This window comes from Rhinatrema bivittatum, chromosome 8 (assembly GCF_901001135.1).
Source record: "Rhinatrema bivittatum chromosome 8, aRhiBiv1.1, whole genome shotgun sequence".
Taxonomy (NCBI): Eukaryota; Metazoa; Chordata; class Amphibia; order Gymnophiona; family Rhinatrematidae; genus Rhinatrema; species Rhinatrema bivittatum.
The window spans coordinates 127999291-128143469 of NC_042622.1; positions in this window are offsets into that span (position 1 = coordinate 127999291).

A 144179-nucleotide genomic window follows, 5' to 3' on the forward strand; every position below is an offset into this window, starting at 1 on the left:
ACTTCCTTAAGGATTTCATTTCCATGTGTCTTCCTCAGCCTGTCAAAGGCATAGACCTGCATCTGCACTCAGATGTTTCAAGGGGAATTGGATATGGAGTGTACTTTAGCAGGGCATGGTGTGTGGTTCATTGGCCAAACGAGCGGGTAAATAAAGGTTTGACTAGGAACATCACATTTCCCGAGCTCTTCCCCATCATAGTTGTGACCCACATATTGCGTAGGGGTCTTGTAATGTAGACAAGTGATTTTATGATAAGACAACACAGCTGTTGTGCAGTTGATCAATAAACAGACATCCAAGTGCCTCCTGGTATCTGAGTTGCTAAGGGAGTTTCTGCTCTGTTGCTTATGTTTGAATATTGTACTGCGAGCAAAGCAATGAGATTGCTGACTCTGTCTCATTGCAGGTGGTTGGCTCCCACTGCAGATGTGTCGGACAGGAGGTAACTGCACAGCTATGATCCTTCACAACCAGATAGCATGTGAAAAGCTGCAACCATCACTTGCCCCATCCACTTAGAACACCTATGTCCAGAATTACAACAGGTTGATGGCGTTCCTTTACAAGCCAGAATAGTTGGGACAGAATGCTCTGGAGAACATGCTGATTAGCTATATAGTCCATGCCTAGCAGCAATGGATATATACAGGGATAAGGTTCATTCAGAGCTTGCAGCACTGGCATTCTTCACAAAGCTGAAAGGTGATGGTGAAGGCGTACTGTCATTTGCTGTTAAGAAAATCATGCAAGAATGAGCAAGAGAGTCCTTACCTCGCTACTACACCCAAAGGCCACGTACAGCTACAGCTGTGGCATCTCCTGCCTCAAAATTACCACAGATGGGGTTTGAGTCCACATTATTCTGGGCAGCCTTCTCATTTTCATTCTTTGGCTTGCTACACATGAGTGAATTCACAGCCCCCTCACAAAGAGCTGTAGAATTGAGAAGCTTGCTTATCTCGGACATTATGTCACAGGTGACAAACTAGTTCTATCCTTGGACCAAGCAGCCAGGAGACAGATCATCCAGATAGCATGACCTTTCAAGGCTGTGACGAGTTACATGACATAGGGCCAGGAGCTGCACCTAGATACCTCACCCTTAACTTGGTATCATGCAAAACTGAACCGCCAAGTTGCCACAGCCATGCAGCAGAATGGCGGCCACCACCTACGATATGATTGGATGAATGTATACTGTTCTGACCTGTTTGCATGAGATGGAATTCACCATTTGGATATAGGTAATGACTTGTTCCTGCAAGACTGCAGAAGTTGGTCTATTCTATGGATGTGTGAGATGCAGCCTGTCTGGGGGGTGTTCATCATGTCTCATCCATTTCATGCACGCCCTGGCATGGACATGCCAAACTCCCTGTGGCAGGATGACCGAGCCATAGGGACAAAGGATGGAGATATGGGACCGGGAATGTACCATTAAGGAAAACTGGTAACTATGGTCACTCCATTTAGCAGAAGACCTACTCTTGAGAGGGAGAGATATCAAGCCCGGAGATGAGACCTTGACAGGTTAGCTGGCCAGATTGTGGATGAGGAGAAGCCTCAGTAGGCTTGCTGTGTGGTAGCTTCCCTGGGACTCTTCCAGGAGTGATCCCACCTAGCAAGGGTGGCTCAAGGCAATCTGCTGCCTGAGGCGAAGGATGAAATGGTGCCCCCATCCCCGCCATGGCCCTGTGCAGGTGAAATCACTGAGGGCCAGGGCAGGGAAAAGACAATGGAGGGTGAAGTGACTTGCCCAGAAAACACATAAGGATTCAGCACCCAATTAGATTTCCTTGTTAAGGCATCTAATAAGCAGCTGCAACCATTACCTCCATTCTGTGTGTTATGTTCTTCTTTCATAAGGTGTTATGGTTATGTGCTTTGTTACTGGGTGTGGGGAGCAGGAGGGAGTCACAAGGGTGTCTTGACTGTCCCAATTAATACTAGGTATGTGCATTCATTTTTAAATGAAATTAAAAATGTAACAAAATAAGCTGCTTTGTTTTGTTTATTAACAAAATTTTAAAAAGTTTATTTTCTTTGTTTTTTTAATTTTGTTTTCATTTTCATTTTAAATACATGAAAAGAAACAGTTAAGTGAACAAAAAAACAAAACAAAAAAAATGTCTGTGCATGCTTCTAGCATTATTTGCAAATAGCATTTACTATTTCCAAAACAAAATGAAGCAAATTAAGACAAAATACCTCCTCCCAGAAACTCCCCCGAAACAGCCTCAAATTAAAAGAAAATTTGGTGGCTGCACACATCAAGTAAATATTAGTACACATTACTTAGTATTTAGCCCACAAGGCATCCAGCACATCACAAGTCATGTTGGACCTTATTAAAAATTGTAAGGTAAAATCTCCATCTATGATAAGAACATAAGAACATGAGAAATTGATATACTGGGTCAGACCAAGGGTCCATCAAGCCCAGCATCCTGTTTCCAATAGTGGCCAATGTAGGCTACAAGTACTTGGCAAGTACCCAAACACTAAGTAGATCCCATGTTACATACTCAGTAATAGCAGTAGCTATTCCCTAAGACAACTTGATTAATAGCAGGTAATGGACTTCTCCTCCAAGAACTTATCCAAGCCTTTTTTAAACCCAGATACACTAACTGCACTAACCACATCCTTGTGAGTTGAGTGAAAAATAATTTTCTCCGATTACTTTTAAATGTGCTACTTGCTAAATTCATGGAGTACCCCCTAGTGCTTCTATTATACGAAAGAGTAAATAACCAATTCACACTTACCAGTTCTAGACCTCTCATGATTTTAAAGACCTCTATCATATCCCCCCTCAGCCGTCTCTTCTCCAAGCTGAACAGCCCTAACCTTTTTAGTCATTCCTCATATGGGAGCTGTTCTATCCCCTTTATCATTTTAGTCACCTTTCTCTGTACCTTCTCCACTGCAACTATATTTTTTTTGAGATGTGGCAGCCAGAATTGTACACAGTATTCAAGATGTGGTCTCTCCATGGAGTGATACAGAGGCATTATGACATTTTCCGTTTTATTAACCATTCCCTTCCTAATAATTCCTAACATTCTGTTTGCTTTTTTGATTGCTGCAGCACACTGAGCCGATGATTTCAATGTATTATCCAATATGACACCCAGATCTTTTTCCCAGGTGGTAGCTCCTAATATGGAACCTAACATCATCTAACTACAGCATGAGTTATTTCCTTATATGCATCACCTTGCACTTGTCCACATTACATTTCATTTTCCATTTGGATGCCCAATATTCCAATCTCGCAAGGTCCTCCTGCAATTTATCACAATCTGCTTGTGATTTAACTACTCTGAATAATTTTGTATCATCTGCAATTTTGATCACTTCACTTGTCATATTCCTTTCTGGATCATTTATAAATATATTGAAAAACACTAGTCCAAGACTCCAAGTACAGATCCCCAAGGCACTCCCCTGTTTACCCTTTTCCACTGAGAAAATTGACCATTTAATCCTACTCTCTGTTTCCTATCTTTTAACCAGTTTGTAATCCATGAAAGGACATTGCCTCCTATCCCATGACTTTTTAGTTTTCTTAGAAGCCTCTCATGAGGGACTTTGTCAAATGTCTTCTGAAAATCCAAATACACATCTACCGGTTCACCTTTATTAACCCCTTCAAAAATATGAAGCAGATTTGTGAGTCAAGACTTCCCTTGGGTAAATCCATGCTGACTGCGTTCCATTAAACCATGCCTTTAAATAATTTTAGATGTTGTAAGTGATGAAATGGAGTTGATTTGTACACTGCAGTCTTTGCTAGCTGCATTAAATGAATCAACTCCTTGTAATCTCTTATAAGATTGATTTATTTATTTAATACTTTTTTGTACCGACATTCATGAACTAATCATATCATATCGGTTTACATAGAACCAGGGTATGATAACAATAAACAGTAAACAACCATGGCTAAAGTAAACATGCAGCGATGAAGATCTAAAATTCTTTAATGATGTCAATTTTACAATGAATACCTCTGAATGTGTCTGTAACAACAACCCCCTACCCCAACCCACCTACCAAAACCTCACCCTGAATCAAAGTGCCCCCTTACAATGGTCCATATATAGTATATCAGACTGACCTTTATAAAGAGTCTCTCTCTTTCTCTCTCTCACTCTCTATCCCTCTCTCCCCCCCCCCCCCCCCCAAGGAGCTGTGACATACAAACACTGGCTGAGGAAAATCAGGGACTACATGTGTTAGTGCTGGCACTGCCTCTTTTCCACTTACTTTTTCTGGGTGCACATATATGAATTTATGCATGCCCTTCCCAGCTAATTAAAATTCACATAGCTCTCACGTGACCCACATGCACGTGAGTTGCTGTTTTTGTGAATGCAAGGCTTTTAAAATCTATCTCTACATTTTCAGGACATCTCAGAGGGGGCTGAGGATTCTTGAAGGTTTTTTTTTTTTTTGATCCACATATTCCACAGATATGCACACACAATTGTCATCCTCTAACAAGCATTTGAGTTTTGCATGCATTTTGCATCTGAGCCACACCAAAGTTTAGCAACATATCAGGGGTGCATAGGGACAATCACAGAGATATATTTGGCAGGGTGGGGGAGGGGGGTTACATATTTTCCACATATATACATATGCAATTATGCTACCTAATACATTTTTGCCAATTATAGCACCTAAAAACATTTTTGTTTTCCATCTCACTGACACCAAATTTTAAGAATATGTCAAGTGGGTCATAATGATTTTGAAAGGGGTAATTTTTTTTTTATTTACGTATTCTATGAATACATGCATGCAATTGTTGCCCCTAATATTTTTTTGGTTTTGCATCTGATCCACACCAAATTTTCAGGACACATCAGGGGTTCCATGAGGATCATGACAGGGGTATATTTTACACTTATTCCACTTATTCCACGAATACAAACATGTATTAACAGCTCCTAATGACAGCTCTTGGTTTTGAATTCAATCCACACTACATTTACAGGAATGTGAAGGATCTAAGCAATTTCTTTGGGGATCCACATATTCCATGAATAAGTGCATGCAATTACACCACCTAATATCATTTTGATTTAGTGTTCTTTCCACACCAATTTTTCAGGCGATGTCAGGGGTCTATGAGGATCATGAGAGGGGTAGATTTTGGGAGTATCCAAATATTCCACAAATATATGCTCACAACTGTGTCACTTACTCACTTTGGAGTTTTGCATGCAGTCCATACCAAATTGTCAGGTGATATCAGGGGAGTCAAGAGTGGGCCGTGCACACATGCAAGGGATTTTATAATCAGCGGGGGTGTGTGTGTGGGGGGGGGTGAATTTTTGCACATTTTGAGTGGCGACGCAATGGGGACTTCCCCAGGTCCCTCCCAGTCCTCTCCAATTAACGAGCGGACTGGGAGGGAAATTCCCTAACCCCCTGCCTAACCTTCCTTCCCCTTCCCCTCTTCTCCCCACCTCCTAAACCTAACCTAACTAACCCCAAATTCTTTATTTCAGTACTTACTGCACCTCTGGAGCAGAAGTAAGTTACGTGCACCAGCCGGCTGCCACCGCATGCTTCCCCAGGACAGCGGCTAATGGCCACTGTCCTGGCTGTCCTCCGTCCCGCCCCACCCCACCCCACCCAGACCATGCCCTCCCGGTCTGCCCCTATTTTAGGGCTTGACCCTTGTGTGCGTAAGTGGCAATTTTTACGCATGCTGGGCTTTTAAAATCCGGCCTTAAATGCTTTGTATATCACAATAGAATATGGTTTGTGAAAGCACCTTATGGGGGAAATATTCAAAAGGGTACTTAGCAACAATTTAGCTAGACATATTGGCTAAGTTTAAACATATTTTCAGCTGTAATCCAGGGAGCTAAATTGAGGTTGAAAATGAGTGTAAATTTAGCCAGCTAAAATACATAGCATCATTGTAATGATGGCAGAGAAAGACGAAATAGTCTATCCAGTCTGCCCAGCAAGTTTCTTATGGTAGTAACTACTTCTCCATGAGGAATAACCCCCATATTTCTGTTAAAGATACTAACTGCTGCTCTAGGAAGTTACTCCCAAGCCTTATGTTTAGGGCAGTGGTGTAGCCACGGGTGGGTCTGGGTGGGCAGTTGCCCACCCAATTTGGATGCAGGCCCACCCGACTGGAACAGGAAGAGGAGCACCGAAACTGTAAGGCCATCACGTGATCCCATCCCTGCAACGGCAAAGAGGAGGACCCAGGCCTGACGCAACCGGGCGTGCCATCCAATGCATTGGCATGGCCACTGAGAGGCACACATGGGGAAGCAGCAGGCCGGGGGGGAAGGAGCGGAAGCACTGTGCACAGCTTCAGCTCCCCACCCCCAAGCAGGAAGATCGGTGGGCTTTATGGCTGAAGATAGCAGGAGGCCAGCGGCAGAAAGAGAGGCCAACCGATCGTCCTGCTTTATGGTGGCGTGGAAGCTGTGTGCGGGCTTCAATGTGTATGTGTGGGTGAGAATGGAAGCCTAGATTTGTGTGTGGGTGAGAATGAGAGCCTGAATATGTATATGCGTGGGTGAGAATGGGAGCCTGGGTTTGTGTGTGGGTAAGAATGGGAGCTTGAATGTGTGTATGTGTGGGTGAGAATGGAAGCCTGGGTTTGTGTGTGTGTGTGAGAATGGGAGCCTGAATATGTGTATGCGTGGGTGAGAATGGGAGCCTGGGTTTGTGTGTGGGTGAGAGTGGGAGTCTGGGTTTGTGGGTGAGAATGGGAGCTTGTATGTGTAGGTGGGAAAGGGAGTCTGAGTTTGTGTGTGTGGGTGAGAATGGGAGTTTGAATGTATGTGTGTATGGGTGAGAATGGGTGCCTGGATGTGCGTCTGTGTGTGCATAAGAATGGGAGCCTGGGAAGGGTGAGAAATGAGAGCTTGTGTGTGTATCTGCAGAGAATCTGAGCTAGGGTGTGTGGGGGGAGAACATATGAGAAGGAGAGCTTGAGTGTGTGAGGGAGTCTGTGAGAGAAAGCGTGTGTGTGTTTGTGTGGAAGGGAAGAAGACAATAGTAGAAGAGAAACACTGAAAAGGAATTAGGAAATGAGTGACAAGGGAAAAAATAGGAAAAAGAGACCAGGACCAACTGATTAGAAAAATACAAAGATCAGACAACAAAGGTAAAAAAAATATATATTTTGAGATGTTAGCAATTTAAATATCCTATCTTTGGGAATGTGCATTTCTTATATTTTTGTATTTTGCTCTTTCTTCAGTATTCTACTGTTCAGAGACTTTAGTTTCTCAGGCTTTCTATTATGGTTTTATCTGCATGTTTCTGCTTCCAATTTGTTGTCTCTTATTTCTATAATAGGTAAGGATTGGTCTCTGTGTGACTGAAATGCAGTATTTCTGCTCACATGTAGTTTTTCTGTAGTAGTCCAGCTTGTTCTGTTATTCCAGTAGGTGATGTATTAATGTTCTTGGGCCTGGTGTAGTAGTTGCACTGCTGCTTTTTCATAAGGTTGCTGTTATTTGAGTCCTGAGAGTCAGTGCTGTGACTGTATGGTATGGCAAGATTCTAGATGCCTCTTTTTTTGCAGGAGTTTGTGTTGCTGTACAAAATAGCAGTGGAGGGATATTTTTTGCTGAGGTGACACCAGAATTTGAATTTTTTTTCATGTTGGTTGTAATGTGAATTGTCCTAACTCTGCTCTGCACCTGTTCTGATGATTAATTATATTTTATTGTATTTATGAAGATTTCTGGCTTTCTGCAAAGATGATTCATGAAAGAATACATTAATTTTTGTTTTATAACATGATTGGATCTGATTGTTTTCTTTGCTTTTTACATGATAAACTTGTGCATCTATAAACTGCAATAAACATAAAATAAATTCAGATTAATAAGGAACTTTTAATGTTGGAAAGTGCTTGAAATAATTGAAGTAAAATGTTTTAAAGTTTCATACATGATGCATAATGGCTGTTGCAAACTACTTAGAAAGCCATTGTAGGGTGCAGTATATGGCATTATTTATCAATAAGAATACAACTGGTAAGTCTCAGACCTGCATGTCTACAGCCCACCCATGTTAACCTTGTGCCCACCCAAAAAATCAATTCTGGCTGCGCCACTAGTTAAGGGTGATAATATATACAATCAAAACCAAGCAACTGTCAAACACATAACAAAATGACTGCTAGCAACATTTTTACAGGGTTAGCAGGCTTCTTGATAATTCATAGGGATGTGAATCGTTTTAGGACGATTAAAATTATCGTCCGATAATTTTAATATCGTCTTAAACCGTTATGGAACACAATACAATAGAGATTCTAACGATTTATCGTTATAAATCGTTAGAATCGTGAGCCGGCACATTAAAACCCCCTAAAACCCACCCCCAACCCTTTAAATTAAATCCCCCACCCTCCCGAACCCCCCCCAAATGACTTAAATGACCTGCGGGTCCAGCGGCGGTCCGGAACGGCAGCGGTCTGGAACGGGCTCCTGCTCCTGAATCTTGTTGTCTTCAGCCGGCGCCATTTTCCAAAATGGCGCCGAAAAATGGCGGCGGCCATAGACGAACACGATTGGACGGCAGGAGGTCCTTCCGGACCCCCGCTGGACTTTTGGCAAGTCTCGTGGGGGTCAGGAGGCCCCCCACAAGCTGGCCAAAAGTTCCTGGAGGTCCAGCGGGGGTCAGGGAGCGATTTCCCGCCGCGAATCGTTTTCGTACGGAAAATGGCGCCGGCAGGAGATCGACTGCAGGAGGTCGTTCAGCGAGGGTTCCGGTGCCTCGCTGAACAACCTCCTGCAGTCGATCTCCTGCCGGCGCCATTTTCCGTACGGAAACGATTTGCGGCGGGAAATCGCTCCCTGACCCCCGCTGGACCTCCAGGAACTTTTGGCCAGCTTGTGGGGGGCCTCCTGACCCCCACGAGACTTGCCAAAAGTCCAGCGGGGGTCCGGAAGGACCTCCTGCTGTCCAATCGTGTTCGTCTATGGCCGCCGCCATTTTTCGGCGCCATTTTGGAAAATGGCGCCGGCTGAAGACAACAAGATTCAGGAGCAGGAGCCCGTTCCGGACCGCTGCCGTTCCGGACCGCCGCTGGACCCGCAGGTTATTTAAGTCATTTGGGGGGGGTTCGGGAGGGTGGGAGATTTAATTTAAAGGGTCGGGGGTGGGTTTTAGGGGGTTTTAATGTGCCGGTTTTGCGATTTTTCGATTTTTCACGATTTTTCACGATTTTTCACGATATTTTACCCCCCCAAACGGCAACAATACGATTCCCTCCCCCTCCCAGCCGAAATCGATCGTTAAGACGATCGAGGACACGATTCACATCCCTAATAATTCATACAATGCTGTTGCTTGAACGTGCTTTGCTTTTACACTTGGTTGTAGAAACAGTCCTGCGTGTTATTCCTAATGTCTGGACCATAAAAGTCAGAATCCAGTGTTGGGCTGGACCCTGACTTTTAAGCACAGGGATAGATGCTTAGCCTTCTAAGCCCCTCTTTTCATGCCTTCTAAGCCCATCCAACCCAACCATGTCTCCAGAAAAGCACATTTTTTCAGTGGCTACATATAGCAACAATAGTAGATTTTCAAAATTTGCAATCTAGTTACATGTCTATGTAGTTAAGTGGCAAATGGCTGTGAATATTTACTCCATAAATTCTTCAATGTAATATTTCTTCCAGAAGGCATGTCTCGAGCTATAGCTTTTGCCCATACGTAAAAAAATACCATGCTGAATTAGGCAAAAGGCATGGTTTACAGTTATCATTATAATGATAACTGTAAACCATTGAAGGTAAGATTTGCTGTTTTGTTTTGGAGTTTCTAGCAGGTTTTTATGGGACCAACACACATATCCCAAGTCAATACTGCATTTGAGCTTTTGAGTCCACATTAATCCCTGCTTCATAATTTTGATTTGAGAATATGTTTTGTACCATACTATAAGGCCAATGTACTAGAGTTTGCTGAACTTTGCGCTTACTTTAGTAAACAGCATGCAATATTTTTCTACCAGGACTTCTATGAAATAACACTTGGAAAATATTGCAAAAACTGTAAGAACACCTCATTATGGTGAAGTTAGTTGTTTTACAAAATCAGGTTTGCAAATCAATTTTCATACATAGTTTAGCTATACGGTCATAGCTGCTTTACATTGCTGTCACTCATTATACATGAATTTAAATAACATTTTGCAAACATAAAACTACACATGAAAAATAGCTGTTTGTAAAGCAAATAGTTAAATTTTATGTGCCAAAAGGGCAAATAGTGCATGCTATATCATTTAACACACAAAATTTGCCCTGTCATCACTAGATGGTTGTATGCACATTAGTATATTAGCCTCTATGAACAGAGATATTTAATTATTTTCATACCAGAAACCTGTCATCACTAGATGGTTGTATGCACATTAGTATATTAGCCTCTATGAACAGAGATATTTAATTATTTTCATACCAGAAACAACATATGCAAAATCTGAAAAGTTCACGCCCAAGGAAATTGTTATTTATGAATGCATTTCCTTCTCTTTGATAACCCGTCTTTCTAACATAAGCTTCAAGGCAGAAACAATATATACACAAATCAAATTCAACAATAATACACATTATGTAGATCAAATACCCCTTTCTGACTGTATTTTTTGCCTTGCGCACATATGTGAATTTCCTAAATAGTCAACTACTTTTCTTGAGATCCTGCAATAATCTCCACAATGCTCTTTTTCCTGCTTTCTTTCAGACCTTATGCTATTTGATTGATATCTTTTTAACAAAAGATTCTGCCACATTTTAACTGCTTGTGCTAGGGAATATGTTTGTATGAAAGGAAGAGTGGCAATTTCTTGCAAAGTAATCTGCAATGGCGTGAGATTAACTTTTTGCTCTGCATTCATGATGAGCTTTTGGAATTTCTCCTTGAAGACGATCGACCTGACATTGCAGAGCAAACTCTGACATCAGCTTTTGATGCAATGGTTGGGGCTCATATTGTATTTGGAAAATCAAAACCAGCTGAGTTGAAAGGTTAAGCACAATATTTCCCTTTTATGTGTGAAATGTAACTGTCATCATTCATAAATAAAAAAGAAAAATCTAAATAAGACAGTGGAGCTCTTTCTGGAAAACTGTTAATGCTGAAATCACAGCCATGTGCCCTTTGTTGCTAAAATTCAAAGTTTGTTTATAAGATAAGTTGCACATCATAACACTCAAAATCATCCAGCATCCTGACCATCTGTGCAGACATTCAAACCATGTGTCCTAGCAGTAGATAAGAAGCTGCCAGTATTTTAACTTTCTGTGCTAAAAAAAATACAATACCTGCTCTAGACCTTCTATCCATGTGTCCAAGCCACAGACCTACAATTTCCAATATTCAAACTGTGTGTTGCTGCAACAGTATACAGGGTGCGAAATTCTCAAAGCACTTTCCTTCTATTGGTAAAATAGTGTTTTATGAAACTGCCCATCTGACACATGTGGGTGAACTTTAACGTATATGTCATAGATATCAGTACATAAGCTTACTTGGACTGAATGGAAGTGTTCCTGAGGATGAGCTGGGGAAAGGTTTTGTTGTTAAAAAGTATGTCCATAAATTTTCATGAAAAATTTGTGTGACCATTTTAATAGATGCATCTTGCGCAGGTTGATTTGGTAGGAAAATGTTCAAAGAGACCGTATATGTGCCTAAGTCCGCTTTGAAAATTGGTATATCTCATGCGCATATTTGCCAAAATTTTTATGTGCGATGTTACAAAGTTATCCCCTTAGGGGAAAGAAGCATGATGATTTCATTTTAAATAGACTTGGAGTTTCTTCAATCAGGGGTTTTCTACAAGATCACTGTCAAACCCCCTCCTTCCTCCTCAGTCCATATAAGGCAGATCAATTGTTGCGCTCAGGGGTGGACCCTTATCCTGTGGCAGTGGAGATCCACCACCTGGTAGGGACCAGGAGGCAACTGCCCCCAGGGGGCAGAGCATGGAAGGAGACAGAGGCTAGGAAGAGCTTCATCACTGGAAGCTCGAGGTGCCCCCAGGAGGAACCCGTAGGGACCAGGGCCACTTGGACTTAGGTGGGCCTCGCAGGGTCTCCTGGAAGAGTGGAGGTCCGGCGTGTCCACAGACAGGGAGCACAGTCAGGTTCGAGACTGGAGGTCAGGTGGAACAAGGAGGACCAGAATAGTGTAGGTGATAACAAGGCTAAGAACAGAGCCAGAATCTAGAGATGAGGTCAAGCAGGCAGAGATCAAAGTCTAGGAGTCAGTCCAAAGAATGGTTAACAAAGCAGTGGTCAGGTACCAGAGGTCAGACGAAGTCACAGGCAGGCCGAGGTCAAGAGGCAGGCGAGTCAAGTAGCAGATGGACGTCAGAAGGCAGGCAGCAGGCAGGCAAATTGAGGAACAGACTGGGGTCAGGAGGCAGGCAGGCAGGCAGACGGGTCAAGTAGCAAGCCGAGGTCACTACCAGAGAGTCAGTCTGGAGGTACTACCTGGGAGATGAACAGACGATTAGGAACAGGAGGACGCTGGAACTAGGAAGCAGGAACAAGGCAGAAACAGAACTGGAACAGAAGGATCCTGGAATGAGACTTGGAACAAGACAGGAGCAAGTACAAGCAAGGAGGCAATCTAGCATAAGCCAACCCGATTGCCAAGGCAAGGAAGTGCAGGCAGGGACTTCCTTATAATAGAGAGTCAATCAGGGCGCACTGCGGAGCTAAGACCCGCCCTTGGCCCAACAAGAGGCCAGGCGGTCCGTGCACGCACGTGTAGGGGCATGGCCAACAGCACCGAAGACGCCAAGCTCGGCATAAGGCCTGGTGCACAGTGGAAGGCCCGGCGACTACCACCGTGGGACGCCGGGGCCTGGAAGTGCTAGCAGCTGCCACTAGGGAGGCCAACCTGGGACCTGCCAGGGAACCATGAAGGTGAGCAGTCCCATGTGCGGGAAGGGCGCGGACAGGGCACGTAACATCAAGAGATCATCAGAAAGTCAGTCAAAAAATCGAAAGCTTGGATTAAAGCAAATGAAGCTGAACTGCCTCTCAATTTCAAAACCACAAAATTCTTTTAGATACCTTGTTCTATGCCCAGCAATAACACCTTGGGTGAGTCCAAACCAATCAGATCTTGCATGTTAAGCAGGGTTGGGCCAATCTAACTGGTGCAAGAAGGGCAAAAAGAACTGGCTTGGAGAATTGAAAAGATGATCATGTGCAGTAAAAGCAAGACCAGAAGGAAACGTGTGATGCCATTTCTGTGGGCGATTTTGTATCTGTGATCCCCATTGCCCATATTTTCAAGGGAAAATTCCATGGGGAGTCTTCCTTTTAAAACTGAGCTTGGCAGTCAAGCTTGCAGACCTGCAAAATCCCTGGCCCCTTTCAGAATTGAGTCCCATATATTTTGTAAGCAGATGATGAGACCTGGGAAAGTGCATTTTCCATTGTGGGACTCATTCCCGAAGAGTTGTGTATAACAACATGCTCTCCGACTTTTAGAAAGCAGCTAAAAACACTGAGGTCAATATTGAAAACCGAGCCATTCAGTTAAGTTAGTTGGATAGACATATCCAGCTAACTTAGATGGAATATCTAGCAGCACTGCTATGCTGCTGAATTCCCTGGACAAAATCACTATTTGGACGGATAAGTCTTATTCGTCTAAGTTTAGGCCTGCTATTGGGCAGGTCTAATTTAGCTAAATAAGGGGGTCACTTACTAAGCATTTTTCCCCATAAACACAAAATGGGAGAAAACCTTTAGTAAATGATTCCGGCGCCTCGCTGAACAACCTCCTGCAGTCGATCTCCTGCCGGCGCCATTTTCCGTACGAAAACGATTTGCGGCGGGAAATCGCTCCCTGACCCCCGCTGGACCTCCAGGAACTTTTGGCCAGCTTTTGGGGGGCCTCCTGACCCCCACGAGACTTGCCAAAAGTCCAGCGGGGGTCCGGAAGGACCTCCTGCCGTCCAATCGTGTTCGTCTATGGCCGCCGCCATTTTTCGGCGCCATTTTGGAAAATGGCGCCGGCTGAAGACAACAAGATTCAGGAGCAGGAGCCCGTTCCGGACCGCTGCCGTTCCGGACCGCCGCTGGACCCGCAGGTTATTTAACTCATTTGAGGGGGGTTCGGGAGGGTGGGGGATTTAATTTAAAGGGTCGGGGGTGGGTTTTAGGGGGTTTTAGTGTGCCGGCTCACGATTCTAACGATTTATAACGATAAATCGTTAGAATCTCTATTGTATTGTGTTCCATAACGGTTTAAGACGATATTAAAATTATCGGACGATAATTTTAATCGTCCTAAAACGATTCACATCCCTACTAAGTACCACCACACTGATCCACCCATTGCCTGCCCATAACTTGTCCGGCTAACTAGATAGCCGGATAAATGACTTCTCTGGCTTTCTAGCAACTGCTGAATATTTGGCTATCTAGCGTTAGAATATCGACCTCATTCTTTTTTAAGCAGGCATTCCCATTTAATGCAGATATACTGGTACTTTAGTGCATTCAGCCACTCAATTAGTGAGATTTATGTACTAGAACCAGTTTATATTATGTATTTGTGTAGTTTTAATTGTTGCTTCTGTTGTACCCTTCCTTGAACTTTTGTGAGTATTGCAGGTTAGAAATTCTTTTACATAAATAAATAAATATTGTATTATTTACTAGCATGGACTTGGGCACTGAGCTTTCCTTCTTGCATAAACTTTAATACAGTTTTGGTTGTAATCCACCCTGAGGTTTCTAGTAGTTAGAGGCGGAAAATCAAAATAAAACAAATAAGCAAACTTTAATAAGGAATATGCCCTCAGCTGCAAATGAAGACACTGTTTCAGTTAAATATATGAGAGGTCACATTCTTTCTCTGCAAGTAAGGATATAAATCTGAGAGACAGAGTCAAAGCTACAGCATGGAAAGCTTAAAGCGCCAAAGCTGTTTTGCATTACTGGTTTCACTCCTTTTCCCTACCCCCACAGCACATATTCTATGGAAGACTGGCAACCACTAATGATATTTAGAATAACTGAACAGGCTGAAAACAAATCAAATATGTGGCTTTTTCCTCTAATAGCAACAATTTCACAAAAGTCATTCAGATAGATATAGAATGCAAAAGAAATAACTGAAATATATATAAAACTAAAAAAAACCCTTTAAAAGCACCAAGAAATTTCCTGAGCCGCAACAATACATGATAATATTACAAGAGTCGCAAAAGAGTTCAACTTGAGGATATACTGATTTTGGAATGTAATTAGGAGACTCACAAAGCCAGTGGGTCACAGCACACCTATCTGATTGAGTTTTCAGGGAAACTGCAATGAATATTCATGAGATATATTTGCCTTCACTGGAGGCCTAGTAGATGTAAATCTATCTTATGCATATTCATTATGGGTACCCTAAATAGCTGAATGGTTAGGTATATCCCCAGGGTAAGGTTGAGAACCAGTGCATGAATAAACTACCTTAATAATCATACCTGGGAACTGAGATTTTTGCAGATTATTAGGGCAGATGCCACATGCAGACAAACTTTCTCTCATTCACACACATACTCAAATGTTCACTCTCACACTCTTTCACACACACATACATGCTCATTCTCATAGACCCTCACTCTTACTCTTCTCCTTCTCCCACATACATTGTGAGTTATTGCATTAAACAATGCTGTTTTATAGATACAATGGATTCTGTATTTTATTTTGTGATAAGGATGTGCAGGGGAAAAATAATTAATTTTTGATTTTGTTCATTTTTGTGAGGTTTCTTCCCAGGAATTTCGGTTTGTGGATTGTTTCATTTGTTTGAAAAAAAACGAATCAAACAATTAAAAAAAAAAACATCCAAAAACCAAAAACGAGGCCTCCCTCCCACCCCCCGGCCCCCCCCTTAACCGGTCTGGTGGGGACCTACTGGCTAGTGCTAGGCCAAAGCCTTGGACTTGCATAGACCAAGACCATGGTAGGTTGCTGTGGCCTTGGTCTACTCAGAGCCTGAGCCCAGGCCCAACACCATGACCTGACTAGAGCCCGAGTTCTGACACTGGGGTCTCAGCCTTGACCAAGGCCCAATGCCGCAACCTGAGTGGGAGAATGAATCCCAACACCATTTTGATGTATGACATCAGCATCGCTGTACATCAAAACAGATCTGTCCACTGGGGTGAATGCGCTGGAGTTAATTAACTCTGGTGTGACCCCCAGTAGATGGCTTTTATTTGGCTTTCAAGCACTGAAGAAAGAAGAGGACCCAAGGCCAGGCGTTGGGACCCAGCCTTCTGGCTGAGGCACCGACATTGGGCCTGGTTTCAGGCCTAGGTCCAGTGTTGGGATTCAGCCTCCAGGTCGGGTTGCGGCATCGGGACACTGCGACCTTCAGGTCTGGTTGCAGTGTCGAGACTGAGTCTGGTCCAAGGCCTGGCATCAGGACTTGGCCTCTGGGTTGAGTTGCCACATTGGGCCTGGGTGCGGGCCATAGCCTAGGCCAAGGCTCTGGCATTGGGACCTGACCTTTGGGTCGAGTTGTGGCGTCAGACCTGAGTCTGGACCAAGGCCCCAGCTTAGGGAATTGGCCTCTGGGTCGAGTTTCATCATTGGGCCTGGGCTCAGGTTCTGGTATAGGCTGATACCCCAGCATTGGGACACAGCTTTGATTCAGGTCGCTGCATTAGCCTGGATCCAGGCTGAGGCCCTGGTATTGGGATCCAGCCTCTGGGTTGGGTTGCAGTGTTCGGCCTAGGTTCAGGCCCTGGCCTAGGCCGAGGCCCTGGAACAGAGTCCTAGCCTTAGGTTCAGATCATGGTGTTGGGCCTGGCTCTGGGCCCTGATATAGGCTGAGGACCCGGCGTCAGGACCTGGCCTTCCTCAGATACATGACTTATCAGGTAAGTTTTTGGTTTTTTTTTAATATTCTCAGGTCCTGGTCGAGGCTCTGGCATCAACCTATGCCTCCATGAGACCCCAGCATCATGATCGGGCCTAGGCCAAGGCCTCTGCTTTTAGCCTCGGCCAATACCCTAAGTAAGGCCCTGGCTTTGGGCTTAGACCTATGCGCGATGCATTAGTTTAAGACAAAACAAATAAATAAGTTTCGTTTCACTCAGGGGCCCCTGATTCTGTTTGGGGTCCCCTGAATGAAATTAATTAACTTTATTCGTTGTGTTTTGCACTTTTGTTTTAAACGAATGTACATCCCTAATGTCTGATTTTTTTGTACTGTTTTATGTATTGTTTAATGTATACCTTTGGAATCAGCCTTGGATAGTTTATTTGTGAAAGCAAAATAGAAATGTATTTAAATATTTAATTAAATAATTACAAACTCTCACACATCTGCTCACTCTCTCACACACACACGTACTCACACATCCTCAAACATACTCTGACATACATACACTCATTTCTCTCCTTCATACACCCATGCTCACTCACTCTCACTTATTTCTCTCTCCCACACACATACCACTTATTCACTCTCTCTCATTCATTCTCCTCACCTCATATCCACCAGTAACAACAGCCTTCTCCTCCAGACCTGCAGGGCGAATGGATCGTGTTCTCCTTCTGTGTACAGGGCCAATAGATCTCCTTCTTCCACCACACAAGACCCACAGATCTCCTTCTTTTCTTCTTTTTTTCCACCATGCAGGGCCCATGCTCCTTCTGGCACAGGCCTAACTCTTCTTCTTCCTGCCAGTTGGCTCAGGCAACTTTTTTCTTCTGGAGCCTGCTTCTGCAGCAGCATCTAGAGTTTACCAGTGTTTGCCCTGAGACCTGGCAATTCCTTTAGAATTCTGGAGTCTCTGAGCCAAATATCATTCTAGTGGGCTGGAGAGCACCAGAGACTAGATTATCCTTACATTGGTCCAATAAAAAGTATCTCTAGCTGCAAAAAAGTCTTGATCAAGGGGCATAATCCCTTCAAAGATGAAACATTAATTGCAATGGAAGTCTGGGAGGGAAAGAAGCTGAAATTAGCCCTTGAGATTTTAATGTGATTGTCATGTTCATCTACTTGAATGCATAGAAATTAAGGTTCAACAAGGTGATGCCTTTTTTATTGAACTAATTCAATATATTTCTTGACTAGCTTTCAAGGAGTACCATTCCTTCTTCAGGTCAAAACAGAACATAAGAAATGCCATGCTTGGTCAGAACAAGGTCCATCAAGCTTAGCATCCAATCTCCAACAGTGGCAACTACAAGCAAATTCCAAAAAGTAGATCTACAGTATATCTATTATTCACTCCCAGGGATAGCAATGGCTTTCCTTAGTCTGCTTGGATAATAATATTTTATGGCTTTTCCTCCAGGACTTTAACCAAACCTCTTTTAAACCCCAATATGCTAGCCTTCTTGACCATGTCCTCTGAGCAGGTAAAGACAAAGGATGAAGTTGCCTGAGATTAATCCAAGGTCAGTATTCAGGCCACTTAACTTGATAAGTAGGGACTTATCCAGGTAAGTGGTGATTTTTGAATATTTAGCCCTGTTCAATAGTCATCACTTGGCCAGATAACTACTTATCTGGTTAAATAGTTAGATGTCTAAGTGGTGGGTGGGATGGGAGCCCTAACATCCGCGATAACACCATAATGTATGTGATAACGCATCGTGAGATGCATATGCAAGTTGTAAAAATGTAGTCAAAAGGGAGGAGTTTGGGGCAGAGTTTATGAAAATTAGGGGAGTTTAATGTTGCATGCAATAGTATAATGCAAGCCTTTGCCAGAAATAACTATACCTTTTTTCCTGGCATTATGCCCAAAACAAGATTTGTGATATTTATCGCAAATCCTGTTTCAGAGGGGGTGGGAGGGAGAGAGAGATAGAGAAGCACACATATTAGTCAACTTTTTATACCACTGTAACTCGGGTCAGGTTTTGATGGTGGCCTAGATTTTGGGGGCAGTTTTACATGCACAGTCAGAGGTACGAACAGCACAGTAGACATCAGTGAAGATTTTATATGATTTGGAGTGTTGAAAGATATTAAAAGATGAGATTTGTACAATGTACTCTCGACCTAGCTTGATGCACGCTCTACCTAGTTGCTATCAGGCTAGGTCAAGAGTACAATGTAAAAATCTCATCTTTGTGTACCTGTTATCACGCCAAATCACATCAAATCTTCACTGACGTCTACTGTGCTGTTCGTACCTCTGACTGTGCATGTAAAACTGCCCCCCAAAACCTAGGCCACCACCTAAACCTCATCCTGAGTTACTAGTTGCCCCTCTTACAGTGGTATAATTAGTTTACTTATATGAAACCCTTATAAAGAGTCAGTCTCTCTCTCTCTCTCTCTCTCTCTCTCATATTTTTCCCCTAATAAATCAGGCCCTAAATTAGCTGGTAGAGTTTGAAAAAGTAAAAATGTTGTTTCATTTTTGGGAGGTTTCCCTATGAATTTCATTTCATTTATTGTTTATTTCATTTATTTAGTTTAAAAAAAACAAAAAAAACATTAAAAAACAGAAAAAAAAAGAAATGGAGCCTCCTGAGACTTCCCATCAGCACCACCCAGCCCTTCAATCTAAAAAAAATGCCAAGACCAGGATCCTTCCCGGCTCCCACTGGTCTGGGGGGATCCAATGACAAAGAATAGACCCAGGCCAAAGCCTAGACTTATGTAGGTCTAGGCCGCAGTAGGTCACCATGACCTCCATCTAGGCCCTACACAAAGCCCAGGCTTTGATGCCAAGTCCCAATGCCTTGGCCTAGTCCCAAGACCGAGGCCTAGACTGGACATGGGGCCTTGGCCTAGGCCAAGTCCCAGGTGGAGGCCTAATGCCGGGGCCAGATCCAGAGGCCGGACTCCGACACTGGGGCTATGCCCATGTTACCCTTTGGCGGCGGCAGGTCCGGGGAGCCCTTCAGCGGCGCGGCACGGCAGCGTCTGATGGCGGCAGCACGACCCGACGTTTAAGCACGTCTGAGCTCCGCCCCTCTCAGAATGCGTCATCGGCTACCCGGAAGTTCCTGCGTTTGTGCAGGAAACCCTGACTATTTAAACTCCTGAGCCCAGCACAGCATTGCTTCAGCTACAGGCTTGCTTGAGCTGGTGCTCCCCTGACTTCTGTGATGAAAATCCTTTAAAAATTGTTCCAAATTATTGAGAAGGGGATCCTCTCATTTCCAAAGGGGAGAAGCCCAAACTAGGGTGGGTCCTTCAAGCAGGGATAAGATGAAGGGTGATTTTAGCTTTATCTGTAGGAAATATTGAAGACTGAAGCGAGAAATGCATTCGACACTGATTGAGAAATCCTCTACACTGGTGAGGGTCCCCGTTAAATTGTGGTGGCAGAGGTAGACGAGGAACAGGAGCTGGTGTTAAAGGAGCTGGGGTAGCCAATGAAAATGTATCCATTCGGGCAGCCAGTCTTTCCAAACCTCCTGTAACTTGATCTAGCACACCTTGCTGCTGAATACGAGTTGCCAGTCCAGGAATGGCCTGTAACGAGATGACAGTCTTATCTTGAACCGTGGTAAGGGATCAGCACTATGTAGGAAGACTCCACTCCTGTCTGGGTAAATAGCAGTCAGCAGACAAGAAATCCAGAGCACAGTCCAATCAGGCGGCAATCAGAGAGGAGTCCAACAGCAATCTGGGGTCAGGGCAGGCAACAAGCAGAGAAGGGTCCAAAGGCAATCCGGGGTCAGAGCAGGCTGCAGGCAGGCAAATCCGTGGTAGTCCAAATCAGGGCAGGCAGCAAGCAGAGAAAGGTCAAAAGGTAATCTGGGGTCAGGGCAGGCAGCAGGCAGGCAGGGTCCAGAGGCAGTGCAAAATCACAACAGGCGCACCAGAAGTCACAGACGGCAGGGGAGCACCAGAACAAACAAGCCTGTAGCTGAGGCAATGCTGTGCTGGGCTCAGGAGTTTAAATAGTCAGGGTTTCCCGCGCAAACGAGGGAACTTCCGGGTAGCCGATGACGCGTTCTGAGAGGGGCGGAGCCCAGACGTGCTTAAACGTCGGGTCGTGCTGCCGCCGTCAGACGCTGCCGTGCCGCACCACTGAAGGGCTCCCCAGACCTGCCGCCGCCTAAGGGTAACAGCCCAGAGGTTAGGTCTCAATGCCTGGTCCTCAGCCTAGTCCAAGAGCTGGGCACAGGCCTTTAAACTGCCATACACCAAAATGAAGATGGAGGCACTGCAAGTAATTAACCCTGGCACTTCCCCAGCAGATGCCGATTTTTTAAAGGTAAAAAAAAAGAAGAAGATGATGCTACGAGACCTGGGATCTGGCCTCCAGGACTGGGCCAAGGCTGAGCTCCTAGCATTGGGCCTGGGTCTTGGCCCAGGTCCAAGTGTCAGGACCTGGCTCTGGACTGGACCCTGGCATTGGGCCTTGGCTAAGGCCTCGGCATCAGGATCTGATCTCTGGACTATGTCCTCGCATCAAGCATGGGCCTGGGCCCTGGCCTAAGCTAATGCCAGGTATCGGGACCCAGCCACCAGGATGGGCCCTGGTGTCAAGCCTGGGATTGAGCCAAGGCTCTGGCATCGAGTTCTGACCTCCAGACTAGGCCCTGGTGTTGGGCCTGGGACTGGGTTTTCACCTAGGCTGAGGGCCAGGCATCAAGACCCAGCCTCGAGGCTGGGCCCCAGTGTCAGACCTGGGCTCAGATTGAGGACTAGGTGTCAGGACCCAACCTCAATTCCTGGTATTGAGCCTGGGTTCAGGCTGAGGCCTATGGCATCGGGCATAGCATCAGTTCTGGATCCCAGCTGAAGCCATGGCCTCTGGATCTGGCCTCTTGATCGGTCTTCAGCATCAGACCTGGGCTCGGGTCTTGGTCTAGACCTAGGCCAAGGGCCAGGCATTGTAATCTGGTCTCTGGGCTGGGCCTCAGCATTGGCCAGGACTCAGTAACAAAGCACAGTCTCCCCTACATCACACCTAGGCCTAGGCCAAGGCCCTGACATTGGGAATCAGCCTCCAAGCTGGGTCCTGGTGCCAGGCCTGGACCTGGATTGAGGTGTTGGATCACAAATGGATCAGGTAAGTAGGGACCAGGTTTCCCAGACCCGGCAACATTGTTGGGGTCTCTACCAAGGCTGAGGCGTCAGGCTTGGGCTTAGACTGAGAGCCCAGCATTGCAGTCAGGCCTAGACCGTGGCCCCTGCTTCGGGCTCGGCCTAGGCCCAGAGCCCAAGCCCTAGCATTGTGCTCAGGCAAAGGTCAAACCCCTGCTTTGGACCTCAGCCTATTTCCTAGGTGAGACCCCATCCTTGGACCTAGGCCTTAACCCAACAGATGACTTTTGTTTTGATTTTTTTTGTTTTCAAAATGAAACATGAAATCCAACAAAATGTTGTCAAATTTTCAATCGTTTCATTTAAAATGAGACAAAATAGGAACTTTTTTTAATATTTCTTATTTTGTTTCTCCCGAATACTTAGCTGGATAAGTTAGACCTGCTATTGAGCTGGACTACATTTAGCCAGACAAACTTATCTTGCTAACTTTAAAATTATATGGATATATTCAGCGATGTGGCCTCACTGCTGAATAGCATAACTAAGCTAACTGGATAAGACTATCTGGCTAATTTAGCTAGTCGGCTGGGTTCTAAATATTGACCCCCTTCATTCATAGCACCATTGTACTGTAGTCTGTAAATCCCATGTGTCTACAGGTAACATCATCCTTTGTCTTTATCTGCTCATTTTATTTTGACCTGATGAAGGGAATGTAGTCCCAAAAAGCCTGTCAAAAACGTATTAAGTTACTCCAATAGAAAGTCATCACTTTGTATTTTTTTTAATTCACCTTTATTTTCATGCTCCAGAGAAATGAAATCAATGTACAATACAAGAACATCACAAAGGTGGCTCTCACAATATCTTATTGATATGATAATAACTAGTTCAAACAAGGAATCAGAAGCCCTAAGTGAATATATTTTAACATCTAATACTAACACAAGGGGTCAATTTTCACACGACTGCACGTACTTTTGTAGCTAATTATATAAAAGTGCCCATGGAGTTTGCACCTAAAAGGGTAAATGAAAACTGACCCTACTATCCTGACTAGATCCCTTTGGAAATAGTCTTCTGAATGACATATTGTGTATACGAATGTACTTTGGGAAATTTAGAGAAAAAAAATGCAAAATATTAAAGGAGAATGCAAATACTAGCAGCAGAAATGCTCACTGCAGTTTCTGAATATTTGGGAAATGTTATTGGTTACAGCTCAAATTTGATACAAGTAAACATTCTAGATAGGATTAGTGCTAGTATTAATACTGCATTAGACTAACTCATGACTTTATCTTTCTGCTACCAGTGAAAGGTAGGTTACTGAAGCTTATGTCTACCATGGCTAGAGACACTGAGTCTGCATCCTAGAACATTTTGGGATGGGAGTGAACAGCACCTTATTGAAAAAAATAAAATAAAATAACATGAGAAACACCTCACCCAGTTTACAATTTGAAATAAGCGTGTGGGGGGGGGGGGGGGGGGGGAGGGAGGTGAGAGATTTAGGATGTACAAATTAATTCAGTGTGAAAGGAAATCTGAAGGATTTCAGCCTGATCTGCAGATTTTCTCCATGGTCTGCAAGAATGGGAAATCCACCAATTTCTTGAATTAAAAGTAGCTCAGGGGTGCGGCAAACACCACCGCAGTGGATTTTGCTCCAATAATGCCTTTTTTTTTTTTTGTCCCAGTAGCTCTTCCTTACTCCTTTTATTTCCTGCTCAATCAGAATATGGGCTGGAATCCCAGCACTGTGAATTTACATTTAAAACTACCTGGGGATTTTTTTTTCTCCCTGTTTTAAACCCCCTCCCCAAGCTGTGAACATGAACATTGCCCTCGTAGCATCTACACCCCACTCAGGGTGTGGAAGACAAGGTCAAACCAAGAACCCTTTGCATGTATCGTAGCATGCAATGTTGCTACTGAGTTTCCAGGCCAGTGCATGCCACTTTTCAAAAATAAAATGTGTTGGTTTTGAGGATATGGATCAATCAATGCCTGTAGGAATCTGATTTTGTACAATTCACCTCTCCAACCCTATACCCAGCCCCTCCCCCCACCCCCAAAAATAAGCATAGCTAGAAATTAATTCTGTTTTAGAAAAACTTTAGCACTTGACAAATGGATATTTGATGGGTCTCTCGTCCACTTCTCAGCAAGATGTAATAATGCCATGTATTCTTTGGGCCTGATGAGCTAACGGGTTCTTCCCATTTCTTGTCTATGGAAAACATGCTTAGTACATCTGGCCTCTTTATTGTCTGCTCCAAACTTGTGAACCACCAAAGTCAGCAGGAGCTAATGCATCTCTGAGAGCCAGGCTGCCAGGTCTGAATTTAGCTGAAGGAAATCTGTTTTGGCACCATGCCAGCGCTACTGCCAGTCATGTTACTTACTTAAGTATGTCGTGTCTCATTAAAAAAATAAACAAAAATGCCAGACACTCTGGTCAGGCACATAGTTTGAGGCTGCATCTTTGTGCCAGCCAGGGAGATTCAGAACTCAAGAGTGGTAGGAAAATAGCTCGCTTGTGGAAGGAGCCAAAATTTCCTATTCTAATTTTATGGATCTAAAATTCCCTCCAAAGCTGAGCATCAGGAGAAAATTAGGCACAGTGTATTTTGCTTTTGTTCTAGTTTCTATACTATTTTTAAATGAGTGTTTTTAAGAGCTGATACAGAGTAAGTTGGGATAGAATCCTTTTCAACATAAGATGCTAAGGATATGATTTACTGAGGGTTTCTACTTATTTTGTTTCCTGTTGAAAAAGCCTTAGATAGCCTTCAATATTCTATTGAAACAATTTGCAGCATTTTAGGAGACAAATCCTCAGCAGATTCCATTCACTGTACAAGCTTTTCAGCATCTGCTGGAGAGATACTGATCAGCAAAAAGTCAACTCAGGCCTAGAACAGTGACTGAGTCTATGAAGAGTGAGTTAGCACTCAGAAAAGTAAGGAAATCAGGAAAGTGAGTCAGGACTATAATTACACTACTGAGACCCAGAGGGAACATCTCATCAAGTGAATCGGAGTAACCAATCGCTAAAATAGATTGTGTTGGAATAACTGGAATTTCTTAGGAGTAAAAAAAAGACCAAATTAACAATCATATTCAAATTCTGTTAATGCAGAGGAAGATCATGAAGAGTGAAATTTTAGAAGATGGTAAAGTAATTAAGTAAGAGTATTAAAGCTCTGGCAGCAAGACTTTTACTGGGGCAGCAGTCTCAAAGTAAGAGTCCCATCTGTTTTGTATTAGGTATGAATCAACACACAACAGGGTATGTATTAAACTGTACCTAATGCTGTCAGCAGCTTAGAAGTCTCCACATTTATCTTATGCTTTCAACTAGAGGTGTGTTATTATGATTGTAGAATGTTTAAAAAAGAAATGTGATTTTCTTTACACACAAGGAGTAATTTTTTTTCATGAAGTAAGAACTGTATCAGCTTAAATCAGTTCCTGTTTGTGTGCTGCAGAGCTGTATTTTCATCATTAAACACTGGCTAAGGTGTATTGTAATGATTTGCAATTAGCCATGTTAAGTGCTTCCTGTTCACTCACCTCCTTTCTATTTTATCAGCAGCATCAAACATACCTCTATGTGTATAACTACAGTGTGAATTCAGGATTAACATCTGTAAAGGATCCTAATTAAAAACCACCATATGCATTAGGGATGTACATTTGTTATTTATTTATTTATTATTTTTATATACCGACATTCGATTTCAATTGAGATATCACACCGGTTTACATTATTTCATTCTCATAGCAAAACATGGTTCATTTTAAAAACCAAAAAACACCCCCCCCCCAAAAAAAAAAAAAAAAAAAAAGTCACTCATTGGGCCTAGCCCCAAGCCCAAGACCAGGGACTCACCTAGGGAATAGGCTGAGACCCAAACCATGGTCTGCATCCTGTGCCTGTACACAACACTGGGGTTTCAGCCTAGGCCTGGGCCTGATACCAGGGCATTGGCTAAGACCTTAGCAAAGGACCTGGCAAAATGTTGCCAGGACCAGGAAACTTCCCAGCCCTCTCTTACCTTCTCCATCTGGGATCCAATGCTGCAGTCCAGGCACTGGCCTAACACTGGGGCCTGGTCCAGAGGCCGAGTCCTGATGCCTAGGCCTAGGCCTAGGTTAAGTCTTGGGCCCCAGCTCATCGCTGGGGCCCAGTCCAGATGCTGTTCCAACACCTGGCCTCAGCCCAGGCCTACGCCTTATGCGCTGCCTTCCTCTTCTTCCAATGTCCTCTTCTTTCTTCTCTAAAATGATGGTGTCGACTGGGGACCTGCTGGAATTAATTAACTCTGATGCCTTACACCTAGGTGGAGGGTACCATTTTGATGTACAGCAAATTGACTGATGTAAACCAAAATGGTACCCTCCTGAGGATGAAGGTGCCAAAGTAAATTTACTTTGACATATGTCCAGCGGACGCCCTCATTTTAAAGAAAAAAGAAGAAAGAAAAGTCATTGGAAAAGGAGGATTGCTGCTTACAGGGCCAGAGCTCCTGCCTTCGTGCCTGAGCCTGACCCTAGGATGAGGCCCCAGCATTGGAACCCAGCCTCCTGGCTCAGTCCTGGTATTGGGCTTGTTCTCTTAACGGCTAATTTTAGAAGCCCTATGTGTGGCAAAACCAGGAGATATGCGCGTGATTCAGCCGTGCATGGGTCGCAGGGATTTTAAAAGGCCTGCGGCCATGAGTGTATCTCTTGGTACGCTGATAAAAAAAGATTTGACTAAAAAGGGGTGGGATGTGGATGTGGTCTGGGAGGGGCATGGGAGGGGCATGGACGGGGCATGGATGGGCCATGGGAGAGCTGAGACTGCACCCATGAAGTCATTTGAGTGATCTAGTGTGCGCTGGGATCCCTCAACCACATAATTTGCTTCTGCTATGGACAGCGTATAAGTAGTGAAATAAAAAAAAAAGGTAGTCTGCAGGAATTTATGGGTCTGGGCTAGTAGGATCAAAAGGAAGAAGTTAGGTAGGTGTAGAGACATTGTGGGGTACGGATGGGAAGTTGTTTGCAATGAAATAGGAAATAAAGACAATATTTCCTATTTTGTTGAATTTTGGGAACAGTAAAACATTATGAGAAAACCACTAAATTTCATGTTGTTTTTTCTATATTTTTTGGGGTGATGGAGACAAAAAAAGCTATTTAAAAAAACAAAAAAACAAAACCCACACTAACCCGTTCCATTGTTTTAAATATAAAGCCCCCAAGAGCAGAGTCCCCTGCCTACCCTCCCGACCTACCCAAGACTTACCCAAAATCCATGGTGGTCTAGTGGGGGGCCCGGGAAGGACCTCCCGCTCCCGGGACGGTGGCTACTATTAATCACAAAGAAAACTGTCCAACCACTCAGATTCCAACAAACAAAAAGTAAGACAATATCAACAGTGTGTTTGCTGGTTATTAAATATCAAATCTTTATAAACAAAAATAGATGAAAATGTCATTTAAACTTTGTAGGACTGACGTGTATAGAGCCCTAACAATTCAGAATAAGGGCTACCCAAAGTGTAGATCCAATTTAATCTATTTTTTAAGATTTTTCATTGCAAATAAAAGAGTCATATATCATTTGTATTCAAACAATTCAGTTCAGTAGTGCTTCCAATGAGTTCAAAATTACTTCCAATATTTGAAGGCTGTACTTACCTTATAACTTTATCGTAGATATCACCCCAACAAGGATCCTTGTTTTGAGCGATGTCTGCATCAAGGGATCTATGGTATTTCTTAACACTGCTCACTGATAGTTGGTCCTGTCGGCATTTGAATCAATGCTGTAAAGCATGGAGGCAATGAGAGAGGTTTTAAAGCCCAACAGGAAATGACATAATGCAGGAAGAACCAATGAGACATAGATAACATTTAAATTTAAAGAATACCAATTGATAATTTCATTGAGACCACGAGGGGCCACAGTATGTAAATAAAATTCCAAAATTATTCCGTTTATTGAGGAGTGTAATGGAAGTTGTTCCAATACAATCCATCTTACTGTGTGAAAACTGTATCAATGGGAAACCAACAGGGCAGTGATTTTTGCTGAATTTATTCAGCTCCTATGTCCGATGACCCTTACCCTCACAGTTCCTTTTGTACAGCCGATGTAGATCAAATTGCACAGGCAAAGTATCAAGTAGATCATACGTTGGGAAGGACAATTTGTACTTGAGCGTAGGGCTAATTTACAGCATAAAATAGGATGTTGCCACTCAGAGCCTTATAAAGATAAAAGACACATATCACAGTTTCCACATAGAAAATGCCCAGGTAATGCATGAACCATGTCCTCTTGATTGCATTAAAGTGATAGAGGCAAAATAACTACCAAAAGCTAGCCTGAATGTATTTAGTCCAAAAAAGAAACAGGTATCATCTTGTAACGTCACTGCAGTGTAACCGATAAACTGAAAAAAAAAATGAGATAGATGTCAAAAGCAATTAAACACAGTCAATGCAATATTTGTTCTTGTTTTTATTTATTTCAGGCACTTCAAAACAGATTACATTCAGGTACTGTAGTTTTATTTTTACAGTTTAAACAAGGAACATAATGGTGCACACAGATGTTTTTGGGACCATCTAAAAAGTCTGTTCTGCTAACAAATTGGGCAAGCGGGAATATATGCCATAGCTCGGTGCCACACAATATTGGCCTTCAAGGGCCACAAAGCAAATATGATAACCAAGCTATATAAATTAACCTGCCTCTCAGTCTAACTTTGAGGAAATATTCTGAAAAACAGACCTGTCTGTGGCCCTTGAGGATCAGAGCTGTGCATTCCCTACATTTTGGGCTGCCTCTTGGTGAAGAGCAACATATATATTCTGGTTTTCCTGAACAGAAGGTGTCAGAAAAGGGTCTATCTGAGACATATTCAAGGCTGACAAAAAAAGGTATTCATCATGGCTTCAGTAAAGAGATTTAGGATGAGCAGGAGATGGATCTACCATAGGCATACTGACCTCCATTCCACCCCTGAACTAGCCAACAAGAGATTATTCACCTGCTGGAGGCTTCCATCCCTGAATATATTTACTGTTGCCAAGGGCAGGAGATCAAGTCTGTCAGGGCCTTCCTTTTTCCATGGCTGCCATTCTATGAAGAATGGTAATGTTTCAGTTTTTCCATTGTTGCACTGTATACAGGATCTAGCTTCTTGTAGTTTCCAGTTCAGGTTTTGTCTGCACATTTCAATTATAATTTATGGTGTCTTTATTCTGTATTTGGTGAGGGTCTGACTGTGTTCTGTAAGTGTGACCATGGTGAGGTATTCTGTTAGCATGTAGTTTCTGTATAAGGTCTACAGCAGCTTGGTTTGTTTTATTTTCCTAATAGGAGGTATTTTAGGGCCTGGTGTAAAATTCATTGTGTTGCATTTTCATATTATTTATCATATGATGATATCATTAACACCTTCACTGAGCAGAAAGCACGACACAAGCAACTTTAGACATTGTCTACCAGTAGGATAAATAAATTGTTTATATAATGTGTAGCAGTAAGTTGTAGATTTTCTTAAAGTTATTTATATTTATTACTTTATTTCTGTTTTGAGCTAGTCAGTGTTAATTCATTGGTAATGTCCTACCTGGGCAGGGCGGGAGTGGGGCAATGCCACCAACAGTGCCTAGGGTTGACAAAAACCTAAATCCGTCCCAGCTGGCAAGACCAAATCCTTCCAAGATGAAGTAACAACTTCACCATCTGCTGAAATGCACTGATCATGTAAACAAGATGAAGCAGCTACTCATGATTTTGTAATGCAAATAAATAAATAGATAAAGTCACCCAACCTCAACGATTCTAAACAATTTACCATATTCCATTTACTCAAGAGATCACAGCTGGCTTTCCTGTCGCCAAGGCTCCCCCTCCCCCTCCCTCCTCCATTTTTTAGTTTAGAAGGATTATCTAGTAATAAATTGTATCAGTTGTTTTCCACCATTATAGTAACATGGCTTATTCCTTGTGAAGGAGTTAATAAGTAATGTTTCCCTCCTGCTCACAGCAAAACCTACTTCTATTCTTATTGTGCTATAACTTAAGCATGAGGTCCATATTCAAAGCCATTTAGCCAGCTAGCTCACAAGTTATCCTGCTAAATGGTGACTTTTTGAATATTGAGCCATTTATCCAGCTAAGTTATAGCTGGATAAGTCATAAACTGGCTATAATTTCATTGGATAAAAAAGAAATGTTCCAGGGGGAGCATTCCATGATGGACCTAAGTTATCTGAAAACTCAGCCGATATTCAGTCGTAACTGGCTAAGTTAGTCGGATAACTTTAGACCTTCTTTAGAGCACATGCATTCTCCCTTTCACACTCACACTCTATCTCGCTCCCTACTCCCTCCATCTCCCTCCCCTCTCACACAAACACAAACATACACATTCTGACTCATTCTCTTTTACTCTTTTACTCACACCAGGGTCTCTCTCTCTCCTGCCTTCCTTTCTTCCTCCAGCAACTCCAGCCAAGCCTCTTTCTCACCTTTGTTGGGACCTTCTTCTCGCCTTTGCTTCTTTGGTCACCAGGCTTCTACCTCTCTTCCTCCTCTATTGTCCCCCCAAATGTGCAACCCCGCAGCTCTGTGCAATTGTACCATTTGCACACCAGGTTGCGCCAGGCCTCATCCCACCTTTTCTTCCCCTTCCTTGCCTCATTCACCTACACTCCCTTCCTCTTCTTACCTTTCACTCACCCACACCCCTTTCCTTTTTCCTTCTTCCCCTCTCACTTATCCCTGTTTCCTTCCCTTCCCTTTCACCTCATCCACAACCCCTTTCCCCTCACTCAGAATCCCCCCCCCCCCTTTTCCTTCACTCTTCTTCTTCCTTCTGGCAAATTACTAGTCTTTCTGCTGCCGGGGAAACCCCACCAGTGGATTGGTCTTCTTGACAAAGGGGTGGGAATCCCAACTGCACATCATCACATTATGCTGCCATGCCTGTGAGCGACTCTCTGCCTGCCAGTGAGGGTGGAGGTAGGAATCCCACCAGCATATCATAAAACTGTCCACCCTCACTTCCTGTCAGTGGGGGTGAGAACCTCATGGCATGTCATTTATCTTGGTCACTGCACAGGACTCTTACTTGCTGATTGGATTGGAAATAAGGTGGTCACTGCTGCCCCAAAATTTTGCCACCTGAAATGACCACCTCATCTTGCCTAATGAGAGAACCACCACTGGAATGAACCAATCAGAGGCAGGAGGTAGAGAATTAGCAGCAGGGCTTCCTCCTGCCTTGGACACTATCTTAGTACCAGTTAACGACAGTGCAGATGGAAGAAAGAGGCAGCTAAGCTGACAGGAAGAGATGATTTCAGGGACCCAGAGATCCTGGGAGCTCTCTTGGAGACCAGGACAAATGACCCTAAACTCCAGAGAGTTTCCAGATATGAGCATGTCATCCAGAATCACACCTTCAAAATTTAATACCACTTTAAAGGGAAAGTTGGATGGAGGCCTGAAAACTCTCCATATTCCTCACCTTTTTGCGATCCTCTTTCGGATGTCAAGAAGTGCAGAGCTAAACTCAGACAAAGGAACTCAGAAGGTCAACAGTTTGATGATGTCATTGCATGGCAGCAGTCTCTCCTCCACAGGAGCCCGAAAAGAAAAAATAAAAGAGAGTTATCGGGTTATTATTGCTCTGAAGCCTTTCAGTGCCACATAAATCACACCAAGAGGGAAGAAAGGAACATACAACATACGTCAAAGCCTTGCTTGCCTTCTGTTAAAGCCATCTAAAGCAGAATTAATCACAGAAACTCAGGCAGATTATTTTTGTTTAGTTTTCCCAGCTTGTTCTAAATATCTATTATTGTTCATGCAAATCCAGGCTTTGGGCTTTCTTATTTTGTTTTATCATTACAGCTTTATTTGCTCTGAACTCCTGATTATTAAACATTTGATTTTGATTTACACACATTGAACAATTGCTACAGTTTTACAAACAGAACCTAGACGTAAGACTATCTGGGTTCAAATCTGATTGCTACCACTTCCACTGTTCCCCTGGCATATCGCAAAGCATTCAGCACCTTTAAGTTGCCACTTGTATCTCCCCAATTCAATTATTAAATTGTAATTTTATTTATACAGGTAGTTGCATGTGAAACACATTACAGATATTATTAAACCAATTCTACATCTAACTATTTGGCATGATATAGGTCGACAAAATCAGCTGGTAAATAATCAAAAGCATAATAAAAAGGAATAATCTCAATAGCTATTAAATCAATATTTAATAATATTTTTTTTTATATTCTGTTTAATGATTTGTTATATCCAACAGACTTCTATTTGTTTAAACTTATATTGTGTCATTTTGCTTTAATTTTATGTATGTATATTTGTAAACCACCTAGACGGTCATGCTAATGTCTTATTGTTGCGGTATACAAAATTTTTTAAATAAATAAATAAAAATATTCTGCCTTTTGTGACACTTCAAAGCATAATGTAGGTATTTCCCTATCCCCAGAGGGCTTATAAAATAGGAAGTCGATATTCAGCACCATTTAGCAGAATAAGTAAGGACTTATCCAGCTAAGTGGCAGTGACTGAATATCTGGCCATGTTTATTGGCCCTCATTTATCCAGATAAACACTTAAACAGATAAATACTTATCCAGCTAAGTAGTGGGTGGGAAATGGGTTTTTCAGGGAGGAGTTAGCCAGATAAGTGCCGATATTTGGGCTTATCCAATTAAGCTACATGGATAAATTAGACCTGCCCCAATATCAGGTCTAAAGTTAGCAGGATAAGACTTATTTGGCTAATTGGCAAATTTTTCAGGGATATTCAGCATCACGGGCACACAGGCCAATTTATGTTGCCCCCGGGACAGGAGCAGCACAGGGCAGTGATGTTATTACGGGTGTTTTAGTGGATCCTTGGGTGCTGTGGAGATGACCACACCCATGGGGAGGAGTCCCATGAGGAGACACAGCACTAGGCTAGACTCTATACACAAAACATCGGAATTGAACTCTTTTATTATACAGCTTGAAGTAGCCACCAAGTGGCAGTGGTGAGTTGTAGTCTCAGGGACCTCGGCAGAGGGAGCCCTTTTCTCCTAGGTGATGTCAGGAGGCTCTGCAGCAAGGAGTACTGTGGATGAGACAGATGAGAGATATTAGAGTACTCACTCGGTGTTAGCTGTTATGGATGCGATTCCACCAGATAGTTGTCGTTGGTACAGGCACTGAGGCAGGGAGAGCAGGCCCTCGAGGAGTGAGTATCTGTTCCCTGAATGGCACCTGAAAATAGAACTGAGGGCCCCTGAGGAGCGGGTACCCAAGTTAGTAGTAAACCCCAAAGGGCAGAAGGAAAGCTTCCCGCAGGCAGCAGAGAAGCAGCAGAGTAGCTCAGACAGGAACAGTTTGTGTCCATTCGAGTCTTTGCCAACTCAATGAGCTAGCAATCTTGAGAAGTAGATATACCCGGAGTGGCGTGACGTCAGATGAGGGAACACCCTCGAGGTTTGCGCCACTGGGCATACTTAGATGTGGGTTGCGCACGCGCGCACACCCTAGCAAGTACCTGGGAGGAGCAATGGCGTACGGCTGCACCATAGCCACTCCAGGGACGCTAGAGAAGTCGATTTGACGATGCTGCAGTAGCCATCTTGCCCAGGTAAGCAGGAGGAGCCGAGATAGGGGTGCAACAAGTGGGGCAAAGCCATCGAAGATCGACGGATGCAACAGTACCCCCTTCAAAGGACATCCACGTAATGACCTACCAGGTCTAGGTTTTTGCAGATGTAGATGATGGAAATCCTGTAGCATCTTCTTATCCAAAATATTGGACATAGGAGTCCAAGAGTTGTCTTCTGGGCCATAACCATCCCATGAGAGGAGGTATTCCAATACTCTGCCTCATTTTCTTACCTTGAGAACTGCATCAAATTTGTATTTGATGTCTTCCTCTGCATCTACTGGAGTAGAGTTGGGTATCTTGTTGGAAAATTCACTGAGTATCACTGCTTTCAATAGTGAGATGTGGAATGCCTTGTGGATCTTTAAAGTAGCTGGTAGCTTCAGACTGTAGGTAAGGTTGCCCAGTCATCGGAGAATGGGAAATGGTCCAACAAAGCGAGGAGCAAATCGAGCTGAAGGAAGTTTGAGTCTTAAATGTTTTGTTGAAAGCCAGACTTTGTCACCAGGTTTGAAGTCTGGAGCCTTGGAATGATGAGCATCGTATCCTTTCTTGGCTCGTATTCCTGCTTTCATAAGCATCTCTTTAGACTGAGTCCAGAGTTGATGGATATCTGTAGCAGTAGTCTGAGCTGCTGGGGATGACACTGATAACGGAAGTGGCAGTGGTGATAGTGGTAGTCGTCCGTGGACCACTTTGAATGGTGTTGATCCAGTGGATGTTGCTGGATGAGAATTTATGGCAAATTCTGCCCATGGCAACAGTTTGCTCCATTCATTCTGTCGGGTGTTCATGTAGGCACGAATGAACTGTTTGAGTGTCCTGTTCATCCTTTCTGTTTGGCCGTTGGACTGAGGATGATATGCTGATGTGAAATCGAGGGCTATATCGAATTTCTTGCATAATGCCTTCCAGAAGTTAGCTGTGAACTGAACTCTGTGATCGGAGACTATGTACTTAGGCAAGCCATGCAGGTAGAAGATGTGCGTGATGAATAATTGGGCGAGCTCCATGGCGGTGGGTAAGCCTGGGAGAGCCACGAAATGTACCAACTTTGAGAAGCTGACAACGGTTACCCAAATGGTGTTGTTCCCTCCTGATGTTCTTGTTTTTAATCTATTCTTTCCATACTGCCTCTGGTTAATCCCCCGCCCAGTTTTTCTTCCCTGTTGAAATGTATTTTCCAAGCCTTCAGTTAATATGTGAACCGGTATGATGTCCCCACTAATACCGGTATATAAAAGTTTCTAAATAAATGATGGTAAATCTACCACAAAGTCAGTGGCAATATGTGTCCATGGTTCTTCAGGGACCGGCAAGGGTTGGAGGAGATCCCCATGGATGTCCTGGCAGCATATTCTGTTTAGCACAGTTAACACAGAAAGCGATGTAGGCAAACGTGTCCTCTTTCTTGGTGGTCCACCAATAAAAGGTTTGCAGTTTAGACAACCTCCTTCGTTGCCCAGGGTATCCTGAGAGTTTGGAGTCATGGGCCCAAGCCAATAGCTTTTTCCTGAGGTTCTTGGGTACAATAGTTTTTCCTGCAGGCACCGGATGGGTAGCTGCCAATATGACCTTCTCAGGGTCAATGATGTGTTGCGACTTTCGGGTACATCCTCGGAGAGGAAGGAGTGTGAAAGAGCATCAGCTCTGATATTCTTGTCTCCTGGAAAATACTTGAGCACGAAGTTGAATCTGTTGAAAATCTGAGACCATCTCGCTTGTCTATGGTTCAGGCGCTGTGCGTGGCAGAGATTCTCCAAGTTCTTATGGTCTGTGAAGACCGTTACTTGAAGTTGCGCTCCTTCGAGCCAAGGGCGCCATTCTTCGAATGCCATCTTTATAGCCAGAAGTTCCTTGTCTCCAACTCCATAATTTCTCTCGGCAGGAGAAAAGTGATGGGAGAAAAATGAGCATGGATGTGGGACCTTAGAATTGCCAGCCTGGCTTAGTACTGCTCCTACACCAAGGTCTGAGGCGTCGACCTCTATGATGAAAGGTTTTGAGGATGTAGTACTCTCTTGACATCCTCTTGGTGAATGGTGATGTTTTGTGAGAAGATTAAGATGTCATCTAAGTAGATAACAACACATTTATAGAGGAGGTCTCGGAAGATTTATTTATTTATTTATTTATTTTTAGTTTTTATATACCGGAGGTTCCTGTATACAATACATATCACTCCAGTTCACAGGTAACAGAGATAACTATCGCCAGGATGGCGATTTACAAGGAACATATCAAGGAAAATATCAAACGATTAATCTATTATAGAGTAAAAACTACAAACTACAAACAATATCAACTTAGAACACATAAATAACACAATGAGCTTTACATTATTGTTGTAATTGTTGTAATTGTTGTAATTGTTGTAAAAGATGTCATTCATTAAATTTTGAAAGACAGCCGGAGCATTGCACAGGCCGAACGGCATCACTAAATACTCGAAGTGGCCGTCTCGAGTGTTGAAGGCCGTCTTCCATTCATCACCAGCTTTAATGCGAAGTAAGTTGTATGCTCCCTTCAGATCCAGTTTTGAAAAGATCTGGGCTCCTTGAAGTCTATCAAAAAGTTCTGAAATCAGAGGCAGGGGATAACAGTCCTTAATAGTTATTTTGTTAAGGCCCCTGTAATCTATGCAAGGATGCAATGTGCCATCTTTTTTGCCCACAAAGAAGAAGCCTGCGCCCGCAGGAGACTTGGACGGTCCAATGAAGCCCTTGTTGAGATTCTCTTGAATGTATTCAGACATGGCTTTGTTCTTGGTCACAGACAAGGGGTACACTCTGCCCTTGGGTGGCTCCGTATTCGGTTTCAGACGAATGGCGCAGTCTGAAGCCGAATACGGCTTCAGACTTCACATTTCAAAAAGTATATCTGCAGCTTCTTTTGAAAAGTATCTTGAAAAGATGCGTATTGAGGCGGCAAGCCCAGCATTACTGGGGTTGTAGGCATATAAGGTAGTCGCTTAACCTCAGTTAGGCATCGTCTATGGCAGTCTGGACCCCAACTTGACAGTTCCAGAGTGACCCAATCGAATTGAGGCATATGCTGTTGTAGCCACGGTAATCCCAGTACTATGGGGTACATAGATTTCTCTAAAACAAAGAAGGAGATGGTCTCCATATGGAAAGCACCGGTACGTAGACACACTAGTTCGGTATGTAGTGTCACTTCTCCCGGCAAGGGTTCTCCATGGATGGATGAAACAAGTAGAGGAGGCAACAAGGTGGAAGTGGGGATCCAAAGATGTTCCACTAGTTGTTGAAGAATGAAGTTGCCTCCTGCCCCTGAGTCCCCTAGGGCAAGAGTCTGGTACTGGAGAGGACTGCAGATGAAAGATACAGGAAGAGAGAGCGGAGGAGAAGGAGTGGTGAGACCTAAGAAGAGTTCTCCCGCAGGACTTAGGTCTGTCTGTTTCCCGGACAAATAGGGCAATTTTGGACAGCATGGCCAGCTTGTCCACAGTACATTCACAGCCCTAACTTCTTCCGCATTATTCTCTCTTTTGACATCAGGTGGCTGTAGCTTAATTGCATCGGTTCCTCTTCGCTGGCTGCTGGGACCGTAGGAACAGCCCTGGATGCAGTCTTGACTCGGACTTCATTCAGAAAGGGTCTCCTGGAAGTCTTGGTTTCTTGAACTTTATCTCGAAGCCGACGATCAATTCTAGTTGCCAGTTTCACCAGTTCAGCCAAGGTTTCAGGCATCTCTCTAGCTGAGAGTTCATCCTTGAAGCGAATGTTCAGTCCTTCAAAGAACAGTGTTTTCAGGCATCTTGGGTCCCAGGATAATTCAGACACCAGTGTCTTGAATTTGATAGCGAAGTCAGCTAGGGTCTTGTTCCCTTGCTTTAGGTGAACCAAAGAAGATCCAGCAACAGAATATCAGGCAGGGTTATCAAAAACTGATTTAAACAGTTCAAGGAATCCTTCAATGTTGTGAAGGATCGGGTCCTCGCGTTCCCACAGCGAAGATACCCAGGACAGGGCTCATCCATCTAGATATGACAGGATATACGTCAGGAGGTTCCGCAGCAAGGAGTACTGTGAATGAGACGGATGAGAGATATTACTCACTCGGTGTTAGCTGTTATGGATGCGATTCCACCAGATAGTTGTTGTTGGTACAGGCACTGAGGCAGGGAGAGCAGGCCCTCGAGGAGCGAGTACCTGTTCCTTGAATGGCACCTGAAAATAGAACAGAGGGCCCCCGAGGAGCGGGTACCCAAGTTAGTAGTAAACCCCAAAGGGCAGAAGGAAAGCTTCCCGCAGGCAGCAGAGAAGTGGCAGAGTAGTGCAGATAGGAACAGTTCGTGTCCATTCGAGTCTTTGCCAACTCAATGAGCTAGCAATCTTGAGAAGTAGATATACCCGGAATGGCGTGACATCAGATGAGGGAATGCCCTCGAGATTCACACCACTGGGTGTAATTAGATGTGGGTTGTGCACGCAGGCGCACCCTAGCAAGTACCTGGGAGGAGCAATGGCATGCTGCTGCACCATAGCCGTTCCAGGGACCCCAGAGAAGTCGGCAGGAAGATCACAACACTCCCAGTATCAGGGATACGGCACTGCATGCAGGAAGATCACAACACTCCCGGTATCAGGGATAGGGCACAAGTTCTAGTCACATTGACTGATCACATTACTTTTTTTGTCAAGCTACCAACTGTTTCCATTTCCCATCCCCCATATATTGTCAGTGGGAACCTTGGTAACATGAATAAATAAGAGAGCAGCCAATAGGAATACATATTTATTCCTAAACTGACCTTAACTGACCTGAAAAGTGTCAAATTGTATCATTTTCTGTTAGTGCGCACTAACAATGGTTAGTGCGCGCTAACTTCCTGTTAGCGCGCACTAACTCCCGTTACTGTGCACTAATCGGAAAAAACGATATTTTAACTAAAAAATCGTGCCAAACACGATTTTCTTCTCCTGCCAGACGATTTCGATCGTTAAGACGATCAGGCACACGATTCACATCCCTAATATGCACATAATTAATGGCTTTTAAAATATGTGTCACTCACGGACAGCCCACATACTTGTATATATGGGCCTTTTAGTGTGAACAACACTTTTAAAATTTGGCCCTAACCCCTAGATTTATCATTTTGTATAAAATTTAAAAAGTAGTTAGGGTAATTTTCCAAGTATCACATCACATAAGTATTTTAGCACAATACGTGTTACATTTATCACATTTTGGAGAAAGAGAGAGACTATTTTTAAGGCTCTCATCTAAGTAAACTATTTATACTACTGTAAAAGGGGCAACTAGTAACTCGGGGTGAGATTTTTATGGTGGCCTATGTTTTGGGGGCAGTTTTACATGCACTGTCAGAGGTAAGAGCACAGTAGGCATCAGTGAAGATTTTATGTGATTTGATGAAAGGTACATAAAGATGAGATTTGTACAATGTACTCTCAACCTAGCTTGATGCACTCTCTACCTAGGTGCTATCAAGCTAAGTCAAGAGTACAATGTACAAATCTCATCTCTGTGTACCTTTCATCATTCCAACTCTGTTAGAGTTGAGCTTCGTAAGGATCCTGAAATGGATGGGATGGTGATAGAAGGGGGAGTCATGCAGAAGACACTGATCTTCAGGAGACAGTACTCGGAAAGTACAAGAGATGCCTCCTAATAACCCTATATACATTAGCTATTAAATTATCATCAATAAATTTAAAGCTGAGGAAATGCATTCATTAAAAAAATCCAAACACTACAAGTTCAATTCACCCATATTTGGCACTCAGAAAGTTAACATTCTAAAGATATACATCACCCTGAATGAATAAAAGTAATCCCATCATTTGGTTAAAAACAGGTGACTCAATCTAAAATATTTCTTTTGAAATAAAGATATTTCTTTTTTGTGTCACACTCTGAGAGTTTTGGACTGACCTACTGGATCAAGTGGCAAGTGCTGTGCACTGCTGTGTAGAAGATTCCTAGTTTGATCCCTGAGTCAAGTCTTTCACTCCATAGGTTGGCTGGGGCTGGAGGTTCTGCAGAGGCAATATTCACAGCCTTAGGGGGAGGGAGTCATGATCACTGCTTAAGAGTGACAACTGTTGGCCAGATTCATGGCCCATATTTGCAAGATACTCAATGGAGCCCTGGTGCATGGCTCCTGGCCCAGGACTATCACTGCAATGGACCAAACTAGGCATGTTTGGTGGGGAGGTAGATGGATACAAATAGGAGGAAAAACCCCATATTGCCCCATGGTACCATGGTGCCCAAGCCTAGCTCTGGTTCCAGTTCAGTTAGAAGAGCAGGAGGAAGCTGACGGGTCAAAAAAAACCCAACAAACTGAAAGTCTTTTTGGCTGTTCATGGGACAACATAACTACATCAGAAGAAATTTCTAGAAATGCACCAGGGAGGTTTTCTTTCTGGGCACAAAGTTCCCTCTGAAGTTTCCCTGTAAATGTCTAATAAGATATCAGAGGACTCATATTGACCTGGATTATTTGAGGAGGATTTTTGCAGGATATTTTGCAGCCTTAAACTATATCCCATATAGGATGAGCAATTTTCAACAAAGCCATTTATTTTTTTCTACATAGATAACTTTGAATATGACTCTCAAAGTCAAAAAATTGTCATGTAAAAAGTTTTCTAATGTTTGGAAGTAAAAAATGTATCATTTGTGCCTGATTTATTAACCTTTTATCCCAAAGACATAGAGGGGTGATTTTAAAATGGATTTACATAAGTAAAATTAGGTTTTAGTGCGTAAATGGGCTTTTGCAAATTGCCTGAGGCATTGTGCATGTAAATGTATTCAGAGAAGTGATTCTGCGCATGCTTTTATGCACAAGAGAGACATTGGTGGGGAGGGGGGGGGGGACTGAATTGGGGCTGAGAAGCTATTTCCATGCATGCTTTTGATTTTTAAAAGTAAATGCATACATATTCTTGCATACATTTACACCTGCTAATGAGCAGGTATAAATGTATGTGTATGTGGCACACTGGGTTCTACGCACACCCACTCATTTTCAAAGTGGACCTATGCGCATATGTCTTCTTTGAAAATTCGGGCTAAAATCTGCAGGTACTTTAAACAGATAAAACTTAACCCTATGAGGGCTGCTGAAAATTTCTTTCAGAGTGGGGAAATCAGCTCCTTAATTGTATAGAATTTTAAAAATTGGGCAAATAAATCACTTCTATTTTCTCATACCTGGTGTTTTATAGTAGCACTCTGTCCCTTTTAACATATTTTACCAGAAAGGTAGATAAGGCAAGCTACCTGCCACTAACTGGGCAACATTCTTACTTTTTCTACTATATTCTTCAGTTTCTTCATTTGTCAGCATAGCAGCATAGCCTGGTTCTAAGTACTTCCTTCTGATATAGTGATCACTTCATATCCTTTCTCTTGTGTATAGCATAAACATACAGCTTACACAGACACAGTAAGGCGGCATTAGAGAGACTGAAAGCCTCCGCCTTCACTTGAAGTTATTTACACATGCCGCTCTCTCCTGGACCTCAGTACGCCTCATTCCTTCCACGTTGCATCAGACAGTAGGTAGGAATTTCAGACTGCCAGATCACAGTCATTTGTTACTGTCACCATTACTTCTAAGATACATAAGGTGGATGCCATAAACTGAACTTGTGTTTCTTCCTCTTGTTTGAGGCTGCTGATCAAAGTTAGACTGTTCCAAAACACTGGCCTAACTCTTGACTCCTTGAAATGTAGCAGATGTGACAGATGCTGCTGTTGGACTCACTGAAGGCAAATGGTGAAAGCACTCCTTCCACAGACTGCTCCATTTATTTCTTTTCCTCCCTGCTACTTTTTGTCACCGCTGGTTGATGTGCGTTTTTTGAAAGGCAATGGCGCAATATGGTGCGTTTTGGTGGAGCAAATGTTTGAGAGGCAAGGTAAAGGAAATGACAGAAATCTTGTTAATGAAAGAAAATTCTTCTCTAATGCTACTGCCAGTACCAAGATGAACTATAAATTACTGGTGAAAGTCGTTGTTACTACAGAACTAGCCCACCCTGGGCTACCCCTCCCCCCCCTCCGCAAAAAAAAAATATAAGGTGCCACTTTTTTTTATTGGACTAACTAAAAATGTTTGCTGACTAGCTTTGGGAGCTACATCAGATCAAAACAAGGATGGTAACTTCCAAACCGGTGCGGGGGCGCACATTTCCATGTGTGCATTGGCCTACGCCCAGGGACGCAGTCATTTTATAACTTGCACGTGTCTCAAGTTGCTACATTACCTTTTTCTTTATAATGTTTCCATAGTTTTCCCCACTACTGAAGTTAGGCTAAGGGGCAGATTTTTAAACGAGCACGTGCGGGATACATTTGTACGCACTACCCGGCGCGCACAAATGTAGACCCGATTTTATAACATGTGCGTTCTGCCGCGCACATGTTATAAAATCCGAGGTCGGCACGTGCAAGGGGGTGCACATTTGTGCATCTTGCGTGCGCCAAGCCCTAGGGGAGCCCCAATGGCTTTCCCCGTTCCCTCCAAGGCCGCTTCGAAATTGGAGCAGCCTCAGAGGGAACTTTTCTTCCGCTCCTCCCCACCTTCCCCTCCCTTCCCCTATCTAACCCACCCCCTGCCCTACCTAAATCCCCCCTACCTTATTTCAAGGAGTTACGTGCACCGGCCGGCTGCTGGCGCACCAGCCCCCGGCACACCCGCTGTGCCAGAGGCCTCGGTCCCGCCCCCAGACCAGCACCCTGCCCATGACCCCGCCCCCCTTCCCACCCCTTTTTCAAAGCCTTGGGACATATGTGCGTCCCGAGGCTTGCGCGCACTGCCAAGCCTATGCAAAATAGCTCGGCACGCGCAGAGGGGTTTTTAAAGGGTTACGCGCGTATATTACGTATGTAACCTTTTGAAAATCTACCCCTATGGGTTCAATAGTTAATTATCCACTTCCTCCTTGTCCCTACTTTTGTATGGTGGAACTACATTTACTCTCCTTGGAACTTCCCTCATCTTCGAGGTCAATATTCAACAGGCCAATGAGCAGGAATGTTAGATACATAAAGTTATGTGGCTAACAATATCCAAATATTCAGTGGGACCTATGAGCATAAGTCTGCTGCTGAATATGTCTGTCATAATGAGTAGGCACTTGGCAGAAATATCATTAACTCTTTCCTGCTGTCTCCTCAAGGGGTGCATTGGTGTCCAAGTTCCCTGTAAGTTCCTCTAAGCCTTCTAGTCCAATTAAGGATATGGAATGTTCTTCTGGTCCCATGAGTTGTATGAGGCAGGTTTTTCCTCTGGTGAATCCTTATTCCTGAAAATTTGAACCTAAACTTGTGCCTTTCATCCCTGACAGAGTTTCATGATTGTCTTAATGTCAGTAATGTTTTGGCTTGGTTACACTGGAGATTCTTTTGGACTGCTTGCCATCTAAAATATTTTAGTTGTGGACTGGTCTCTCCATCAGCAAATAGTTTTCCTCTTCAGTAAAGTATTTTCAGTGCTTTATTGACTGTAGAGCAGGAAGAGTGGGGTTGATGAGGCCCACAGCCTAGAGTGGCATTTGGACCCTTTGGATCAGCTCCTTGCCTTGCTGCATGATCCTCCTACTGATTTTTCCTCTCCCCATGTCCTTTGCTGATGTGCTGTCTCCTAGCCTTCATGATTTCCAACTCTGTTGCTCTTCTCTGTCGTTTTTTTCCTTGGACTTCGGCATGCCCATCTACCTCTGCACCTCCTCCCTTGTCTGTTCCTCTACTCACCCTCACAGACCTCTGGTCCTTATTCTTCCAGTACTAACAATAAATCTTTTCACCCTCCCCAACCTCTGTCCCTTCAGACTCCTGCATCCACTCCTCTTGCCCATCGGCCCTCTATATAACCTAACCTTTCTGGCCACATTCATGTCACATACGCCCAGCCACTCACACTCTGCATTCCTGCCACACTCATCCACCATCTTGCCTGCCATTCCAATTCTAGGACAGGTAGAGGGTAATTTTCAAAGACATTTCCACAAGTAAAATAACATTTTAATCACAGAAATGGACTCTGAAAATTGCCCATCCTCAATGTTGGTAAGATTATGTGTGTTCTCTTACAACATGTATAATTTTACCCACACATTTTGGAGACATTTTCATGGATTAAGTTAGGTCAAAGAAGGCAGCAATATGCATAGTTTTGGCCAGAAAAGACAAGTATACATTTCGGCAGGTACTTTTTTCAAGGGTAATAAAGAAAGAACATAAGAACATAAGAAAATGCCATACTGGGTCAGACCAAGGGTCCATCAAGCCCAGCATCCTGTTACCAACAGTGGCCAATCCAGGCCATAAGAACCTGGCAAGTACCCAAAAACTAAGTCTATTCCATGTAACCATTGCTAATGGCAGTGGCTATTCTCTAAGTGAACTTAATAGCAGGTAATGGACTTCTCCTCCAAGAACTTATCCAATCCTTTTTTAAACACAGCTATACTAACTGCATGAACCACATTCTCTGGCAACAAATTCCAGAGTTTAATTGTGCGTTGAGTAAAAAGAACTTCTCCGATTAGTTTTAAATGTGCCCCATGCTAACTTCATGGAGTGTCCCCTAGTCCTTCTACTATCCGAAAGAGTAAATAACCGATTCACATCTACCCGTTCTAGACCTCTCATGATTTTAAACACCTCTATCATATCTCCCCTCAGTCGTCTCTTCTCCAAGCTGAAAAGTCCTAACCTCTTTAGTCTTTCCTCATAGGGGAGTTATTCCATTCCCCTTATCATTTTGGTAGCCCTTCTCTGTACCTTCTCCATCGCAATTATATCTTTTTTGAGATGTGGCGACCAGAATTGTACACAGTATTCAAGGTGCGGTCTCACCATGGAGCGATACAGAGGCATTATGACATTTTCCGTTTTATTCATCATTCCTTTTCTAATAATTCCCAACATTCTGTTTGCTTTTTTGACTGCCGCAGCACACTGAACCGACGATTTCAATGTGTTATCCACTATGACACCTAGATCTCTTTCTTGGGTTGTAGCACCTAATATAGAACCCAACATTGTGTAATTATAGCATGGGTTATTTTTCCCTATATGCATCACCTTGCACTTATCCACATTAAATTTCATCTGCCATTTGGATGCCCAATTTTCCAGTCTCACAAGGTCTTCCTGCAATTTATCACAATCTACTTGTGATTTAACTACTCTGCACAATTTTGTGTCATCTGCAAATTTGATTATCTCACTCGTCGTATTTCTTTCCAGATCATTTATAAATATATTGAACAGTAAGGGTCCCAATACAGATCCCTGAGGCACTCCACTGTCCACTCCCTTCCACTGAGAAAATTGCCCATTTAATCCTACTCTCTGTTTCCTGTCTTTTAGCCAGTTTGCAATCCACGAAAGGACATCGCCACCTATCCCATGACTTTTTACTTTTCCTAGAAGCCTCTCATGAGGAACTTTGTCAAACGCCTTCTGAAAATCCAAGTATACTATATCTACCGGTTCACCTTTATCCACATGTTTATTAACTCCTTCAAAAAAGTGAAGCAGATTTGTGAGGCAAGACTTGCCCTGGGTAAAGCCATGCTGACTTTGTTCCATTAAACCATGTCTTTCTATATGTTCTGTGATTTTGATGTTTAGAACACTTTCCACTATTTTTCCTGGCACTGAAGTCAGGCTAACCGGTCTGTAGTTTCCCGGATCGCCCCTGGAGCCCTTTTTAAATATTGGGGTTACATTTGCTATCCTCCAGTCTTCAGGTACAATGGATGATTTTAATGATAAGTTACAAATTTTTACTAATAGGTCTGAAATTTCATTTTTTAGTTCCTTCAGAACTCTGGGGTGTATACCATCCGGTCCAGGTGATTTACTACTCTTCAGTTTGTCAATCAGGCCTACCACATCTTCTAGGTTCACCGTGATTTGATTCAGTCCATCTGAATCATTACCCATGAAAACCTTCTCCATTACGGGTACCTCCCCAACATCCTCTTCAGTAAACACCGAAGCAAAGAAATCATTTCATCTTTCCGCGATGGCCTTATCTTCTCTAAGTGCCCCTTTAACCCCTCGATCTTCTAACGGTCCAACTGACTCCCTCACAGGCTTTCTGCTTCGGATATATTTAAAAAAGTTTTTACTGTGAGTTTTTGCCTCTACAGCCAACTTCTTTTCAAATTCTCTCTTAGCCTGTCTTATCAATGTCTTACATTTAACTTGCCAATGTTTATGCTTTATCCTATTTTCTTCTGTTGGATCCTTCTTCCAATTTTTGAATGAAGATCTTTTGGCTAAAATAGCTTCTTTCACCTCCCCTTTTAACCATGCCTGTAATCGTTTTGCCTTCTTTCCACCTTTCTTAATGTGTGGAATACATCTGGACTGTGCTTCTAGAATGGTTTTTTTTAACAATGACCACGCCTCTTGGACATTTTTTACTTTTGTAGCTGCTCCTTTCAGTTTTTTTCTAACAATTTTTCTCATTTTATCAAAGTTTCCCTTTTGAAAGTTTAGCACGAGAGCCTTGGATTTGCACACTGTTCCTTTTCCAGTCATTAAATCAAATTTGATCATATTATGATCACTATTGCCAAGTGGCCCCACCACCGTTACCTCTCTCACCAAGTCCTGTGCTCCACTGAGAATTAGATCTAAAATTGCTCCCTCTCTCGTCGGTTCCTGAACCAATTGCTCCATAAAGCTATCATTTATTCCATCCAGGAACGTTATCTCTCTAGCGTGACCCGATGATACATTTACCCAGTCTATATTGGGGTAATTGAAGTCTCCCATTATTACTGCACTACCAATTTGGTTAGCTTCCCTAATTTCTCTTAGCATTTCACTGTCCATCTCACCATCTTGACCAGGTGGACGGTAGTATACCCCTATCACTGTAGTCTTCCCTGATACACAAGGGATTTCTACCCATAAAGATTCAATTTTGTATTTAGTCTCATGCAGGATGTTTATCCTGTTGGACTCTATGCCATCCCGGACATAAAGCGCCACACCTCCTCCCAACTGCTCCTCTCTGTCATTGCGATATAATTTGTACCCCGGTATAGCACTGTCCCATTGGTTATCCTCTTTCCACCATGTCTCTGAGATGCCAATTAAGTCTATGTCATCATTTACTGCTATACATTCTAATTCTCCCATCTTACTTCTTAGACTTCTGGCATTAGCATACAAACATTTCAAAGTTTGTTTTTTGATTGTATTTTTATTCTGCTTTTTAATTGATAGGGATAAGTTTAATTGATAGGGATAAGTTAGAATTTTTTAGCTCAGGTGAGTTTTTAGTTACAGGCACTTGGACTACTTTTCTAATTATTGGAACCTCACTGTCGGGATGCCCTAATTCTAATGCATCATTAGTATCCTTTAAAGATACATCTCTCCGAACCATGCGCTGCTGAGCGACTGTCGGCTTTCCCCTTTGTTCTAGTTTAAAAGCTGCTCTATCTCCTTTTTAAAGGTTAGCGCCAGCAGTCTGGTTCCACCCTGGTTAAGGTGGAGCCCATCCCTTCGGAAGAGACTCCCCCTTCCCCAAAAGGTTCCCCAGTTCCTAACAAAACTGAATCCCTCTTCCTTGCACCATCGTCTCATCCACGCATTGAGACTCCGGAGCTCTGCCTGCCTCTGGTGACCTGCGCGTGGAACAGGGAGCATTTCAGAGAATGCTATCCTGGAGGTACATATGTAGTTTTACTCTGATTATTGCTGCAAACCCCAGAGGAAAATGTACCCTCAGTTTGCATCAATGAAGGAGGTTTTATTATTAACCCCTTAGTGTCTAAACAGAGACAAACACAGATTCTAATAGCTACACACTCAAAAGATGCAACAGAAGATACCAGGCAGGATACAGAAAAGACATCACACTCCAAGAAAACTAAAGACAGTAGTTTCTACAAATGTTTTTAAGCAAACCCTTCACTCCTTAGTCTAGATGTCCTCTTAACCCATCCTCAAGGGGATCTCTAAGAAAGTGATGAAAATTATAATACTAAATTAATTGATCGGCTAGGCAAACTGGATGTGCCATAAGATCTTTTTCTGCCATCATGTTTCTGTGTTTCTATAAGCTGCATTTTATATCTTCCTGCCAAGGATGAGAGCCAGAAATAAAGATGAATTGTGTGCATGCATGTAAAGCTGCAGTCATGGGTCACATTGGTGCATCAACAAGGTTCTAAGAACATATAAAGTTTGTCACACAGCTTTTTTTACTCTTTTGCATGTGCTTTTCGTGAATCTTGCATAAACACACATTTTTACACTCACACAAGTATTCTGAATAAAAAAAGTTACACAGCTTTAGTTAATCAAATTCAGTGAGAGCAAGAGAGAGCTGGTTGGCTTGTGAAGTGGCCCAGATAAACTCATCCAGTTAACTTTGTCAGAAAATGCAGAAGCTAGGCAGTGCTGCTAAATATACACAACTATCGTAAAGATAGCCAATAGCATTATCCAGCTAACTTTGGGACTGCTCAATAGCATAACCAAAGTTAGCTGGAGTGTTATCTGGCTAACTCTGAGTATCAAAATTAACCAGATAACTTATCCAGCTAACTTAACACCGTCTCAGAAGACCTTCAGAATGCCCCTAAAATTTAGCTAAATAATAGGGATGTGCATTTGTTTAAAATGAATGGGTGCAATAGAATGAATGAGACCATTTTGTTTCATTTGTGGACCCCCAAAACAAATGGATGGTGGCCATTTACAAAGTAAATGAAAAATTTTGTTTCATTTTGTTTCCCATTCAGGTCTAAGGCCCTTTGAAAGGTGCTGGGGTAAGACTGGTAAATATAGCAACAAAGAAATTCCTGAGTGAATTAGCCACTAGCCAGGAATGAGCCAAAGTGGGAGAAGAGAACAAGTAAACAGGACAGAAGACCAATCAAGTTGATGCTATCCTTCTCCTGGCAATACACCTTGGGCATATTGCTGCCACTCTGCATTTCCACCCATGATATACTAGGGATGTGCGAAACCCGAACTTGTCGGTTCGGGCTTCGTTTTCGGCCTGCTGCAGGAAATTTCATATTTCCCACGGTTCGGGCCTTTAAAATTTGGGTAGAAAAATTTGTTTTCGGGTTTAGTGCGCACTAACGGGATTAGTGCATACTAACATTTTTTCATTAGCGTGCACTAACGAGAATTAGTGCGCACTAACGGAGAGCTAGCACGCACTAACCCCGTTAGTGCGCACTAAACCCGAAAACAAATTTTTTTCGAAATTTCAGGAAAAATTCCTTCGGGTTTCAGGCTCCCCGAACCAGGACAAATACACATCCCTATGATATACCACCTTGAAGGTCTTGCTGTCACACCCCAGATTCTATACCTTAGGGGTTCTGATGCCATGATGCCTTGCTGCTATATCCTTTATGCTACACCACTTGATGCCACTCTGCCTAGATGCCATGCCGCTGGTGCTATACTTGAGGATCTTGCTGTCACTTTTCCTTGCTGCAAATCCTTTTATGCTGCTCTTTGGGGGTCTTGCTGCCACTCTTCTTGCCGTTATATCCCTTATGCTACACCTTAGAGTTCTTGCTGCAATACTGCCTTGCTGCCATACCCCTGACTCTATCACCTTTGAGGTCTTGATGCCATTTTGCCTTGCTGCATCCATGCCCATGATGCTACACCTTGGAAGTCTTGCTGCTACATTTCCTTGCTGATATACCCCTTATGCTATACCTAGGCATATTGCTGCCACTTAGCCTTGTTGCTATATGCCAGACTCTATACCTCAGGGATCTTGCTGCTATGCTGCCCTTTTGCTATACCCCTTATGCTACACCTTGGGGGTCTTTCTGACACTCAGCCTTGGTGCTATACCCCAGATTTTAGACCTTGAGGAGTTTTTGGCACTCTGGGTAGCTGCTTTGCCCCTTTCATGGTACTTTGGGATGTTCATGCTATTCTTTTACTACTTTGTCCTTCTGTCAGTACCTGGGGTTTTTAAATGCCACACTTTCTGTTTTATTTTCCCCTTTAAGGTGACTTAGAATGTTCATGCCACTCTTGATGCCACTGTGCCCCTGTTGTGCTGCCTTTTGGGGATCATGCCACTGTTATTGGTGCCATCTTTTGATGCCTTTGGGTGTTCTTGTCACTCTTGCTGCTGGTTTGTAGAGATGTGAATCGTGTCCTCGATCGTCTTAACGATCGATTTCGGCTGGGAGGGGGAGGGAATCGTATTGTTGCTGTTTGGGTGTGTAAACTATCGTGAAAAATCGTTAAAATCGTGAGCCGGCACACTAAACCCCCCTAAAACCCACCCCGACCCTTTAAATTAAATCCCCCCCCCCCCCGAACCCCCCCCCCCCCCAAATGCTTTAAATTACCTGGGGATCCGGCGGTGGTCCAGAACGGCGGCGGTCCGGAACGGCCCCCTCAATAGAATCGTGTTGTCTTCAGCCAACGCCATTTTTCAAAATGGCCGCCGCAAAATGGCGGCGGCCATAGACAAAAATGATTCGACAGAGGAGGTCGTTCCGGACCCCCGCTGGACTTTTGGCAAGTCTTGTGGGGGTCAGGAGGCCCCCCCAAGCTGGCCAAAAGTTTCCTGGGAGTCCAGCGGGGTTCCGGGAGCGATTTCTTGCCGCGAATCGTTTTCGTACGGAAAATGGCGCCGGCAGGAGATCGACTGCAGGAGGTCGTTCAGCGGGGGTTCAGCGGGGGTTTTCCTGCCCTCCCCCTTCCCCCAATTTACGATTTTTTAACGATAAATCGGGGGAATTGGTATTGTATCGTGGCCCTAACGATTTTTTGACGATTTAAAATATATCGGACGATATTTTAAATCGTCAAAAAACGATTCACATCCCTACTGGTTTGCTCCTCTGACCGTGTTTTGAGAACTGTTGTCAGTGCTGGTGCTCTTTTGCTCCTTAACAGTGCTTAGGCTATTCATGCCACTTTTGGTGTCATTTTGCCATCAGGGCTAGCTCTAGGCTAATCTGTGTGAAAACTGAAATTTGTGCCTCCCCCCTCCCCAATCAACAAAAACCCAAATGTACACAGAGACAGCTCTAGTACAAATGGCACCTAGGTGAAAATCAGAGATGGTGACACCCCCATCAACTGATCACTGCTCCTCAGGGGCAAAGGTAAGGAAGTCAGACTAGGGGAGGAATGGCAAACACTCCTCCCCTCAGATTGACATGATCTCAGCATTCTCATCTCTCCCCCCTCCCCACCATCACTCTAGTTCTGGTCTTAGAAATATAGAAATACATATTCTCTATATAGAGAAATACTGTCTCTATAAAATAAAAAAGACATATTTTTTCTTTTTCTATCAACCATGTATCCCTGGATCATACATCACCAGCAGAATTAGGACAAAAACTCTACAACATAAATTTAAACTTTTTGTCAAAATAACCCCTAAACTATGCATAGCTTGGCCTAATATGAACTTTATATCACAACCTGGTTATAAGATATTACAAAAAAAAAAAAATACTAATGGCCCTATATGCAATAAAGAAAGCCCTGGTCAGTTTTAGCCTCCTAGCAAAAATATTTTTAAAATCATCTGACAGCACTGCACTAACAATTTTCAAACATAGATGCAAAATCTTATTCAGATGATATAGATAACACAAAATTTATCCATAGTGTCTGTTAACTGTCGGAGACCATTACAGAATAAAAAGACCATAAAGTATAAATAGAAATGTGCCGGCAAACACTGAACTGAAATAACAGCAAGCCAGATGTTATATATATACAGTGCAACATTACTATTTCTCATAAAACATCAAAGTCAAGAAATTTCATGAACAATAATAGTAAAACCATACTAATAAAAGAACTATTTCAAAACATCTGACTAGAACATCCATTAATTTAAAAATCTATAAATTTCCCAAAACACCAATAACATATTTCAAAACAGCAAAAACATCAAATGACATCCAATAATTAAAACTAATAAGGATTAAAAATTATCTTGCTCTCCTTATCTAGAATCTTTTGATTTCCAGTAACCATGAGATTGTCATGGATTGGAGGAGGGGGCTGCACAAACTCTCACAATCTTACTTATACATGCCCATTCTCTCACACACTTCCTCGGACCTCTCCCATACAAATGCCCATACTTGCACACAGATTTCCTCTCGCTCACATATACGGATTCTCTCTCCCTCACACTTACATACACATTTTTTCTTTTTTCAAATTATTTTTCTGGAAATAAAACACCGCAGTATAATCAACAAAGAAGCAGGGTGGGAGAACTAGGCTGGGATTGCAGAGGTAGGAACAAAATAAAGAACCTGAAAGGAAGTGGGACAGGAGAAGAAACTTGTATTTATTTTCTTTTATTCAAATGTTTTGTCTGGCAATAAATACCCCAGTATAACCAACAAAGAAGCAGGCCGAGATCCAAACAGCAAACAAAATTCCCATGCTGGTACATTAGAGGCATAGCAGGTTAGCAGAGCAGTAGCAAGACCCCTAATGTGTTATATCTGAAACATGGCTGGTAGACAGAGTGGTAGCAACACCCCTAAGATATTATATAGGGATGTGAATCGTGTCCTCGATCATCTTAACGATCGATTTCGGCTGGGAGGGGGAGGGAATCGTATTGTTGCCGTTAAGGGGGGTAAAATATCGTGAAAAATCGTTAAAAATCGTGAAAAATCGAAAAATCGAAAAACCGGCACATTAAAACCCCCTAAAACCCACCCCCGACCCTTTAAATTAAATCCCCCACCCTCCCGAACCCCCCCCCAAATAACTTAAATAACCTGCGGGTCCAGCGGCGGTCCGGAACGGCAGCGGTCCGGAACGGGCTCCTGCTCTGAATCTTGTCGTCTTCAGCCGGCGCCATTTTCCAAAATGGCGCCGAAAAATGGCGGCGGCCATAGACGAAAAAGATTGGACGGCAGGAGGTCCTTCCGGACCCCCGCTGGACTTTTGGCAAGTCTCTTGGGGGTCAGGAGGCCCCCCACAAGCTGGCCAAAAGTTCCTGGAGGTCCAGCGGGGGTCAGGGAGCGATTTCCCGCCGCGAATCGTTTTCGTACGGAAAATGGCGCCGGCCATACGCGTATGGCCGGCGCCATTTTCCGTACGGAAAATGGCGCCGGCAGGAGATCGACTGCAGGAGGTCGTTCAGCGAGGGTTCCGGCGCCTCGCTGAACGACCTCCTGCAGTCGATCTCCTGCAGTCGATCTCCTGCAGTCGACCTCCTGCAGTCGATCTCCTGCCGGCGCCATTTTCCGTACGAAAACGATTCGCGGCGGGAAATCGCTCCCTGACCCCCGCTGGACCTCCAGGAACTTTTGGCCAGCTTGTGGGGGGCCTCCTGACCCCCACGAGACTTGCCAAAAGTCCAGCGGGGGTCCGGAAGGACCTCCTGCCGTCCAATCTTTTTCGTCTATGGCCGCCGCCATTTTTCGGCGCCATTTTGGAAAATGGCGCCGGCTGAAGACGACAAGATTCAGAGCAGGAGCCCGTTCCGGACCCCTGCCGTTCCGGACCGCCGCTGGACCCGCAGGTTATTTAAGTTATTTGGGGGGGGTTCGGGAGGGTGGGGGATTTAATTTAAAGGGTCGGGGGTGGGTTTTAGGGGGTTTTAGTGTGCCGGCTCACGATTCTAACGATTTATAACGATAAATCGTTAGAATCTGTATTGTATTGTGTTCCATAACGGTTTAAGACGATATTAAAATTATCGGACGATAATTTTAATCGTCCTAAAACGATTCACATCCCTAATATTATATCAGGGGCATAACAGAAAGACATATGGCAGAAAGATCCCTAAGGGGGGTATATCAGGAACATAACAAGTAGGCAGAGAAGCAGCAAGATACCTAAGGTGGTATATCAGCGGCATGGCAGGTAGGCAGAGTGACAGCAAGACGTTCTAGGTGCTTTCAATTGTCTTGCCATTCGCATAGAAATTCTGGAAAGCCCGGCAAAGGCAGATTGATTAAAAAGAAGACCATGTTTTCCATCACAGCTGGCACCAGCCTTCAGTGATGAAGGCTCACAATGTCCCCTGCCATTGAGAAGACACGTTCACTGGGCACTCTGTTTTTGTTGGACAGAAAAGATAGTGCTGAGCTTCCTTGTGTTGCGTCAGTGGACCCTTGAGCCAAGGCAAGGTTGACACTACTTGCAGGTCCTCTCTTTCGGTGGGTGGAGCTGGCTGGTGCGGAGGCCTAACTGGAGCTTCAGCAACACCAGCCCACATTCTGCACAGATTGAGCCCTTGGGTTCCGGGGCTGCCTGGACTTAGGCGCAGGCCTCTGGATGTCATGGTGTCCGAAGAGGAGACAGGCGAGAAGAGTGGTCAGTGTGGGCAGAGGTCAGAGTGGGCAGCAGGTGGCAGAGATGTGGTCAAACTATGGTCAAGGCGGGCAGCAGATAAAGTGAATTCAAAGGAGGTCTGAAGTCAGCCAGGGGACAGTCCAGAAGGAAGGCACAATCGATGAGCAAGCCGGAGTCGAGACTGAAGAGACAAGCCAGTAGGAGAGAGCAGCGGAGAAGATGGGGTGGGAGTGAGGAACCAGGAAATAGGCATTGGGGAACAGGAGTCAGGAACCAGGAACCCAAAAACACTCATAGGAAGCAAGGCTGGAGGCAAAGACGTGGAGCAACTAGCTACTTAAAGAGTTGACCTGTTGCCGAAGCATTGGTGCACAGTCCAGGCTGCCTTTAAATGGAGAGACACAGGTGAAGTCATCAGGAGGCGCTACGGTGGATTTCCTGCAGCGGGCCCTTTAAATCCTTTTGAAGCACTCAAGCGTGCACCTAGGAAAAGTTCCTCATCGGGGAGGCATACCTCACACAGTGTGGTTCAGCCCATGAGGTGGCCTGCCGCATTTTTGTTTCCAGGGCCATTGCAATGTCGAGGAAAGCTCCTCTGTTCCCAGTGGCCAGCCAAACGCAACACCTTGGCTAGGTCTGGTCAGACTAGAGATTTATTTGCCCAATATGCCAGTATATCTGAGTCCTTGTCCTTATTTATTTATTTGTTTGAGTGTTTTATATACCATTGTTCCATGTGAAAAACATTTGTTCACAATGGTGTACAAGGTTGGCACTCACAAACATAAGACGAGTTACAAAAGTAGGCATGTACACAGATGAGCAAGGTAAACATACTAAACTAAGGGTGTACTACTTAGGCAAACACATAAGACACATAATATGTCATTGTGGCCAGATAAAAGGGGGGGGGGGAGGGTTGAGAGAAAAGGGGGTATATTTTATGACAAAGTTCAGATATATGAGTCAAGGTGAATACATTTCGGATATCTGAGTCAAGGAGAATTGGCTGAATAAGCCAAACCATATGCAATAGTGAAAAGCCATGTTTTCAGTTCTTTCTTAAATTTCTTATAGTTTAGTATTGTTTGCAGATTCTCTGGCATTGAGTTCCAAAGCTCCTTGATGTGATCTGTGAGATAGCATTTCCCAGAAATGCTACCTAGGGTCTCCTTTGCCAGAGTGGGCCAAGCATCTCTCTTGCCAGCTGCTTTAGTTATGGCCTGTGTCAGAAGAAATGGTGCGGGCAATGTGGTTTTAGCATATTGAGGTGGTGGGGGAAATGGTAGCTAACAGGGTGCTGCTCATACTTGCACTATTTTCTGAGGTGGTCACTCTTTTCTGTGCTATATCCCCACTATATACTCTGCCTCTGATGCTCCTGTTCACACATCATAGCTTCCAGCATCTTCCTTATAAATGTGAGATGCTGGAACTGGAGGGTAAGACTCCCTGTCACCCATAGATCACAAAGTGTTGCAAGCATGTACTTATTGGTTTTTTTTCAGAGGTTTTAGTGTTGCTTTCACCTGCTGCTTCAAGGAGTCCAGAAATGACAACACCTCTGCTTTCATTCTCTCTTGTTCACTGAGATCCTCAAATTTTTTCTTCAAAATATTTACTATAGGAATGACACTGCCAAGGGTGGCACTTCTGGAACTCAGATCTTCAGTGGCATCCTTGAAGGGTTTATGATTTCTATCAGCTGCCTCATTACTACCCAATCATGAGGGCCCTATTGCAATTCATACCTATTTCTGTTTCCAGAGATAGATCACGAAGGGTATCTGCAGCTCCACTAACTTCTGCATCAAAATATAGGTGGAGTTCCATTGGGTGCCAACATCTTGAATCAGATGCTTATAAGATATCTCAAGTTCTTCCTATTTTTCAAGGAGAAACTGCCTACATTCACAGTTTGATGGAAATGCCCCACTCTCTTCCTGCACCTTTCTATCAGGTCCTTCACGATTAAATTTCCATGGTCCTTGGGCCCCAGGCCCAGGGTATCCTTCCCTGCCAGGTGCTGCAAGTGTGCAAAATATTGGATACCTCTTAAGCCCCCATCTTTCATTGCCCTTGTCATATTTTCACCACCATCTGTCACAAAGAAACCTGCCTGAAGACTCTTGCCTCTCTGGCTGCTAACCTTCCAGCATCTTTTTTATGGCTGATAGGATATTTTACAAGTTATGGTAGATATCCATCACCTGGATGTGCAGCACAGTCCGCTTGCACCCTTATGATCTGTCCCCACTAGAGATGCTACATGCCCCTACCTTGGCCAGGTCCCAACATTGTAACATCAGGGAGAGGTAAGCTTGCATAGCATTCGTACTGCTGCAGATATCAGTGGTGAAATACACACTACTCCCTTCTATCTTAGCCAGCTATGCCTGGATATGACTATGACATTGGTTGTAGAGGGTGGGAATAACTTGTTTACTAAATGTAACCCCTGGAGGGGATTTTGTAATTGTGGCTAATACATATAGTAGATGCTTAAAACTCATGTTCTCCACTACCTGCAAGGAATGGTCTTCCAGGGCAATCATTTATCTGATTCTCCTCATTACTATTTTGGATGATGTCTGCCTCTTGCCCTGAAAAATAATATAAATACACCACCCCATTTGCTCTATGGTGGTTTGCCACTGTAGATACATGGCAGGGAGCTGCTGGCCAGAAGGTGTTGTGGGATCAGGTTTGGGAAACATTTTCTCCATTTCAACCCCTTGCTTGCAGGTGCTGTTTCTGTAGGTGATGCTGCATACCAGCATTTGTCAGTTGCCCTAGTTACTTCCCTATATTTATGAGCTTTCTACAGTGAATGCACTGAATAAAACATGGCCTCCTTCACTTTAAAGTGTCTACATTTCAGGGATGTCTTCTGCGATCTCTTCTCTAACTTGGGTCTGATTCTGGCACTGGATTTGAGGTTGAGGGTAGACCATGAGAAAAATTACCAAAGTCATCATTCACATTCCCTGCTCTTCCTAGGAGTTGCTCTTATCACTATCAGTATCATCATCTATCTCCCCCATTACCGAGGAGGCTAAGACATTACAGACTAATCCTTCCACGTTTTTTTCAGCTACTAGCTCTTTAATTTCTAATTCAGGAAATCCCAGACATGGTTCTTCCTCATAATCAGTTGTTGAAAATACTGCCTTCATTGCCTCAGAAGCAAAAATCAGTGTAGACGAATGTACTGCTGGTTTGGCTGTTGCATTTCTGAAGCCCCTACCCTGCTACTGTCAGCATTGGATGGCTCTCTCACCCTTTCTCTCTGCTCCAAAATAAAAGAGAGAAGAACAGGTCATGGGACATATGATCTCCAAATTTCAATTGCTTTTGCCTTGAGCGGTCTTCCACTCCTGCCATTCTGTTGCTAAAGAAGTTTCTTTTCAATTTAGGGGCTGGACTTACTTTTTTCTTGCTGCTACTGCTTGGCTGCACTGGATCTACATCAAATCCTCTGCCCCTAGTTGAGGCTGCCAAGCTTGCCATTTCCTGCTCTCCCTTTTCCTCTCAATGACATGATGGAATTTGGGGTTTGAATATTAAATAGAAATGTATTTATTAATACTGCAACTCTATCCCTATTGACAGTACCACTCTACTGTTGGTGTGTGGAGAACTGTCGGTCACTTACACACACGCACACACACACACATATATACACATACACACACACATATACAGTGTATGTGTATGCTGTGTGCACTCAGTGTTGACTGATTCCTTTTCCAATCCACAAAGAAAAATATTATTAAACAGAACCAAAAAGGCTGGCAGCCTGGTAAGATTCTTCTTCTCTTCAATCTGTCAGTATGCTATCCTTACTGCTGACCTACCTCAGACAAGACAAAGACAAAAAAAAAACAAAACACTAGTACTGCTGTAATCTCCACACTTCTACCCTGACTCTTCCCCAGTGAAGAGAAAAAAGTAGCAGTGACACTGCCTGACTTTTCGGCACAGTGAATGAGACAATTGCATTAGAGAAGATCAGAAACAGCACTTTACCAGTGTCAAATCTAACTTTTTCTAGCGTTCTTTTAAACTCTGACAAAGCTTCTCAGCATAGGTCTTTTCCTAACAACTGCTAAAGGTAATTCAGAGCTTCTTGCACATGCTCAGTACTTTCAGTGGGAGTAGATCAGCATCACTTGTTCCAGATAGCAGGTATAGGCTAATTTAAAAAGATATTGCATCATGATTTTTCCTCTCTCTGGTCTCCTTGCCAGCTTGCCATGTCTCGGTTCTAAAATGGATGTGATGTCACATAGGCAGGAGCTTGCTGCTGTACTTGTCAGCTGCATTTTTGATCAGCAGTACTCAGCCATATACTTGAATGTGCTATAGCCTTGAATTGAAAAGTTAAACAAATGAAGTGAAAATTGTCCTCTCATTTGTGGGACCTCCTCCATTCATTATGGGGATTAGGGGTGTGCATTCGTTTCCAACGTATTGGTAATCCGCAACGTATAGGACCATATTTGTTGTATTCATGGGGAAGCGAAACTTATCGCAATTCCCCATGAATAGAACGAATCTTCACCGAATTATTCGGCCATCTAAAGGAGTGAATTTAAACAAACTCCCCACCCTTCTGACCCCCCAAGACTTACCAAGACTACCTGGTGGTCCAGCGGGGGGTCCGGGAGCGATCTCCTGCACTCACGCCATCAGCTACCGGTATTCAAAATGGCACCAATAGCCAATAGCAATGGATGTCCAGCACCATCTTGTGCTCCTACCATGTGACAGGGGCTGACCAATGGCACCGGTAGCCCCTGTGACATAGTAAGGGCACAGGCTATCGGCACCATTTTGATTACTGGCAGCTGATGGCCCGAGTGCAGGAAATCGCTCCCGGACCCCCGCTGGACCACCAGGGACTTTTGGCAAGTCTTGTGGGGGTCAGGAGGGTCCCCCAAGACTTGCCAAAAGTCCCTGGTGGTCCAGCGGGGGTCCGGGAGCGACCTCCTGCACTCGGGCCGTTGGCTGCCGGTATTCAAAATGGCGCCGATAGCCTTTGCCCTCACTATGTCACAGGGGCCGACCAATGGCACCGGTAGCCCCTGTGACATAGTAAGGTCAAAGGCTATCGGCACCATTTTGAATACCGACAGCCGACGGCGTGAGTACAGGAGATCGCTTCCGAACCCCCTGCTGGACCACCAGGGAGTTTTGGTAAGTCTTGGGGTGGTCAGGAGGGTGGGGGGGGGGGGTTGTAGTTAATTCAATTTTAGCCGGGAAACGAATAAGAATGAATACATGAACGTATCGGGGGCCCCCCTTGCCAAATGCAACGTATCTGCCCCCCGACGAATACGAATACCGAATGCAACGTATGTCGACCCTCTGCACATCCCTAATGGGGATCCACATATGAAAAAATAGAAAAGTTAATTTGTCTTTTACCCAATGAATGCACATCCTTAGTGCAGAAGGCTGTGAAAATCTGTCCCTCTGTCCCAACTATCGTGTTACTCTCTGGACATCCAAAGAGTAAGATGATCATTCAGAAAACAGAGCAGTTTTTCACAGCATTTTGCGCCCTTAAGGCAGACTATGAAATACAGCACCATATCTTTTCATATTTAAGACTCTTTTATTTTTAGGAACAGATTCATTTTTTCATTGATAGGATAGGAAAATTATGAGAACAAAAGAAGTGCCATGCTATCTCATACCAGTGGTCCACTGCGCCCATCATACTGATCCAACTGCGGTCAATCTGGGTGTCTTGTAAGTACCCAGAAGATCACTTCCCTGTTGTTCTTTTCCAGATATACGTGGTGGGATGAATGCTTTTCAATTACCCAGAGTTATTAATAGAGGACAGAAATATTAATAGTAACTGTAAATAAGGTGAATATATTTAGGGTGCAACAGATAGACTACATATTTAAAGATGTGGACATCTAAGACTTATCCTCACTGGACTGACTAACCCTGTGACTGTTTCTTTTCAAACTTTCCTAAAATTGTGAGATCTAAACGTACAGTGTAGCATCTTTTTCTGCTGCAGACACTTTAAAGCCTGCTTTCTCAAAGATGGATCATTCATCTTCCAAAATTGTACCATTTCACCAGGAAAATTGGCAGCAGTCTATCCAAAAATTAGCATCTTCGATTGTAGCCAAACTACATGGCTATGCTATGTCTGTGAAAGTGCTCATAAACACAGCTATCATTCCAGAAGTGTGTGATCTTTTTTATACCATAATAGACAAAAAACTGGAAAAATGTGACACAACTGGTCTCAAAAATCACAATAAAGTCACAAATATACTATGGTACTTTTCAATTAGGTATACCCTCATTTGTGGGCTGATGCACACTTCCGCCTACCGGCGTTTTTTGCTTTTAGGTACAACTGCCAATTTGGCTGCCCGTTTAAAGTACGATCATAGGGTTACCCATTTTTTTAAAGAAAAGTCCATATATTTACGCCGCACAGATTAAGCGCTGCATGGAAAAAAATTTTTTTCTTTTTTTACCGCCCTTTTGGTCTTTTTTTCTTTTTTCCTTTTTTCAAATTTTCAAACAAGTCACTTTTTTCAACTTTTTGTTAAAAAGAGTAAATCCACTTATCTTTTCAGTGGACTAGCAGTAGTCCCGAAAGCTCAACTGCACGCCGCTTTGCTAGCTTGCCCCGCTTTGCTAGCTTGCCCGACACCACTGGTGTTTCGAAGTAAATTCTTCGTCAGGGGCTTCAATATGCATTTAGAGGATCGGTCAGAATATGCGGCTTTTTTACACCAGCATTCTTGCTTTGTGATGAAAGCAGTGCCTACCAGAGCCATGCTGGATGTTAAAAGGAATGATAACTTTTTTTCAGTTGTGCCTTTTAGCTCTGGCTAAGATTCTAGTAGGTCTTCCTGTCCTCAGAAAAATGCCACCACTTTCTGATTCCAGATGAGGACTCCAACACTGTCAACTTATTAAAGCCAATTCTGTTACCATGGAAGTTCTGAGACCCCTGGTGCAAACTTTCTCAAAGCAGTGCCATGGCAATGCTATCTCTAATCCTTGGTTTCAATAGCTCTTTTTCTGATAATAGAAGTGTGATATATTAGCTGGAATCACTTTTTATAAATGTACTCCTCTAATGTTTTAAAAAAATCTCCCATTTCAACACATTATTATATCCCCATATTATTGCAAAAGGCTTGTTAGGATCCAGCTGTTTAGGAGACATAGAAAATGTCCCTTGTATGGAAGTAATCCCTAGAGAGAAGATGATCTTTCTTTTCCTCTTTGTATTTTTCCTATGACTTTTCCCCTCATCATTCTCTCTGCCCCTGTGTGTCTATATTACATTGTCTACACAATGTATTTTCCTTTCCCTTTTCTCCCTTGTAATGTTTTCTCCTCCAGAATAATTCAGAGTTTGAGTTTTATTGTTCCCTGTTCCTTGGGTATCTTTTTTTGTTGTTGTCTTGGAAAAGCAAGTTCTAGACAGGTGAAGATGGGCAGTTTGATTTGTATTACAGAAGGAGAAGATTGTGCTTCTCCTCTTTCAGAGTGTGTTTATAAAGATATACAGAGATAGAATGCTATTAAAAACTCATTTGATTGTTTCTGTATGGCATTCAGAACCTACTGGTATCCAGAAACCAAGATGGTAGTTTCTGTCCTTCTCAACCTTCCAACAGGACAAACTCAGTCAAGAAATGTGCGGATCTCCCACATGGCACTGCAAAAAAATAAAATACCATGAATCTATTAGGCTGGCCCATCAATAAAATAACTTAAGGTAATCTAGGGCATAGAATATTTAAACATTTTGGCTATGTTCTTTTATTCATAACACTAACATTTAAAATTTACTGAGAAAATGTCACACCAAAGCAGCCATACTTAGTTACCAGAAGTATTTCTAAACCTACATGTATCCTTCACTTCGAAAAACTCTCTCCTTTATGTAAGCCCTTGTATGTTCGGAGCTGGGGAAGGTAGTGGACACCACCTTCAGGGTGGCACAGGATGGCAGGATGGCCTAGAGTTAGATTTGGGCAGTCTGGTGAGGCTGGAACAAGAGATGATATGCAGACAGGACTGAAGCTCAGGATTGGAGTGTGGGGTGGGCTGGGCTGGAGCTCAGGAACAAACTGTAGCTGTGTGGAGGTAAGAGTGAACTGGGACACAGGAACAGACTGGAGCTGCATGGAAAGAGGGAACTGGAACAAAGAACTAACTGAGCTGCATGAAGGTAAGAGTGAACTAGAACACAGGAACAGACTGGAGCTGAGTGAAGATAAGAGTGAACTGGAACACGGGAACAAACTGGAGCCAAGTGGAGGTAAGAGTGAACTGGAACACAGGAACAAACTGGAGCCAAGTGGAGGTAAGAGTGAACTGGAACACGGGAACAAACTGGAGCCAAGTGGAGGTAAGAGTGAACTGGGAACACGGGAACAAACTGGAGCCAAGTGGAGGTAAGAGTGAACTGGGATACGGGAACAGACTGGAGCCAAGTGGAGGTAAGAGTGAACTGGGACACGGGAACAAACTGGAGCCAAGTGGAGGTAAGAGTGAACTGGGACACGGGAACAAAACTGGAGCCAAGTGGAGGTAAGAGTGAACTGGGGGACACGGGAACAAACTGGAGCCAAGTGGAGGTAAGAGTGAACTGGAACACGGGAACAAACTGGAGCCAAGTGGAGGTAAGAGTGAACTGGAACACGGGAACAAACTGGAGCCAAGTGGAGGTAAGAGTGAACTTGAACACAGGAACAGACTGGAGCCAAGTGGATGTAAGAGTGAACTGGAACACAGGAACAGAATGCAGGTAAGTGAGGAACTCAGGAGCAACGGAAAAGAGACTAGGGTATAGACAAAGACAGGATAGAACCGGATAGGACAAGGAAAACACAGAACATGGAACAGGGAAGCCTCAAGGGCAGGCAGAAAGAGGCCTAGGGTCTGGAAGAGGCTAAGGAAAGCCTCAGGTCTATGCCAGAATTCAGGAAGACACCTAGGGAGGCCTCAGGGCTAGGCCAGAGTTCATAAGCCAGAGAGAGGCCTAGTGTCAGGAAGGCACCTAGGGAAGCTTCAGGGTTAGGCCAGAGTTCAGGAACCAGAGAGCAAGGATGGCCCAAGCAAGGAAAGACCCAAATGCCCAGAGGCCTCAAGAAAAGGAACAAGGAATGCTGAGGACAGAAGACCCAAAGGCCACACGACAAGACTAGGCCAAAATAGTATTCAGAAGGCCTGGAGGCCACACAGAGAAGTGAGGAAAGGCCTTAGAAGGCCACAAGGCAGAAGTGGCTAGAGCAAGGAGCTGAGTAGACTTTGATGCCAAAGAATTTAGACAGATGCTAGACACAATTAAATAGAACTGGGGTCTGGACATGGTGCAAGGAAGGCAAGAGAAGCTTGGCCAGTCACGGGAGTGAGCTCGTGGAGGTCCCGTGGTGGCATGGAGGCTATACGACTGGCTGTAGCAAGAAACCAGGGATATTCTGGAGAGTGCAATTCAAGCTGGGCTCACCAGAGACCTCTAGTGTAGGGGAGTCCACATAGCAGCCTGAAGCTTAACAACCCTGGTACAAATGTCTGGCAACATGCAAATTTTGCAAAGCTGAATTTTCTTGGAAAAATGAAGACGCTATGGGCCGGATTTTAAACCTACGCGCGCTACCCGGCTTGTACAAATGTAGGCCCGGTTTTATAACATGCGCATACAGCCGTTGCGCATGTTATAAAATCCGGGGGTCGGTGCGCACATGGGGTGCACACTAGTGCACCTTGCTCACGCCGAGCCCTAGGGGAGCCCCGATGGCTTTCCACGTTCCCTCCGAGGCCACTCTGAAATCGGAGCCACCTCAGAGGGAACTTTCCTTCGGCCCCTCCCTTCCCCTATCTAACCCGCCCCCCACCCCCTACCTAAAAACCCCATACCTTTATTTTGTAAATTACGCCTGCCTCTGGCAGTTGACCGGTGCGCAATCCCCCAGCATGGCCGCTGTGCTGGTGGCCTCGGTCCCGCCCCTGCCTCACCCCCTCTCCGCCCCTTTCACAAAGCCCCGGACATACGCGCGTCCCTGGGCTTTGCACGCATCGCCGGGCCTATGCAAAATAGACTCGGCGCACATAACCCTTTTAAAATCCACCCCTATATATGTTTCATTTCACAAGCACAGAAAGCTTCAAAAGCTGAGTTTAAAAAGGATGCAAGCAAAGTAGAGAAGTGGTCTAGTTAGTAAAGCAATGGGCTATGAATGAGGGAAGAGAAGGAACAAATCCTAATCAGGTAGTTTGGGCAAATTATTTTACCCTTTAGAACAAATAGAAGAGAATAACTAAAATTGAAAAAAAGCAGGGGATTTCCTGTAAAATTATGTTCAAAATGACCATGCACAAATGCTTTTGTTAATCCTTGGTATTATACAATTAAAAGAAATGATGCATAAATGTTTTACAGCCCAATGATAAATGAATGTTACAGAAAGAAGAATGGGCACCATTTGTGTCTAGTCATGCTGAGCAGGAAAACTACTAGGGATGTGCAGCAGGGACGGATTCATCCCATTTGTTCGTATTCGTTGGGACCCAAATCCATTGCATCCTTTCTCGGAGGACCCCAATCCGTTCATTAGTTACATATGTATTCATTTCCCAAAAAAACCCCATCCCAACCCTTTAAATTTAATTAACTACAACCCCCTCCCTCCTGCCCCCCCCCCCCCCCACAAGACTTGCCAAAAGTCCCTGGTGGTCCAGCGGGGGTCCTGGAGCGATCTCCTGCACTCGGGCCAGCGCCATCTTGTGCTCCTACCATGTGACAGGGGCCGACCAATGGCACTGGTAGCCCCTGTGACATAGTAAGGGCAAAGGCTATAGGCGCTATTTTGAATACCGGCAGCCGACGGTCCAAGTGCAGGAGATCGCTCCAGGACCCCCGCTGGACCACCAGGGACTTTTGGCAAGTCTTGTGGGGGGGGGGGGGGGGGTTCAGGAGGGAGGGGGTTTATTCGTTAGTGATATGTTGTATTTGTGGGGGTTCACCATACATTTCACGACCCCCCACGAATACAATGAATATGGCATATACGTTGCGGATTACCAATACGTTGCAAATGAATGCACACCCCTAAAAACTACTGTGTTGCAGGTTATCAAGGAGCATAGTGGCACTCTGTAGTTTCCAGGAGCATCCATTTTGAGCCCGGCAGTGGGTGCACTATTACCAGCCCTCTTCATCAGCTCATTTGCATAGAGAATGAACCATCCCAGACTACCCCCACTACTGAGTATGCAGTAGCTTCATCCTGGATAGGAGTACACAGTGGATACACAATGGATGTTACATCAGCAAAATATGTTCACTTTGATACTAGCGTCCACTACAAGCATATTCATCTAAGAGGACAGAGGCTAAGACCATTTATTTTTAAGGTGCAGGACCTCTCCTTTACCTCTCAGCTCATACAGATCTCCAAAGCAGTTATAATCTCTGAGCTGAAAGGAGTCTAAGTAGTTAGAGTTATGCAATCACAGAATAAGGCTTAGCAAGTTCATGTATCTGCTTCAAGTTCACTCCTTTTCCCCGGCCCATATTCCATATTTCACTTCACATGTGAACTGTACTTTCCAATGTCAGTTTATAACATCCATACAGCGTGTCTGTTGGGTCTGTTTGTTTCCTTGCTATGAGCATCTATTCAGCGCTGCATTCAACCTTTCATATCCGTATGTTCCATTTCTAACTCACAGAGAGAATGCTAGCAAAACGCTATAGCAGGTGTATATTCAGGCCAAGAGTCGCACATTCAGAAGTTCAGACTGAACCAACCCATTAACTTTTCCCACTGAAAGAGGTGGGGAAAGCAAGCCCTTGATGGCTTTAAACTTGAAGAGCTCTGGGGACACGTTGTTCTGAACATGGGTGCCTGGGGAATGATCTCATGCCTCCCGTCTTCTGCTCATTCCATCAGTGTGAGATGGAAAAAACATTCTGCCAAATTGTGCAATCACTCCTTAAAATCCTAGCCCCTCACTGCCTTTCTTCTTTATCTCCCTCTCTTTCAGCTTCATTTTTCTTCCAGTGCTGCAGGAGGCTTTCATTTCACCCCCTTTTCCCTTTAATAATGCCAGTCTTTCTGTCAGTCCCTCACTCCCACCCTCCATGCCCCCTTTCTCCATTTCATTCTCTCTCTCTCTCTCCCTCGGGTCTTTTTGGTAGATCGCAGGCTGCAGAGGATCTTCCTGGAGACTCTCGCCAACCAGCTGCAATACCAATTCAAAAGAAATGCAATGTTTTTCTTGAGGATTACCTCTGACATTTAAACTCGTATGGTTTTTCCTTCTTTAATGGTCAGTTTTTATTAAGAGATGAAACAGACACAAAGATAGATTAACAAATCAATACCAAACATTGTACAGAGTATAAATGTAATACCTTATACAACAAAACAGTTTATTCTTGTTGTTTTCTGTTCCCCAATTTTCATTTTGTTCATTAAATCCCCCCTTTAAGCCTGTGCTCTTACTTGCTTTACATACAATCACATTTTGTAATTATTATGAGGTCAATATTCAGCACCACTTAGCCAGATAAGTTCTGATTTATCCAGCTCAACGGTGGTATCTGAATTTCTGACTGCCGCCAGCAGCCGCCACGTAACTGCATAACTACTTATTTGGCTCAGTAGTTAGCTGGCTAAGTGGTGGGTGGTGAGGGGCATAACTGAGAGGAGCTACTTATCTGGCTAACTTAGTACCTGACTCGCTAAGGGTTTTTCCCATTGATACAAAATGAGAGAAAAGCCATAATGAATCTGGCTGTTAGCTGGATAACCAGCAATATTTAGACTTATCTGGCTATTGAGCAGGTCTAAAGTTAGCCAGATAAGCAAATAAATAGATAAATAGGTTTATTTTAAATATTGGTGCCCAGTTTCGAACTATAGAGGGGGCAGGTAACAAATATTGCAAATAAATAACTGAAAAGTTATCCATGCATATTCAGCAGCAGCATAGTTGTTCTGCTCTGCATCCTGGCTAAGTTAGCCAGATAAGATTAAGTTGTAAAAGTAGCCTTTGCCAGCTTCTTCGGGTATATCACAATGCTAAGATTCAGATTTCAGATTCAGTTAAATTTATTGGCATGACAATTTTTACATGTTGCCACGCCCACATCACCACACTCTCCAATTAGCACTCCAGCTCTCAACGCCTACTTCAACTTCCATGCTGCTCGCTCCTCACCATCTCTCCAGGTACCTCTCTCGCACCTACAACAACATTCACACAACCCACCTCCTACCTACAAACATGCGGACACACTCGATCCCAACTATCAAACACTATTTTACCAAACCATCCATACCACACATTCCACACCACAATACTCTTTACTCCTACTTACTTCCAATCATGCCCACCCCACTCACACAATTCATCAATCTCACAGCCATCACCCTCTTCCTATTCAATGCTCAATCCATTGTCAAGAAATCACCTATTCTCGACGATCTTCTACTTGACATTCAACCGAAACAACCGAAACATGGCTTAAGGAAACTGACACAATTATTTTGAACCAACTCCCCCTAAATACCTATGACATATTCTCTATTCTGAGGCCCCCCCAAAAAAAGTTGTGGTCTACTACTCACTGCAAAGAAAGACCTCAAAATGATACCCTATTCTTTTACGCCCACCCCCAAATATTAACTTGGGCTTTTCAAGTCCCAACACTTGCAAATATGCCTAGTATATACTCCCCCTGTTCTCCTAGAATCTAATTCCTCCCCCCTCATCGAGTGCATAGCCAAAACATTTCGATGAATTCACTCATCCTTGGAGACTTCAATCTACATGTTGACTCCACACCCCTCTCCTTCCATGTGATGCCTTTCTGACTTCACTCCAGGCAGTGGGTTTCAAGCAACTAATAGATGGTCCCACACATAGAGCAGGGCATACTCTTGATCTCATCTTCACAAACAATCTCATACTCCCAGACTCCCACTCCTGCACCCTGATACCCTGGTCTGACCACTCTCTCATCAAAGCGAGCTTCAACATAAACAAAATGGCAAGCCCTACCACAAAAAACAATCACAACACAATCACATTTCGAAAGTCCTGCTCTACAGATGACCTCATCACGGCTCTCACCAATGACAGTGACAAACTAGACTTGACTGATACAGACTCTGCACTCTCGTCCTGGAACCAAGTCACTAACAATATTGCCATTAACCTCTGCCCATTGCAACATAAAAAATGTAATCCCACTACTAAAAAACCATGGTATAACCCAGAGTTAAAAACCCTAAAGCACAACCTCAGAAAACAAGAAAGGACTTAGCGCAAAGACTCCTCTCCCTCCCAACTCGCTAAATACAACTATCTCTTACACTCATACCGAGCGGACACCCTCAAAACCAAATGAGATTTCCATGCTCAACACATACATAACTTTCACTTCAACCCCAAAGCCCTATTCAACTACGTCTTGGACCTTACAAAAATTTCCCTTCCACCCATGCTAGACAAACAAGCAGCAATGAAGTGCCAGGACTTAGCCCAATTCTTCCATGACAAAATTAAAAGTATCATGACTCACTTTCCCAACACCACATCTCACTCCAAGACACTCAAGATACCCCCTCAAGCCTCTTTAAACTCATTCGAAAATACAGCTCCCTCCGAAATAGAATCCATCCTAAAAAAAATGAAACCCTCGGCTCACCCATCTGACACCATCCCCACAAAACTCCTCCTCTCTGTTCCCACCGCCAAAGCCCAACCATTAACACACATCATAAACCAATCCATCACCTTGGGACATGTCCCCTCCTCACTAAAAAAGGCAATAGTTAAACCTATCTTAAAGAAAACCCACTGAACTGACCAACTACAGTCCCATCTCCAACCTGCCCTTTTTTTCAAAAGTCCTGGAAAAAGTTGTCAACATACAACTTAATGACTACTTAGAAAACAATAACATCCTCCAACAATCACAATTTGGTTTCCGCAAATATTTCAACACAGAAACCCTCCTCCTCTTCCTCACTGACCACTTACTCAAAGGACTAGACAAAGGCCAATCTTACATCCTTACACTACTAGACATATCCGTGGCATTTGACACCATAAGTCATTAAATCCTACTGGACCGCCTCTCTGAAATTGGCATATCAGGTACCCCACTTCAATGGTTCACCTCCTACCTAAAAGTCCGCCAATACAAAGTCAGAATAGGGAACCACGACTCCAATGCAATTAACCTCACCCAAGGAGTCCCCCAAGGCTCTTCACTTTGCTCAACTCTCTTTAATATATACCTCCTGCCCCTCTGCCATCTCCTTTCCGAACTCAACCTTACTCACTTCATCTACGCAGATGACGTACAAATCGTCATCCCCATAACAGACTCCTGGGAAACTGCACTCAACACCATAAACAACATCCTCACCATAAACAACATCCTCACCAGCCTCAACTCCTCAAAAACAGAATTCATAATAATCTCACCCCAACACAATCCCAACTCCTCCACCCAAATCCACTCCCCCCCCCCCCACCCCATCAATCCCAATATCCCATCATGGAAGAAACCTTGGCGTCTTCATTGATGACCAACTCAGCCTGAAAAAATTCATTACCACTACCATGAAAGACTGTTACTTTAAGCTACAAACCCTGAAAAAACTAAAGCTCCTCCTCCACTTCAATGATTTCAGAACAGTGCTCCAAGCAACCATATTTTCAAAAATCAACTACTGCAACTATCTCCTACTAGGCCTCCCCAAAATTCACATTGCCCCACTCCAATTGCTCCAGAACTCAGTCGCTCGTATTCTCACCAACACCAGAAGGAATGAGCACATCACTCCGATCCTCAAACATCTACATTGGCTACCCATACAACAACACATCCAATACAAAACCCTCAATATCATACACAAAACCCTAAATAATAGGGATGTGAATCGTTTTTTGACGATTTAAAATATCATCCGATATATTTTAAATCGTCAAAAATCATTAGAGGCGATATACAATAGGAATTCCCCCGATTTATCGTCAAAAATCATAAATCGGGGGAAGGGGGAGGGGAAGGGGGAGGGCGGGAAAACCGGCACACTAAAACAACCCTAAAACCCACCCCGACCCTTTAAAATAAGTCCCCCACCCTCCCGAACCCCCCCCAAAATGTCTTAAATTACCTGGGGTCCACTGGGGGGGTCCCGGTGTGATCTTCCACTCTCAGGCCACGGGTGCGTTAATAGAAATGGCGCCGGCGCTACCTTTGCCCTGTCATACGGCCGGCGCCATTTTGCAATACAAAATGGCGCCGGCCGTATGGCCATATTGCCGTATTGCAAAATGGCAATAAGATTCGAGTGCAGGAGGTCGCTCCCGGACCCCCGCTGGACTTTTGGCAAGTTTTGTGGGGGTCAGGAGGCCCCCCAAGCTGGCCAAAAGTCCCTGGGGGTCCAGCGGGGGTCCGGGAGCGATCTCCTGTGCTCGTGACGTCGGGGGACAGGCACACCCGTGGCCCGAGAGTGGAAGATCACACCGGGCCCCCCCCCCCCCCACTGGACCCCAGGTAATTTAAGACATTTTGAGGGGGGTTCGGGAGGGTGGGGGATTTATTTTAAAGGGTCGGGGTGGGTTTTAGGGTTATTTTAGTGTGCCGGTTTACGATTTACACGATTTAAAAAAAAAACAAAACCGCGACGATCCGATTCCCTCCCCTCCCCCAGCCAAAATTGATCGTTAAGACGATCGATCACATGATTCACATCTCTACTAAATAACCAAAATATGAAATGGCTTAATAATTCCTTAGTCTTCCGCAACACCAATAAACCAACCCGACCCCAATACTCAGCAACCTTAAACACACGCTCACACAAACTTCCCCACTATAACTCCACCTAAGAACGATCCCTCTCCATCGCAGGCCCCACACTATGGAATACCTTACCCCCTGACCTTTGACAATAAACAAGCCCACAAAAATTCAAACAAAAACTAAAAACCTGGCTTTTCTTACAAACATACACTTAACCCGCTCTTTAACCCCCCCCCACCAGTTGCCAGTATCATACCAGATGTAATTATCTATGCGTTTTTGTATATAGTTTACTCCAACTCCCATTACATGTATAGCCAGCCCATAACCTGCAAGCTTTTAATATTTGTGAATATCTATGTGTCATGTATATAGTTTCCCCCAACTTCCTCCCCTTGTTCCTCCCCCCTGTAGCCACAACTTACTGTTTAATTCCAGTGTTTTCTGTAAAGCAAATTTTGCTATTGTTATGTTTTAATGTAAACCAATGTGATGTATCTAATGAATGTCGGTATAGTAAAAACTTTAAATAAATAAATAAATAAATTTCATCTGCCATTTCGATGCCCAATTATCTAGTCTCACAAGGTCTTCTTGCAATTTATCACAATCTGCTTGTGATTTAACTACTCTGAACAATTTTGCATCATCTGCAAATTTGATTACATCACTCGTCGTATTTCTTTCCAGATCATTTATAAATATATTGAAAAGTAAGGGTCCCAATACAGATCCCTGAGGCACTCCACTACCCACTCCTTTCCACTGAGAAAATTGTCCATTTAACCTTACTCTCTGTTTCCTAACTTCAGTTAGTCAGCCAGAGTGACTCACTGCTCTCTTGATTAAAAAATGTTGGTACCTAATCAAACCAAATCACACTACCTCAACACTTTTCCAAGGTGAGTAACTGAACTGAACTTTTCAACCTTTTTACTTAGGTATACACTGCTCCTAGCGTATTTCTAGCTTCTGGCTACTTTTTTTTTTTTAATATACAAATACTCTAATTTCTGCTTTCTATCTTCCTTACAGACTATTTAAAAATACAAACAGTCTAACTGCTGTTTATTTGCTGCCTTACTATTAAAAGCACAAACACACAGACACACTAAATAATATTACCAAATAGTTAACTTTGCCCCAATACTTTTAAAAAAGACAATGTCCCAAGCAAAAACGTATTGATTCCTTTCCGCCACCAGCAAGGTGATATTCTCCTCTCAGTGCTCCCACTGCAGTGGATTGTGGGTTACTGAGCTCTTCCCTTGCAATATATAATGTGCTTCTAAGGTAAATTAGTGCAAAACAATCCCTTTGGAGATTTACACTACAGTTAGTTGTCCTGAGTGTCTCACTGCTGTTCTGATTAACAAAGAATGGTACCTAATCAAATCAAACACACAACCTTAACACTTCCCTTGCAATATATAATGTGCTTCTAAGGTAAATTAGTACAGAACAATCCCTTTGGGCCCTGGGCCCTGGACCTTTTCTAGGTCAAGGACCAAGCATTGGATGTGGGTCTCAATGCCTGGGCCTTGCTTAGGGCCTGGGCTGAGTTTGTGATTACCTATCATAGCGTAGCCCTACGCAAGGCCGAGGCTTTGGCATTGTCCTAGGTGTTGGGACCAAGCCTCAAAGCTTGGTCCTAATGCCTAGGCCCAGGCCAAAGCCTTAGCCTTGCATAGGCCTCAGTGTCGGATCTCCTCTGGACTGGGTAAGTTGGGGCTGGGGAGGATCCTGGCCCCAGCATTTATTCAGATGGGAGGGATGGGTGGGTAGCATGGGAGACCTTGGGAATTCCTATTTTTTTTGTAATGTTTGTTTTTTTAACTAAATAAATGAAAGAGACATTAGACAAAACAAAATTCATTGAAAACCAACCCCCCAAAAACAAAACAAAAAATGAAACAAACTTTTTTCTTCTTCCCGCTCCAATTCAATAGTACGACTGCACCATTGAATATTTCTCCACAGTTAACTAAATAAATCTGACTAACTTTGCAATCCGGCCACTAACTGAATATCTGGCCACGTTTAGCAGCCAGTGCTTACCCAGATAAGAACTTATCTGGCTAAATGGTGGGCACAAAATGGGTATTTTGGTGTAGAGCTATTTATCTGGTTAACATATCCAGCTATGTTAATCTGATAAGTTAGATCACTCAATAACATGTCTAAAATTTGCCAGATAAAACTTACCCAGTTAACTAGTGATATATTTGGAGATATTCAGCAGCATAGTCATCCTGCTGAATATCCCATGTGAGTTAGCTGGAGTTAGCAGGATATCTTTGAATATTGAGCCCAATATATTCAGAAATATGCTAATAGTTTCTTATCCAGGGGCTCTCACAAGCTGTGCTCCACTGAGTGAGAAACTCTTTGCTTTCAGGAAATAATTTAACAAGAAACTTCCAGAAACCTCTCCAGCAAATCATTGATTGTATTCTTTGAATGTTTACCTGTGTCATTGTAAAAACCTTTTTAAGAGAAGGTCAACAAGTGTCCAATGGATCCAAGCGTATTCTTTCCTATAAAAGAGCTACTCTATAAATGTTTGTATGAAAAGCATATTTCTTCTATAACAAATCATTGTGCTTCAAGGAAAAATTTCCCAAGAATTATGCCTTCTATTTTAACTTTATGTGTAGATAAACAATTTTGACTTTCTGCCAGTACCCCATGACGACATGAGCAGTTGACCTTATTCAGCAGTATTTTCCACCCCTTTTCTGGATGCCATGTAAGCTTGTATATCCTAAAAATAAGCCTGCATACCCTAAATATTAACCTTGATTAAAGGTTACGCAATTTCTATTTTAGATAGTGCTGTTGCATGAATAGTTCTCAAGTTAGAAATAGCATGTTAAATTTTGTGTATGGTAAATTGTGGATACAGCAGATGTTTTCACACATATAAATTCAGAGATAACACATGCTGTAATTGTCTCTGATATGAACTTTAAAACTAGTGCCCACTGCCCAGTGATCTGTATTTTGTGCACAGTCTGTAAAGACATAGCATCAGTGCAGTCATCAACATCTCCATTAAAACTTTTTTTTTTCCGAATCCCACAGGCCGTTGCAGTAGTCTGGGCACTAAAAATGTGCGTTGGTTTTCAGTCAGTACTTTATCTGGCTAAGTGACAATGAATAAAGTACTGGGTCAGTGCTGGAGCTAGGTTTCCAGTGCTATGAAAAAAATAGTAAATAAAAGGTTTTTTTTTAAAGTTTAGGGATGCTCCAGGTAAGTATCAGCAACCACTGCTACTTAATCAGATAATTACTGACTTATCCAAGTATGTGGAAGCAGCTTCCTGCACTTACCCAGCTAAGTACGGTTTTATCCAGGTAAGTGGGGGCAGCTGCCACAGCCACTTAGCCAGATAAACATTGATTTATCCATCTAGCTGGCAGCAGGAAACAGCCACCAGATAGCAGCATAAATCAGTACTTATCCAGCTTTCTGGTGCCTGCTTCCCACTGACAGATAGATGGATAAATCAGTATTTATCTGGCTAAGTGACAGCAATGGCAGCTGCCCCCACTTATGTGGATACATGAGTACTTATCTATGTAAATAACACAGATTCCTGACTTTTTTTTTTTTTTTACTTTTAAAAACTTTTTTTACTATTGTTTCATAACTCTGGAAACCTAACTCCAGCCCTGACCCAGGAATTAATTTCCATCACTAAAAAAAAGGTGTGCTGGACAGGTGCAGTCTCTCTACATCAGGGAGTACAGCTTAATGCCCCCCATGTGCATGGGATTTCCATGCCAGGGCATTAAGCAGAACTCCCATTTAGGAATGCACATTTTCTGCTTGCAAATCTCCTTGCTGCATTGGCAGTAAGTTTTGATACCAGAAAGTGTGCATTAAAATGCACATCTTTCTGCATCGAACTGCCAAAAGAGAAAACAACTTACTGTTTGCCTCTTTTAGGACTGAGAAAAGCTGACAATCTTCTACTTGAAATTATAATGTCTAAACCACAAAGTGGAATTCCTTCAGAAAAAGCATAATAAGCAAATCACAACTCCACAAATCAGCTTATGAACATGACTGGTGGATACAGAAAAGAGTGGAAAAGAAGCCCTATAACCAAATCCAGGGTTTGGAATTAACAATCAGTCATTAGTAAGATTTACAGCCCAGAAAGTCTTGAGTCATTTATAACACAAGGGTTGCTTACCCCAGGAACTTGGCCGGAACTTGTGGCTGGTTGCTTCCGATGCAGTAATTATCGGGTTCAAGAGAGAAAATAAATCTCACAAAGTATCTTCAAGATATTTATTTGCAAACATATCTTCACTTTCAAAGCAAAAATACAACAACTTCCTTAGAAAAGAACATTAGTTCCATCCATGCAGTGCAAACACTAAAAGGGGTAACATTTACAAGGACTCTGGATCTTATTTACTAACAAATCACTGTGGGGTAACAGATCAACTTTTAGGCTGCAGATACAAGCCACAATGACTCCAGCCTCTTTCTTACAGATGTCATTTTATTATAATATGACATTCACAACATGCCCACTGCTTATCTCTAGCAGTATTTTCACAGCTTTACCTTCAGTTCAGTTATGTTTTCAGGAGTTGCCTTCTCCTGGAGACGTGGGACCTATCTGTTCGTAGCTGGGCCTGCAATCTTATCCTTGCACAGCAGGTTCCCTCCCACAGAGCTCTCTCTGGGGCCGATATAATAAGACCCATGATAGTCATCTGCGCGTATTTTTTTTTTATACCATGCAAGGCAAAAAGGAGGCGCCTCTGTGGGATGTAATAAAGGATGGGTATGCAAATGAGATGTATACAGAAAATGCATGGAAAAGTAAATCACGCATGAAAACACACGAAAATATGCGCAGTCAAAGCCCTATATAATAAACCACACAAAACCCTGCATTAATGTGGTGACCCACGAATGATTCACGTGGCGAAAGCCTTCCCCTTTCATAAAACAGTGAATATGTAAGTGGACCAGAAATGGGACTGAAAGTGGGTAGAGCAATGTCTAACTCCTTCGTGTTTCAACGCTAATTGTGTGGTAGGTGTATTGATGGATGCCGGTAAGCATGGGAAATACAGCAGAGATGTCTTCAGCAGACCTGCAAAATGTACCATAGCATCCGGAAAAAGAGAAGGTAATCTATGATTATCCCAGAGCTGCACAGACACACAACCACACTAATGCCAGCAATGGAGTAAGCTAGCCTTCAGACATATGCTTTAACTTAAATCCTGACCTGACCCAGGTGATAAAAAACCCATGTACAAAAACCCGAGCTAACCAATCTGCGCTTTCCTGCTAGCCTGTGAATAGTTATTTGCCTCATTTGCATACCATTTGCAAGCATTCACACAGAACCTGCCATGGGTTTTTAAACAGGTTTATGTATGCATTTTCCCACACTGACCACTTTATTACATACACGCGTAAGACTAGCACAGGAAAAACACATAAAAACCTGTGGAAGTGGATGTCTGCTTCAGCCCCTGTCTGATGTCTTCTGTATAAGGACTCTGTCTGCCCTCGCCTCTGTCTGGCCTGCTGCCCATTGCCGTTCCCTGCGGCGGGTCCGAAAGGGCCGGGAACAGTCGGAGGACCGTTCATTAGTCCGGCTGAGGGTCGGACTCCCTGCTTCTGTTCCTGCCTGCCTGGCTCACCATGCCTGCTCAGCTCACCTCCCACGGTATGGCTTGGGGCTCCTCCTTGAGTCCTGCCGTGGCCCAAGGGCTCACCACCCGCCCGAGATGACCGCGCCCGCGCGCGCTCGTAACAGAATCCGAAGGCCATGAGCTCGGTGAGCTGTGCTCGTGATGGACTTGTTTGGTTCCAGGATTTTTTCTTTCGTCTGCTTTTGTTCCACGACCTGCTGGAGGCGCCAGCTTCTGCTTTTGCTTACGACCTGCTGGAGGCGCCAGCTGTTGGGTTTCCACGACCTGCAGGAGGCGCCTGCGCCCAAACCATCGTTCCCTTGTTCCCAGGATGGAGTTCCACGACCTGCAGGAGGCGCCTGCGCTCCTCCTGATCTTGCTGTAGTTTCTGACCGCCCTCCCCCCCTCTTGTTCTTGCTCTTGCTTCTGCTTGCTTCTGCTGTGGGTGTCCTTGTTTGTGCTGTGTGCCTGGGTATGCTTGTTTGTGCTGTGTGCTGCGTGGGTGCTCGTTTGTGCTGTGTGCTGCGTGGGTGCTCGTCTGTGCTGTTGGCCCTGTGTTGCTCGTCTGTGCTGTTGGCCCTGTGTTGCTCGTCTGTGCTGTTTTCCCGCTTGTTGTTTCCTGCTTGTGGGCTCCCATCCTCCTCATTCCCGCGTTTTCTTCCCCGCTTCCTGTCTCTCGCTCTTCGCTCTCTGTTCCCTTGCTCGCTGCTCTCTTCGCTCTCTGTTCCCTTGCTCGCTGCTCTCTCTCTCTCTGCTCCCTTGCTCGCTGCTCTCTCTCTCTCTGTTCCCTTGCTCGCTGCTTTCTCTCTCTCTGTTCCCTTGCTCTCCGCTCCCTCGCTCCCCGTTCCCTTGCTCCCATCTTTGTATTTGTGTGTGTCGGTCGCGCGGTCTCCGTTCGCTCGGTTCGCTGCTCGCGCGGTCTCCGTTCGTTCGGTCGCTGCTCGCGCGGTCTCCGTTCGTTCGGTCGCTGCTCCCTCGGTCTCGTGTTCGCCTGGTCCCGTGTTTCCTTGGTTTTGTTTGCTCCCGGTCTCGTGCTCTTGGTCTCTCATCGTTTGCTTGCTTGTTTATGGTGTGTATTTGCTTGCTTGTTGTGGTGTGTGTTTGCTTGCTTGTGGTGTGTGGTTGTTGTTTGCTTGCTTGCTTGCTTGTGGTGTGTGGTTGTTGTTTGCTTTCTTGCTTGCTTGTGGTATGTGGTTGTGCGCTTTTCTTGCTTGGCTTTTGTTTTTGGTCCCTCTGAGAGGGGGGGGATTCTTTGAGGGGGGGGGGTACTGTTGCGATCCCCCCTGCTGCTGCGCTACAGGAGGTCTCTTACCTTCCTCCAGAGGCCGCTCTGAAGCCAGGGCCTCGCCTACGTTCCATCCGGGACTTGCTCCAGGGCCTGAGAGGCCTAGCTGTGCCTGTGGCTTGCATGCCTCTGCGTTTGGACTTCCTGGTTTCCAGCCACGCCCGTTTCCCTAGGGGCTGGCCCGCAGCTCTCTACCCCAGTTATAGGACCAGCGGTGGGCGGTCCTGGTAAGCTCCTCCCAGGGAGTTGCCTTCTACCTCCAGTATTTAAGGACTTTCTGTTCACTTGCAAGGGGCCTTGGATCTGAGCATTACAGTCACCTGTAACCTAGCTGATCCAGGTCCTCCATGTCTTGATGGCGCCTTGTCCTGTCTCTGCCTGATGTTCCTGATGTCTTCGTGTCTCTGCCTTGACCTTCGTCCTCGTCTGGTTCCTGAGCCTTCTGTCCTGTTGGGCCCTGGAGTGGCCAACAGGAGGGATTCGTCCCACGGGCTCTTGAGCTTCTGCCAGCCGAAGGGGCTTCGGATGTGAGTATCCCAGCATCGGAGTTCCTGCTCGCCTGGACCTTTCCTTCTTGCTTCAGCCCTTGCCCTGATGTCTTCAGTGTCTTGCTTCAGCCTGTCTTGGATGTCTGCTTCAGCCCCTGTCTGATGTCTTCTGTATAAGGACTCTGTCTGCCCTCGCCTCTGTCCGGCCTGCTGCCCATTGCCGTTCCCTGCGGCGGGTCCGAAAGGGCCGGGAACAGTCGGAGGACCGTTCATTAGTCAACTTCCCCGTGTTGGCTACCATGGGCATGCAGGTCCGGCTGAGGGTCGGACTCCCTGCTTCTGTTCCTGCCCTCAGCTCACCTCCCACGGTGTGGCTTGGGGCTCCTCCTTGAGTCCTGCCGTGGCCCAAGGGCTCACCACCCGCACGAGACGACCGCGCCCGCGCGCGCTCGTAACACTGGAAAGAAATACGATGAGTGAGATAATCAAATTTGCAGATGACACAAAATTGTTCAGAGTAGTTAAATCACAAGCAGATTGTGATAAATTGCAGGAAGACCTTGTGAGACTGGAAAATTGGGCATCCAAATGGCAGATGAAATTTAATGTGGATAAGTGCAAGGTGATGCATATAGGGAAAAATAGCCCATGCTATAAATACACAATGTTGGGTTCCATATTAGGTGCTACAACCCAAGAAAGAGATCTATGTGTCATAGTGGATAACACATTGAAATCCTCAGTTCAGTGTGCTGCGGCAGTCAAAAAAGCAAACAGAATGTTGGGAATTATTAGAAAGGAAATGGTGAATAAAACGGAAAATGTCATAATGCCTCTGTATCGCTCCATGGTGAGACCGTACCTTGAATACTGTGTACAATTCTGGTCGCCGCATCTCAAAAAAGATATAATTGCGATGGAGAAGGTACAGAGAAGGGCTACCAAAATGATAAGGGGAATGGAACAACTTCCCTACGAGGAAAGACTAAAGAGGTTAGGATTTTTCAGCTTGGAGAAGAGATGACTGAGGGGGGATATGATAGAGGTGTTTAAAATCATGAGAGGTCTAGAACGGGTAGATGTGAATCGGTTATTTACTCTTTCAGATAGTAGAAAGACTAGGAGGCACTCCATGAAGTTAGCATGGGGCACATTTAAAACTAATCAGAGAAAGTTCTTTTTTACACAACGCACAATTAAACTCTGGAATTTGTTACCAGAGGATGTGGTCAGTGCAGTTAGTATAGCTGTATTTAAAAAAGGATTGGATAAGTTCTTGGAGGAGAAGTCCATTACCTGCTATTAAGTTCACTTAGAGAATAGCCACTGACATTAGCAATGGTAACATGGAATAGACTTAGTTTTTGGGTACTTGCCAGGTTCTTATGGCCTGGATTGGCCACTGTTGGAAACAGGATGCTGGGCTTGATGGACCCTTGGTCTGACCCAGTATGGCATTTTCTTATGTTCTTATGTTCTTATTTCCATCATATCCCCTCTTTTCTTCCTTTCCTCCAGAAGGAAAACATTTTGAGTTCCTTAAGCCTTTCTATATGATGCTTATGTTACTGGCATTCAGCCTCAATCATATTTAATTTTATTTATTTATTTATTTATTTATTTATTTGCTTACTTATTTGTTTTTATATACCGAGGTTCGTAGGAAACATCACATCGGTTTACAATATAATAATATACAAAAGCACAATTGAAAAGATGTACAATGAGTTGCATAGTTAATTAAAAGAAACATTAGGATAAAATATACAAAAAAATAAAATTAGTTTAAGAAAACATCTTAAGAAAGCAGGTACTAAAATAGATAAAAATAAAACTATCTAAATTAAAAGGTATATCAACATTTCTATTAAGGTATAGCTTTTAGAATTGACCAAAGTATTCAAGGTGAGGTCTCCAGTGTCCTGTATAAGGTCAGTATTAGGCCAACTGTGTAGCAGACACTACCACGCAGAAGACCTGGCTTCAATTCCTGGGCCACGCCTCTGCCCCCAAGTCTGGCCATGGTTGAAAATACTGTAGAGGCAATGTTCATAGTCTCTGTAAGGGAGGAAGTCCCAGTCATTGAATAATGATGATAACTAGTGGCTGGCCTTAAGGCCCATGATTGCAGAGTTTCCAAAGGAGCCCTGGTGCATGGCTCCCAGATGAGGATTACCACTGCAATGACTGACTTAAGTGAATTGAGTTTCCAGTTCAATTAAAACTGGCCCAGTAGAGACCAGTTTTAATTAAACTGGAGGCCCAAAGAGGTCATGTGAGGTTGTGAGCCTGGAGAGATGCTGAACTCTGGGCTCCAAGCACCATCCCCATAAAATCTGCATTCATCGTTGGCAACTGGTGTTCACCTTAACAAACACTATTAGCTGGAGTACCCTTCATGTTGATAGATCGCTATATGCAGCAATCAGGTGAAAGGACAAAGACATATCTCAGATGGGACCGGCTAAAATGGCATTGGAGGTGAAGGAAGTGGAGCCTTCAACTACTGGCGAAGAATCAGTAGTAGCAGTAGTAACTAACGCTGTCATCACAGCTTTATCAGGGAAGTTAACAGAGATCTCTGCTCACTTTGCAGACCTCAAACATACCCTTTCTGAACTTGGGCCTCAGCTCGACTCAGCAGAAGTTCCTATCTCGTTATTAGAGGACACATGTATGGCGGCTGAATCGAAACTTAAAATATTAGAGATGCAACTGCAGGCTCATGCCAAAATTGATGGAGGCTCATTTGGAAGATCTATACTGTCCAATAACAACAGCAGGGGAAATTTGGAAGGTAATTAAGCAATCAAAACTTTTTAAATTTACGGGACCTGATGGGCTGCCTGGGGAATTTTATAAGCTGTTACCAGATGAGGTGAGAATATTGTTAGAGTCAGTCTTTGAAGTTCTTCTACAAGTTGGGGAAATACCTTATGGGGCAAATAATCCTGGATGAGATCACACACTGCCTGGGGCATACTGGCTGATATCTTTGCTAAACTATGATATGAAACTACTTGCAAAGATAATGGCTAATAGACTAGCCCCTTTCTTGAAGGATCTGGTGAGTCCAGGATGAGTGGGTTTTGTAAAGGGCAGGGCTCCCTTAATGAATGTGCAGAAGATACTAGCTACAATGGAGCATGCCTCCCGGAACCAAATGAAATCTTTATCATCAGTTTTGATGCCAAAAAAGCATTTGGCAGGGTGAATTGGCTGTTCTTATTTGAACTGTTAAAAGTATGTGGATTTGAAGGCCCCTTTATGCATTTTCTTCACTTGTTATATAACAATCCCAAAACTAGTATCTTAGTAAATGGAATACTGTCTTTGGAGTTTGTTCTCAGTAGGGGTACCAGACAGGGTTGCCCAATGTCTCCTCTTCTGTTTGTTCTAACTCTAGATCCTCTTCTTCATTGTATAGTATGCTTGTTGAATATAAATGCATAAAAATACATGCAAGTCAGTTTAAATTATCGGCTTTTGCACATGATTTGTTATTACATGTAAAGGAACTGGAACGATATTGTTATATGAATTCAGAATGTATGGACCACTCACAGGATTTAAGTTGAATCTTGATAAATCTGAGGCTTTGGCAGTGGGGAATTGGCCACTGCAGCACTGACAGGGGGACTTTCTGTTAAAATGGGCAGACGGCAAATTGCAGTATTTGGGGATTTATCTACCTAATGATTTGAAATTCCTGTATGAGGTTAATATACAAAGGTTTTTAGAAGCCACAAAAAAACTATAGTGGGCTGGACCTCACTTAACATCTCTCTTATGGGTAGAAAATATCTATTCAAAATGATACTTCTTCCCAAGTGGTTATATGTTTTTGGCTTGATCCCTCTTTATCTAAACAAACAAACTTAGATTTTATATTGGAGGGAAATGAGATCATACTTGTGGAAGGGAAGGAAACCTCGAATAGCATTGAATCAATTAAGGGCACTTTGGGGGGAAAGGTGGTTTGGAAGTTCCGGATCTTAAACGTTACAACTTGGCTGTGAATTTGCGTCATGTAGGGGATTGGCTCCAGGGGACTGCATACTATATGGATGAAGGATTTGAAGCTGGGTTGATGTTCCCCTTTTCTAAATCATATTTGGTACATCTTCTCAGCAGTATGTTATCTGTTTCTTCAAGGTGGCTTTTGGGTAAATTATACTAAAGTAGGGTACAATTACCTCTCTTACCTTTAATGGGCAATGAACAATTTATATCGGGTATGGAAAGAGGATGTTTTGTAGAGGGGCTGGCTTGTGGGCTGCTGGTGGTAGGCTGTTGCGACCGTCGCTGCTCGACGTCCTCACTTCGCCCTCTTTACCTCTGTGGTGATTCCCTCCGGGTCTGATGGACGGCTGGCTGCCGCTGCGTCTCCATGCCGTATCTCTCTGGCGTCCCCGGACCGGCTCGACGTTGCAGATCTGTCATGTTGCCTGAAGACCTAGGGCGCGCGCGTGCGCGCTCTGATTGAAGTACCAGCAAGAGCACGAATCTCAGGGGCATCCCCCTGAGATGACATCATCCACTTCCAATATTTAAAGGTCTCTATTTTCACTATCAAACTGAGTTAGCAAGGGTAAGAGGTTTGCTTCGGCTACACCTCCCAAGCTACTCTGCCTCCTTGGACTTACCAGAGGTACCCGCTCCTCGGGGGCCTCTCTCTTTTTCTTTACTTTCAGATTACAGATAGGAACCGGTACTCGCTCCTCGAGAGCCCATGTTCCTGGACACTCTGAAGATACTCTACTGCTTGGAAGCTATCACTGCTACAAATAATTGTGAGTTACCATCGCTCTCTCAGAGCTTTCCCTGGAACTAGGTACTCGCTCCTTGAGGGCATAAACCTTTCCAGCTCCTGAGCTTCCTTGAGACCTTACGTGAGTTTTGTCATCTAGCTCTGTTCATGAACTCTGCCTACTCTGCCTACTCACTTTCTACAGTTTCTCAACAGCTCAGACATCCTGGATCGCTGTTCCAGTACCTGAGGGACTACAGCCCTGCCGGGCATATCAGCTCATTACTGCCACCTCTGGTATTTAAAAAACCTGTTTAATAAAAGAACTAATGTGTGTCTGTCGCCATACTCAAGCCTAGCCGGTGGTCCCTCTCGGGATATCCTCCCGAGGGCGTGGTCATCTGCCACCAGCCCAGGGATCCACCCACAACTATATCAGATTCATTACAGATTGCTACTCCTTAGCAAGACTATATCTGAGACACTACAAGACTGCTGACTCCTCCTTCTTAGGAGCCATTCATACAGACTACTAACTCCGCCCAGAGATTCTAACAGATTGCTACTCCCAGCTCTAACACAGAGCTTTCCTAACAGATTCCTAACAGATTGCTAACTCCAGTGGATCCGGCTTATATATGGGATGCTGTTAACTCCAGTGGATCCGGCTTAACTATGGGAAGTTGTTATCTCTATGGGTCCGGCACATCTCTCTGCCTTGCAGGCTATACCGGGCCTGGCCCAACGCATCTCAGAGCAGCAAGAAACTTTGGAGAAACTTACTGCAGCATTTCATCAGCTACACACACAGAAGATACAAGGCACAGCTTCTAATCAAGAAGGTCAGTTACAGGAGGTAACTTTAAATACTGCTGTACCACTGGAGGCTCCTATCCGCTTTTCCGGAGAAATCCAGAAGACCCAGGGGCTTTCTGAACCAGTGCTGCATGCACTTCACCTTACAGCCAACTTTATTTCCCACGGCTCTTTCGAAAACCACCTACATCCTATCATACTTGGATGGGAGAGCCCTGTCATGGGAATCTACCTTGTGGGAACGCCAGGACCCTATTTTGCAGGACATAGAAGGATTTATGGACTTGTTTAAATCCATCTTTGATGACCCTGCTCATAATTCTGTTGCCGGTTTTGCTTTGGTGGACTTGAAGCAAGGCAACAGATCACTGGCTGAATTTGCCATAGAATTCAAGACTCTTGCAGCGGAACTTCGCTGGGACCCCAACTGTCTCAAGACTCTCTTCTGCAGAGGCCTGGATACCCGCTTAAAGGACGAGCTGGCCGCTCGCCAGACACCTGACTCGCTGGACGAATTAATAGCCTTGGCCACTCGGATTGATCACCGGCTCTGAGACAAGGTGAAGGAACTCCGGCCTAAGGTGTTACTTGAGTTGAAACAGACTAGTACTACCACTGCACCTCAGATGGTTCCAGTAACTTCTGCTGCTGATAAAGAGAACCGATGCAACTTTGTCATGGACACTTGACCTCCAAGGAGAGAAGATTTCGGAAGAAATGTGGCTTGTGAATGTACTGTGGTCAGCCCGGCCATGATGTCTCTACATGCCCCATTTTGTCCAGGAAATGGATGGACTTAAGTCCTGCGAGAGGACTGTTCTTAGGCCTTACCGCATTCTCTCCTCCACTCTCTCTCCCAGTCTCCTTGACCTACGGACCAGTCATGGTTCAGACTCCTGCCCTGGTGGACTCAGAGGCAGGAGGCAACTTCATTCTCAGACGTTTAGTGGAAATCTTGAGGATCCCTCTCATCAAATTAAAAGATCCACTACTGTTATCCTCCATTCACGCGGAGCCCTTACCGGGTAACGTAACTTGCGAAACCATACCAGTTACGCTTCGCACCGGAGTGCTCCATATGGAAACTATCTCTTTCTTTGTACTGGAAAAGGCTATGCACCCTATCATCCTGGGGTTACCCTGGCTGCAAATGCACCAACCCCAATTTGACTGGGCATCTCTGGATCTCTCACGATGGGGTCCCAGAATGTCATGGGAGGTGCCTTAAGGAGATCTCACCTATCATATGCATGCCTACGACTCCAGCGATGCCAGGACTGCCGCCCCAATATGCATCCTTCAGGGATGTGTTCTCCAAAGAAGCGGCTGATATTCTTCCTCCTCATAGGTCCTATGACTGTGCCATAAGACTGAAGCTCAATACCAAGCCACTGAAAGGACGGGTGCATCCTCTCTCAGTTCTTGAGAATAAAGCTATGCCAGAATACATTGAAGAAAATCTCCAGAAGGGTTTTATCCAGCCATCTAAGTCGCCAGCCGGTGCAGGCTTTTTCTTTGTGGGGAAGAAGGACAGTACCCTACGCCCATGTATCGATTACCAAGGTCTAAATGAGATCACGATCAAAGACCTTTACCCCTTGCCATTAATCTCGGAGCTGTTGACAGGCTGCAAGGGGCCAAGATATTTTCAAAACTTGACCTGAAGTGGACCTACAACCTTATTCACATACGGAGTGGCAATGAGTGGAAAACGGCCTTCAATACGCGAGACGGCCATTTCAAATATCTTGTAATGCCGCTCGGGTTGTGCAATGCGCCCGCCATATTCCAAAATATGATGAATGACATCTTGCAGGACCTGTTGTACAAGAACGTTGTGATCTACCTGGATGACATATTAATCTTCTCCCAGGATTTGGACACCTATATTACAGATGTCAAGCAAGTACTCCACCGTCTCCGCGAACACTGGCTGTACGCCAAACTCTCCAAGTGTGAATTTCACAAAGACTCTGTGCCTTTTCTAGGCTACATGGTATTGAAAGGTTTTCAAATGGACCCTCTCAAACTTGAAAGTATCAAGAATTGGTCTCAACCTACTAGCCTGAAGGCCTTAAGGAGATTCCTGGAGTTCACCAACTATTATTGAAGCTTCATAAAGAACTACACTTCATTAACTGTACCCTTGACTGCAATGACTCGCAAGGGTGCCAACCCTTCAAAATGGTCAGCTGAGGCCATTTCCGCATTCGAGAAATTGAAGACTGCCTTCTCCACAGAACCATGCTTACGGCATCCAGACCACAATAAGCCCTTCATAGTTGAAGTTGATGCTTCAGATGTGGGGGCAGGGGCTGTGTAGAAGCCAAGCGGGAGACTCAAAAACCTTACGACCCTGGTCATTCTTCTCACGAAGATTTTCTCCAGCCGAAAAGAACTACAGGATCGGCGACAAGGAGCTCCTGGCTATAAAGCTTACATTCGAGGAGTGGCGGCCGTGGCTCGAAGGCGCTCAACATCAAATAACCATCTTCACGGATCATAAGACCCTTGAGTATCTCCGCCACGCACAACGTTTGAATTACCGACAGGCCAGGTGGTCTTTATTCTTCAACCGTTTTGATTTTGTGCTTAAGTATTGACCTGGAGATCGAAACACCAGAGCAGACGCGCTGTCTCACTCGTTTCACTCAGAAGATGTGCCTGATGAACCACAGCACATAATAGATCTGAAGAAGATATCTCTAGCAACCAGCCAGTCTGTTTCCGCTGGTGATGCCACCATCTCTCATCCAGCAACTTCTACTGGAGAGTTATCTTTAGAAGTGGATTTTGGACGTACCTTAACATCACCACTTCCACTGAAACCTTCAGTGACGTCCACAGCAGCTCAATCCATTGCTGCTGATATCATCAATAACACTCTGCAAGATTCTTCCAAATCTCAAGATCCACCTGTCATCAATGCAGAAGACAACTTAGAAATTAAGATCAAAGAGATTCTGGATGTTCGTAACAGAAGCAAGACTTTTGAATACCTTCTGATTTGGGAAGGCTTCGACCTCCGATTTAATCTCTTGGGAGCCTCAGACCAATATCTTGGATAAAGAGATGCTTCATCAGTTCCACCTCACGCATCCTTCTAAACCTAAGCTTGGTACCCGAAGAGGAGATCGCCCTTTGAAGGGGGCTACTGTTGCGACCATCGCTGTTCGATGTCCTCACTCCGCCCTCTTTACCTCTGTGGCGACTCCCTCCGGCTCTGATGGATGGATGGCTGCCGCGGTATCTCCATGCCATCTCTCTCCGGCATCCCCGGACCAGCTCGACATTGCAGATCCACCATGTTGCCTGAAGACCTAGGGCGCACGCATGCGCGTGCTCTGATTGAAGTACCAGCATGAGCGCGAACCTCAGGGGCGTCCCCCTGAGAAGACGTCATCCGCTTCCAATATTTAAAGGTCTCTATTTTCACTATTAAACTGAGTTAGCAAGGGTAAGGGGTTTGCTTCGGCTACACCTCCCAAGCTACTCTGCCTCCTCGGACTTACCAGAGGTACCCGCTCCTCGGGGGCCTCGCTCTTTTTCTTTACTTTCAGATTACAGATAGGAACCGGTACTCGCTCCTCGAGGGCCCATGTTCCTGGACACTCTGAAGATTCTCTACTGCTTGAAAGCTATTGCTGCTACAAACAATTGTGAGTTACCATCGCTCTCTCAGAGCTTTCCCTGGAACCAGGTACTTGCTCCTCAAGGGCCTAAACCTTTCCAGCTCCTGAGCTTCCTTGAGACCTTACGTGAGTTTTGTCATCTAGTTCTGTTCATGAACTCTGCCTACTCACTTTCTACAGTTTCCCAACAGCTCAGACATCCTGGATCGCTGTTCCAGTACCTGAGGGACTACAGCCCTGCTGGGCAAATCAGCTCACTACTAGAGATGTGAATCGTGTGATCAATCGTCTTAACGATCGATTTCGGCTGGGGGGGGAGGAAATCGGATCGTCGCGGTTTTGTTTTTGTAAATATCGTGTAAATCGTAAATCGGGGGAGGGCAGGAAAACTGGCACACTAAAACATCCCTAAAACCCACCCCGACCCTTTAAAATAAATCCCCCACCCTCCCGAACCCCCCAAAAATGCCTTAAATTACCTGGGGTCCAGAGCGGGGGTCCCGGTGTGATCTTTTACTCTCGGGCCTGCAGTGCGTTGTAGAAATGGCGCCAGCGCTACCTTTGCCCTGTCATATGACAGGTCAAAGGTAGCGCCGGCGCCATTTTGTTTTTTGTCCCCCGACGTCAGGAGCGTAAGAGATCGCTCCCGGACCCCCGCTGGACCCCCAGGGACTTTTGGCCAGCTTGGGGGGGCCTCCTGACCCCCACAAGACTTGCCAAAAGTCCAGCGGGGGTCCGGGAACGACCTCCTGCACTCGAATCGTGTTGCCGTACGGCCGGCGCCATTTTGTGCAAAATGGCGCCGGCCGTACGGCAGCCATATGGCAGCCCCTCGCTTTCCAGACATGCCCACCACCGCGAACAGCCAATCCAAATTGGAGAGGGACTTTTAAACTTCTTCACCCTCCGGCGCCGCGATTCAATTAAGCCAGCTGCTCCTACTCACCTCAAGCTGCTTCTACACCATCGGCTGAGAAGGGAGGCCTGCGCGATCGGCGCCCAGACCCGTCGGGGTAAGGCCTTTTAATTTCCTTCCCCCCGGCGGGCCTAACCATCGATCTCATGGCTGAGCGGCAGCCCCTCGCTTTCCAGACACGCCCACCACCGCGAACAGCCAATCCAAATTCGAGAGGGACTTTTAAACTTCTTCACCTTCCGGCGCCGCGTGCCGGCGTTGCGCGCCAAAGGAGCGCGACAAAGGGGCTTGCCCCTTTGTGCGCCCCTTCGGGCAGCCCCGAGAATGGCCCCGAGAAAGGCCCTAATAGATCCTTCAGCTCTACCCAACAGTTTTGAGCCTCCTCTGCCGTTCAAATCAACAAGCAGCCATCCTCACCAGTGCTGACATCGGAACAGTCTCCCTTCCCCAGTGAGCTCATAGAGCTCCACCAAAGAAACCATCTGACCTCCACCTGGCATCAGCTTCACCATATGACTGGGAACTATTTGACCTCCCTCTAGCACTCACCCGAATAAAACACTTTCGCACGACTATAATCCCACCTCATAGGTGAGCCTCTCTCATCCGCTCCATTTAAAAAAAAAAAAAAAAAACACACAAATCCAACCGACTTTCTTCAAAATAGAAATCACCTTCATAACCCTTCACCTCTCCCATCAACCATCCCAACCCGGCAAACACCTCCACCATAACTTTTTCCCCCCTCACAATCACCCAACAACAGTTCAATATGATCCTCTCACCTTCAATTTCACCAAAACAAAAGCATTGACACCTAATAAACATTCCACTATTTGAAATCACCAAAAACCTGTTCTACTTAACATTCCTTCTCATAAACGCACAAGCCCTCTCCAAGAAACTCATACTCTTATCAGACATCCTCCAGGACCAAAACCCAGCTTTCATTGCTGTAACAGAAACATGGTTCAAAACCACTGACCACGTACTATTGAACCAACTAACTAACAACAATTATGATCTATTCTCAGTTCCAAGGAAATCCCGACGAGGAGGAGGTCTGCTATTGATCATAAAAAAACACTTCAACATGAAACTAATTCCCATCTCCCTCCCCCACCAATTTGAACTAGCCCTCTTCGACTCAGATAACCTTCAGATATGCCTAGTTTACTGCCCCCCTAAACTTCTCGACAAGGACATATCACCGCTCATTGAATTCCTCCTTTTAAAAATCAACAACAAAAAACCTACAATCATTCTGGGAGACTTTAACCTCCACATTGACTCTACACCTCCCTCCCAAGCTTGCCAAACCCTGCTAGATGTACTTTCCACTCTCCAATTCACACAACTTGTCAACAACTCAACACACAAAGCCGGTCATACCCTTGACCTGATCTTCACCAGTAATAACTTTTTCTCAAATCCATCCATTTCCTATTCTCAAGTCCCATGGTCAGACCACTTTCTCATTCAATGTACGACTCATACCAACACAGTCAACAAGACAAAAGTTAACAACACTCACTCCTTTAAATACTGACCACCCTTCATTCCAGATTTACTCCAACAAGAACTCGAAAAACTACTTTTAAAAATCGACCTCTCCAACATAAACAGTGCAACTCAATCTTGGCATCATATAACAACTGAAGCAGCTAACAGAATAAACCCTGAAAGAATCAAACTAATCAAATCACAAAAACAAACCAACAACCCATGGTTCAATCCTCAACTAATGGAGACCAAATCCATTCTCAGACGAAAAGAAAAGGACTGGAGGAAAAACAAATGTCAACTTACACTTGAAAGATATAGAACCTACCTTACCTACTATAAAAATCTGATAAACAAAGCAAAAAAGGAATACTACAGCAAAAAAATACTTAATTCTTCAAATAATCCAAAAACCCTCTTCAATATTGTAAATAACCTAATCGCAGTAAACAACCTCAACGCCAAACTTCCACAAAAAAACCTAAGCCAAGATCTCGCAAACTTCTTCAAAAACAAAGTCAACAAAATTTCCGAAAAAATTTCAAAAATTTCAGAAAAAATAACCATGACCACAAAATCCAATGTAAACCTAAATCGACCAGACATCTCACCCTGGACACACTTTGACCCAATAACAACCATTGAAACTGAGAAACTCATCAATTCACTTAACCCAGCCAGACACGAACTTGATACAATACCAACACTTGCTCTAAAAGAAATCTCACACAACATTGCTCCAATCATCTCTACTATTATTAATAAATCTCTTGAAGAAGGAGAGCTCCCTGTCACCTAAAAATTGCCACTATAAAACCCATCTTAAAAAAAAAGAATCTTGACCCCTACGATCTAAGCAACTATCGACCAATCTCAAACCTTTCATTCCTCGCAAAACTAATAGAGAAAGCCGCACTCAAACAACTAATTGATCATCTAGATACCAACAACATTTTATACCCAACTCAACATGGTTTCAGAAAAAATCACAGTACAGAAACTCTTCTTATCAACCTTTCAAATACTATCCTAAGAGGTTTTGATCATGGACAACGCTACATCATCATTCTTCTTGACCTATCAACTGCTTTCGACACAGTTGAACACAGTACACTAATCTCCAGACTATCCGAAATTGGCCTATCAAATAAAACTCTAGACTGGTTCACATCCTTTCTCCACAATAGATCATACAAAGTAAATCTAAACAACCACACATCACAAGCCATCCCACTTGAAACTGGAGTGCCTCAAGGTTCATCACTATCGGCCATTCTCTTCAACATCTACCTTTTACCTCTCTGCCAACTTCTATCAAGCCTCTCCATTACCTACTTCCTCTACGCTGACGACATCCAGCTAATCATTCCAGTATCAAACTCCATAGAGAATACTCTTAAAACCGCTTCCACAATCATAAACAAAATCAAACTACTATTAAACCAACTAAAACTCTGCATCAACACTGACAAAACTGAATGTATGCTGATTGAAAAAAGCATCTCTGGCGATCATCTAAACCACCCCATTATCATCGACAACACTCCCATCAATCTAAAAGAACACGTCAAAGACCTAGGAATCTGGATAGACCCCCAACTTAACCTTAAAAAACACATCTCCATGAAAACTAAAGAAGGCTTTCACAAACTATCAATCCTCAAACACCTAAAACCCCTGCTAAACCAACCAGACTTCAGAACCATCCTCCAATCCCTGATCTTTTCAAGCATTGACTATTGCAAACGCCCTCATGATTGGTCTTCCGAAATCTACTCTACACCCCCTTCAAATTCTTCAAAACGCCACTGCGCGAATTCTCACTGGACTCAAAGATCTGAACATATTTCACCCGTGCTAAAAGAACTTCACTGGCTTCCCATAGCAAAAAGAATCGAATACAAAACTCTTTCAATGATTCACAACTCTATCCACCACATTGACCACAATTGCCTCAACTGCCTTATACAAATTCAACACAATCAACGCAACACGAGATCTACCAATAAAGCACGTCTAGAAATCCCTCCACTCACCTCAGCCAAATTAACCACCACCAGAAAAAGATCCTTTTCAATTGCTGGACCTATCCTCTGGAACACTCTTCCTTCCAGTTTCAGACTACTAAACAATACCAAAATGTTCAAAAAACTACTCAAAACTTGGCTCTTCAAGCAAGTTTACAAAGACGGAATAGGTTAAACCAATGTCTATGAAAATCTCATACATCCCCCTCCTCCACTTGCCCTATTTCCCACTTTCCCCTCTTTTTCCTCTTTTCTCTTTCTCCTCCTCCAAACCCACCCTTCCCTCTTCCCCTCAACTCTTTCCCCCCACCCCTTACTTATCCAATCATCTCTCTTCCCGAGCATCTTAACCTTCATTCCTCTTGATAATATATCTCTAACCCTCCGTCAGTATTGCTCCCATGAGCTATTACTTGTCCCTGTCTATCTACTGATGTAATTATAAATATGATAAAGTTATCTATGTTTTTTAACAATTCTGAAATATTTAGACCTTTAACTTGCCTATATACATATTATATATATTCATTATAACTTTAACTCTGTTTAAACTGTTCACCTGATTTTTCAATGTATGCGTTGTTATAAATGTAAACCGGAGTGAAGGCCTCTACCAATACTTCGGTATATAAAAGACATATAAATAAATAAAAAATAAAACTAATGTGTGTCTGTCTCCATACTCAAGCCTAGCCGGTGGTCCCTCTCAGGATATCCTCCCGAGGGCGTAGTCATCTCCCACCGGCCCAGGGATCCACCCACAACTATATCAGATTCGTTACAGATTGCTACTCCTTAGCAAGACGATATCTGAGACACTACAAGACTGCTGAATTCTCCTTCTTAGGAGCCATTCATACAGACTAATAACTCTGCCCAGAGATTCTAACAAATTGCTAATCCCAGCTCTAACACAGAGCTTTCCTAAAAGATTCCTAACATAGGTCAACTAGAAAATGAGCAAGGGAACATTCTTGCTTTTGTTGAGGTGTGTGCAGCTTTTGACTTAACCAATAGGGACTATTTTTCTTACTTGCAAGCTCATCCCTATGTTAGATCCTTACTCTCTTCCGAATTAATGAAAGAAAACTAGATATTGATGCAGGAATGATTCGATATGGAAGATTCTGGAAGACATATTCTGTCCTCTTTAATACACATTGAACCTGAATGGGATTTTACAAAAGCTAAAGAATAAATGGGAGGATGAACTGCATGTGCCTCTTCCCATGTAATTGTAAAAGGCAGTTTTTGCTGGTGTATCAAAACTAACAGGCAAAGTACAAATGAGAGAAACAATTTAAATTTATGACTTATGCTTTTATTTCACAGAGGTAGGCTTATGTAGCTCATATTACTACCTCCAAATAATGTATAAAGGGGTAGATTTTAAAAGAAGCGCGCATGGCCTATATGTGTGTGCGCTACCCGGCGCACGCACATGTATGCCTGATTTTATAAAATGCACGAAGTGCACACATGTTATAAAATCCGGGGTCGGTGCGCACAAGGGGGTGCATAATTGTGCACCTTGCGAATGCCGAGCCGCGCTGCCTTCCTCCGTTCCCTCCCAGGCCGCTCTGAAATAGGAGCAGCCTAGAAGGGAATTTCCCTTCCCCCTAACCTAACCTTCCCACCCCTTCCCCTATCCTTCCCCCCCCAGCCCTTACTCTAACCCCCCTCCCCCCCCCCCGACTCTTGTATTACCTTTTGCGCCTGCCAGCAGCCTGCCAGCATGCAATCCTCCAACAGAGCGGCAATGACTGCTGTCGGAGGCCTCTGGCCCCACCCCACCACGCCCCTTTTGTAAAGCCCCAGGATTTACACACGTCCCGGGGCTGTATGCGCGTCGCCGGGCCTTTTTAAAATAGGCCCGGCACGCAAGTAACCTTTTTAAAATATGGCCCAAAATGTACAGCTGGAGTGGGAAACTTGGGGTACTCATTCTGGCTATGCTCTAAGATACAAGTCTTTTGGAAAAAGGTATTTGCTTATGTAGGAAACATTATATATCAAATGATAACTTTTGATATGTTAGCAGCCTTCTTCGGAGATATTAGATCAGCAGCAGGTTGTACCCTTTCACAATGGATTTGGATTCGGAAAATGATGCTACTGGTGAGGGTGAGCATACTATATTTTTGGAGGCTGCCATCTGATCTTTTGCTTACTTTCTTGAAAAATAAGATACACCATTTATTAATCATTGAACAGATGCCTTGTCCTGGAAAAAAAAGGCATTGTTAGATATCTGGATTCCTTATATTTTACTTCTGACATAGAGCTAGAAGTCAGATCCTCAATGACTTCTCCTACCATAGTTCACAGAATGCTCTTCATATCTATGGTATGGTATACTTATGATGCAAGGAAAGGGAATATAGGCCTGATTGGAAGGTGGGGGTAGGGGATGGGGGAGGAGGACTGGAGAAGAGAAAGAAGGAAGAGAATTGGAATTTGAGATAGAATAATATAATGTTAAAGTTGCTGTTATTATTATTTGAGGAACAAATTTAACAATGTTATGGATTCTGCTGGATGGATTTGTATTGTTATATTGTTTGAACTGTGTGATTTGTAAAAAAAAAAACATTTCTATTAAACTGGAGGCCCAAAAGGGCAGAAATAAATACAATACTTCCCCAAATAATAAATAAATATTAATTACAATATATATATATATATATATTTTTTTTTTTTTACTAGCAATACCGCTGCTTATGCACCTGAGCATAAGCATACTGCTGTCTTTCTCCCTTACTTTATCACACAGAATAGGTGTTCTATCTGTGGCGGCTAGAGTGGCAGACCTGAGGAGCTAAGGGAAAGAGAGAAGTATATAGAGGAGACCTTCAGAGATATAATAGAGCAATCCCATCTTCATTCTGGCAGCCCCTGTGCTGCCTTTGAGGAGAAAAGTCACCTGGAAGGTTAGGACTCTACATCTGATATGATAGCAATCTATAAAATAGTGAGTGAAGTGGAACAAGTAAGCATTAATCAGTTGTTTACTCTTTCAAGAAATACATCGACTAGGGGGATACACAATGAAGTACCAAGTTGTAAACTTAAAACTAATATGAGAAAATAATTTTTTACTCAACACATAATTAAGCTCTGGAATTCATTGCTAGAAGATGTGGTGAAAGCTGTTAGTGTAGCTGCATTTAATAAAGGTTTGACAAGGTCCTGGAGGAAAAGTCCATAAGCCATTATTAAGGTAGAGTTGCAGAAAACCACTGCGCTTTTTCCTGGGGTAAGCAGCATAGAATCTATCTAGCCTTTGGGATCCTGCCAGAGACTTGTGACATGGATTGGCCACTGTTTGAAATGATATTAGCTTGATGGAATTTTGATCTGACCCAATATGGCAAATCTTATGTTTTTAATGGACAACTTTCAATGCATAAAAAATAATTATTCCTATGGCCCTTTCCTACATTATAGTTCTTACCCAGCTAATTGACAAGTGGCTAAAGGACTTTTGCAATCTAAATGCAACATTATTTACATTTTTACATTAGAGAACATCTTCTAAATGCTTGACTATTCTTCTAGTAATATTTAGGTTTTTTTATACCCCTTCCAATGTGTTGGAACATTAATAGTTTATAGTGTCATCTGCAAACAGTCATTTTTTTCCTTCATTTTCTCCTCTAAGGTCATTAATAAAGATATTACTGAGCCCTTAAGCACCCTATTGGTCAGTTTACCTTCACCATAGTGTTCATCAGTCCCTTTTTGCATGCGATAGCTAGCTCAGGGCGGAGTGGGGCGGAGTCGGCCCCGGAAGAGGATGAGGAGTCGGGGCGGCACTGGGGGCCGACGCTGCGGACACATCGCTGGTGGCAAAAGGTAAGATTCCTTATCACCAACAGTTTCGCGGAGGTGAGATCGCTGCCAGCTATCACAGGACTGACCCCCCCCCCCCCCCCCGCTTCGCCCTCCGTCCCCCGTTACCACCAGATCCTCTAAGGTCTGCGACCTTAGAGGATCCAGGCCTAAGTTGCTTAACCAGATAACAACTTTCTGTCCTACCTTCATACTGTCATTCCATGTGAGAATCACTAGATCACAATGGTGTACAGGTTTAACACTCACAGACAAAGGGAGAGTTACAGAGGCAGGCATGCTTTCAGGAAAACATTCAACAGTCTTCTACGCAGAATTCTGTCAAAGGTGTTACTGAAATCCAAATACGGAACATCCACTGAACCTTCTGATCCATTACCTTGGTCATGTAATCAAAGAACTTGATTGTTTGCTTGACAATGTCAACCTCTTGTAAAACCATGTTGTTTAGGGTCTGTAGTCTGCTTGACTGAATATGTTATACATCCATTTCTTGAATAGTGTTTTCATAACTTTTCCCAAATTTGACTGATAGGTCTATAATTACCTGCCTTTTCCTTGTTCCCACTCATCTTCCTTTCGTAATGTTTTTGGCATACTTTCTGAATGCTAGTCTTTATGCTCTTACTATTTTTGCAACCTCTTTAGGGAACCAAATTGGTTTCCTTATTCTCTTTCCTTTGCTAACCTGTTTTACACACATTTGTTGCCTTCTCACTTAATGTTTCCTCTTATAGCCACTCTTCATCTTGAAATCAGATCTCTGAAAGTTCAGGACAGGGGCATTGTTAGCAGGGCCCATGCCCTGAGACTCCTCCTCAGTACCTTGATTCTCCTTCAGCCATTGTCAATCCACAAAGAAAAGGAGAGATTCAGTGAGGCCACTGTGGATCTCATCCCATTCAGTCAAAGCAGAGGTCTAACAGGCTTCTGCAGACCCCATCCCATGACAGCTGAAGAAGTGGTCCAGAAAACAGGGGGAGGCGCAGAGTTAGAGCCTATGTGAGTGTATGTGTGTGAGTGAAAGAGAGAATGTGGGAATGAGTATGTCTGTATGCAAGAAAGGGAGCCTGTGAGAGTGAGAGTATGCATATGAGTGCCTGTGTGTGTCAGCATGTGGGATTATGAAAGGGAGTCTGTAGGGTTGAGAACCTGTGGGTGGTGTGACAGGGAGTCTGTGGTGTTAAGAGTATGTAGGTTTGTATGCAAAAGGCAGCGCAAGCCTGTGGGGTTGAGAACATGGGTGGGGGTGTGTGTGTGTGTGGGTGTGTGTGTGTAAGGGAGAGACAGAGAGGAACTGTGTTTGAGAGAATATGGGTGTATGTGAAAGAGAAAGTGAGAGGAAGTGTGTATGATAAAGTATAAATAACATGTATAGAATGGCCACAAGCCCAGCAAGCATAACTAGACAGTATGTTTAATCTGACAGGATAACATGTTAGAGAGCTCCCGTTCAACTTTGGCCCAGAAATGCACACATGTCCACCATACATGAAATATAAGCCCTCTTCTTCATAACTGCACCATCATAAATGAGAAGCTTATTGTGAAAACCAACCATAATATAGTAGATATCTATACAATCTGTGCACTAATATATACATGAATTCCATCCTTCTGCTACAGATTGAAACCTTATGAGTGACCTTCCATATCCTTTTCCAGTTATCGTCAATCAACAAGATCTCCAGATCTGCATTCAGTTGTAACCTTAAGGAGATTATGGGTTCCTTCTCTTCGTACATCAAAATTATGTTTCTATACAGGGGTCATATCACCCTATGGCTCCACTCCACTAGAAGGAACATCCACTCAACCCGTGAAATTAGTCTTCTAATCACCAACCCACCTTCTATACTGCAAAGTTTAGTGTGAATCTCATTAAAGATAACCCTGGATTCCTCATCTAGCTCAAAATTCAATTTAAGCTCTTCAAAAGAAATCCATCCCTCATCATCCCATAATTGACCCCTGCTTTCTCACCATTTACTTAAAACTCTGTGAAAGGTAGCTATAGCAATATTGGGGTTATCCTTAAATCGATGAGAGCAGTGATAGAGAAGACTAGGGAATACCCATATTTTAAGTAAGTGTTTTCCACATCTTAATCGTATGGGCGAGGATGGGACTGGACTGCAGCACTGTTCTTGCTACAGCAGAGGAGGAAGGCAAAAATAACAATAATGGCTCCAGTGACAGCCATTCTAAGGAGTAGTCTCTACTAAGTCAATGCTTCAGACAAGCCAGTCAAGAAGCCCAGTAGTACCCCAACAAAGTTGACAATGCTATTTCACCACCTAGCCTCGCCCTCCATAGGGCACTTAGCTTCAGGCGGGGAGTATGCCCATGCTATATAAACCTGGACAAAGTGCCATTAAGCCTGGCAAAAAAATCTCATTAGCAGGATTACAGAAAGATGCTGGAATAAATAGGTTTGAGCAAAATAATTTTCAGAACTTCTTTTCTGCCTGTCCAAGATAGCAGCATATTATCCCATCTATGAAAATATTCCATAACTCTATAGATTACAGGGACATAATTGAAGAAAAAATGTCCCCAGATATTTAAATCCATCCATAGCTAATTTAAAATGTGACAAGTAAGTAGGGATATGCATACCTGTCTCCCCTCCTATACAAAACATCTACACATCCTCTAATCAGGGTTGCAGCACCTTCACAAAGATATTTACATATGTATTGAACATAGAAATAGGATAGTAGAAACCAAAATATATAGCAACCCGGTCCTTCTTCTGAATTAATACTATGGCAGCCTCTGTTAGTCTGTGAGGGAAAGCCTGTTTCCCTTCTAGATATTCAAAGGTAGCCTCAAGTGGCACTCCCAGTTCTGGCAAAAATGTCTTATAGAAATCTGATAGCCATCAGGGGCTGGGCACTTACCATTAGGTAACTATTGTAAAACTTTCTGCATTTCCAACAAAGAAACAAGTGCTTTCAATCTCTCAGGTAGCTCTTCCTTTTTTTTAATAGGCCTCTATCATTGCATGTGTACATTGAGTTTCACCAGTATATAAATTAGCATAAAAGGATTTATGCATCTCATCTGGCCTCTATTTGTATGTATACCAGTGATTGAATTAGTCCTAGCTTTCTTCTGAAGCATGATTGCCAACAGTAGTTTACCCCCTTTGTTACCATGCTCATAGAATCTCTGCCTAGAAAACCCCACCAATTTCTTGATCAAATCCATCTGCAGAGCTTCCAAAACCCTACAGCATCACCGTAGTTCTTTCCAAACTCACTGAAAGCAACTCTGCTTGTGCATTGTTTCCAGCTCCCCTATCTTTCTCGCCAGCAATTTCTCTCTCAAATGAGTATGCTTCAAATGACTGATATAGCTAATAATATGGCCTTTTAGCAGCAATTTAAGAGTCTCCCACAAAATAATCGTGTTATGAGTCAGAGGCATAGATCTAAAAAAAAATCTCCTGAATGACCATATGAATTTTGTTAGAATTGTAGACCCAGCTCAGCTGGGGAACCCCCACGGGAACAGTCCAGGACTCCAGGGACAGGCTAGACTAGGGGATCTTCTGCCTGTTCCAGCCACCTTCCTTGCAGGTTGAACTCTTGGGTTCTGGTGGACTTGAACAAGGGAGAGACCAAATGCTAAAGCTGGACTGGAATCTGGAGTGGAGGCAGGAGTCAGGCAGGAACCGAAGAGGCAGGCTGCAGGGCTGTAGGCTGATGGACAGGACTGGAGACAGGAGCCAGAGGAGACTTGGGATGCAGCCTGCGGGGCTGGATGCTGATGTCTGGTGGGTCTGAAGCTCAGGCAGGTCTGGGATGGAATACTGGAACAAGGCAGGAGTTAAAGATACTGGCAAGCTTGAGACAGGAAGCCTGGGAGCCAGGGAACAAGGCTAGAGACAGGCGGCTTAAGGAAACCAGGGAGCAAGGCTAGAGACAAGCAGCTTAGGGAAGCCAGGGAGCAAGGCCATGGAGAGCCACAGGGAGTTCAAGGTAAGAAGGCTTTGGAAAGCCACAAGGCACGAGGGGCCATGCAAGGAGCTGAGCAGACAAACTCAATGACAAGGTCCTCTGGATTTCCACACATAAGCTTTTGAAAATCCGGCCCTATATGTGTGGTCTGTGTGGAGATCAACTACAAAGAACAGTGCAGATTACTATCATCCCACAGCTTGTAGGAAGACATTACAGAAGGAGAACAAACATTTGGACATGAAAGAAAGAGAATGAATGTTTGAGTGAGAGTGGTCTAGGGAAAGGAAGCCAGGCCAGAATGATGTATTTAGAAATGATCAATACTTGGCAAAGGTAACTAGAAAAAAATGTATATAAGCCTTGTAAGAGTGTGACATAGGCCTTATTTTCTAAGGCTATCGCAGGCTTGCGCTAACAGCCTGCGCTACCTACATCGGGGCGGAGTCGGCCCCGGAAGAGGAGGAGTCGGGGCGTCACCGGGGCCGACTCTGCAAGGACAGCGCCCAATAACTATACCTTTTATGGTGTAGTTATTCGGCGCGATGCCAGCAGCGATCGCACCGCGGCGGTACAGTCGCTGCCGGCTAGCGCAGGACCACCCCCCCCCCCCCATTTCGCCCCCCGCCCCCTGTGACCACTGGATTTTCTAAGTTCTGCAAACTTAGAAAATCCAGCCCTAAGTCTGTATTCTTCACAAAGTTATTCCACCACAGAGGGGCTCAGTCAGATCTATCCAGTATAGGTTGCATCTGTCCCACTACTAATCGACCACATTCCAGTAAAAACCCAGTATCCAGGGAGGAGTTTGGAACACACCCACTAACCACCAGTTAGATACAATATGTAATATTCACTTCTCTGCCTTTCAGCTAAGATCCAAGCACAGAGTTTAAGCTATGAATTAAGAATGGTCTCTTTTTGGGCTTATGGTTGAAATTGAGAACTTCCTGCTACTCAGTCCTGTTAGGGACACAATAACATAATGACCATCCTGTGTAATAACCCCCCCCCCCCCCCCAAAAAAAAACAAAAAAAAAACCCCCCTTTTTCTATAAATATGTCAGTTTATCGCATACTTCCTGTTTCGATGGTGTGACCACTATGTGTTGTGTTGCATGTATGAGAGGGGAAGAGTGAGAGGGATTGCAAGGGGGCAATAGTCACAGTAGGCTGGTGGAAGTGGTGAAGAGGTATTATATGGAGCAACAATGTTCTGTTTCCTAATAACTCTACTTTTGCTTATGATCTTACTCTCTGCTAGCCTCTGTTGGAATTTTGAACTGAGCCTTATTCTTGAGGTGCTTATAATCTATTCTTAACTTTTCAATCCGCAAACTGCCTATTTACAGTGCTGGGCATTCAAAACTGGCATTCAAGACTGGCATGTAGTCAGGAGCACAGTCAACTTCTGTTTATCTCCTAAAGCTGCCTCACTGCAATGGGACTGGTCATGTCTGTTTCAAACAGGATGCCCTTCCTGTTTGAAAAAAAAACAGCATTGTAGTGCTCCTTTGTTAGGATAAAGTAGGAGTAGAAGGCATTGAATGCACTGTCTTGAATTTCAGATTACTGTCAATTAAAATGTACTGAGGAATCAGTTATGTTTGGTACTTTGGTATTGTCTGAGTATCATAAGTATATTGTTGCAGTTAGATTAGTCAAATAGAAAGGTATCAGCTTGCTTGCTGATCTTACTTTCTGTATTGAGTACTGCAGAATTATACAATATTGTAGAACAGTTAGCTTATTTAGTTATGGTTTAAGAAAAAAAGCATTCAAACTTTACTCATAATAACTGAAAACCAATGTAGTTGATGGGGCCAACATTTGGTTGATGGAGTTTGGGTTCATCTCACCACATGAACATGTGCTTGTCAACATTATCTATAAATTATATCCACTTTTCCTGTTTTGACATCAACCTTCTTTAAAATTAGAGGAATCACATTCTCTGAGGGAAAAAGCACAGCACAACTTGGCTTTCTCTTGGAAGCAGATTAATCCTTTACACTTCTGCGTGGGTTACCAGAACAGATGGGCCCAGGAGATGATGGCCCTTAATTTTACCAGAGATTTTCAGTTATAGTGGAAAAATATAGTAATTGCCCCAGCCGATGTCTATCCTACATGTCATGCATATTGAGGGATTTGTACTTACTCTCTGTAAAAGGGGTCATAATAAAAACATATAACACTAATAATAGATGATTTATCGCCTAGCTGAAACTGAAGCAAATGTAAGAGAAATAAAAGAAAATTCAATTGAAGATATTTTCTCTGTTTTCACAAGAATATTTTCCTCCAGTTCAGTGTGTTCCCATATTTATATTTCCACAGGAATACTTTCCAGAGGGACAGCCAAATCCTTCCCTTCATTCATTCTCCAACAAACCTACAATAATTAGTATAATCTGTGGCATCTTGGATGCATTACTGTCCTGAATTATCAAAGAAAGCTTTATGCAGAAAGTAGGAAATGGTAATTTGAATTACTATGGTAGTAGACACACCACTGGTCTTCAGTTACTTTGTGTTCCATGTAGAAACGAATGTGATATTTTAAGAAATCTCAAACACTTCAAATATTTGGGGGCGGGAGGAGGAGTGGGAGTCAAATTTGAATGATCCACAAATAATTTGGAAGGGCCAGATCATTAGAAATACAAACCTGCTCAGTTTATTCTTATGGCACTTTTGCCTCCCAGCTTTCTGAGCATGGTCTTTCTGTTCTCTGCTGCCTTTGCAAGGATGTTCTCCTGAAGAGAGGTCAAGGTGGGAAACTGCACTGGAAGGAACCTTGGGACTAGGAAAAAACAGGTGGGCAGGAAAGAGTGCAACCAGCAAATACCAAAAACAAAAAAGCATGTGACTGAATAAAAAATACAGAGGAGACTGAGAACGAGAGGGGTGATGGGGAATTGGAGTAAGACAATTGAGACCTGATCCAAAAGAGAGAAGGAACTGTAACTGCAGTGAAAGTGATCCATATTTACTTTTGCCTTGACTTGAAAAGGTTTAAATCAGACATTAATGCTTGTTAACACTTAAACTGCTGTATAGAATCTGACATGTACCATCTAGTCTGCCCAGTTTGCTTCCTTTTGAAATGCTATATAACCCGGTCAGCTCCAACTTGCTCCATTTCTTCTTACTGATTGAACCGTTGAGCTTATCCCCTGCTTTCTTGAATTTTGTTACTGTTTTTGCCTTCACTGTCTCCACTGGGATTCTGTTCCATGCATCAACCACCTTCTCTCTGAAGAAATTCATTCTGATGTTACGAATTCCTCTGTTTCATTTTGCATTTATCCTAAGAATCACAAAAATGTAAACACATTACAAACAATGAATCTGAAAACTTGCAAGTCTAGAGTAGAGATGTGCAAATAATTCAAGATCAAAGCTGAGCTAGACCAATTTTAGTCCTGTTCAGTTTTAAAAAATGTTATGATTTTTCAAGTTTGCTGTGGGAATTTGTCAACCTTGAATCAGCAAATTTTCCACAGATTAAACAAAATCAGACAAAATTTGATACCCTGATTTAAAAAGTCAATGTTAAATTTGTTTTTCACCCAGATTAAATCATTCATTAACTTTGACCAGTGCTTCAGCCAGTGGGAATCTATCATACAGTCAGTTCCTGCCCACCCCCAAGAGAGTATTAGGGATGTGCAATCGTTCCGAATTAGGCAATGTTAACGAAATTGCCTAATTCGGAATGGTCCGGGAGAACCGAAAAATGATTGAACTTTTTATGAAATTTCGGGAAAAATTCATTTTTGACTTAGTGTGCGCTAGCTCCCGTTAGTGTGCGCTAACCCCCGATAGTGCACACTAACTCTGCCAGGTTTTGGGGCCCCCGAAAAAAAAGCCCCGAACTGTGGGAAAAACGAAATTCTCATGGGGGGGGCCCTGAAACAAAGCCCGACACAAAATTTTTACCCGAAGCACATCTCTAGAGAGTATAACTAAGTGTGACCTAGCCTCTACCCACCTGGTGTCACTATGTGCTAGGATGGAGATGAAGAAGGAAGGAATTTTCCTCTCAGTAAGCTCAGAACTCAGGCTTTGACAAGGCCAGAAGGTATTGTTCTGCCATGTACTGTCTGATGATCTTGTCACACAGTCACACAGATTTGCATACTTGATCAGTGCTTTACACAGCACATTCACACATTGAGTGGATTTGTGGAGCAGAAATAATTTATTTTCTGGTGATTCTAATAAAGTGCAAACACTGTGGCCTGGTAAAATGTGGATCACTGTGGTCAGTGTTCACAGAACTGCAGTGATAGCTGTTTTATGAATATGCTGCAGTATTGTGAGCCATGCTTGTGTGATTTTATCACTGGCTGCATTAGTGCCTTCCTGCTGCTGCTAATTCATGTATGTCTGACTGAACTGGATGCTCTACAGTAACACTTTGCGATATGAGATAACGTGTATGAACATGACTTTCATGGTGACCCAATTTGACTAGCAGATAGTGTAATGCAGCTTACAGGCACATCCATGTGGTATGGGCTAAATATGCTGCACTATGAGCCGCACCTGCCCGAGGCTATCACTGGCTGCACCAGCACCTGCTGCTGTCACTCAATCAGAGCCACTCTGACTTAAATTCCCCCCAGTAACATCAGGACTGGAGCAATGACGAGTTGCTGCCTCAATGCAGTTACACTTAATGGAGTGGAGGGCTATAGAAATGAAGCACTCGTGTCTTCCTCCTGATCTGAGCATGTAGTTCACCCAGGTTGACCACACAACATGCAGGGCATCTTGTCCCTTCCCCAGAGCCACTGCTCTGCATGACAGTCCACATGGGTACAGTTTCACATTTCCTATCATCATCACTGGCCCTGGCACTAGGGAAATCAAAGGAGTGTGTTGTACCAAAGGGCAGAGTACAACAGTGAGAAAAACTTTCTCTGCATCATCTTCTACCACAAAGCTCAGGCCTGCCATCTGTGGGCCTAGAAATTGCAACAGATAAAGTCACCTGATATGGGCTGTACGGGATGACAACTCTACAAGAAATTCCTCCTTTTCCTAATGACTGGTAGCACCACGCGATCTACTGCAACCTACAACAGAGGTCTGTATGCTGTCATCCAGTGGCAGCTTAAGATAGTCTCATGCCAAGGGCCTTCCAGCAGCATACAGTATAGGTGGGCATGGGCATGGCCTACATCCTTCCTCTCTTCTGCCTTCTTCTCCATCATCTTCACCAGTGCCGTAGACCAGGCCTGCCCAATTGACTCAGTAACTACTTCCTCTTCAACAGCAGCAGTTGCAGGTATTGGTGTTGCTGCTTGTCTGATGGTGGTAGAATCATAACAACTGAGGGAATATCTCAGTTGATCTTCCTGTTCCTCATCACCACCAGTATTACTCTCTCCTTATCAATGTATATAAAAAACAAAACATTTCAGACCAATATTCAAAAGATCTAGGCATCTAACATAAGGAGTTAGGCGCCAAGATCTTCCTAAATGAAAATTCCCCCTTGTGGAATTCCTAAATTTAGGTACCTTAAAAGTGGTAAGGGGCAGGGATAGAGTCAGGTCAGGGGAAATAAGCTGTTAGGTACTAAGTGATGATTTCTAGACCTAGGTGCCTAACTTATGGACCTAAACTTAGATGCTAAGTTAGATGCCTGTTTTCAGCTGAACTTAGGGTGTGAAGTTATGTGCTGAAAATATGACTGGAGTCAGCTGGCACCTTATACACTAACCAATTTATTGAATCATGAGCTTTCAAGGACAGAGTCCACTTCATCAGATGCATGAAACAAAAGGCCTTACATTTAAAAAATGGCTCATATGCACCTAAATTTAGGAACTATGAGGTCAGCAGTATGGTGAGCAGACAATTTACCTGGCTAAATTTAGGCAAGAAAATGTCACAAATATTCAGTAGAGCACTGCTGATTAGTCGCGCCACTGATCCTAGTTAGCTGAATAAACTTATCCAGCTAACTTTAGGTCCAGTCTTCAGCATGAACAGACTTAGATAATTAAGGGCTGGATTTTCTAACTTCGCGGAGCTCCCTGAATTTGGCGGTAACGGGGGGCGGGGGGGCGAAGCGGGGGGCGGGCCTACCAAAGCCGGCAGCGATCACACCACCGCAGTATCGCTGCCGGCTTTGCCCCCAATAGCACCACCGTGAAAGGTGGTGCTATTGGGCGCGCTACTGGTGGCGATAACGTGGCTTACCTTATCGCCGCCAGCAAAGCCTTCGCAGCATCTGCCCCGACTCCTCCTCCGGTGCCGCCGCCGCCCTGACTCCACCCCTTTTTAGCAATTACACGTGAAAAGGGACTTTTCGCGTGCGATACGGTAGGAAAATGACCCCCTAAGTTGGCAAACTCCGAATATCAGTGTTATCCAGTTAATTGAACTCTGCCCCAGAATTCCTTCAACTTATCTGGCTAACTTTGATTCAGCTAGCCAGATAATAAGTATTCAGAGTGGCAGGTAATTTAAAACCTGCAGTGTTTCTGGCTAAATCCTAAACTTAACTGGACAAACCATCTGAATATTGATCTCTCAGCTTTTTATGAATATTAGCTTCTGACATATCAAAAAATAAAAAGAATATGTAATGCTTCTTGCTTCAGATTACTATAAAAGTAGTTTTTTCCTTAGTAGGAGAAAGGTATAATCCTAAACCCCTAGGGTTGGGAAGTAAATGGGTTGCTGTAGTACAGTGCTTCTCATACCCTGCAGCCAGTCAGGTCTTCAGGATAACCTCAAAGAATATGCATGAGATAAGTCTGCATGCAGGTAGGTGATAAGAAAATACATAATGTGACTTAAAAGTCAGTTTTTTGGGGTCTTGGTGTCCCACAGCCTCCTCTCTCTACCTCTTTAACTTTGTGATTCCTATGACTGGATGTGATGTTCTTTTGAAATTAAGATTTGGACCACGAGGTTATAGATAGAGGTGCATATACTGTGAAAGAGGCTATTTCCTTCTATCAGAATGTGTGGCATTTTTAATATTTCATTTAATTACTACTTGGCATATTGTCTCCATTTTGAACACCAACTTTAAACCAAAATCCTGTTCTTTAATTCATTATTGAATTTCTTATAAAAAGCTTGTTCATCACACAGATTTGTATTGGCCAAGATACAGCTGCAAAGAAAAGTCAGCACAAAAGAGAGCCAAGACTGCATGACAACCTTTCCTTGTACTCTCGTCCATGACACTGACTGAGCTAGCTCTTTCCACTAAACCATCTACTCTGTGTGATTTGAAGAGAATCATTATGAAAGTTTTTGCCAGTGTCCACATCCTTTTTCCTTTACTGCTCAGTACTGTACCTTGAAGAACCTCCCAAGACACGACCAGTGAGTCTCTCGCAAGGAACTTTGACTTGGATTGGAGGCAGTCCTTCTCTTCTTGCATTGATTAAAAACTGGCAGTCTGCATGCATGGGGAAGAAATCTCAGCCCACCTCATGTTAGCTCTGAAGTTATTACTGGCAAATAGGGTACAGTTCACATTCGATCCAGTGCTGCCAGAAAGCTGGAAATGTGGCAGCAATTTTCTCGCTTGCCTCCTACATGACAGTACAGGGCCGGGGACATTTCCATTTTTGTTTTGTCAGCAAAGTTAGCCTTGCACTGTAATAGTGTGATAGAGGCCCTAAATCGGGTCCTGGTCACTAGAAATTTGTTTTGGGATAAATGTTAAGGCATGCCACTTAAGCTCTACTTTTGGGTTATGGTGATGTGTTGTTATGGCAGAGGTTTAGTAAGGGGATTTTGGTATATCTCTTTAAATAATGGTGCGAGGAAGAAACACAAGGGCCCGATCCTGAAGCTTGGTCCTGCCAGAAGCCCTTTTTTTTTAATGCAACTTATACTAATGGGGCCAATATTCAGCCAAGGAACTGCTAATTAAGGGGGTCATTTTCTAAGCTTATCGCATGCAAAAAAGGGACTTTTCGTGTGCGATAGCTTGCCGGGGGCAGAGTTGGGGTGGAGTCGGGGTGGGAAGGGGAGGAGTCGGGGTGGCGAGGAGGTGGACACGGCGGTAATTTACGTTATTGTGGTAATTTACGTTATTGTGGCCAATAGCGTGCCCAATAGCACCATTTTTCACAGTGGCACTATTGGGTGCAAAAGTCGGCAGCGTTAACACTGCGGTGGTGCGATCGCTGCCGGCTTTCGCAGGCCTGCCCCCCCCCCCCCCGCCCCCCGTTACCGCTGGATTCACCAGTTAGCCAGATATAGCTATCTGGCTAACTTAATAGGGATATTCATTGGCGGCTAACTCCCAATGTAACCTTCTTCAAAATTACCCAAAGATTTTTGGGTATATAGAGATCAATATTCAACAGATAACTGAAAAGTTATCCATTTAAATGGCTGCCCGGAGAAACAGAGTTAACCACATATGCCCAGAAATGCCTCCTGCCTGCCCCAGAACATCGAGTTATGTGCCCAACCCATTATGTGGTTAGAATTTAGGTGCTTATGGCAATGAATATCGCCAGGTAGCAATTTAGACAGACAACTTTTGAATATCGACCTCTACATACCCCAAAATCTATATTTTTATAGAAGCCTATTTTCGGTTCATTCTGTTTGGATCAAACAAAAAAGGGCCTCATTCATTATATTTTGCATTTGTTAAAAAATGAATGCAAAGCTAGGTGACTTATAAAGATGCAATTCTCAGTCGTAGCAATGGAGTTAGTCATAGTGTAATCATTCACGAGAATGTTCATGATGACATTTTCTACACTGTTCAAGCTATATTGTAATGCTCAAAGTCTCTCTGATGGAAAATGAATAAACATGTTTAATACAAAAAAAAAAAAAAATGAATGCACATCCATATAGTTCACTTCATAATCCAAAACAAGATTAAAGTATCTCCTTTATACCTATTCTAATTCAAAATTGATACTTGTAACACTTTTTCGGGGAATATGACAGATTCCCAAGAACCATTAAAAAATTTCTTAAACGGGGCTCCTTCCTCTGCCCTTGCCCCAACTCTTCTCTCTCAAGGGATGGATTCTTTATTGTGGGAGGAAGGCCAACCTTCTGGGCACTGGAAGCATTTGTTTGTGTGTTACCATAGCTCTTTGGGACAGGTACCTTCACAAAACATGCAGGCCTCGATGCTGGATGGATGTTCAAAATAAAGTTAAGAACATAAGAACATAAAAAATTGCTATGCTGGGTCAGACTAAGGGTCCATCAAGCCCAGCATCCTGTCTCCAACAGAGGCCAAAACAGGCCACAAGAACCTGGCAAGTACCCAAACACCAAGAAGATCCCATGCTACTGATACCAGTAATAGCAGAGGCCATTCCCTAAGTCAATTTGATTAAAAGCAGTTAATGGACTTCTCCAATAACTTCTCCAATCCTTTTTTTAAAACCCAGTTACACTAACTGCACTAACCATATCCCCTGGCAACAAATTCCAGAGTTTAATTGTGAGTTGAGTGAAAAAGAATTTTCTCCGATTAGTTTTAAATGTGCCACATGCTAACTTCATGGAGTGCCCCCTAGCCCTTCTATTATCTGAAAGAGTAAATAACCAATTCACATTTACCCGTACTAGACCTCTCATGATTTTAAATACCTCTATCATATCCCCTTTATCTGTCTCTCCTCCAAGCTGAAAAGTCCTAACCTCTTTAGTCTTTTCTCATAGGGGAGCTGTTCCATCCCCTTAATCATTGTGGTCACCCTTCTCTGTACCTTCTCCATCGCAATTATATCTTTTTTGAGATGCGGCAAACAGAATTGTACGCAGAATTCAAGGTGCGGTCTCACCATGGAGCGATACAGAGGCATTATGAAATTTTCTGTTTTTTTCACCATTCCCTTTCTAATAATTCCCAACATTCCATTTACTTTTTTGACTGCCGCAGCAATCTGAAATGATGATTTCAATGTGTTAACCAGTTTGTAATCCATGAAAGGACATCAGTTTACTGTGACTGATTGTAAAATAATCAATAGGAGCAAATAATAAAGTATCCAATTTCATCCAGATTATGTTTTGCATATAGGAGTACTGGTTTAAAATGTATCTCCCTCTGTGGAAGAGTCCCTTAGTACAAGAGCTTGAAATCTGTGTATCCTTCATGAGGTAGAATGAATACTTGTCCCAAGGTGGCTGGGTTATCCTAACCAGGACGGACATCCCTTTCCCCACAGTACCTGATTTCCAGAGGGCACTCGTGAAGACGTGAACGCCAACTTACTTGTGTTCTGTGTCCTGGGGTGGAAACTCCAATTGGGGGTCTCCTGATGTTCTTCTCTCTTGAATTTTTCTTCAAACTGCTGACAGACCTTTATGAAGGAAAGGACTTGTTCTGGAAACAGGTTTTACTTTCAGCTCTGGGTAACAAAAGGGACAGAAAAATCTTTATTCCCAAGTTGATGGCAAACAAAAATATCCTCTCTTCTCTTGGATGGTGGAGTCAACCTCCTCTTGAACTGTGTGAAGAGGTAAACTGCTCCTTCCTGCACTCCTGAGAGGGGATGTCTGCCTCCCAGAAGGTACAGTTCTCTAAAACACAAAACTCTCACAAAATGTAGCAAACTTGTCAAAACTCTCACTCTCTCTCTCCTTCTTCCCTCCAGTCTTTATCACAAAGACCTGGCAGAGCAGTGTCTCTCCCTTCCTTATCTAGGCAAGGAGCCTAAACTTGGAGAGCACACCAAAATATATCTATCCCCTCTGAAATCAAATCTACACTGCCTCACACTGCTCACCCCTAACTCCACCTCATGAACTTAGGTCTACACCATTTTAACAAAAGTCTGTGGGAGGTGCTATTGGGAATAATAGGGCCCTCTAGATGACTACCTTTGGCTGGGAGCTAGGGCCATCTAGTGGAGATCTCATGGGATCTCTACATTTTATATTAGGGATGTGCAGGGGGAAAAAAATAATTTTTGTTATTCAATTCATTTTCAGGAGTTTTTTTCCCCCACAAATTTTGGTTCATGGATTGCTTGATTTGCTTCATTTGTGTGAAAAAACAAATCAAGAAATAAAAAAAATAGCCCCAAAAATGGCCAAAACTCAAAATCGAAACCTCCCTTCCACCCTCATGGAAAAATGCAGGGACCAGGATGCCCCCTGTCCTGCACTTATCCAGTCTGGTGGAGTTCTGCCTGCATAGACTTGTGAAGGCCAAGGTTTCGGCCTATTCCAGAGCCCAGACCCAGGCTCGATGATGTGACCCATTCCAGAGGAGGAGTCTCGATGCCAGAACTTTGGTCTGGTCCCAGGCCCGACACTGCCACCCAAACTGGAGGCCAGGTCCTGATGCCTGGGCCTCAGCCTAGGCCAGACCCCAAGCCCAGGCCTAATGCCACGACCCCAACCAGAAGCTGAGTCCCGATACTGGGACCTCAACACAGGCCCAGGCCTGATGCTGTGAACTGACCGGAGACTGGGTACAGATGCCTGGATGTCAGTCTCGGTCAGAGCCCAAGCCCAGCCCAATGCCATGACCCTACTAAGAGGCCAGGTCCCAATGCTGCCACCCAACCTGGAGGCTAGATCCCAATGCCGGGGTCTCAGCCTGGACCCAGGCCTGATGCTGTGACCCAACCAAGAGGCCGCAACCCAATGTACTGCATGTTTATCAAAATAGCGCCATCTACTATGGTGAATGTGCTGGAGTTAATTAACTCTGGCGTGACAACAGTGGACACCAACATTTGGTGTTTAAGAGCTGAAGAAAGAAGAGGAGCCGAAGAGGATCTCCCAGGTCTGGGCTCTGAAACCTGAGCATGACCCTGGGCCATGGCCCAGGCGTCAGTAACCGGCCTCTTGGCTGAAGCTCTGGCATAAGGCCTGAGCCTGGATCCAGGCCTTGTCCCTGGCATCAGGATCCAGCCTCTGGGGCGGGTCATAGTATCAGGCCTGGGCTCAGGCTCTGGCTTTGGCCAAGGCCCAGGCATTGGGACCTGCCTCCAGGTCAGGTTGCAGCACTGGGCCTGGGTCTGGGCCAAGGCACCAGTGTCAAGACCCAGTCTCCAGATCAGGTCGTAGCATCGAGCCTGGGCTTGGGATCTGGCCTAGGCCGAGGTCCAGGCTTTGGAACCGGGTCAATGGGTTGTGTCGCGGCATCGGGGCTGAGTAAAGGCTGCCTCAGCGTCGGGACTCAGCCTCCAGGTCAGGTCATGGTATCAGGCCTGGGCTTGGTCTCTGGCCTAGGCCAAAGCCCAGGCTTTGGTCCTGGCCTAAGGGTTAAGTCATGGCATTGGGCCTGGGTCTGGGCCACATTCCTGGTATCATAACCTGACAGATCAGGTATGGGTTTTTTTGTTTCTTTTTTTACATTTTTGGGTGTCTCAGCCGATGCCCTGGCATTGGCCCAAGCCTCTGCTGAGACCCTGGCATTGCGCTCTGGCCTAGGCTGCAGTCCCTGTTTTGGGCTTCAGCCTAGGTCCTAGGCATGGCCCCTGCTTCAGGCCTAGGCCGAGGCACCAGCATCATGCTCAGGCCTAGGCTGTGGCCCCTGCTTTGGGCCTCATCCTATGCCCTAGGCAAGGCCCCAGCTTCAGGCCTAGGTCTAGGCCCAATGCATTACAGTAGTTTAACATGAAACTAATAAATAAGGTTCTTTTCATTCGAGAGGGTTCTAATTCGGTTTGGCACCCCCCTATTGAAATGAATTAGCCTTATTCATCACATTTTGCAGTTTTATTTTAAACAAATGCACATCTCTAATTTATATACGGGTGGATTTACTAAGCTATTTTTCTCCATAGTAGAATAGGAAAAAAAAAGCTTTAGTTAAGCAGACTGATTACCTTGAGAGCTCCTCCTACCTATTTACACCTACTATTTTAAATCTAAGTGAATGGGTCACTTCTATATTTTTCCTTATTGGGCAGCCTTCCCCATAAGGCTTCAGAAATATCATGAAGGACTAACATTGTTGAGAACCATAGGAAAACTATGATTCCTTCACTGATGCTTCTTGTGACTTTGGGCAAGTTGCTTTATCTATCATTGCCTCAGATGTACCCACTAAGGGGGTAGTTTTCAAAAGGATTTACATGTGAAAATGTAACTGTTATTGCAGCAATTTTAAGAAGACATTTATCTACATAAAATGCACTTCTGTGGGTAATTCATATGGACAATTCAATGGTACATAATGTAGTAATTTTCAAAAGCCCACTTACATGGGTAAAGTGCATTTACATGTGTAAACCCCATTTTTAAGTGTTTAAACGCTTTTTAAAATTAGGCCCTTAGATTATAAGCTCTTTGGGGAAGGAAATTATACTTGCTGGAATTTGTAATAATACTGGTAGCTGCCATGAACATTTGTTGGAAAGGCAGACTAAAAATCTAAATTAATATTGTTTTAAGTAATGCAAAGAAGTCTTACTGTGCTTTTGCACATTTTCCTACAGGTAGGGCCTTATGTTCATTGTAAACTGCTTGCTTGAGGGTTTCCTTTAGCCGCCTTCGTCTTCTGAATCTTACAGTAGGATAAGAGAACCCCCACTTTGCTTTTAGTGTAAATATTTTCTAAGAAATATCTTCAGTGATAGGAAAGAGATTGGAGCACCTTTGCAGATAGTGGGATTTCTGCAGTATTGAGATATTTCTGATAAATGATTATCCTCTAGTTTCCAGGAAATTCCAATTCCTAGAAAATTTCAGCAAGGAGGGAGCTCAGAAACATAGCTATTTCCCTTTGTCTATTATTTCATTTTTTATTTTTAGTGGGTATACAATTATATTTGTTTTGCTTTACTTTTTATTTCCTTTTCATTTTGTTTGTGGTTTATTCCGTTTCATGTCTTTTATTTGAAATAAAACAATATAAATTAAAAAAAAAAAAGAAAAGAAAGAGCTCCATTACCAAAAATCCCTCAGTACCTCAGAAATTAAAAGATTCAAGGCTCCCTGGGCCTGCTTCCATCCCCAATCCCTGGATGCTTCTTACCCCATCATTGGTCTTCAAAGTGCAAAAAGGGAAGGAGTGATCCCCAGTCACTCCTGCCTAGCTGGATCAGTATTTCAAATTGGCAGTTGAGGGCCCTGAAGCCAGTACCATTTTAAAATACTGACCCGGCTGGGCAGGGGCACTTGGGAATTGCTCCTGCCCCATTTGAACATTTAAAAGCAAAGATAGGATAAGAGGCATCCAAGGTTGGTGGGCAGACCCAAGGGGCCTTGAAGTTTTACAATTTTGTGGCAATGGCAAGAAATGGAAGGAAGTCTGGGCTAGGGTTAATGGCTGCTTAGTGAGAAAAATGAAACAAACCAAAGAAATGAACATAATTTTCTTCATTTTTCTTTTCTTTCATTTTCCAAATGAACTGAAACAGAAAATGTTGTTAGACTTTCCTGTTTCATTTCAAATGAAAGTACATCCCTATTCATTTTGAAAGGACAATTTTCTACATTTCAAGATAGCAATTTGTTAAAGTTCATGAATCTTTGGGGCAATTTTAAGTCGACAGTCTTTGACATTTATCTCAACTAAACAAACATTTGGGCCAGATTTTAAAAGGGTTATGCACGCCGGGCCTATTTTAAAAAGTCCCGGCGACGCGCATAAAGCACCGGGACGCGTGTAAGTCCTGGACTTTACAAAAGGGGTGGTCCGGGGGTGGGGCATGGGTAGGGCAGTCCGGGGTGGGGTGTGGACAGGGTGCTCCGGGAGGTGGAGTGGGGGAAGAGCGGAGGCAGGGCCAGAGGCCTCCGACATAGCGGCCATTGCCACTGTGTCAGAAGATCGTGTGCCGGCAGGTTGCCAGTTCGTGCAACTTGCGCCTGCCCTGAGGCAGGCGCAAAAGGTAAAACAAAAGTCAGGGGGGGGGGGTTAGAGTAGGGCTGGGGGGAAGGTTAGGGGAAGGGGTGGGAAGGTTAGGTTAGGTTAGGGGGAAGGGAAGGGAATGGAGGAAGGCAGCGTGGCTCGGTGCGCGCAAGGTGCACAATTGTGCACCCCCTTGTGCACGATGACCCCTGATTTTATAACATGTGCGCACCTGTGTGCGCACATGTTATAAAATCAGGCGTACATGTGCGTGCATCAGGTAGCGTGTGCACATGTAGACCACATGCACGTCTTTTAAAATCTACCCCATTCTGTACTCACTGTAGATCTGTAACCTCTTCTAGTCTTTTTACTATAAAATAGACTTGGAAGAATAATGCATTTCACAGTTCTCCCAATGGTTTTCACATTTGGTGTGCCTGACTTTTTTTTTTCACTTATTTTTCTGTTAATTCTGAGGAAAAGTAATTATCATATTAGGTGGCTGCCTGCCTGCATAGATTTAAAATCAATTACCCAAGGACCTTACAGCAATTTTCAAAAGGAACATAGACTCAGACTTTCGCTTTGAAAATTATCCCACTAAAAGTACCAGCACAAAATTACGCCTGTTAATGTTTTTATTTGGGAAATTATGCACATTCTTTCAAAAATGGAAAAGTATGCATGTAATGCCAAACTCTTCCTCAACAGCACCCTGGGAATGCCTCTGATATAGTGAGGATAAATGTAGACATATACAGGTTCCATGTGCATAATTTCATTTACATTGGGTGGGAAATTCTTTAAAGCCCATTTCTGTGGGTAAAGATCTATTTTATCCTCATTATTTTAGAAAATACTGTACTACATCATTATGTAACCCCACCTCGGGAGGTATATCCCAATCCGGTGGGGCTATAAACGTATTTATATTTCTTCATGGGGAGGGATATCTGATTAGCTTTTCTCAGAGACTCCTTCCCCAAGCTGTGGATCCTTTTTATGGGGCGGGGGGGGGGAAATATTAACTTTTAGGGCCCAAGTGCAAAGGGTGACTTTTTCCTTTGTGTTGTCCCTGGGAGAGGGGTAAATTTCCTCACTGTCGGGACTCTCCTGTGCGCGCGATTCTGTATTTAAATGAGGCCCGGTGGTAAAACAGGCAAAAGGAGGTGCTAGGGACACTAGCGCGCCCCTAGCACCTCCTTTTGGTCCGCAGCGGCGGCTGTCAGCGGGTTTGACAGCCGACGCTCAATTTTGCCAGCGTCGGTTCTTGAGCCTGCTGAGAGCCACTGGCTCAGAAACCGGACGCCGGCAAAATTGAGCGTCCGGTTTTCGGCCCGACAGCCGCCGGCCCATTTAACATTTTTTTTTCTTTTTTTTTTACTTTTTTTACCCTTCGGGACCTCCAACTTAATATCGCCATGATATTAAGTTGGAGGATGCACAGAAAAGCAGTTTTTACTGCTTTTCTGTGCACTTTCCCGGTGCCCGAAGAAGTTAGCGCCTACCATTGGGTAGGCGCTAATTTCTGAAAGCAAAATGTGCGGCTTGGCTGCGCATTTTGTTTTCTGAATCACGCGGGAATACCTAATAGGGCCATCAACATGCATTTGCATGTTGCGGGAGCTATTAGGTTCGGGGGATTGGACGCGCGTTTTCGGCTCCTTACTGAATAAGGGGTAACACTAGCGTGTCGAAAACGCGCGTACAATGGCGGGTTAACAGTGCGCTCCGACGCCCATGTGTGCTGTGTGCCCAAAAACCATGCTGGACTCACTTGGATAGTATCCAAAATTAAAACTTTATTGAGTTGAACAGTCAGATGAAATGGTACAATTAAATAAATCCCAGCACCACAGTATTTCTCTCGGTTTACAGTCTATCTTTATCTGTGCAGTAATCTTTTTTGTATGCAAGAGATCCATCCACTCTCCTAGATTAGTTGGAATGGAGGTCCTTGTGGGCAGGGTAACCCTAAGCTGGATGAGACAACCCTTTCCAAAGATGGTGAAAATCCTGACCTTACACACAGGCCGATACAGTAAAGTTCGCAGGAGAGCGGGCGAGCGCCTGCTCTCCCGGCGCGCGGACAGGCCAGTGTCCTGTGCGCGCGATTCAGTAAACCAAAATATTTAAATTAGGGCCCGCAGTAAAAAGAGGCGCTAGGGAAACTAGCGCGTCCTTAGTGCCTCTTTTTGGACAGGAGCGGCGGCTGTCAGCAGGTTTGACAGCGGATGCTCAATTTTGCCGGCATCGGTTCTCGAGCCCGCGGACAGCCACGGGTTCGGAAACCGGACGCTGGCAAAATTGAGCATCCGGTTTTCAACCCGCGAGCCGCAGGCTGATTTTAATTTTTTTTTTTTTTACTTTTTTTAACTTTCGGGACCTCCAACTTAATATTGCCATGATATTAAGTCAGAGGGTGCACTGAAAAGCAGTTTTTACTGCTTTTCTGTGCACTTCCCCGGCACCGGCAGAAATTAATGCCTACCTTTGGGTAGGCGCTAATTGCTTAAAGTAAAATGTGCGGCTTGGCTGCACATTTTACTTACTGTATCGCGCGGGAATGACTAATAGGGCCATCAACATGCATCTGCATGTTGCGGGGGCTATTAGTCTCGGGGATGGTTGGACGCACGTTATGTCGACATAGTGAGGGCAAAAGTAGCACCGGCGCCATTTTGAATATTGGCAATACGGCCCGCATGCAGGAGGTCGCTCACGGACCCCCGCTGGACTTTTGGCAAGTCTTGTCGGGGTCAGGAGGCCCCCCCAAGCTGGCCAAAAGTCCCTGGGGGTCCAGCGGGGGTCCGGAAGCGATCTCCTGCACTCGTGACGTCGGGTGACAGGAACCAAAATGGCGCCGGCGCTACCTTTGCCCTGTCATATGGTAAGGGAAAGGGCCACCGGCGCCATTTCTATTAACGCAGCCGTGGCCCGAGAGCGGGAAATCGTGCCGGGACCCCCCCCCCCCCCACTGGACGCCAGGTAATTTAAAACATTTTGGGGGGGCTTCGGGAGGGTGGCGGATTTGTTTTAAAGGGTCGGGGTGGGTTTTAGGGTTGTTTTGGTGTGCCGGTTTTCCCGCCCTCCCCCGATTTACGATTTTTTACGATTTAAAACAAAACAAAACATGACGATCAGATTTCCCTCCCCCCCCAGCCAAAATCGATTGTTAAGACGATCGATCACACGATTCACATCCCTATACTCCAGGGACTACACACATTTTCCAAGGGTGTCCTTTACTGATGTCTCAGATGTGATTGTGCATGTCCATGTCTTTCATCAATTTATCCATATATCTTTTCAAATTCGGCACTTAACTCTCAAAGTCAGGCTTTATGAAGTACAACACACACACACACTCACTCATGTCTTTCCCTCTTCCATACACACATGCCCACTCACTTTCACACCCATGCTCACTTGCACTCAGCTCTCTCCTACTCACCTACATACACTCTCAGATCTCTTCTTCCTACACAAATACACACTCACTCACTCTCATAGATATGCTCATTCATTCTCTTCCCCCCCCCCCCCTCCTTTCAAAACACACTAGCAACACCAGACTCTAACTTGGGCTCCTGGAGCAGCAGCAGCCTCTTCCTTCTCCTCCTGTGCTGCAGAAGTGGACGCTGCCTGGTTCTTACTCCTGGTTTGATGCACGGGCAGGAAATCGCAATGTCGATTGGCCAAGACAAACAGGATGGGGCGGGCAAGTGGCTGGATACAGGAAACAGGCTGTGCAGGAGCAGGTGGTGTCACAAGAAAGTGAAGTTAAGAGTTAAAAAGTTCCGGAGATGGTAGAAATCACTGGCGAGTTCCTCCTTTTTCAGCCACGCAAGACCACTGACGTTCCTTTCTTCTTTCCGGGTCCAAGCAGATTGGTTTTGCTACAGCACCCGGAGATTTCCGGTATTGGCCCAGAGGCCCGGGAATTCTTTTAGAATTCCAGAGTCTCCGGGTCAAATCTGGAGAGTTCCCAGATATGTGAATCAGCAGCAATGACTCAGAACTCTTCCGTGGCAGCATTCAAGGATTCTTTGCTTGGGAAACTAGGACAGAAAATAATACATGTGCCCCCCCCCCCTTGGTCCGGACTATGAATTACCCCATGCTTGGAGTGGGGAGTACCACATGAGAAATTATATTTACTAATATGATTTATCTTCATGCTCGTAGGCTGAGTGGGGGATGAGACAGGGTCCCGGTCACCTCAATACCACAGTTCTGTGCCCTTCCCAAACAACTTCTCACTTGTGGCACACAGACCAGATAAAATCATCTCACCGGAATAAAACAGTAATTAACCTTTTACTAGTATTGTGTAAGTAGACATTGACAGTAATGACATGTACTATAAGCAAGCCGTATTCTTATTTTATATCAAGCAATGCAAACTTAACACTGGGTATGGCCTGAGACCCCGGGCAATCAACATACTCATGTGGATAGTAAAACAAATAATAATAAGGAACGCTAATAGAGAGAGGCTGGGGGGAAAGCAGTGGCGTATAAAACTTTCAAAAATTGTCTTTACCTCTGAGTACTCAAAAAGGGAGAGGGGAGGAACAGATCCACCCCAATGGCTCAAGTTTGTAAAGGGTGCACCCTGTCCGAAATACAAAACTGTGTGGAAAAAAAAATCAAAGACAATAAAAAAGTCCCTCTTGATAGTGGAGTTGGCTAGATGACAAACCAAACAGATAAGCACTGCAGTGGGTGAAAGGTTTCTCTCTCCTGGGGAGCTTCCCCAAATGGTTTACTTGGTATTGAACAGAAAGCGGGCCTGGTTTGAGTCTCGTACAGAAAAAGCACAGTCCATCAGCTTCTTGTTCCCAGCAGCTTGACTTCAGCTGAAAGGCTGAAGCAAAAAAAGATGAGATACTGAATTTGTGACAAAGGCAAGTAAATAAACCTTCTTTTTCCTCTGCTAAGATACTCTCTGTGCAAAGTTTAGATTATTTAGAACATAAGAACATAAGACATGCCATACTGGGTCAGACCAAGGGTCCATCAAGTCCAGTATTCTATTTCCAACAGTGGCCAATCCAAGCCACAAGTACCTGTCAAGCACCCAAACATTAAACAGATCCCATGCTACTAATGCCAGCAACAAACAGTGGCTATTCCCTATTGATTAATAGCAGTTTATGGACTTTTCCTCCAGGAACTTATCCAGACCTTTTTTAAACCCAGCTATATTAACTGTTGTCTGTCTCTTTCCTCAAAGTGCAGACTTCTGTCTCTCCCTCTTGATAATTAGCTCTTCAGGAGAAGAACAGATTACAGAGCTGCTAGATACATTCATCTCTTCTTGGCTCCAACTCCTGGCTGTCCCCACCCTGTTGCACACATATATACAGCCACCCAAAATGTGTCTTTTTTACCTTAAATGGTCTCCCAGCATTTCTTTGGCTTCTTCCTCTGCTGGCTATGTAGTGCTGCTCTCTGGGCAGGCTAAACTGTCCAGCCCTTTTCCCGACTTGTTAATACTGTGAGTATTGGATGCTGGATAATGCAGAACATTTGTTATTCACAGGCGAGCAAACAAGGGTTTTTGATATGTTTTTATATTCCTTCACCTTGACTGCGGTGGCTTGCAGGGTTGAAAAACGGATGCTCAATTTTGCCAGCGTCCGGTTTCCGAACCCGTGGCTGTCCGCGGGCTCGAGAACCGATGCCCGCGGTGGCAGCCATCTTTAAATACGGCAGCGGCCATCTTTACGATGGCAGTGGCCATCTTTAAAGATGGCGCCGGCCATCCAGTGCTCCTACCATGTGACAGGGGCCGGCCAATGGCACGGATACCCTGTCATATGGTAAGGGCAAAGGGCCATCGGCGCCATCTTTATGAGTGGCAGCCGACAGCCTGAGAACAGGAGATCGCTCCCGGGACCACCACTAGACCACCAGGTATGTTTTGGGGGGATCGGGAGGGTGGGGGAAGCTAAGCTAAGGGGTCGTTTTTAAAGGGTCGGGTGGGGTTTTTTTTTATCAGGCCATCGGCGCCATTTTTTAGTGGCAGCCAAAATGGCGCCGATGGACCAAGAGCAGGCGATCGGTCCCCACGCCCCCACTGGACCACCAGGTACTCGTAAAAAGTTTGGGGGGGGGGGTGGGGGGGGGGGGGGGAAGGTAAGGGTAGGGTAGGGTCGGGGTGGGTTTAGGGGTTTTTTTGATGTGCCGGTTTTCCCTGCCCTCCCCCCTCCCCTGATTTACGATTTTTCACAATAAATCAGGGGAATTTCTATTGTATTGCGACTCTTAACAATTTTTGACGATTTAAAATATATCTGACGATTGTTTTAAATCGTCAAAAAACGATTCACATCCCTAATATGCACATTTACATGGAAAAAAGGGGCAATCTAGAGGTGTTCTGGGATGGGGATGAAAGTTTCATACAGAAATTGCTATTTTATAAAAGACGTGCATACATTTGGCAACTTATTCATGTAATTTTACATCTGCTAATTTTCTTGAGCAATTGATATCAAACTCATCTATTGCTTACTATTGGTTAGGCGGGAGCTTTAGGTGAACTAGGGGGAATTCAGCATGAAGAATTAGGAAGGCCTCGATGATCTGGAGGACTGGGTGAACTGGTGGAAATTTCAGTGCACTGGTGATTTCAATTACTCACACATATTTTAAAATATACCGACTTCCATGGTAAACAGGTTTTACATGCACATTCGTGATTTTCTTTTAGTGTAAAATATATGCGTGTATGTTATTAAAATAGGTAGGAAAAGTATGTCCTTCAATGCATTGCAGGTATTCATGTGTAATCATAAATACCCACATATGATTGGAGCTAGACATATGTGTATTCTGTAATTTGCGTGTACCTCTTACCTTTCATAGATCTCATGGCCATATGCGTGTGTATATAGTACTGCACAAAGTTGTTTGAAAGTTAACCGTTATATGTACAGTCGTTACATGGTTCTATACAGGCAGGGAGAAAGATGGAGACTGGATTCACTAGTACAGGTTTCCTCCTATTAGAAGCTCTTGCGGACCCAGCCCTCCCACACAGTGTCAGGTGACATGGTTAGGATAGGGCCAGTGGAAGCACTAGGCAGACTAGGTATCTGCCTAGAGTGCCACCAGCCTGGGGATGGCAGCAAAATGGCTTTTCCTTCTTCCCCTCAAGCAATACAGAAGAGAAAGTGTTATGGCATAGGCACGCAATACGCATGGGCAGGAAAAAGAAGAGCCCATGCCATTGCCACCAGAAGCAAAAAGAAGAACATCATTTCCCCTGCCACAGAATGAGGCAATATGGGCCATGGGCTTGTATGGTGTTCAAAAGGAGAAGAGGCTGCAGTAGCACAACCCCTGCCTGCCTTAGGAAGTAGCAGCATTGGCCCACTCCATGTTAAGCAGTAGGAAGTGGAACAGGGGTCTATGGGAGCAGCATGGCCACAGGCCATTAGGGTCAGGGAGCAACAACATCAGCCCCTAAGGCTAAAGAAAGAGGAAGAAGGCTGAAGGAGGAGTGCCCTTATACTTGTGAGGGGAAGGGTGAAAGAAGTGAGTGAGAGTGTGCATGTAAGTTTCACCCAGGGTACCTAATTCCCTTGGATCACCTTGGGCTTGGGGGGGGGGGGGGGGGAGGTGTTAACCATTTACTGTCTGTGCTGGAAGGTGAACGTCTGCTATCGCTCTTCCAACATCCCTTCTTGATTGCTGAATGGTCAACCCTTGAGACCCAGCCCTTCCAAGACATCTCAGTCTTTGCTGGAAATCCCTCAGCTGTCTATATTGTGACCTCATGGGGAGAGTCTTTTATTTCTTTTGCCACTCTCCGCCAATTCCAGGTCTCACATCTGGATGGTTTTCAGATGTCCTCCCAGGTTGAAGACTCCAGTATTTCTTGGACCTATTTTCTGTACGAGAGCCAGCGAGCTGGTATACCCTTGTTAAATAGGTAGACCTTCAAAGTACGGGTTTCTCTTTAAGCTTCATCCCTTCAGTATTGTCTCAGCTGGTTGCTCTGCAGTCTCATCTGGGCTCCCATCTGCAGAAATCAAATTTCTGGTTGCTCTGCAGCTCCATCTCAATTTGTTCTAGCAGCAATACCCGATTGTTTGATGACTTCACCTTGACCTGTGGTGGTGGTGGTGATGCTTGCAGGAACTGTCTGCTTAAGGCTCTTTGTAGATGAGGTGCATCCTCCTAGTTACTGCTACACGATCAATCCAGGTAATAGGATTCTACATCCCCAGTCTCATTCACTGAATCTCAACAGCATGCCCTCTATGGCTCTATCTGCCATCTTAGAGTGCATGCCATCTGGGGCATGTATGTAAACCGTGCAAATGAATGCCCTCAAGTGACTCATGCAAGATTTTCTGCCTTGCCACATTTTGTGCAGTGTCACCTCATTTATCCTTGTTGGCAGCAGGTTCTGCAGACAGTTTGCAGTCATCGGTCCTGCGTATCCCCAGAGCTTGTCAGGAAGGTTGGCATTCTGCATCATGCTCTGTGCCATTTCCATCACTGTTTGGCTCTTCCCCTCAGCTAAACTGTTCGGATTGGGAGCATTAGGCACTGTTGACTGATGCTTGATCCCGTGCTGCTTGAGGTTTGCTTGAATCACTTTGTCCATGTACTCTTCTCTGTTGTCCATACAGATGGTTCCAGGTTTACACTACAACTTGTTGCTTTACACTGCCACTTACTCCTTGAATTTCTCCAGTTTTTCATTTTTGTGTCTATGGAAGTAGCTCTTTGTGTAACTGCAGTAATCATCAATGAAGGTCAGGAAATATATGTTTCCAGAAGAGGTCGCTGTCTTCATTGGTCCACACAGATCACTGTGGATTAGCTCTAGTGACTGACTTGCTCTGCTGTGGCTTGCCTCTTGTAGCGGTGCATGTGTCACTTTGCCTGTCAGGCAGCACATGCATGTCAGTGTCTCTGTGAATTGGAATAGTTTTAAGTCATTTATTGCATCTGGGCATCTGTGCCAGAGGCATCTGTGCCATGTGTGTATGCAATTCTGGTGTAGGGATTGGGCAGCTGCTTTGGCTTCCTCATCTGTCACCTGCAACCCTTCATGTTACTATGATTGTCTCCTTCTTAATAGTGCACACAGTCTTGTGCAAGAGGATGGTAAAGCTGTTGCATGTCAGGCATTCTGCATCTGCCTCCAGCAATGTAGCACATAGTTGCCCTTTCCTCTTCCCCAGTGCAGGGATCCACTTTATTTTTCACACTATAATTGATCTCTGTAAAGAAACCTTTATTCTTAGTTATGTTTATTGTTCCAGAATTAATGTTCCAATCTCTTATATCACTTCCTTCAGATAATTTAAAGCTACAGCTCCAGATTAATTCAGCATTTCCCTGGCTGCTTGAACTTTTAGCTGCTTTTATTGCCTTAGCTGATTAATGATGGTTATCAAGTCTCCAGACCTGACAGTTCTTTCTGAAGTGGTCCATCTCTTTACAGTGATAAGATTGCTTGGGCTATGACCACCACCCCCTCCCCCTCTCTGTAGGTATCTCTGCCTCTCCTGGGCTCTGCTAGCCACAAGCTTTACCCCTGCTGTGTGAGGAATTTTTGCTATTCTGGGTTGCTTTTTATGAATGTGTTCATTGTAAACTGCACTAAATCTGAATCGAGAGAAACTGCGGTATAACATTTTAAAATAATAATTTAAATAAATAATGCATGCCCATGCAGCAGTTTGAAAAATCCTTTGTGTCTTCCTCTCCCTCCCCCAGGCGGGGCTACATTATGGTGCATATAATACTTGTCCTTGTCTCTTTTAGCTTTTCATTTCTGAAAGCAAACATCTATGAGTCTGCCTTTCACATAGCCCAGTGTTAGTTTGCATTCTCATCTAGTCTCCAGTGCATTTATGAACACAATCATCATATGTGTCCAGCACATTACTTCTAGTACTGTATGCAATTCTGATTGCAACATCTCAAGAAATATATAGAAGTACTGGAAAATTTTCAGAGAAGGGTGACTAAAATGATAAAGGGGATAGAGCCATTCCCCTATGAGGTAAGGCTAAAGAGATTAAGGCTTTTTATCTTGGAGAAGAGATAGCTGAGGGAGATATGACAGGTCAATAAAATCATGAGTGGAGTGGAATGGGTAAATGTGAATCAGTTGCTTACTCTTTCAAAAAATAAAAATACTAGGGGATACTCCATGAATTTACTAAATAGCACATTTAAAACAAATCAGAGAAAATACTTTTTCACTCAATGCACAATTAAGCTCTGGAATTTATTGCCAGAGGATGTGGCAGTTAATGTAGCTGGGTTTAAAAAAGGTTTGGACACATTCCTGAAGGAAAAGTCCATAAAGCATTATTAACCAGGTAGACATAAGGAAAGCCGCTACTTATCCTTGGGCGTAAACATTATAGGATCTTGCCAGGTACTTGTGACCTACAGTGGGCAGTATTGCAAACAAGATACTGGGCTGCTTCATGGACCTTTGGTCTGACTCAGTTTTTATGTTTTTACACAATAAAATTGCAATCATATGACCATTTTTAAAAACTTCTCCCATGCATTTCAATTTCTCTGTGATTTCTAGCACAGTATTAAAATGGGATTCTTTTAGCCTTAAACTGTATAATTTGCAAAGCAGAAAAACATTGCTGTTTAAATTACACCTTTCATGTAATTTTTTCAGACTTTCCCACATCTGTTTTGCGATAGCACAGCCATGGATGTGTATTACTAGATTATCTTCCTCAATAAGACAAATAATACTTTTTGTTTCAGTATCCATATGATGCCAAAATTCTGCATTTTCAGTTTCCTTGCATAGCATATCCCATAATTTATCTTTATTCAGCAACATTTCTATCTTAAACTTCGACTGTAGGAGTAGCCTAATGCTTAGGTCAGGAGCTTACAAACCAGGGAAACCAAAGTTCAAATCTGACCGCTATTTCGTGTGACCTTGGACAAGTCATGTTACCCTCCGTTGCCTCAGATTTAAACTTAGGGGATCGTATAACCTGCTGTGGTATTTTGCTCCTCCCCACTAAATTAGCATGGTGATTTCACAGTGATATTTATCATTGCAGAAAAACCCCACCATTAAAAATATTGTAGTGAAACAGTGGACCCCTTATATAGAAAACTTCCCTGTCTAGTGGAGCCCCTAGATCCCCATCGCCCCCCCCCCCCCCCCCCCCCCAATATCTTTTGAAGAAATCCCTGGGCAGGATTGGATTACAGAAAATATCAGCCCCAGGGATTTTTTTTTTAAAACTGGCTCACAGGGTATCTGATTCTTGCATGTTCTTTCTATTTAGTACATGCTTCAACAGCATGTACTAAACAGATAATTTAAAGCTACAGCTCCAGATTAATTCAGCATTTCCCTGGCTGCTTGAACTTTTAGCTGCTCCCCAAACTAGGTCAAATTGACCCTTGAGAGGTTTTAAATGGTTTAGGTTTACTTTTTAGGATATACACAGACAACATTCAGTTTTCCTTTCCCATTATGTCACCTACAACTTGAGATTTAAAAGAGTTAGACAAATTTGTCAGCCATCTTGAAATGGTTACATCATAATAGACTAGCACTGAATGTAAAAAAATCTGAAATAATTCTTATATCAAGGCATGCCATGTCTGGAGATCTCCCAACTTTTCAATTTGATAATCAAGAAACTGAAATTCATATAGTGGTACACAATTTGGGTATGACAATTGACTTTAGACTGTTTATGAAACCACATTTTCAGAACCTAGTAAGATCGGGCTACTATAAACTTAGAATGTTAAAAGAGGTTAAAAATGTTTCTAGAGCCTGAGGACTTTAGACTGGTACTTCAAACCATGATCTTCGCAGGATTAGTCTATTGTAACTCCTTACTACTTGGAGTTCCAAACAACAGCATTAGGCCCCTCTGACTGCTGTAAAATGCTGCAGCAAGAATCCTAACAGATACATGTAAATATGACCACATCACCTAGGTTTTATTTAATTACATTGGTTGCTGGTACAGCATAGGATAAACTGTAACATTTTAACCCTAATCCATGATATAATCTTTAATAGTGACGCTTCATGGCTAGGTACTAGACTTCACCTGCATACACCAATTCGGTCTCTACGAACAGCAAATAAAGGCTTGCTAATTGTTCCCACTATTCAGCAGGCACATTTAAGAGAGGTTAGGGAGAGAGCCATTTTAGTAGCCAGCCCCCATCATGTGACATTCTATACTGGAAACACCGAGGCTAGCAGTAGATAAAAATATTGTTTAAAAAAGAATTTAAAGCTTGGCTTTTCCAGCAGGCATTCAGCGAATTAACTTCCTGAAGTTAGTTTAGAATCACAGTTTGAAAGCTTTTTATTGCAGTATTTCCCACTCATTTTATGTTTCTTTACATGTGGTTTATATGTGATTTTATTATGTTTTCTTTTATATTGTGTTATTCTTATTATGTCACTTGCTTATGTTAATGTCTTAATATTTTATCATCATTTTATGGATGTTTTAATGTGACCAGCTCTGATTTTAAAAGTGGTCTATAAAACATTTTAAAATAAATAAAAATAGTATAGCATGTGTCCTGGAACCTGATAGATTTGAGTCTAAAAATCTCCAATATAAATTTTACAGATTTTGTAAATAATTAAGTAATAAACTAGGGATGAGCAAACAGAGTTGCAGTCCCCCTTACATCCATCCATGCAATCGGTTTGGGCCCCCCACAAGTTGGTTACATTTCTCAGATATATATGGATAGATAGATAGATATAGATAAATAGATATCTATCTCCTGGATTCCTGACCTGTTAGTGAAGTTTCTTCTCAACCAATCAGCTCTTGAACCAGGTAATAAGCCAACTACACTGCCAGCTAGTGTCAGACAGACACATATGCTCAGAAATGCAGACAGATTTTCAGATTGAGGAAACTTTATTGGCACATGTAGTAACGCACACTCTCAGACACAAGCACACACTGTCTGTGCCAGAGAGAGATAATGTGAGTGTGTATCTCTCTCTCCAACATATCCATGCACTCACCCCCTCAGACGCACATATTCTGCTGATGTGTTCACAAGTGAATGCCTTAGCCCCAGCACTGATACTTCATTATGTAAAGTTCTTAGTTGCTTCCAGCCCTTCCTCAGCCTGTAGCAGCTTTCCCATTCCCACCTCTTCGCAGCATCCCACTTTCCAGGAGACTCACTGGTTGCTCTACAGTCCCTCTCAGACTTCAGCCAAGCCACCTCACATAAAAGCCTTACCAACACTGCACAGGCACTTTCTCTTAGCTTACTCTCCCCCTTTCTAGGACTGTAGCTTACCTCCACTTATTTGGCCCTGTACCCCATTCCTACTGACTATGTGCTACAGATTCTTCTGCTTTTATGGTTCTCTAGGCTCTGCTCTTCCCTATAAAAGGGGAGAAGGAACCAATAGTAATCCATGCTGTTCCTCTGGAGCTTTAAAAAAATAAAAAAGAAATGTAAGTCCTGGCCAAGCCTGGGGAGAGCCTCTGACACAAAGCAGCACATCCACAGATGGAATCCTGCTTTCTCACGTGAAGCCAGTGCAGCCAAGACTGGTGCAAAATATGGCCGTCACCTGCTTTTACAGGACTTTCTTAACCGTAACCTGCATAGAACAGCAGTTAGACACCTTGCTGGCAGACTGGGTGAATCATTTTGGTCTTTACCTGCTGTCAATGACTATGTTACTATATTAATAATAGGCATCCTAGATAAACTTTACAGTTTTGCACTCCTGCCCTTCCCCCTTCCCCTACCACAAACAATTTAAAATTATGCATTTATAACAGATTTTACATGAAAAAGGCTACTTATAGTGCAGTCTTCTGAGGTAAAAATTTCACTTACAACATGTGGTGCCAACCAGAAAACCCTACAAAAAAAAAAAAGCAAAGAAGTCACTTATGGCATATGGCCTATTATAATGCGTATTGGCTGTGAGCTTGGTCCTCAGAAAGCCATGCGTAAACTGAATTAAAATTACAATAGACTATTATAAACCTTCTATACCAAAACATCACTAACTGACATCACTCAAATAGTATCAGTCCTTCCCATGAAAAGGCAACACTACAAATATTATACCAGACCCTAAAATACCATTACTCCTCCTACTCAGAAAACAGAACAAGCCAAGCTGCTAGAGATCCCTACACAGAAAGTGCACGCTAGCAGAATACTTCACCTCAGTCAGACATGCAGAACACAAACAGACCCTCACTTAATTCAGAATAAAAGGATCATGTGAGTAAAAAGTGGGGTTTATGAGTGTGGCTGGGTCATGCACGCTGTTAACCCCACCTTTTTAGGGGTATGGCATCTAAGGTATATATATTTCCCAGGAGCATGCTCAGATCTTCAGTAGGAAGGAGGAGCTGAGAGAAGGTAGACATCTGGAGATGGAGATTTCCCCAGAATCTCAAGGAAACAGTCGATTGAAGGTAGTAGTGAAAAGGAGAGTAAGTGATCTCTTCAGGATTTCCACGATCTTGCAGAGCTTTGGATCCCCTCGGGATCTATAAAGAGGAGAGAGGAGATTGGGGCTTTCTATAAGGATAATAATTGAGTACTTTTTGGATGGGCCTATACTCATCACTTTTGCATTTTGAGATTGAAGGACTTTTGGATAAAAGATATTTTGGACTTTGACTTGACCAGTTGAAGGGAAGTGCATACCCCCCGGTATCAAAGAGGATTGGGGCATGGTTCTGGTTCCCTGAGGAGCCTGAAGAAGCCAAGGGTAAGAAGATTTTGATACAAGTACTCAAAGGGCTAAACTTCATTGAGACAGTGTGATAAAGTTTTTCCAGTTGAAGAAAAATTAAAATTTGGACCAACTGAAGTTGGATGTTTTTGTACATGGGGACAGTTGTCTTGCAGTTTTTGTACTTGGGGATTTTCTTCTATTTGGTGATTGACTTTATGCTGGAACCCCATTCCAGTTTTCCCACATTGCAAGGAGAGCAATTTTTTCTCCATGGATAATGGTGCTAGAGAAGTGAGAAGGGAGGTAACACCTAAGATGGACAATTTGACAATAATTTTCATTGCTATTAAATTTTTTATGCTATTCTTGATTTTTGCTATTGTGACCTAGATTATCGTTTTTAAAATTATAGTAGACACATTTTTTTTGGACTCTGGAGAGTATTTTTTCCTGGTTTTCCTACCCTTTTTAGTGGTTGAATAGTATGGCTGGACATTAGTGTGAATCCATTTATATACCCTTGTTGCTGTTATTGCCTTCATTGCTCCTTCTCTGCAATGTTTGGCATCTGTTGGAGGTCCTATACTTCCAGTGTGAGTATTGAGAGTGAAGAGTGGATAGTAAGGATGTGCATTTGTTTCAAATGAATTTCAAAAACATGACAAATAAGGGCAATTCATTTCTTTTTTTTTTTTTTTGGGGTGGGGGGCCCTGAAACAAATCAAGTACTCCCGGAATGAAAAGAACCTTATTTATTGCATTTGGTTGAAATGAATGCATCAGGCCTAAGCCTAGGCCTAAGGCTGGGGCCTCGCCTAAGGCATAGGCTGAGGTCCAATGCAGGGGCCATGGCCTAAACCCTAGCGCAACCCTGACACCTCAGCCTAGGGAGAGACCCGAAGCCAGGGCCTTGCCTAGGGCAAAGGCTGAGGCCCAAAGAAAGGGGCCACAGCCTAGGCCCGAGCACAGTGCCGGGGTCTTGGTCTAGGCCCAACCTAATGCTAGGGCCTCAGCCGAGAGAGAGAGAGAGAACCTCTAGGGGTGGCACCATAGTAAGCAGCTTGATGTTACCCAGGTAGAGAGTCCATCAAAGCTAGGGTGAGAGAACGTTGTACAAATCTCATCATTGTGTGAGTTTCACTCACTCCAAAGGACATCAGATGTTCACAAGAGTGTACTGTTCTGTTTGTACATCTCACTCTGCATGTAAAAGTAGCCCCTAACCCCTACACTACTACCTAAACCTCACCCCGAGTTACTAGGTGGGCCTCCTATAAAGATATAAATAGCTAACTACTACAAGGGTCTTATAGATAGTCTCTCTCTCAGTCCCTGTCTCCAAAAAGTAGGGTTTACTACCATGCAGTGTAACAATACTGATGCAAAACAGTAAGTTACCACACCATGTGGAAACTAAAAAATTTCCCTAAACATGCCCCTTTTTCTTATCACTGCATTATTAAGACTTTTTGATGAATCTAGGGGACAAGCAGCAACACAAGGAGAGGTCAATTCCCTCACCTGGGCCATAGCAGAAGCTTCTCCCATAGAAAGAACTCACCCCTGGGGACAGTGGTAAAGAAAGAAAGCCCAAGATGTAGCGAGTGCAGCCTTCAGGGGCTGATGGAGCGGGCTCAGCACGCGACACTTAGCTCATAGGAGAGTGGAGCCCTTGGGCCATGGGCGGCTCAGGTAGGGACACGAATCACACCCATGGTGACGTGTGTGTGCAGGATGGGCGGCACCGGAGCAGAGCTGGACGGAGCTTGGAAGAAAGGGCTACAACATAGATCTCTGGCTAGGACTAGGAGCTTGGAACATAGGAGAGTTCAAGGAAAGCTTAGCGCATAAAGAGACAAAGAAGAACTTGGAACTTGGGACTCAGGGGTCTATGTGGAGCTTGGGACTCTTGACATAGACTTGGAAACTTGGACGGAGACGTGGAGACTTGGACGGAGACTTGGAGACGTGGAGACTTGGAACGGAGACTTGGAACTGAGGAGACGAGGAGGAGAAGATGAGGAAGGCGAGTCCCTCAGGCGCCCTACACAGGACATGGGGCTGGTCGCGGACCATACTGAAGACTCAGACGAAGAACAAAGACACAGGCAGGGATGAGCAAGACCCTCAAGTGCCCTACACAGCACGTGGGGTTGGTCGTGGACAACACTGTCCCCTACGCTCCCTACACAGCCATGAGGCTGGTCACGGAACACGAGGGGAGCAGGGCGAGCTCAGGAAGTCTCATAGCACAGGAGCGAAGCAACCTCTCGGGGCCTCCAGAGTCGGGACTGGATACAAGGAGATAAGGCGTGGCCCTTAGCACTCGAGGACCAACCTCAGACTTTAAAACAGGGAATCTCTTGAGGAATGGGTTCTTCTGGACCTGGAACATCAGGACTGGGACCACATCAGGAAGGGAACAAGGAACGTCTCTGGACTAGGGCTCACAGACATCTTGGAACTAGGAATGTCTTGGAACATGGACCATCTTGGAACAAGGAACATCTTGGAACATGGACATTTTGGAACATGGACATCTAGACTTGGAGCCAGGATTGGAATCTGGACTCACGGACATCCAGGCTGGAACCAGGATCAGAATCTGGACTCACGGACATCCGGACTTGGAACAGCATCAGAATCTGGACTCATGGAAATCCAGACTTGGAACAGCTTCAGGATCTGGACTCACGAACATCTGGACTTGGAACCAGGATCGAGACTGAAGAGACTTCTTCAGGAGCATCTGGATAGATGCGAAGACACTGGTGGAATGGATCAAGGCCTTCTTAAAAACTAACATGTACATATGTATATAATTCTCGTATTATCTACTCCTGCCCTTGTTAACCCCCTCCCTGTTAAAAAATGTTATTATTGTAAAGCTTGTTGCTCAGTTATGTTACATTGTGAACCGAGGTGATGTTTTGCAAACGTGCCTCGGTATATAAAAAACCCGTAAATAAATTATAGGAACCATCCAGGAAGTAGGCGGAGACTGGAACTTCGGTGGGGCCGTGGCCACTTCCTGCCACTGGCCCTTTAAAAGGAACGAGGAAGCGCGGCCGAACACCTAAAGGAAGGCCGGAGACAGGCTGCAGGATCGTGGACAGCGGCCCTGCAGTACAGGAAGGAGTAGGCCGTCGGCGGCATCTCAGCTGCGCAGGAGGAGGGTCCAGAGGCAGGCGATGTCAGCGGTGTCCATACCGCTGAGGAGCAGGCCTCCAGGCCTGCCAAAGATGGCGTGGGCAACGGCCTCTGTGGTAGCCCTAGGCCGCAAAGAAGGGTGGCCTCAGTGGCGGCCTCCAGGCCATGAGGAGGAGGGTGTCCGGCAGTGGCTCCAGGTCACGGGGAGTGGCGGTGTCCAAGGCAGGATCCGGCAGCATCAGCGGCGGCACAAGGCCGCGGAGGTAAAGCCCTGTCCGTGTGAAGCGCGGGCAGGGGCACAACAGAAGAGGCAATAAATTCTTTTATGTACCCTCTGAGGAGAGGTCCTTCAGGGGGGAAGGGTTATATAAACATAAATGTGCATACAAAAATTGAACTGGAAACCACAAACTAATCTTTGTATGTATTACAACAATTGAAAAACAGAAAAAAAAAATCCTCATAAAATAAAATCAAGAAATATAAAACATCAATCTTAATAATAATAAACATACTAAGAAAAAGAAATTTCAAAACAGCTGACAGATAGAAAATACTTGATAAACTCATTAAAAAATGTTAAATTCCCAAAAAACAATAAAATATTTCAGAACAGTAGACACATCAAGTAACACTAAATAATCAAACTAATAAAGATAAAACAAATGTTCTTGTTCTCTATACCTGGGATCTTTTGATTTTCAGTCACCCTGAGATTGTCATGGATTAGTGGGGGGAGGAAGGGATATACAAATTCTGTTCTCTCTCACACATAATCACTCTCTCATATACATATGCTTGCTCTCTCACACACATATACACTCTCACACATACATGTTCACACCATGCTCTGTCTCTCTTACACACTGTCTCTCTCACTGACCCCTTCCCCTTTTCACTCTCTCAAACCCCTCTCCCCTTACTTCCCTTTTGACTCCCCCTTCCCTTTCCTCCATGCTCATTCACACCCCTTCTGTTTCCTGTCACTCACTTCTCTTCCTTTTCCTCCTTTTTGATTCACTCCTCTCCCTCTCCACTTGCATTCCCATTCATGTCCTTCCCTCTCATTCAGTCCCATTTCCTCACACCTTTCCTTCCCTCAGAATCACTCATCTCCTTCCTTTCCCTTCTCATTCATACCCCATGCCTTTCCTTACATTTTGACTCATCCCTGCCTCTCCACTTCCTCTTTGACTCACCTCTCCTTTTTCCTTCCCTCAACTCTAACTCATACCCCTTCTGTTCCCTCTCAGTCACTCACTCCCTTTCCTATCCCTCCTTTTTGACTCACCTCCCCACTCACCCCTTACCTTCTCATTCACTTCTTTACTCCCATTCACTCCCTTTTGCATTCCTCTCAGTCACCTCCTTCCTTCACCTCCTCACTCATAACCCCTGCCTTTTCTTACTTCTCCTCTCCTCTTTTTTCCTATTCCTACTGGCAGTCACAATCCAGACTGGCCAAGGTAAGACCTTACCTTGAGTATTGTGTGCAAGTCTAGTCACCACATCTCAAAAAAGATATAGCAGAATTAGAAAAGGTATAGAGAAGGGCAACCAAAATGATAAAGGGGATGGAATGATTCCTCTATAAGAAAAGGCAAAAAGGATAGGGCTCTTCATCTTGGAGAAGAGATGGCTGAGGGGAAATTTGATAGAAATTTAAAATATAATGACTGGCGTAGAACGAATTAATTTGTTGTTTACTCTTTCAGAATGTACACACACCAATGAAGTACTAAGTTGCACATTTAAAACTAATAAGATAATTTTATTTTTTTTATTAAATGGATAATTAAGCTCTGGAATTCATTGCCAGAGGATGTGGTAAAGGTTATTAGTGTAGCTGCATTTACAGAAGGTTTGGACAAGTTCCTGGAGGAAACGTTAATAAGGCGAAAGCACAAAGGGGGTGCGGAGTAGAAAGCACACACATCTAGATAATTAGCCAAAAAAATAATGCGCGGCAAATAAATATACTGAGCAATAACAGTTTAACAAACAAAAACAACTTTTTATTATTGTGTTAAACTGTTATTGCTCAGTATATTTATTTGCCGCACATTATTTTTTTGGAAAAGTTAATAAACCTTTATTCAGGTGGAGTTTCAGAAATCCACTGCTTATCCCTGGTGTTGCGGACGGAGTGGTGGACCCTTGGGCCGGCCTGGCAGAGAGTAGAAGGATGGTTAGGAGAACTCCGCGGAGAAGAAAAGGCCGGGAGGCGGCACCGAGACAGGCGACCAGACAGGATCTTCACCCTGGAAGCCGAGATCCCCCCGGGAGGAGCCCGTGAAAACCCGGGCCACTGGGACTTAGGTGGGTTCTCTCGGGAAGAAGGATAGCAGCGTCGAGACGGGCCAGTAGCAAGGCAGGTGGTAACAAGAAGCACGAAGAGACAAGCCGGAGTCAAGAACCAAGAAAACAATCCGAAGAAGAGGCAGGGCTGGAACCTGGAACAGCGAACTGAAGCAGGAGCAGGAGCTGGAACCAGAGACAACCTGGAACTGAAGCAGGAACGGAGGCTGGAGCTGGAATGGACGCTGGAGCTGGAACGGAGGCTGGAGCAGGAACAGAGCAGAGATGAAGGCAGGAACAGCAACTAGATACCCTCGGCGGGAGAACCTCGTTGCAAGGCAGTGACTCTGGTCAGACGCCGGGTTTAAATCCCCGCCGGCATCTGACGTCACCTCTGAGGGCGAGCCGTGGTTTGGCGCCACAGGCCCTTTAAAAGCTCCCCCCTCACGCACACGCGCGCGCGCGTCTAGGAGGGGCGGAGCCAAGGATCGGGACTCGGCAGCGTCTCCCTCGTGGAGACGCCGCCGCGAGGAGGCCTGCCTAGGCCCGAAGGATGCCAGACCCTGCCGAGGAGTGCCCAGGGCAGAAAGAGGTAAGGACCCTGTCACGAACCTCGCGACCGGAACCGCAACACCTGGGATAAGCAGCATAAAAGCTATGTAACCTTTGGGATCCTGCCATGTACTATAGACCTGGATTGGCACTGTTGGAAACAGTGCTAGATGGACCTTAGATCTGACCATATGGCAAATCTTATATTCTTATGAACCAGAAATAAAGACTGCAGAAGAAAGGTTTGAGTAAAGAAGCAGCAAAAATATATTGTGAGAAATATTTCTGATGTTTCTGGTTTTCGGTCTCACAGAACATAAAAGAGAAGGATGATACTTTCTATTTATGCTGCTGATCAGTTTGTTTATCCCAAAGACCAATTTTTCTGAATACTTTTAAGCAAGGATGACCAGACACAGCAATGTAAATAAGGGATCGGTATGATTTTTTAAGCTGCTACCATTAAGGCCTCACTGCTTCCATAAAGTTTGTGTTATCTCTGGCACAAAGTACCTGTGAAAGAAAAGGATTCTCTGAAACTGCAGCTTGACATCAAAAATCCAAAAATAGAAAGGTTTTTTATTTATTTTTTTTTGGAAATGTTTCATTTCTCCTTATAGGAGAAAGAGAAACTGAAGATAGAAATGGAAATGTTTTACTGTGCCTTTTTTTTGTTTTTTTTAAAGGTTATTTTGTAAGATTGGAATTACGGTGGTAGCATGGTTTCTGATGGATGGCGAGTTTGGGATACGTAATAATGTTGGATCTGGTTGTGGGCTTCGAATTTATAGAACTAGTAAAATGCCCACTGGTACTTATTGTTTACTGGAGCTATTGCATTTATCACTCTGCCTCTTTGCCTCTCTCCCTTTTTATATACAGCATATCCATAAGGCCTCTCTGACTCTTCCCCTAATTCAAAGGGGCAGCTGCCCATAGGCCTTGACGCCTCCCACACCCTGGGTCTCAATGCATAAGCAGTAATCCTGAGCCCTAACACCTCACCACACTCCATAGTTACAGGCCCCCAGGACTTCATTCCCTAACATATAGGTAAACATGCAGGGAAGGGGGAAAAGGGCAGGACTAAGGTTTTGACTTTGCGTCAGGAAGGGATCCACCCAGCAAATTGGCCCTTGAACTATAAACATAGTTAGCACAGTGGATTTCAATAGGCACAGCACGGACATGCTAAAAGGCTTATGTTCCCCTTACCATGGGCCTTTTTAGGATGTGCACACTGTGCATATCATCATCATGTTAACAACTAAGATGTTAGTTTTGTTTCTAGTGTTCAGCCTAAAAATAGTTTTGCATCACCAAAGTGTGATGTTGGGAAAGTTATAGACAGAAAACAGGAAAGTACAGAAATAGATGTATAATGAGAAAGTCCTTCATGTCACATCACACTTAGGGGTGAATTTTCAAAAGATGCATGTCTAAAAAATAGCACATGTACATGCTATTTGGAAAACCTGCAACACACACGCATAGATCAGGGACCAAAAGTAAATTTGCACATATAAAAAAAGAAATGGACCAGGGGTATTCTGGGAAGTGGCCAGACATTTAGGCAAGTAAGTTGCTACTTTACAGCCTACCAAAGTGATGCACTTAAGACTGTTACTTGCAAAAATTTACTTCTGCTCAATATCTGCTGTAAGTGATCATAAACATTTTAAAAGTGAAAAAATGACTTTGCTGCATAAATTGGAATTTATCTAAATAAGTGCTGCTACTTTTCCAGATAAGTCTGAACTTGCATGGCTCTCAGTTTTTACATATGCGAGCATGTTTGTATGTGTATGTACTTGTATTTTACAACATGTGCATATCAAAAACATGCATGTTATAAAATACAGTCGTAAATTTCCATGTGCCCATTTATACACATATATGGACACACACTAGCAGTTTTGAAAGTTATCCTCCCTTTGAGCAGAATCCACAGGTACAGGGTTGTTAAAATGTAATATAGGATGGAAAAAAGGAGTTGCTACATTGTGGTGGATGTTTTGGAATATTAGTTTGTTTTACTAACCTCAGGACATGTAGAATTCCTTTAAATGTATGGTAAATTTTGATACTTATAATACTCATTTATCTTGTAAAATAGAAAAATCTGAGATTATATCTAAGTTGACTGTGCAAAATAAGTTTGTAAATCAAGCTACTGTGGTTTGTTTTTGAATATAAAGTTTTAAATCACTAAAAAAAAAAAAACGTTAGTGAGAATTTGCAAACAATGAACTACAGTCTAATGCATAGGGATCTAAGATTATATTCCTGGGCTTTGGCAAGAATTAGAAAATATGGCCTACTAGTGCTTGGTCTTCTAAAGTCTGTTTCCTGTTGGTTAGATGAAACACTAGGTGGGGCTGTATTAATATTTTAAATGTCAGAGCAATGGGTGATCTGAGGCATCCTTGACTTTTACAAGACTGTGAAAGCCTTGCAGCTGGAGGGGGTATTATCCTGATTATTTCAACCTTCTCACTGAGTGAAGTCCATTCAATGTGCAATTTCCTTACCTTAACCATGCTAACCATAATATGTCTTCATTGCTCTTTATCTGGATAGAAAAGATAAAATATGACACCAGATAAAGACCGCAAGGCCAAGTCTGCCACTTTTCCTTTCCTGTTGCAATACCACAGATCTTACTTGATGTCTGGCTTTATCCTTGCTTTCCTGTAGCTAAGGAATCTTTCTGCTTATCCCGTGTAACCTTTTTCTAGAATGAAAAATGCTTGTTACGCATTATTTATACTTTTGAAGTATTTGAATGTCTATCATTACCCACTTGCTTCTAGGGGATATTGAAAGCCTTAGCCTCTGTTTTCTCAACAATACAAAAAGAGGGCTTATTATTTTTATTAGTTACACCTTTAGGATTATTCATTAATAAGTTATTATTCATGTAGTGCCATCAGTGTGTAAGCATTGTACCAGATCATTCAGATGATTACAGTGCCACTGCTAATCGAGGAAGTATACAGACAACATAGTATGAGGAACAACTCATGAAAGATACTACTACAGAGCAAGAAATTGTTATCTAGTGTTCAGGTCTGAATTTCTAAGCAGTCTTACCGGCTTAAGGTTGTGAAATTTTGGGAGTGGCAGGGTTCCACTGGTTGAAAAAGTTTTCAGAGGATTTGGGCCATAGCACCCACATTACCTGGTGCATCAGACAGCACAGTTAGAGGCAGCCAACACATAAATCCTTTACTGCAAGTCTACTCTATTCTGCCTCTAAGAGTGATTAAATACACTGATTCCACACTATCCATCCCCAGGTAGTTTCTAATTTGGAAATCAGCTACAAGTACATATACTGTGTGTGTATATTTGCACCTGCTTTTTCTCAGGGTAAAACAGTACACAAAGTTTTGGAAATCAAATCTACTTATGCTGTTTTCCTACCCTCAGTACCTAAATACACACCCAGGAAAACTTTTTTTTTAAATCTGGATACAATTAATACACTGGGAAAACATATGCTTACTTTAGCCATTGTGAGGGTCAATTTCAGCCAGAGCAATCTGCTCGAATAAACACGTATGCACGCAGGTAAAAGCCTTTTAAAAATTATTCACTTGGACATGGGAACCATTTTTTTCAAATAACCATCTAATTTAGGCCTGGATTCACCATTCTATTGCAGAATGGTGAATCCAGCAAAAATGGGGGATGGGGGGGTGGGAGGGCAGGCCTGTGAAAGCCAGCAGCCTTCGCACCACCGCAGTGTTTTCGCTGCCAGCTTTTGCACCCAATAGCGCCACCATGAAAGGTGGCACTATTGGGCGCGCTACTGGCGACGATAACGTTGCTTACCTTATCGCCGCCAGAGAAGACACCACCGAGTCCGCCTCCTCGCCGCCCTGACTCCGCCCCCAGCATGCTATCACGCGATAAGCATTTGAAAATGACTCCCTTAGTCTGTTATCTTTAGCCAACTTTTCAGCTGAAAACTTGATCGACTAGATTTAAGCAGATATTTGCGTTACTGAAGGTTGCCCATCTAAACAAAGCCAGTTAGAACTGAATACTTCTGATATATAGGTAACATTAATATCATCTGGAAAGAAAATGAACACTTAAATAGTTTCACAATGAATTCACCAAATACTAGTGCGTCACTAAGCTCACTTGAGAACACTCCTTCACCTAGATCATCTGTTTATAAAAGAAAAAGTTCACATAAAAATTGCAATCTACAAAAGAACCCAATGTCTATCACAAAAATGACACAATGCAGATGGCAATTTATAAACTAACCAAGTTATTGAGGCATGAGCTTTTGAGGACAAAGCCCACTGACAACTGAGGTTAAGTGTGAAAAGACAGAATGATCAGAGAACAGTTAAGTTCATAGATACTGTTGGCTGAATTGGAAATAAAAAAAACTTAATACCATGCCATCATCTTATGTCTGAACAGAGACAATGGCTTCCTGGCACAATACAACTATCTATGAACTTAACTTTTTTCAGATCATTCTGTCTTTTCACACTTACCTCAGTTGTCAGTAGTCTAGACTAAAATGCTATTATCACTTTGTTTCCACATACTGCCTGCCTACTCAATGCATTTTCTTTGTTCTGTATCTCCCCAATCCCCATATATTTTATCCATTTCTGTACTTCTTCATGCATGTCCTCAATGGAATGTTCCATATAAATACCCAGAGAAAACCTGTTTCAGTACAATAAGGCAAAAGAGAGAAGACTACTTGTTACTGCTTACAACACTGTAATACCATCATCATCATCATCATTATATCAAGGATCTTAACTTATGTTCACCACAGATGAAAAATTGAGAAACATATTCATTGAAACACCTATCATAGCTAATAAACAACTTCCTAACCGCTCCAATATGCTCATCAGGAAGAAATTACAATTCAACTACAAGATCTATAAGAAATCTACCATGTAATAAGAGAAATGGTAGACCTTCAAACATTTGTAACTGCTATCCCAGCAACTACATTTTACAAACCGGAATGTATACAGATCATTCACTTACTTACTTCATCCAGGGGTGCTATGGGTTGCAGAGTTCAAATCCAGTTGGGCGGGGAGAGGGAGGTATCTTCCTGGGCCCCTAGCATGGTCACTAGCTCTTTCGTACATAAACTCACACTCCAGCTGCATGATACCCACCAAGTGTGCAAGTGTCCACAACAGGAGCAGGGAAGCAAAAATTAACAAAAGGGTTAACTAACAATGAACCCAATGTCCATCCATATAGAGGAAAAGGGTGCTAGAAAAATAGCCAGATTCCTGGGTAGTGTTCAAAATAAATAGTTTATTTTTACTTGAAAATGAGTATGTAAGCCAGAATTGAAAAAATAAAAAATAGCATAAAAAAGATCAGAGAAATGAAAACCATTCTTTCCTTACCATGTTGGATCTCCTTACAGGTCTACTCTCTCTCTACCACCATCCATATAAGCAACCCCTACCCTTGGAGGGTAATGGTGTATAGTTCCAGCATGCATGAGTCAAAAGTTGGAAAAAGATCCAAGCTAAAAAATGTTAAATCCCAAAACTCTCAAACTGTAATCCAGCTTGCAACTGCCAGGCCTCTTGAGTTCTCTAGTCAAGTCTCAAATTAACATAGAAACATAGAAATGGCGGCAGAAGAAGACCAAATGGCCCATCCAGTCTGCCCAGCAAGCTTTCGCACTTTTATTTTTTTTCTCTCACATACTTATCTGTTTCTCTTGGCTCTTAGTAAACTTTTGTATTCTATTTCCCTTCCACCCCCGCCATTAATGTAGAGAGCAATGTTGGAACTGCATCTAAGTGAAATAGCTTAATTAGTTAGGGGTGTTAACCACCACAATAAGCAAGCTACACCCATGCTTATCTGTTTATCCAGACTATGTAATTCAGTCCTTGTTGGTTGTTGCCTGAATAAAGATCCTACTTTCTTCATTCCCCCCTGTCGTTGAAGCAGAGAGCCATGCTGGCTATGCATTGAAAGTGAAGTATCAGCCTTGCTCCCCTGCTGTTGAAGCAGAGAGCTATGCTGGATATGCGTGAAGTGTCAGACTTTCTCCCCTGCCGTTGAAGCAGAGAGCTATGCTGGATATGTGTGAAGTCTCAAACTTTCTCCCCTGTCATTGAAGCAGAGAGCTATGCTGGATATACATTGAAAGTGAAGTATCAGGCTTATTTGGTTTGGGGTAGTAACCGCCGTAACAAGCAAGCTACTCCCCGCTGTTTTGTGAATGCAAATCCTTTTTTCCACATTTCCTCATTGCCGCTGAAGTACCTTGCTGTATCTATTCGCAAAGAAGGTAATTTTAAAAAGGAATTACATGTGTAAATGTAACATATTACTTTAGCAATTAAAAAAGCCATTTACACATGTAAAGTGCACTTACACATGAATGTCCTATAGATATATATTGCATATATTGCAGTAATTTTCAAAAGCTCACTTATACAGGTAAAGTGCATCTACAAGTGTAAAACCCAATTTAAAAACCAGTTCCTTAGGCAAAAAGATTTTGAAGTAGCCTTTCAGGATACTGGGGTCTGCTCTTCTCTCCAGATTAAATCAATCTTCTCAAAAATATCTCTTCTGTCTATTATGGGTGTGAGCCCATAGGCTGTTGCGTGTTTGACACAGCCTAGTAGGCAAATCCACTAGGCCTTCATTGATAGCTGACGGACATGCCCTTGCTAGGACAAGGGCAGAAGCTTCACCTGTACCAGCCCCGTTCCCCATGGGTTGACCTTTTGGGTTCCAGGGGCCAGCAGGTGTTAGGAGAATGCCCCTCAAGTAAGTGGTCATAGAGAGTTCAGGTATAGACAGTAGTCAGGGCTGGCAGTGACCAGAGAATATCCAGATTCAGGTCAAGTGTCAAGGCAGGCAGCAAGAAGATGACTGGGTCCAGGCCAAGGGCCAGGCTAGGCAGCAAACAGATGGTAGTCAGGATCTAAGCAAGGGTCAAAAACAGGAAGTCAGGACAAGACAAAGACGAGACATCATGCGACAAGACAGGACAGAACAGGTAGGAATAGGCAATGAGAAACAGGGCACAACAGGGAAAGGACAAAGTATGGAGACCAAGGCGAGGGCAAACAGTGGGCACACAGGCAGGAACAATGAAGCACAGGAACAACAAGGTAAGCACAGGAAGAAGCAACTGTTCACTAGGGTGACCTAGTGCTGAGGCAATGATCCAGGGCTCCAGCTGGGTTTAAATGGCCTGAGGGGCCTGACCTAATCAGAGAATGGTGAGTCCTGGTTCCTGCCATGGGGTCTTTAATACCTGCACAAGAGTATACCTTAGCAATTAGCACAGCACTGCTGGAGAAAGATTCAATGGCAGCATTCCTATCATGTTACAAGTCGGACAGCATTGGGGCTGGTCAGTGGCATCCAGGGAAACACGGCCGGTTGTGGAGCAATCCTGCGACTAGCCAAATGTTATAGTGCACCCCTTCTGAGGCCCCTCCTCAGGTCTCTCACCTTTGGTTTCTGAGGAAACTCTGATGGAACTCTTTTACCAGTCAGGGGAGTTGGAGATTAGAAGCAGGCGGATCGGCCATGAGTTCTCCTTGGGGGCAAAGCCCTTCCAAGAGATGAGGTGGTGTAGCTTATTCTGCACTCTTTTGGAATCTATGATTACCTGGACCTCATGCTCAGTATCTTCTTCTGAAATTACCTCTGTGGGTTTAAGAGGGGACCATGAGGGCCAAGATAAGAGTACTGGCTTGAGGAGGGAGGCGTGGAACATGATATGTGTCTTGATCAATGATGGGGAGTTTCAATTAATAGGCCACCAGTCCCACCTGGTGGACAATGGAAAATGGCCCCATGAACCATGGTACAAATTTGGTGGAAGGCATCTTGAGGCACAGATTTTGGGTACTTAGCCAAACCAATTCCCCAGGCTTGAACTGTGTTGTCCACCTGTGTGTTTTGTCAATTTGCTTCTTGAACCTACTAGCAGCTAAGGTGAAGAGCTGGCACGTTCTCTGCCATATGTTTTTTAGGTCCTGCTGAGAGAAAGGGTGCTTAACTGGGCCCATGATTCCCATCTGACCAGATACCCTGGAGTCACCAGAATGCTGGAATTACTGCTTCATATTATTGGTGGCTACAAGTGAAGCAGGATGTGCAGGACTATATGGAGTCTTCTCCTACCTGTCCTTCAGGTGTTTGGTTTTTGGTTTGTTTTTTTTTGGTCAGTTACAGGCCGATACAGTAAAGTGAGCTCAGCTAAGGTCACTTTTTAACATGGATTGGACGCATGTTATGGACACACATCCACAACCCCTTATACAATAATAGCACATGTTGATGAGACAATTAGTCATTTGCTCGGGATACAGGAAAAAACATGTGCGGCCGATCCACACATTTTACGGTCAGAAATTAGCACCTGCCCAGCTCAAAAAATTGTACAAAGAAGCAGAAAATACTGCTTTTCTGTACATCCTTTGACTTAATATCGTAGTGTTATTAAGTCAGAGGAACCAAAAGGAGAAAAAAAAAAGATTAAAAAAAAAATGTGCCAGTGAATCAGGTTAGGAAAACGGACACTCCATTTATGAGTGTCCATTTCCAAACCTGTGGCTGTGCACTGGTTAGGAAAACAGATGCTCGTAAAATGGAGTGTCCGTTTTCCAAACCTGCTGACAACCACCTCTCCTGGGCCAAGGAGGCGCTAGGGGTGCGCAATTGTCCCTACCACTGCCTTTTAGTGTGACCACTCATTTGCATTCTGTATCATGCCCCCAGGAGAGTGGGTTGTGCGTGCATTTAAAGAGCGGGCGCCGAAAATAGATGCTCATTTTTAGCACATCCATACCGTATCGGCCTGTTAGTCAGTGCTGAGGTAAATGGATAT